The sequence below is a fragment of the Vipera berus genome (genome assembly GCF_964194415.1).
Source record: "Vipera berus genome assembly, chromosome: 2".
Lineage (NCBI taxonomy): Eukaryota > Metazoa > Chordata > Lepidosauria > Squamata > Viperidae > Vipera > Vipera berus.
In genome coordinates, this window is record NC_138203.1 from 261674532 (window position 1) to 261802897 (window position 128366).

At 43.0% G+C, this 128366-nt stretch overlaps 7 protein-coding genes across 9 annotated transcripts; all 7 read left to right on the forward strand.

Annotated features, from left to right (window-relative positions):
• Window positions 1-2008: 2008 nt before the first annotated feature.
• LOC308662933 (uncharacterized protein) lies at window positions 2009-18633 on the forward strand (the record flags this gene model as incomplete). Its single annotated transcript, XM_081319079.1, has 6 exons — window positions 2009-2076; window positions 5972-6083; window positions 6207-6274; window positions 7459-7588; window positions 7804-9298; window positions 18360-18633. Exons 1-6 carry the CDS (start codon window positions 2047-2049, stop codon window positions 18631-18633), a joined length of 2109 nt encoding a protein of 702 aa, XP_081175205.1. The 5' UTR covers window positions 2009-2046.
• On the forward strand, window positions 18232-24502 carry LOC308661138 (uncharacterized protein). The gene is made up of 5 exons (XM_081315927.1): window positions 18232-19441; window positions 19724-19835; window positions 19916-19983; window positions 21143-21272; window positions 21492-24502. The coding sequence occupies exons 1-5, from the start codon at window positions 19025-19027 to the stop codon at window positions 23000-23002; spliced, it is 2238 nt and encodes a 745-aa protein (XP_081172053.1). The 5' UTR covers window positions 18232-19024; the 3' UTR covers window positions 23003-24502.
• Window positions 24503-30384: 5882 nt separating this feature from the next.
• LOC308663548 (uncharacterized protein) lies at window positions 30385-40092 on the forward strand. The gene is made up of 6 exons (XM_081320052.1): window positions 30385-30406; window positions 31805-31918; window positions 32193-32307; window positions 32431-32498; window positions 37793-37922; window positions 38730-40092. Exons 2-6 carry the CDS (start codon window positions 31805-31807, stop codon window positions 39965-39967), a joined length of 1665 nt encoding a protein of 554 aa, XP_081176178.1. The 5' UTR covers window positions 30385-30406; the 3' UTR covers window positions 39968-40092.
• Window positions 40093-48666: 8574 nt separating this feature from the next.
• Window positions 48667-51061, forward strand: LOC308662055 (zinc finger and SCAN domain-containing protein 31-like; the record flags this gene model as incomplete). Its single annotated transcript, XM_081317472.1, has 3 exons — window positions 48667-49083; window positions 49733-49768; window positions 51027-51061. The coding sequence occupies 2 exons, from the start codon at window positions 48667-48669 to the stop codon at window positions 49748-49750; spliced, it is 435 nt and encodes a 144-aa protein (XP_081173598.1). The 3' UTR covers window positions 49751-49768; window positions 51027-51061.
• LOC308662934 (uncharacterized protein) lies at window positions 51016-58047 on the forward strand (the record flags this gene model as incomplete). Its single annotated transcript, XM_081319080.1, has 5 exons — window positions 51016-51121; window positions 51243-51310; window positions 52875-53004; window positions 55294-57367; window positions 57585-58047. The coding sequence occupies 4 exons, from the start codon at window positions 51016-51018 to the stop codon at window positions 57333-57335; spliced, it is 2346 nt and encodes a 781-aa protein (XP_081175206.1). The 3' UTR covers window positions 57336-57367; window positions 57585-58047.
• Window positions 58048-80435: 22388 nt separating this feature from the next.
• LOC308664062 (uncharacterized protein) lies at window positions 80436-89102 on the forward strand. The gene is made up of 6 exons (XM_081321021.1): window positions 80436-80595; window positions 81310-81738; window positions 82849-82963; window positions 83078-83145; window positions 84728-84857; window positions 86776-89102. The coding sequence occupies exons 2-6, from the start codon at window positions 81322-81324 to the stop codon at window positions 88482-88484; spliced, it is 2439 nt and encodes an 812-aa protein (XP_081177147.1). The 5' UTR covers window positions 80436-80595; window positions 81310-81321; the 3' UTR covers window positions 88485-89102.
• A 13295-nt stretch (window positions 89103-102397) lies between these two features.
• Window positions 102398-112483, forward strand: LOC308664063 (zinc finger protein 397-like). Of its 3 annotated transcripts, XM_081321023.1 has the most exons (7): window positions 102409-102535; window positions 105946-106374; window positions 107305-107419; window positions 107534-107601; window positions 108622-108751; window positions 110420-112071; window positions 112139-112483. In XM_081321023.1, the coding sequence occupies exons 2-6, from the start codon at window positions 105958-105960 to the stop codon at window positions 112048-112050; spliced, it is 2361 nt and encodes a 786-aa protein (XP_081177149.1). In that variant the 5' UTR covers window positions 102409-102535; window positions 105946-105957; the 3' UTR covers window positions 112051-112071; window positions 112139-112483. The 3 variants fall into 3 exon arrangements, with proteins under 3 accessions (XP_081177150.1, XP_081177149.1, XP_081177148.1); XM_081321022.1 differs by having other exon boundaries at window positions 102411-102535; window positions 110420-112483; XM_081321024.1 differs by lacking the exons at window positions 107534-107601; window positions 108622-108751; window positions 110420-112071; window positions 112139-112483 and adding an exon at window positions 106781-106823 and having other exon boundaries at window positions 102398-102535; window positions 107325-107391.
• Window positions 112484-128366: the final 15883 nt, after the last annotated feature.

Consider the following 128366-nt stretch of genomic DNA (forward strand, 5'->3'; position numbering starts at 1 on the left):
TGCTGCTGAGCACGCCAAAAGACCTGGCCGGCAAACGTTGCACCGGCAAGTTGTCTGCAGCGAAGGCGAGTTGGCAGGAACTTTGTATCCCTCCCTGCTGCCCAACTACACCATCTCAACTAGGTAAGTAAGAGAGGACAAGGAGTGGGAGGTGGATTCTGTGGAGTCCATGTGCACTCCTTCCTTGTGCTCACCCATGATAGCCAAACTGGTGGCCTACCCGGTGCTGGACCTGTGCCACCATCGCCTCGCCCTGCATGCCTAAGTGGCCGCCCTGCATTGTCTGGCCCGCACCGCCTCTGCCGCACGCCCCGTGCAGCCCCGCCATATAGAGCGGGCCCTGCTGCTCCCACAGCACCAGCCGCTCCGGCTCCGGCCCCGGGGGAAAGCCCGCCACCAACACCCCTTGCACCCATGACTGCAGCAGCGCCACCCCCCCGCCCCCCTGCCTCCTGCACCCGCCAAGATGAGAGTTCCGGCACCTTTTTTTTTTTAGAAAAAAAGCCCTGATTATACCTAGAGGGATATGACCTACTACTTGGATGGCATGCCTTTTTATGGTAGGGAAAAATAAAATTCACAGATACCTTCAACAACACTACATAAGAAATGGACTTCTGCAAGAATGGGAGATAATAAAACCGAAAATCTATATGAAAATACCTGGATGGCTTTCAATAATTGAAGCGTTTGCACACCCAAATTTAATAAACTATGACAAAATTGTGACTTATCAAGACATTTTGGATAAAGAAGGAAAATTAAAACATAGACAAGAACTAGAAGAACAGGGTATTGACTTATCATGGTGGCCATATTTGCAAATTAAAATACCTGGGTTCTATAAAGAACAGACAGAATTTGATAAGATATTACTGACATCGGAATAAAAATTGATTAAGAAACTTTATAAATATATGCTAAGCTTAAAGATGGAAGAGGAACAAGTTAAAGAAAATGATAATACGGGCAAAGAACTTTGGACATAACATAGAACAAGAAAAATGGCAAAATCTTTGGGAAAGAAATTTGAAAATAACATGCAGTATCATACAAAGGAAATAACATATAAAATGTTTTATAGATGGCATTTAACACCTGTGAGATTGTCAAAAATGTTTAAAGATGTATTGAACAATTGTTGGAAATGTAAACAAAAATCAGGTACTTATTACCACCTTTGGTGGACATGCTCTAAAGTGAAAAGATTTTGGTTAAGAATACATACATGCTTAGAGAAAATGATGAAAAAACAGAGTTTAAGTCAGAATTATTTTGTTAGGTATAATTGTAGGTGATTATGAGCACCTACATAATCAGGATTTCAGAGGCTCATGTTGGTTTGAATTTGTTTATTTAAGGTTTTGTTCATTTTTGAGGCCTCCTTGAATCTCTGGAGATCCTTCAAAGTAGCAGTTTTGAGGAAAGTGAGTTCTGATCCTCCACAGAAACATTCTTAATAATCACAAGATCAAAAATGATTCCTACACATTAGTAAGTGGAATATCTAGAAACTTCAATTGTCAGGGATGAAACCTTGGCAGCTGTGTGCCTCTGCGTTTCAACTTGCCTGTAGAAGTAAGCAGGGGAGGTCTTATTTTCATGTAGGTTAAATGGAGAAACGAAACGTCTATGATTCTGCTGAAACCTTATTTTTATTATTATTTTTATTTAGTTATAGTATAAAATACAAAGGTACAAAAGTAAATAATAGGGAACAAAAGAAGGGGAAGGGGTGTGCTGGTCCAGTATATAGCCAGCTTAGGATTTAGGAAACTGTGTGTAGAACAAGTAGCATTTTAAGGGTTAAAGTGCTGCCCCCTTAAGGGTAGCCTTCTGGGAAATGTAGTTTAGTTGTTACATGGTTATATCTGTGTTCTAATTGGCCACTGGGAGGGTCTTTGTGTCTTTTATTATGGGACATCCTGTGTACATGCCCAGTTTATTTTCTCTCTCCATGCATCCTAGACACCAGGCTGGGAACTCCATTGAATGGGAAAATGTTCTTTGTCTAAGTTCAACCAGCAGCATGTAGGTTTTCTGAAGATGGAAGAAAATTATTCTCTTTTTACCTACGTGAGTGGAAAGAATATGAATCATGTGACAGATATATCTACATAACTGTGTGTTAATGCTTAGGATTCCTGATCAACAAATATTCTGCATGTTACCATTTCGTGGAGTTATTCTATCTGGATAGTGGCTAGAGCAACCACCTACATTCCAGAATAGTAAAAAGAGAATATAATTTCTCTTCCAAGAAAAGAACCAGCATTCCTGCTTGCCAGTTTCATCTGTCTGCCTTAGTAAAAGGATATTGTGTGTTTCTTCGTTAAAGAATCAATCCTCTTCTCCCTGCCTAAAAGAAAAAGGATTGAAATATTTTCTTGCGTTTATCTATCTCTGGTCTATGCCTGCATGCCTTTCTCTGCCTGCCAGAGAGTTAGGGTTATTCTATCTGGATAGTGGCTAGAGCCGTGGTGGCAAACCTATGGCACATGTTCCACAGGTGGCATGCAGAGCCCTCTCCATGGGGACGCGCACTGTCGCCCCAGTCCTAGGCCTTCAGTTGGGTTTTATAAAATCTTTTCGCTTTAGGCCTCCGCCGCCGTGTGCAAAAAAAAAGGTTCAATTGATTAATTTCAACTTCTCGTGGGGAAAAAAAAGATCTCGCAAAATTGGAATTGATTGATTGGACTTTTTAGTCCCACCCAGTCTGCCATTACCACCGCAGCCACACCCACCCAATGGGCCACGCCCACCCGGCACCCGATGATAGATAAGTGGGTTTGGGGTTGCATTTTGGGCACTCGGTCTCTAAAAGGTTCACCATCACAGGGCTGGAGCAACTGCCTACATTCCAGAATAAGGGTAAAAGAGAAGTGTGGAAGAGAGGGGAGAAAAAAAGCATTGACTTCCGACTTCCTATGTTGCAGTAAAATGAGGCATTAGCATCGAACCTCAACTTTTTGTATTTCTATAGTAGTATGAACTGGCCATTTCTATGTCAACAAATCAATCTAATGAGTAAAACCGAAAATCATAGTACTTTTATAATTTTTTTCCACCTCAAGGACAAAGTCCAGAAGCAATTTAATAATAATAAGAAGAAGAAGTTGGAAGGGACCTTGGAGGTCATCTAGTCCAACCCCCTGCTAAGGCAGGAAACCCTATACCATTTCAGACAAATGGCTGTCCAGTCTCTTCTTAAAAACTTCCAGTGTTGGAGGCAGGTTGTTCCACTGGTTAGTTGTTCTAACTGTCAGGAAGTTTCTCCTTAGTTCTAGGTTGCTTCTCTCCTTGACTAGTTTCCATCCATTGCTTCTTGTCCTGCTTTCAGGTGCTTTGAAGAATAGCTTGGCTCCCTCTTCTTTGTGGCAGCCCCTGAGATATTGGAACACTGCTATCATGTCACCCCTCACCCTTCTCTTCATTAAACTACACATACTCAATTCCAGCAACCGTTCCCTATATGTTTTAGCCTCCAGTCCCCCAATCATCTTTGTTGCTCTTCTCTGTACCCTTTCTAGAGTCTCGACATCTTTTTTACATCGTGGTGACCAAAACTGGATGCAGTATTCCAGGTGTGGCCTTACCAAGGCATTGTAAAGTGGTATTAGTACTTCACGTGATCTTGATTTTATCCCTCTGTTAATGCAGCCTAGCACTGTGTTGGCTTTTTTGGCAGTTGCGGCACACTGCTGGCTCATATTGAAGTGATTGTCCACTAGGACTCCGAGATCTCTCTCACAGTTACTACTATCGAGCAAGGTACCACCTATACTATACCTGTGCATTTGATTTTTCCTGCCTAAATGTAGAACCTTACTTTTTTCACCATTGAATTTCATTTTGTTAGATAGTGCCCAGTGTTCGACTCTGTCCAGATCCTCCTGTATCTTAAGCCTATCTTCTGGAGTATTGGCTATTCCTGCCAGCTTGGTGTCATCTGCAAATTTGATGAGTTCCCCACCTATCCCCTCATCCAAATTGTTGATGAAGTACAAACAAAAGTTCTTATATTCTTTTCTTTTATCAAACCGGTCAGTTTAGCCATCTCTGCTAATTCCTAATAGTAGCCATTCATCCATGATGGAAATCGAAACATTCTTCAATTATTTTGTGTAGAGCAGTCTTGCTGCCATCAACACATATAAAATCAGAGTTCCAAATTTTTTCCCAAGTCTTTTTCTGTTAGACCCAGAAGGAAAGTTTCTGCTTTAATCTTTATATTCATGTTAAGAATTTTCTGCATTAAAATATGAAGACTGCTCCAATATATCTTTGCTTTATCACGTGTCCACCATAAATGATAAAAAGTCCCTTCTTTACATTTACATTTCCAACATTCATTTCAAATACCTTTATGCATTCTAGATAACTTATCTGGAGTTAAATAACAGTGATACATCATCTTATAATAGTTTTCTTTTAAGTTATAATTTAATGTGAATTTTAAGCCTTTTGTCCACATATTCTCGGATTGTTCAACCATCACATTATACCCAAAGTTCTTTGCCCACTGAATCATACAGTGTTTTACATGTTCACTTTCCAAATTCAATTTTAATAAAGTTTTGTAGACCTTGGCAACCTACAAAGACCCTTCCAACTATGTTACTCTGTGTTCTTCTTTGGAATCTCCTTCAGGAAGAAAATAGCATACCATGAAATTCATCATTTGGCCACTGGAGGGCGAATGCCAGAGGTGATTTATTATAGGAGAAGGGGAAGGAAGTGACATCACTAGAGGGGGCTTTCTCTCACTCTTTGAGCTTCGCAGGATTTTTAAATGGGTGCAGAAAAGTCTTGAAGAGATCCAGAGGTGGGCGGGGTAAGCGGCAGTTGGGGGGGGGGTACTTCGCGTGCGGGGGGGCGGAAAGAGGGTGCTCGTGCTAGAGAAGGAAGGTCCCCATGTAGGTTCAATCTTCTGAGTCCTGGGAGAGCCCTGATCCCATGGTCCCCTACCGCGCTTCTCCACGCAGGCAACAGGCAGAGGGAAACAGGGCTCAGGACCAGCCACGTTGCCCGAGGGACAAATCCCCAGAGAGGAGGAAGCGTCCTGGGGGGATCCTTCCCGCCCCGTATCCTGGAGAAAGCTCCGAAGTCGGAGATGGGGAGAGCTTGGATGGCAAATCTCATGCAGGAAATAAGCAAATAGCTGCAAGGGAGGAACTGCAGAAGGTTGTGCCTGATTCTCCTTATGTGCTGGATGACGCTAAAATGGGGCTGGATCCTCAGCAGTTCAATTGGTCTTAGGAGGTTAAGTGAACCAGCACATCACCATCCCCTGTGTTTTAGTGTGAATTCAGCCCCTGAAATTGCGTAGCCTGTTTGTGTTTGGGGTATGTTTTGGGAACCTACCTGTGTGTAATTGTGTGATTTAGCTCTTAAAAAGGAAATCCTGAAGAAAGGGAAGTAGAATATCCAAAGCAGGTCATTTTAGGCTTTTCATTTTTTTTAAAAAAAAGCCCTGAACTTTCATTGTTTGTTAACCCGTTAGAGTTTGGAAAGTTGTGTAAACCCTGCTTGTAGGTAAATGCAGACCTAGGCTTTTTCATATATATAAAGCAAGCCCTAATCTATGAGAAAAAGAAATTGAAATTGATTCCAAAATGCATTTTTTTCAGTGTTCCAAGTCCTTGCTGGAAGTCAGTCCCAAGATTTGTACAAACACATATTTCATGGTTGAAAGACTTGCCTGTCTTGTTGCTACCAGAATGGTACTATGAATAGAAAGGTGGTTGGAGATCCACAAGATTCCCTGGACCCATTAGGAATTGCAATATAGGACTGAGAAAGAATGAAAAGCCAATGAGCAAGTGAGGAAATTGGAAAAGGCCCTTCTGGTGTTCAATTTGGGAGCTGTGGAGAGATCTGGGCAAGAACTGGGAGTCATGTTCACAGAACAATCCACTTCTTGATGTGTATTGTCCATTCATTCTTCTTGTTTCCTGTCTACTTTATCAAGTCCTTCATGATGGAGATCAGAGATCCTGGGAGGAGGCATCCATCAAATTCACCTCCTGAAATGTTTTTCAGGAGGATCTCTCAGGATGATCCCAATCAAGACACGACCAGAGGTATTACAAGGCTCTGCCATTCCCCAGAGTGATCTCAACTATCTCATCTTCTGTACGTCTTCTCTTCTACAGAATACCACCTCCTACATTACTAATTATGCAGTTTAAAATTCTCCCTCACAGGAAAGAATAGAAGGAAATTGGCCCTTCCTGATGGCGGAGCTGAAACAGTGGTTGAAACTCCAGTTCAAGTAAGAAGAGGAAATTTATTTATTAAGAGTTGTATTCTCCTTTTCCTTCAGAAATTCAAGCTGGTATACAGAGTACTGCCTCCTTCCATTTTCCCCTCTTGTTTGAGTTGGCTTATTTTTGTGTTCCTAAGCAAGATGAAAAGTTCAAGTGAAATTCTTATTGGGAGAATCTTTTTTAAGACCAGTGTTTTAAATAAGTGCTAATTGTTGCCAATTATTATAATAATTTTAATTATGCCAATTACTGCCCAGTTTTCAAATAATCCTTCATGATGCCCATTCTTTTTTTAATTCTTTGAGTTGGATTTGTGCAAGGATGCTCAAAAATAACTATCCACACTGGCAAATTATCATTCTTTTAAAAGCTTTATTTACAATCAATGATAAGAAAACTAAGTGGATCAGATTAAATGATAAGTCTATTAAAATAGAATGCGAGTTAATAAAAAATTGACAAAGTAAAACTTGTTCTGAAAGAGCATATAATCAAGGCACTTTTGCCTTGCAAATTAAATTCTAATACCTTGATTTGTGCCAGAATTTGGACACCAAACAATCTAGGTTTGCAAGAGCTAAAAAAATGTCTTTCTTGGGAAATTTCCTCCTCTTATCTTCCATTCAGCTGATGTCTCAGATTACAAGCAGCTTCCTTAAAATTTGAGAAGCAGAAGCAAATTCCTGGCTGAGCATTCCCAGCACTTTCATGAAGGTGTGGAGGATAGATAGGATTGCTGCTTCTTGGTATACAATGAGCCTTTTACTAAATGCTGCAAAATAATCCACACCCACAGAGATTACCACATTTCCATCTGCGAAAATAAGAAGGATTGGGAGTCATTGATATGTGGGGTTTCTAAGCCCCATCTGCCAGTTGATTCTCCAGAAGTCTTTTAATGGTGGACAGATGAATGGTAGGTCAATCGATCCAAAGGAAATTGGGGTTATTTTCACTGAAAGGCTCTGATAGTCCTGGAGAATCAATACAATTGATAAAACCTACCCAAAACATTTCTTCAATGAAAAGCTTTTACTCTGTCCATTTTCTCACATAAATCCTGGAATACAAACAAGGATAGCCGTTTACCTTAGTGCACGGCTTTGTTTTGGGAATTTATAAATAATTGGACTGTTGGTTTTTTTAACAATTTCTCCTGGGCCTTTTGTGCACTTTTTTTCCCCGTCAGGAGGGCCTTGTCTCCTTCGAGGAGGTGGCTGTGTATTTCTCCGAGGAGGAATGGTCTCTGCTGGATCCTCACCAAAAAGTGCTGCATTGGGAAGTCATGCTGGAAAATTACAGCAATGTGGCCTCTCTTGGTAAGGGTTTCCTATTCTCCAGTCAATTCAGGAAGACATTTTGTAGTTGTGGGCTGTTCATGCATATAGAAATTGTTATTTATGCCATGCCGTTGTAAGCATGTAAAGGTTTAATATATTGGAATTTGGCAAATATCAGAAAGCAATTATGACTTCCAATTGTTTGATCTTTTTCTTTAACCTTGCTATCATATTTATTTTCTTTCCCCTTGAAGGTGATAATGGGCAGGACCATAAAGAATCTAAGGAATCATTCCAAGTGTTCAGACATGGAGATGCAATGGAGAAGCCTGCAATTCAAATGAAATTCCAAAGGCGGGAGAGAAATCAGCTGCATAATTGGAATAAGGAAAGCTCCTCTTCCATTGATGCTCACATGCAGGAGTTTCTTGACCAACGAGGAAACATACAGAAAAGATATATTGACAAAGGTATAAGACTATCCAAAGGCACACTAGATATACATGGACACTATCCAACCCAAGCCAAAGGACAAGGTTATATATGTAAAGACAATAGAAAAAATTATAATTGGAGTTCCACACTTTCTCAAGAAAATAGGTCTCTTACATCACATAAAAGTCTTCACATGGAAGAGAAGCCAAATAAATCCCTCGAGCATGGAAAGAGCTTCTGTGAAAACAAGACCCTTATTGTTCATCAAAGGAGCCACACAGAGGAAAAGCCATTTAAATGCATGGAATGTGGAAAGGGCTTCAATAAACCAAGTAGTCTTACTTCCCATAAAAGGATCCACACTGGGGAGAAGTCATTTAAATGCATGGCGTGTGGAAAGACCTTTAGACGCAGCAGTGATCTTACTTCCCATAAAAGGATCCACACAGGGGAGAAGCCATATAAATGCATGGAGTGTGGAAAGACCTTTAGATACAGCACTAATCTTACTTCCCATAAAAGGATCCATACGGGGGAAAAGCCATATAAATGCATGGAGTGTGGAAACACGTTTAGACGCAGCAGTCATCTTACTTCCCATAAAACGATCCACACTGCGGAGAAGCCATATAAATGCATAGAGTGTGGAAAGTGCTTCAGAAGACATAGTGATCTTATAAGCCATAAAAGGATCCACACAGGGGAGAAACCTTACAAATGCTTTGCATGTGGAATCTCTTTTAATTATAGCAGTCAACTTGCTTCCCATAAATGGATCCATAGAGGGGAGAAGCCATATAAATGCATGGAGTGTGGAAAGGGCTTCAGCCAACAGAGTAGTCTTATTTCCCATAAAAGGATCCACACAGCAGGGAAGCCACATGAATGCATGGAGAGTGGAAAGGGGTTCCTTATCAGTTCCTCCCTTTTGAAACATAAGAAGATTCATAAAGGGGATAAACCATATAAACGCATAGAGTGTGGAAAGGGCTTCAGTAAACACGGTAATCTTATATCCCATAAAAGGATCCACACAGGGAAGAAGCCATATAAATGCGTGGAGTGTGGAAAAGTCTTCACTGGACTCAGTGTTCTTAAATCCCATAAAAGAATCCTCACTGGAGAGAAACCATTTAAATGCATGGAGTGTGGAAAGAGCTTCAGAATACATAGTGATCTTATAAAACATAAAAGGATCCACACAGGAGAGAGGCCTTACAAATGCTTGGAATGTGGAAAGACCTTTAGTTGCAACAATACTCTTAATTCCCATAAAAGGATCCATACGGGGGAAAAGCCATATAAATGCATAGAGTGTGGGAACACATTTAGACGCAGCAGTCATCTTACTTCCCATAAAAGGATCCACACAGGGGAGAAGCCATATAAATGCATGGAGTGTGGAAAGGCCTTTAGATACAGCACTAATCTTACTTCCCATAAAAAGATCCATATGGGGGAAAAGCCATATAAATGCATGGAGTGTGGAAACACATTTAGACGCAGCAGTCATCTTACTTCCCATAAAAGGATCCACACAGGGGAGAAGCCATATAAATGCATAGAGTGTGGAAAGTGTTTCAGAAGACATAGTGATCTTATAAGCCATAAAAGGATCCACACAGGGGAGAAGCCTTACAAATGCTTGGAATGTGGAAACTCTTTTAATTATAGCAGTCAACTTGCTTCCCATAAATGGATCCATAGAGGGGAAAAGCCATATAAATGCATGGAGTGTGGAAAGGGCTTCAGCCAACACAGTAATCTTATATCCCATAAAAGGATCCACACAGGAGAGAAGCCATATAGATGCATGGAGTGTGGAAAGGGTTTCACCCAACAGAGTCATCTTACAACCCATAAAAGGATCCACACAGGGGAGAAGCCATATAAATGCATGGAGTGTGGAAAGGGCTTCAGCCAACCGAGTAGTCTTACTTCCCATAAAAGGATCCACACAGGAGGGAAGCCACATAAATGCATGGAGAGTGGAAAGGGGTTCCTTATCAGTTCCTCCCTTTTGAAACATAAGAAGATTCATACAGGGGATAAACCATATAAATGCATGGAGTGTGGAAAGGGCTTCAGTAAACACGGTAATCTTATTTCCCATAAAAGGATCCACACAGGAGGGAAGCCACATAAATGCATGGAGTGTGGAAAGGGGTTCCATATCAGTTCATCCCTTCTGAAACATAAGAAGATTCATACAGGGGATAAACCATATAAATGCATGGAGTGTGGAAAGGGCTTCAGTAAACACGGTAATCTTATATCCCATAAAAGGGTCCACACAGGGGAGAAGCCATATAAATGCGTGGAGTGTGGAAAAGTCTTCACTGGACTCAGTGTTCTTAAATCCCATAAAAGAATCCACACTGGAGAGAAACCATTTAAATGCATGGAGTGTGGAAAAAGCTTCAGAATACATAGTGATCTTATAAAACATAAAAGGATCCACACAGGGGAGAGGCCTTACAAATGCTTGGAATGTGGAAAGGCCTTTAGTTGCAACAATACTCTTAATTCCCATAAAAGGATCCATACGGGGGAAAAGCCATATAAATGCATAGAGTGTGGAAAGACCTTTAGACGCAGCAGTCATCTTACTTCCCATAAAACAATCCACACTGCGGAGAAGCCATATAAATGCATAGAGTGTGGAAAGTGCTTCAGAAGACATAGTGATCTTATAAGCCATAAAAGGATCCACACAGGGGAGAAGCCTTACAAATGCTTGGAATGTGGAAACTCTTTTAATTATAGCAGTCAACTTGCTTCCCATAAATGGATCCATAGAGGGGAAAAGGCATATAAATGCATGGAGTGTGGAAAGGGCTTCAGCCAACACAGTAATCTTATATCCCATAAAAGGATCCACACAGGAGAGAAGCCATATAGATGCATGGAGTGTGGAAAGGGTTTCACCCAACAGAGTCATCTTACAACCCATAAAAGGATCCACACAGGGGAGAAGCCATATAAATGCATGGAATGTGGAAAGGGCTTCAGCCAACAGAGTAGTCTTACTTCCCATAAAAGGATCCATACAGGAGGGAAGCCATATAAATGCATGGAGAGTGGAAAGGGGTTCTTTATCAGTTCCGCCCTTCTGAAACATAAGAAGATTCATACAGGGAATAAACCATATAAATGAATGGAGTGTGGAAAGTGCTTCAGCCAACACAGTAATCTTATATCCCATAAAAGGGTCCACACAGGGGAGAAGCCATATAAATGCATGGAGTGTGGAAAAGTCTTCAGTGGACTCAGTGTTCTTAAATCCCATAAAAGAATCCACACTGGAGAAAAACCATACAAATGCATGGAGTGTGGAAAAGGCGTTAGCCAACATAGTAATCTTACTTCCCATAAAAGAATCCACACAGGAGAGAAGCCATTTAAATGCATGGAATGTGGGAAACAGTTCAGCCAACATGGTACTCTTATTTACCATAAAAGAATCCACACATGGGAGAAGCCATTTAAATGTATGAAATGTGGAAAGGGCTTTTGTATTAATTCATCCCTTATGAGACATAAAAAGATCCACACCAGGGAGAAACCATACAAATGCATGGAGTGTGGAAAAGGCTTCAGCCAACATGGTACTCTTGCTTCCCATAAAAAAAATCCACACAGGGGAGAAGCCCTATAAATACATGGAGTGTGGAAAGGGCTTCAGCAAACTCAGTGGTCTTACTTCCCATAAAAGGATCCACACAGGAGAGAAGCCATATAAATGCACAGAGTGTGGAAAGGGCTTCAGGCAACAGAGTCATCTTACATCCCATAAAAGAATCCACACAGGGGAGAAGCCCTATAAATGCATGCAGTGTGGAAAGGGCTTCAGTCAACACAGTCATGTTACATCCCATAAAAGGATCCACACGGGAGAAGCTATATAAATACATGGAGTGTGGAGAAGGTTTCAGTGGACGTAATGTTCTTTAATCCCATAAAAGAATCCACACGAGAGAAACCATATAAATGCATGGAGTGTGGAAAAGACTTCAGCCAACATAGTAATCTTTCTTCCCATAAAAGAATCCACACATGGTAGAAGCTATTTAAATGCATGGAATGTGGAAAGGGCTTGTGTGATAATGCATCCCTTATGAGACATAAAAGTATCCACACCAGCAAGAAACCATACAAATGCATGGAGTGTGGAAAGGGCTTCCTCATAAACAGTAAACTTACTACTCAGAAAATGATCCACACAGGAGAGAAGCCACATAAATGCACAGAGTGTGGAAAGTCTTTTAGTAGGAGCCATCACCTTACTTGCCATGAAAGGATCCATGCAAGGAAGAAGCCAATATAAATGTATGGATTTTGGAGAGAGTTTTAGGAGGAGCAATGACCTAATTTCCCATACAGAGATACACTTGGGTGGGAACATAGTAAATTCTAGAAAGTTAGTTAAATTTTTGTGCTTCTACAAATATTAACACCGTCTGTTTTCTTGGCTGAAGTTCATAATATTCCAAAATTTCTAAATTCATTCTTGTTATTTTTTATTTGCCTTTTAGATAGAAATCCATTTTGATCTGTATGTATAAATTCAATCAAAAATTTCTTTAGTCTTTCTGCTATTATTGAAGCAAAACTTTTATAGTCTACGTTTAATAAAGATATTAGTCTATAATTCTTTATTGGCGTCAAGTCTGAGTCTTCTTTAGGTATTAAAGTAATATTAGCTTCTGTCTATGTATTTGGTATTTTAGCCTCAAAGTATTTCATTGCATAGTTCTTTCATTATAGGACTTAAAATATCTTGTAGAGATTTGTAAAACTGCAGTTAGTCCATCTGGGCCTGGAGTCTTATCATTTTTTTGTCTTTTGATAGCTTCTGTCAGCTCCATCATTGATATTTTTTCATTTAAAATATTTTGTATATTCTCTGAGTTTTTAGTAAATCTGCTTTTTTAATATAGTGCTTTATTTTTTCTTGTGAAGTTTCCTCTGTACTATAAAGTATCTCGTAAAAGTCTTTGATTATTTTTTAAATTGCATTGTTTTGAAACTGTAAGTCTCCTTACAGAATGACTTCCAGAGCTTGGGGCAGGAACTTAGCAGAATAGGCTTTAGGCTTACTTTTTCAGAGGTTTTACCAGTGTATAAGGAGCAAATTGGAAAAGGCCAGCGTATAGCAGAATTTAATATGTGGCTAAAGGAGTGGTGTAAAGGAGAAGGCTTTGGTTATATTAGTCACGATGTCTGTAGCTGGTCCAATGAAAAAATGTATAAAAGAGATGGTCTGCATCCATCCAAGAAAGGGACTGAGTTACTTAGCAATAAAATCACAGCTTTTTTGGAGGAACATTTAAACTAAATAATGGGGATAGTGAGTTAATTGATACAGAACATCACTGTCCCCGGCAATTTTAGAAAATAGGGGAAGCCAGGCACCACACAAGTTATGCAGCAAGTAAACACAGGGTCAGTCATAAAGGACTCAAATGTCTATACACCAGACATGTCAAACAGAAGGCCCGGGGGCCAGATCCGGCCCGCAAAGTGGTTTCATGCGGCCCGCGAAGCCATCCTGGAAACAGTGAGGGAATGGCCCCCACTGCCTTGGCCCTGGCCCAGAGACCCTCCTTCTGCCAGAGACCCTCAGATCTGTCCCACTCCTGCCCAGGCCCCCATAGGCACCCTTGATGCAACGATGCAGAGCTGGCCATGCCCACCCAGTAGGCCATTCGCACTCTAGCCACGCCCACCCAGTAGGCCACGCCCACTCTGACCATACCCACCCGGCCCCCTGAGGGCAACCGCAATGCTGATGCGGCCCTCAATGAAATTGAGTTTGACACCCCTGCAGCTCACTAAGAATCAACCAAGAAAAAGATCACTATCCATTTTAGAGAAAAGAGAACCATGTAGAATCAAAGGAAATGAATTACAAAGTAAATCAATAAAAGCAGTATCAAGAGACAGGATTTCCATTTCAAACGCAAGACCATCTAAAAGCTGCTTTAGCAGCAAAGCCCCCGGGCCACCTTCCCGGAGGCACAGGTCTCTTTAGCCAAGACGTTTGCCCTGCTGGCAGAGGGCAGATGAGAGGAGCAGGGCCGAATCTTTGGGGGCAGGGGGGTCCAAAGCAGGGGTTGCCTTCGGGCAGAGTCCGGCATGGAGATGGGGCGCAAAGCTGACAAGCAGGTCCTTCTAAGACAGTTTCCCAGACACATGGACTTAAAGTCCCAGAATTCCCAACTAGCCACATGCTGGCTGAGGAATTCCAGGAGCTGAAGTGTGCTCTTAAAGTTGCCACGGTTGGGAACTGCTGAGAGCGACCAGTTGCAGCTGTGCTGGGATCTCTTTGGCCCCACCAGGAGGGCGAGTGGCATCCAGTGGGCGGAGATGCGCTGTCACCTTCACGCATTTGACAACGTTTAGACAAGGGGTGTCAAACTCAATTTCATTGAGGGCCGCATCAGCATTGCAGTTGCCCTCAAGGGTCGGGTGGGCGTGGCCTACTGGGTGGGCGTGGCTAGAGTGTGTATGGCCTACTGGGTGGGCGTGGCCAGCTCTACATTGTTCGCATCAAGGGTGCCTATGGGGGCCTGGGCAGGAGTGGGACAGATCTGAGGGTCTCTGGCAGGAGGAGGGTCTCTGGGCCAGGGCCAAGGCAGTGGCGGCCGTTCCTTCACTGTTTCCAGGATGGCTTCGCGGGCCACATGAAACCACTTCGCGGGCCGGATCTGGCCCCGGGGCCTTGTGTTTGACATGTCTGGGATAGAGCACAGACGTTCAGCTCCCTACAGGCCACAACATAATTCTTTTGTAGAAAGGTGTGGCCAAACACTGCAAGCTATGGTTAGAGCTATGCTAGAGGATTCTGGTTTACCGAATGGTTTGTGGGAGGAAGCAGCTATTTGTGCTAATCAGGTATTAAATAATGTGGTTAGTTCAGCTACTGGTAAAATTCCTTTTACGTTGTGGCATGGTTGGAAACCTGACCTCAGTTATTTGCATACATTTGGTACTCTTGCATGGGTACATATTACTGCCTCATTAAGAAAGAAGGGAGAACATAGAGCGAGACAGTTAATCTTTGTTGGCTATGAATCAAATCATAAATCTTTCCGTTTCTGGGAGAAAGGAACCAAGAATGTATATTGTAGTTCAAGTGCTATTTTTCAAGAACAGTCAGGTTGGGATAGGTTAGAAAATGCTGTGTGCATTCCTCCACCAGATTCAACTGATTTCTTAGAAGACTCCAATAGAGAAGAGGAAAAATCTGCCGTTAATATTAAACGAGAGTCATTGTTAGAGGAGGTTGGGGAGGAGGAGAGAAAGGTGATTGTACCCACTAGCCCGGTTCTGCCCAGAAGGTCTACTAGAGAGAGACGACCACCGGAACGTTATGAGGCAGGGTTGATCTGTCAGGTAGATGTGGAGCCTTCTACTTTTGAAGAGATAGAAATGTATCCTGAGGAGGAAAGGCAGAAATGGAATGTAGCTATAGGTAAAGAGCTTAAGTCTTTACAAGATCTAGGTGTTTACCAAGAAGTAAAGATTCCTCAAAATGAAAGTCTACTAGGATGTAAATGGGTTTTAAAAATAAAGGAAAGCTCTGAGGGAGCAGCTATTTACAAAGCACGATTAGTAGCACAGGGGTTTGCACAGAGGAATTGTGACTACGATGAAGTTTTTTCACCAATGCTAAGAGCTTCTACTCTTAGAGCAGTGTTGGTGTGGGCAGCTAGTAAGGATTATACTGTAACTCATATTGATATTGAAACAGCTTATTTACATGCTGATTTAAGTCATGATATCTATGTAAGAATTCCACCTGGAGTAACTGTAAAGCAACAAGGTTATTGTTGGAAACTAAGAAAGAGTTTGTATGGGTTGAAACAGGCTGGATATGGATGGAATAAGTGTTTGGTAAAGGAATTAAATATACTGGGATTTAAAGCAAGTATTGCAGATCCTTGTTTGTTTGTTAGAAAGCAAAATAATAATTTAACATTGTTGTTACTGTTTACAGATGATATTGCTATTATTATTTTTTTATTTTAATTCCATTTATATCCCGCCCTTCTCCGAAGACTCAGGGCAGCTTACAAGCTTAGCAGTAGCCTTCATTCTATGTATATGCCTGCTTATTAGGGCTTTCGCCCCCCCCCCAAGCGGCATTATTACAAAGTCAGCTTAATTGCCCCCAACAATCTGGGTCCTCATTTTACCTACCTCGGAAGGATGGAAGGCTGAGTCAACCTTGAGCCTGGTGGGATGCGAACCTGCACTAATTGCAGGCAGCTGGTGTTACTTAAGGAGGCATTAGCCCACTGCTCCACCAAGGCTCTTTATAGCAAAAGATAACAAGGAAACTGAAAGGATTGTTTCAGATTTGGAAGGCAAATTTAGAATTAGAAACCTAGGGGCTATTAGCCATTATCTAGGACTGGATATTGCCAGGACAAATAAGGGATTTAAACTAACTCAAGCAAAGAAAATCAATCGTTTGTTGAAACGTTACAATATGGAAAATTGTAAACCTGCCAAGACTCCTATGTCTCAGGGTTTCGAGAGTTCAGCAGATAATAGCAAACTGTTTGATAAAAACATATACCAATCGTTAATTGGGAGTTTGATGTACCTATGTAACTGGTCAAGACCTGATATAGCTTTTACTGTAAATCACCTGGCAAGATATTGGGAAAATCCAACAGTAAGATGCTGGCAAGGTGCTAAAAGAGTTTTATGGTATTTAAAGCACACCATACATTATTATTTGTATTTAGAGCCAACAAGGGAAATGGAACTGAAAGCATTTGCAGATGCCAGCTTTGCATCTGATACTGTTACCAGAAAATGCACTTCAGGTCTGGTTATATTATTGGGAAACGCTTTGATAGGATGGAAATCAAACAGACAGAAACATGTTAGCTTGTCTACAACTGAATCTGAATTCTCCTGTCTATCGTTATTGTGCACTGAGCTACTGGTTTGGAAAGAGTTAATGTCTGATATGGGGTTGGAATGTAAGAAACCAATAACTGTGTTTGAAGACCATCAAGCAGCTATTAAGTTGGCAACAAGTGCCATTATCTCAATGTCAGACAATGCATTAAAGATAATTTAATAAAATTGGAATTGTAAGCCGCCCTGAGTCTTCGGAGAAGGGTGGGATATAAATGGGATTAAAATAAATACAAAAATAAAAATATTGTGCTACAGAAGATAATATTGCTGACCAGTTTACTAAGGCACAGGGTGCTGTGAAACATAAAACTGTATGTAATGAATATAATTTAAGATTGTAAAAGTGTAAAAGTGTATGTCACCCAAAAGGGGAGATTGTTAGGAATTAAAGTCCTAACCTGGTTTGGGTGAAATACATATAATATGGTTGTGTACCTTTAAGAAGAGAAATGGCCTAAGGGTGTGACTAATTCTATTCAGCATAAATGAATTTCAGATGTTAGCCTTATGGTCGCTCTCTCTAGTGTTTTTTCTCTGACTGACTTTTAACTGGTAAGGAGTTTTGACTTTGACTTTGTTTACTCCTGAACTGTTACTGACCTTGGATTGAAAACTGGACTATATGTAATTGTGTTTTGTTTTGTTTTGTTTTGTGTTATATTGTCTGAGTAAAAATATTGTTATGATACAACTCAAAGTTAGTTTGCCTTTTACTGTTTGCTTCTTAAAGGTCCCAGTACACTTTCCTTTGTGCATTGCAAGCCTTGTATAAGGCATTCTGCACATTCTAATTTTGTTTCTTATTAACATGCTCCATCAGTGCAGCTTTTCAGGAAGACATTGGACAGGCATTTGTTTGGGATAGTACAGGCTTTCCTCCTTGAGCAGGGGATTGGACGACACAACCTACAAGGACCCTTCCAACTATGTTACTCTGTGTTCTGCTTTTGAATCTCCTTGCGGAAGAAAACAGCATGCCATGAGATTCATCATTTGGCCACTGGTGGGCGAATGCCAGAGGTGATTTATCATAGGGCACGGATAGGCAACCTTGGCTCTTTTATGAATCGTGGACTGCAAATCCCAGAATTCCTGAGCCAGGCATGAGTCATAAAAGAGCCAAAGTTGCCTACTCCTGTCATAGGGGAGTGGGAAGGAAGTGACATCATTAGAGGGCTTTTCGTCTAGGACACAGCGCTCTGTCTCTCGGTCTTTGAGCTTCGCAGGATTTTTAAATGGGTGCAGAAAAGTCTTGAAGAGATCCAGAGGTGGGCGGGGTAAGCGGCAGTGTGTGTGTGTGGGGGGGGTACTTCGCGTGCGGGGGGGCGGAAAGAGGGTGCTCGTGCTAGAGAAGGAAGGTCCCCATGTAGGTTCAATCTTCTGAGTCCTGGGAGAGCCCGGATCCCATGTTCCCCTGCCGCCCTTCTCCACGCAGGCAAGAGGCAGAGGGAAACAGGGCTCAGGACCAGCCACGTTGCCCGAGGGACAAATCCCCAGAGAGGAGGAAGCGTCCTGGGGGGATCCTTCCCGCCCCGTATCCTGGAGAAAGCTCCGAAGTCGGAGATGGGGAGAGCTTGGATGGCAAATCTCAAGCAGGAAATAAGCAAATAGCTGCAAGGGAGGAATTGCAGCAGGTTGTGCCTGATTCTCCTTATGTGCTGGATGACGCTAAAACGGGGTTGGATCCTCAGCAGTTCAATTTGTCTTAGGAGGTTAACTGAACCAGCACATCACCACCCCTTGTGTTTCGTGTGAATTCAGTTGCTAGCCTGTTTGGTTTTAGGGTATGTTTTGGGAACCTACCTGTGTGTAATAGTGTGATTTAAAAAAAACCCTGAACTTTCATTGTTTGTTAACCTGTTAGAGTTTGGAAAGTTGTGTAAGCTGTAAGTTGTGTGTGTGTGTATGTATGTATGTATGTAGATATGTAGATATGTAGATATATATATGTATATATAAAGCAAAAAAAAAATGGACAAAGATGGTTGAAAGACTTGCCTGACCTGTTGCTACCAGAATGGTACTATGAATAGAAAGGTGGTTGGAGATCCACAAGATTCTCTGAACCCATTAGGAGTTAAGATACAGGACTGAGAAAGAATGAAAAGCCAATGTTTAGCAAGTGAGGAAATTGGAAAAGGCCCTTCTGGTGTTCGGTTTGGGAGCTGTGGAGAGATCTGGGCAAGAACTGGGCAGAAGATCCTGGAGGAGAAAACCATCCTTTCAGAAACTGAGCCCTCAAACTTCAGGAACTTCCAATACAAAGAGGATGAAGGTCCCCGAGGACTTTGCAGCCGACTCTATTACTTTTGTAGCCAATGGTTGAGACCAGAAAAGCACACAAAAGCGCAGATGCTGGACCTGGTTGTTCTGGAGCGGTTCCTGGCGCTTCTGCCCCTGCAGATGGAGAGCTGGGTGCGGGAGTGTGGAGCAGAGAGCAGCTCCCAGGCGGTGGCCCTGGTGGAAGGCTTCCTCCTGAGCCAGGCGGAGGAGCAGAAGGAGAGGACTGGCTGGCAGGTGAGAGATTTTCATTTGGGAACTCTGAAGTGGTTAGATCTGATCAAAAGTGTGTTTGAATTGTTAACCCTTGCCTACCAGAGTCTGTGGCATTTATTATATCTGGAGATACTCTGATAATTCTTATAGGACTTTGTTCTGTTATTTGTGATAGTTGTTCCTTTCGTGCTTTCCAACCTCAGTGATGGATTTCTGGGGCTTTAAAGTGGTGTTCACAAAAAAATCCACTTCTTGATGTGTATTGTCCATTCATTCTTCTTGTTTCCTGTCTACTTTTTCAAGTCCTTCATGATGGAGATCAGAGATCCTGGGAGGAGGCATCCATCAAATTCACCTCTAGAAATGTTTTTCAGGAGGATCTCTCAGGATGATCCCAATCAAGACACGACCAGAGGTAATACAAGGCTCTGCCATTCCCCAGAGTGATCTCAACTATCAACTATTATGCAGTTTAAAATTCTCTGTCTCACACAGGGAAGAATAGAAGGAAATTGGCCCTTCCTGATAGCGGAGCTGAAACAGTGGTTGAAACTCCAATTCAAGTAAGAAGAGGAAATTTATTTATTAAGAGTTGTATTCTCCTTTTCCTTCAGAAATTCAAGCTGGTATACATAGTACTGCCTCCTTCCATTTTCCCCTCTTGTTTGGGTTGGCTTATTTTTGTGTTCCTAAGCAAGACGAAAATTTCAAGTGAAATTTTTATTAGGAGAATCTTTTTTAAGACCAATGTTTTAAATAAGTGCTAATTGTTGCCAATTATAATAATTTTAATTATGCCAATTGCTCCGCAGTTTTCAAATAATCCTTCATGATGCCCATTCTTTTTGTAATTCTTTGAGTTGAATTTGTGCAAGGATGCTCAAAAATAACTATCCACACTGGCAAATTATCATTCTTTTAAAAGCTTTGTTTACATTCAACGATAAGAAAACTAAATGGATGAGATTAAATGTTAAGCCTATTAAAATACAATGCGAGTTGATAAAAAATTGCCAAAATAAAACTTGTTCTGAAAGAGCAAATAATCAAGGCATTTTTGGCTTGCAAATTAAATTCTAATACCTTGATTTGTGCCTGAATTTGGATGCCAAACAATCCAGGTTTGCAAGAGCTAAAAAATGTCCTTCTTGGGAAATTTCCTCCTCTTATCTTCCATTCAGCTGATGTCTCAGACTACAAGCAGCTTCCTTAAAATTTGAGAAGCAGAAGCAAATTCCTGGCTGAGCATTCCCAGCACTTTCATGAAGGTGTGGAGGATAGACAGGATTGCTGCTTCTTGGTATACAATGAGCCTTTTACTAAATGCTGCAAAATAATCCACACCCACAGAGATTCCCACATTTCCATCTGCGAAAATAAGAAGGATTGGGAGTCATTGATATGTGGGGTTTCTAAGCCCCATCTGCCAGTTGATTCTCCAGAAGTCTTTTAATGGTGGACAGATGAATGGTAGGTCAATCGATCCAAAGGAAATTGGGGTTATTTTCACTGAAAGGCTCCGATAGTCCTGGAGAATCAATAAAATTAATAAAACCTACACAAAACATTTCTTCAATGAAAAGCTTTTACTCTCTGGAATACAAACAAGGATAGCCGTTTACCTTAGTGCACAGCTTTGTTTTGGGAATTTATAAACAATAGGACTGTTGGTTTTTTTAACAATTTCTCCTGGGCCTTTTGTGCACTTTTTTCCCCCGTCAGGAGGGCCTTGTCTCCTTCGAGGAGGTGGCTGTGTATTTCTCCGAGGAGGAATGGTCTCTGCTGGATCCTCACCAAAAAGTGCTGCATTGGGAAGTCATGCTGGAAAATTACAGCAATGTGGCCTCTCTTGGTAAGGGTTTCCTATTCTCCAGTCAATTCAGGAAGACATTTTGTAGTTGTGGGCTGTTCATGCATATAGAAATTCTTATTTATGCCATGCCATTGTAAGCATGTAAAGGTTTAATATATTGGAATCTGGCAAATATCAGAAAGCAATTATTATGACTTCCAATTGTTTGATCTTTTTCTTTAACCTTGCTATCATATTTATTTTTCTTTCCCCTTGAAGGTGATAATGGGCAGGACGATAAAGAGTCTAAGGAATCATTCCAGGTGTTCAGACATGGAGATGCAATGGAGAAGCGTGCAATTCAAATGAAATTCCAAAGGCAGGAGAGAAATCAGTCACATAATTGGAATAAGGAAAGCTCCTCTTCCATTGATGCTCACATGCAGGAGTTTCATGACCAACAAGAAAAAATTCAGAAAAGATATACTGGGAAAGGTATAAGACTATGCAAAGGCACATTAGATATACACGGACACTATCCAACCCAAGCCAAAGGACAAGGTTATATATGTAAAGAAAATGAAAAAAATTCCACACTTTCTCAAGAAAATAGGTCTCTTACATCACATAAAAGTCTTCACATGGGAGAGAAGCCAAATAAATCCCTCGAGCATGGAAAGAGCTTCTGTGAAAACAAGACCCTTATTGTTCATCAAAGGAGCCACACAGAGGAAAAGCCATTTAAATGCATGGAATGTGGAAAGGGCTTCAGTAAACCAAGTAGTCTTACTTCCCATAACAGGATCCACACTGGGGAGAAGCCATTTAAATGTCCGGAGTGTGGAAAGACCTTTAGTTGCAGCAGTAATCTTACTTCCCATAAAAGGATCCACACTGGGGAGAAGCCATATAAATGCATAGAGTGTGGAAAGAGCTTCAGAGTACATAGTGATCTTACTTCCCATAAAAGGATCCACACTGGGGAGAAGCCATATAAATGCATAGTGTGTGGAAAGGGCTTCAGAGTACATAGTGATCTTACAACCCATAAAAGGATTCACACAGGCGAGAGGCCTTACAAATGCATGGAATGTGGAAAGACCTTTACGCATAACAGTCAACTTGCTTCCCATAAAGCGATCCACACAGGGGAAAGGCCTTACAAATGCATGGAATGTGGGAAGTCTTTTACTCATAGTAGTCAACTTGCTTCCCATAAATGGATACATAGAGGGGAGAAGCCATATAAATGCATGGAGTGTGGAAAGGGGTTCCATATCAATTCATCCCTTCTGAGACATAAGAGGATTCATACAGGGGATAAACCATATAAATGTGTGGAGTGTGGGAAAGGCTTCAGTGAGCTCGGTAATCTTACTTCCCATAAAAGGATCCACACAGGGGAGAGGCCATATAAATGCATGGAGTGTGGAAAGGGCTTCAGCGAACACAGTAATCTTATTTCCCATAAAAGGACTCACACAGGAGAGAAGCCATTTAAATGCATGGACTGTGGAAGGGTTTTCAGTCAACACAGTAGTCTTACTTCCCATAAAAGGATCCACACAGGGGAGAAGCCATATAAATGCATCGAATGTGGAAGGTCCTTCAGTGAACACAGTAATCTTATTTCCCATAAAAGGACACACACAGGGGAGAAGCCGTATAAATGCATGGAGTGTGGAAAGTGCTTCAGCCGACCAGGTATTCTTACTTCCCATAAGAGGGTCCATAGAAACATGGGTCCAATTTCCGAAATGGAGATAGATTTGGATGAGAATCTATGCTAATTTAGTGGGTTCAATCCATGGATTTTCCTTTTTAATCAACTGAACTCAGAAAGGCAAGGTTATTTTGAGTGACCCAACTGGCAGCCCCAGAGAGGGATGAATATATTAGTTAAAATGAAAACAATGCATGTTTTCATTTTAATTTATGAACAATGATTTTTTGAAGGTGTATGTATCTATTAAATTTTTTTTAGAAATAAACTTCTGCTCCCCATCAGCAACCACTGCGCATTTTTAGAGGTGCTCCTCCTGCTATTAATTTTTAAATTTCACATGGTTTTTTTCCCCTTTTTATTTTGCTTTTTGGTTTGGATGAATGGATTACATGTGAATTGCCTGGTTGAATGCTGTTAAGTCCAATGCACTCCCTTGATAAACTACAATTAAAGATTTTTATTGCCTTCAGGATGAGACTTCATCTGATTTATCACATGGATCAGCAGTGGCAAACTTCAGTCTTTTGTCGTCTTGTGATGTGATTTTAGCCATTTAGGGTTTTTGATTATTTATTGAAAAGGCTATATTATTGTAATTATTGCAATTATTTATTGAAAATGTTATATATATTTTAAAGAACTTTAGTATTTTATTCCCTTTTCCTTATACATACTTTTTCTTAATTCAAGAAAGGGAAAATTTCCTCTTTTTTTTCTTTCCTCATTATGGGAACAGCAATTTTGATCTAAGAAACAGTATTGTTTGGAAACACTTTTGATCTTGAACATTGCTTAAAGATTATTTATTTGGTATGCTGTATATTGGCCATGAAAGCTCACTGAAGTTTATTAAGAAACCGAGAACTCTAATTAGGTATTTTTAGAACTATATATCAAGGAATCAAGCAAAGTACTGAGATAAAGAGAGGAGAGAGAGATAAAAGAGAAAAGAGAATTTTAATGTCCAACTTTTTATGGAGAGTTTTGAGTAGAAAATGTTCTTGAATTTACAAAGTACAAAAAATGTCTGAAAAATTTGATGCAATGGATAAAAATTTGAATGGAAGGCTGGACCAAAATCCTGAAAAATTTGCAATAGGGTTAAACGAAATGAAGGAAGATATTAAAAATACTCATATCAACAAAGAAAAGTTAAATATGCAAATGGGAGCAATGGAAGCCAATTTATTACTATTGGATTTGAAGGAGTAAGAATTTTATCTGAGAAACAAGTTTGCCAAAAATGTGGAAAAAGGCACTAGCATAAAATAATTATAATATGAGCACTTGATTTCTTAAGTTTATAAAATACTACGTAGGATGAGCTTGGAAGATGAACATGTTAAGGACAGTATGGTAAAATGGGAGAAAATCCTTGGTTATAATATAATGTTAGATCAATAGGAAAATATGTGGATTAAAAAAGTTTAAAGTTTACTTTGAATTATGGTTTGAAAGAAAACTTCTGTATGATGTATTGATGGTTGTTGTTAGTTGCGAAGTCGTGTCCGACCCATTGCGACCCCATGGACCACATTCCTCCAGGCCTTCCTGTCCTCTACCATCTTCTGGAGTCCATTTAAGCTCACGCCTACTGCTTCAGTGACTCCATCCAGCCACCTCATTCTCTGTCGTCCCCTTCTTCTCTTGCCCTCAATCTTTCCCAGCATTAGGCTCTTCTCCAGTGAGTCCTTCTTTCTCATTAGGTGGCCAAAGTATTTGAGTTTCAACTTCAGGATCTGGCCTTCTAAAGAGCAGTCAGGGTTGATCTCCTCTAGGACTGACCGGTTTGATCGCCTTGCAGTCCAAGGGACTCGCAGGAGTCTTCTCCAGCACCATAGTTCAAAGGCCTCAATTCTTTGGCATTCAGCCTTTCTTATAGTCCAACTTTCACTTTTACATTGCAACTGGGAAAACCATGGCCTTGACTATACGCACTTTTGTTGGCAGGGTGATGTCTCTGCTTTTTAGTATGCTGTCTAGATTTGCCATGGCTTTCCTCCCCAGGAGCAAGCATCTTTTAATTTCTTCGCTCCAGTCCCCATCTGTGGTGATCTTGGAGCCCAGGAAAATAAAATCTATCACTACCTCCATTTCTTCCCCATCTATTTGCCAGGAGGGCCGGATACCATGATCTTGGTTTTCTTAATGTTGAGTTTCAAACCCACTTTTGTACTCCCCTTCTTCACCCGCATCAACAGACTCTTTAGTTTCTCTTCACTTTCTGCCATTAGAGTGGTATCATCTGCATATCTTAGGTTGTTGATATTTCTCCCGGCAATCTTAATTCCAACTTTTGATTCATCTAGCCCTGCCTTTCTCATCATGTGCTCTACGTATAAGTTAAATAGGCAGGGTGACAGTATAAAGCCTTGCCGGATTCCTTTCCCAATTTTGAACCAGTATTGGTGGTATTTGACTCCAGATAGATTGGCAAGAATATGTAATAGAACAAATGCTGGAAATGTAATTAAACTCCAGGTACATTTTATCTCATGAGGTGTTCTTATAAACATGCTAAATCATATTGGATAAATATAATAATGGTTATGCAGAAAATGCCTAAATCGCAAATATTAATGAAACTTGAAGCCTCGTCACCATCTCAAATGAGACCAATGACCACTGTATCATCTGCAAATTTCAGAACTTTTAAGTGAGGGTTCCCCCTGAGGTACAGTTATTGGTGCAGAAAGGGAGAACAACAATGGAGAGAGCACACAATCCTAAGGGGCGCCCGTGATAATTGCTCAGGTACTAGATGCAATTTTCCCCGAGCTACACCTGATGCTTCCTATTTATGAAAAAGCTGATTATTCACTTACAAGTATGAACAGGCACAGTGAGCTGAACCTGTGTAGAGTGAAGAATTTCGGGAGTGATGGTATTATACACTGAAAAGTCCACAAAAAGGGCCCATGCGTAGGTCCCCAGGGATTCAAGATGTTGCAGGATGTAACGCAATGTCATATTGACAGCATCATCTGCCGATCTATTTGCTCAGTAGACTAACTGCAAGGAGTCTAACGGTGGATCTGTGATGACTTTCAGGTGAGCCAGCAGAGCAACTGGCGTGTAGTCATTCAGCACCTTGAAGGATTTCTTAGGAACATGAGGTTGGTAGAGTGTTTAAAGCAAGAAGGGACATTACATCTCCAGTGATTTATTAAAAACCTGTGTGAAGACAGGGATCGCTTGTTCAACATAACCTTTCAAGCAAGAGGGAGTCACTCTGTACTTTTCCAATCTTTTGTCTATGAAATAGACCTCGCTCATCTTCTGAGATCACCAGAGGTGGAAGCCCCGAGAACGGAGATAGGTGTAGGGAAATTAGCTACTGTTGTTGTATCTGGGTTGGAGTAGGTAACGGTAGAAAACAATGACCTCTCAAAGCTACAGTAGGACACATTCAGGTTGTCTGCCAGTTGATGGTTCATTTGCGGAGAACTGTTTTTCAGCTTTTCAGAGTAGCTTCTCTTTGCTACCCTAATCTCCCTTGTGAATAGTTCCTGGCCTGATTATATGAGATCCTATCTCCTTTCCTGTACGCCTCCTCTTTGGCACGAAGCTGCTTGAGCTTTGCCAAAAACCACAGCTTATTGTTGTTATATGTGCACAAGCTCTTGGTAGGCTCACACCTGTCCTTACAAAAGCTAATACATGATGTCACAATATCTGTAAATTCATCCAAGTCTGTTGAAGCAGCTTCAGAAATGCTCCAGCCTCTGCATTCGAAGCAAGCCTGTAGCTTGCTTGTCCATCTTTTCATTATTCTTACTATAGGCTTTGCAGTTTTGAATTTCTGCCTATAGCTGCACAAGGGAGAGAGCAGTAATCACCTTTTAATGTGGAGCACCAGTGATCCAATATGTTGCTTCTAACGAAACAACTAACATGCTTTATATATCTGGACAACTCATGAATGAGGTGGCTCTGTTAAAATCTGCTAAGACAATAAATAAGGAGTTTTTATATTTCTGTTCAGTACAAAGTATCTGGTCAGCTAGAGTCTATAGTATGCTGCTTGTGCAAACCTGGATTGGTATATAAACCCCAACCAGGATAAATGAGGAAAACTGTTGCAGAGCATACAAAAATTTACAACTGATGATAAGTGTTAATAATTATTAGTAATCTGGCTAATATCAACTTAGAACAGCAGTATAAAACACAACAATTATACATATATGCACATAGATAAATACACACATGTAGAACGCATATATTTTCTAAGAAAACAAGATTATCCAAAAGGGATTTAAGAATTACTAATTTCCCTTACAGACCCATGTCAATCCCGAGGAGAGTACACTTCAATAGCTGGCATGGCATGTACATCCTAAAGCCATTGGTTAATGCTGAGCCGTAGCCATTTCTGGTTATGCATACTCAGGCAGATTCAATTGCTCTTGATTAATCTTCTTTGCCTGATTTTGCATGCTTCCACATAAAACCTGGAAATCTTGTGAGTTACTTCACAGTTGATGTCAGAAAGTAGAAACTGCTTACACTGCTCATTATTGTATCCTGTTTTGCTAGTCAGAAATGGAGTAATTAGAGCAGCGGTGTCAAACTTGCAATGTCACGTGACGTCGCGACATATTGTGACTTTTTTGCCATTGCCGGCAATGGGGTGGACATGGTTTCGCTATGATGCATCCAGCCCACGGGCCGGCAGTTTGACATCCCTGAATTAGAGCATTTCCAGGTTCTGTATCAAACTTGCAATGCAGAAGGGTATTATTGATTGCCTCTACCTCTCCTGAATCACAAGGACATACATGTAATAAGTATGGGATATTTTTGAATCTTCCAGTCAGAAGTGCTGAAGGGAAAGCATTATGTTGGACTAAGATAAAAGATAGGATAGGACAGGACAGGCTAGGGCAGGGCAGGGCAAGACAGGACAGGACAGGACAGGACATAAGATAAAAGCCCTTCTCTGATTTGGGATGTTAAGCTGTGTATAATAGGTAGCTGGTACCTGTGTATGTCCTGCTGTCTGCCATGGGAAGCTGAGTGTTATTACCCATTTGGTAGTCTATTTTAAACATACATTACTTAAGTGTAACTTTGCTTGCTCATCACCAAAAGATAAATTTGGGGAGAAAGAGTTTCTTGTAAATTGTTTTCACCCATTTTGAAATTTGTCTTCTCATGTCAGTAGAGCTATAGGAATCTATAGGAATAGTAATTGAGCCAAGAGCTTGACCTCAAACAGCTTAGTTGCTACAGGTACTGTATATAGTGACCTCCTGTGGAATAAAGAAATGTTAAGATACTTAATTTAGATGTGGGGATAAAAGGGAACTCATCAAATTTGTTCTACAACACTCTAGGGGAATGGCCAATATTTTAGAACAGAATTCCCCAAACTCTGAAATGAAATGAACCTTTATTGTCAAAGTACAACTATGTGTACATTGAGATTAGCTGAGCCTCCCTTTGTGCTCCCACCCCCAACAAAAAAAACACACACACACAAAACGGCCTGTTGGGAACCTGGCTGCACAAGCAGTGGGCGAACAATTAAAGCTTTATTTGGCATGCACGGGATCTTTCCAGTCTGTGGAAAAATTGTTTTCCACAAAACTGGTCCCTGGTTCCAGAAAGATTGGAGACTGCTGCTTTAAAAGATAGGCTCAAGAGCCAAAAGGATCTTGACAGACCTAAACACTGGGCTCTATCCAACAAATTGCAGTGTATTGCTGGCAAAAGTAAGGTTTTACATTTAGACAAGAAAAAACAAATGCACTAGTACAGAATCAGTGATATTTGGCTCAATAACAGTAACCTTGAGACAGATCTAGGAGTCCTAGTGGGCAATTACTTAACTATGAGCCAGCAGTGTTATGCAGCTGCCAAAAAAGCCAATGCAGTCATAGGATAGGATAGGATTGTCACTTTGAATATACACCAATCGGGGTACATCAAAATGAAATTTTGTTGCATACAGCTCTCAGAGGGTCACCACCTCCAATATACAGTCCTTGTTCGTGGCCAGCTCAAGTTTCAGAACGTCCATTTTAGTCTCTAGGGAGCGAACAATGACAAACAGGACAGATGGAAACGGAGCTCAGTGTGGATTAGCTTGTATTCCTGCATGACAACCCCACCTCCTTTCCTTTTTCTGATCCTGTCTCTTCCACTTTTACCTTAAAGGTGCCTTGCTCCTTTTTGCCCCTGGAGCACACTGCTGCTGCCTCCAGTTCTTCCAAAAGCCTCTCTCCCTTCTTCTGGGCCTGCCTTCGCTTCATAAGCCCTGGGACCTCTCCTCCTCTGCCTCCATCGGAAACAGCCCTGATTTTCAATAGAATCTGTTGCTGTGCCAGCAGTCAGATCATGCTGCTGGCAGAACAATTTCAAACAGCGCAAATGACTTAACGGTTTCACCAACAGTTCCGAAACAGCTAAAAACTTGCCTTACCAGCAAAGAATGTTGGTCGTATATTAGCTTAGTCCCACTACGTTGCTCAAAACATCAAAACCTTCCTAATCATGTGGCCTTCATCCCTTATATCCCTCCCAAACCTTTTCATCTTCAAGAGCCAATGCAGCCACAGCCAATCCAGGCGCCGCCATCTTAACTCATCAACTCTGCATCTAGTTTTGGTCACCATGATACAGAAACCATGTTGAAACTCCAGAAAGAGTGCAACAAAGATGATTAGTGAACAGGAGGCTAAAACATATGAAGGGTTGCAGGAACTGGGCAGGTCTAGTCTAATGAAGAGAAGGACTAGGGATGATGTAACAGGAGGCTTCCAATACAACATGAGGGGCTGTCACAGAGAAGATGAGGTCAACCTATTCTCCAAAGCAGCTATGGCAGAGTAAGCTATCAAAGAGTTATCCAGCTTAAAAAATTTCCTGACAGAACAATTAACCAGTGGGACAACTTGCTTCCTGAAGTTGTGGATGCTCCATCACTGTAGGTTTTCAAGAAGAGATTGGACAGGCATTTTGTCTGTTGTGGTATAAAGTTTCCTGCTTGAGCATCACTTGGATTGTAAGACCTCCTTGGTCCCTTCCAGGTACGTTACTCTTGGGTAAGAAGGCTGAATTATATTTCTTGTCTGTTCCTTGGTCCTCTCTATGAAGGGATGAAGCTTTCTATAGAATCGTTCTTAAAAATGGAAGGGTGCACATGGGTCAATGCTGTCAAAAGCGATTGGATGAAGAAGGATTATTGATCAGGCAGGAAACAACAGCCTCCCAGAAAGGGCACCGTTTCTCCCAGTTGCATCGGAACCTTCCGTGTGCACAGAATCCCTCCAGAGAACACACCACCATGCGCTTCGGTCACTGGAGGGCGAATGCCAGAGGTGATTTATCATAGATAGAAGGGGAAGGAAGTGACATCACTGAGTTTTGTCTCTCTAGGACGCAGCATTCTGTGTCTTTCTCACCCTTTGAGCTTCGCAGGAGGTTTAAATGATTCGAAGGGAAGAGAACCAGAGGTGGGCGGGTAAGTGGCGTTTAGGGTGGGGATGTCTTCGCGTTCAGGTGGGGGCTGGGGCAGAGGCTGCTCGCGCTAGAGAAGGAAGGTCCCCATGTAGGTTCAATTTTCTGAGTCCTGGGAGTGGGAGAGCCCGGATCCCATGTTCCCCTGCCGCCCCTTTCCATGCAGGCGATAGACAGAGGGAAACAGAACCAGCCACGTTGCGCCAGGAACAAATCCCCAGAGAGGAGGAAGCGTCCTGGGGGGGATCCTTCCCCCCCATATCCTGGAGAAAGCTCCCAGGTCGGAGATGGGGAAACCTTGGATGGCAAATCTCAAGCAGGAAATAAGAAGATAGCTGCAAGGGAGGAACTGCAGAAGGTTGTGCCTGATTCTCCTTATGTGCTGGATGACGCTAAAAGGGGGCTGGATCCTCAGCAGTTCAATTTGTCTTAGGGCGGTTAAGTGAACCAGGACATCGCCAACCCCTGTGTTTCATGGGAACTCAGCCCTTGCAGTTGCGTAGCCTGTTTGGTTTTACGGTATGTTTTGGCTGCATGTAATTGTGTGATTTGGCTCTTAAAAAAGAAACCCTGAAGAAAGGGAAATAGAACTTCCAAAAGAGGTCATTTCAGGCATTTCTTCTTTAAAAAACTGAACTTGTCATAGTTTGGTCTGTTAAGAGTTTGTAAAGTTCTGTAAAACCTGATCTAGGTTTTTATAAAGCAAGCCCTACTTTGTGAGGAAAAAATGAAATTGGAAATGATCCAAAACACATTTATTCAATGTTCCAAGTAGTTGATGGAAGTCAGTCCCAAAGTTTGTACTAAACAAACATTCATGCACAGAGACTACCTGCTCAGTGCCACTGTAATCCTGTACTAGGTCAGAAAAATACTTTATATTGGAATGGGTGTTCTCCAGCAGCTAAATCCTTTCTAATATAATCTATTATACAGAAATTGGAAGCCATATGTGCTCTCTCTCTTGGAGGCAAAAAATGGAGAAAGACGGCTGAAACTCTTGCCTGATCTGTAACTACAGGAATGGTACCAAGACTGGAAAGGTGTTTGGAAATCCATAAGGTTCCCTGGATCCATTTGAAGTTGCAGGACAGGAAGAATGAAAAGTCAGTCTTTAGCAAGTGTGGGAAGTAGAGAAGACTCTTCTGTTGTTCAGTCTGATAGCCATGGGGAGATCTGGGCAAGAACTGGACAGAAGATCCTGGAAGAGAAAACCATACTTTCAGAGGTTCAGCCCTGGAACTTCAGGAAATTCCAACACCAGGAGGATGGCAGTCCCCGTAGACTTTGCAGCCGCCTCCATTCCTTTTGTAATAGATGGTTGAGATCAGAAAAGCACACAAAAGCGCAGATGCTGGACCTGGTTGTTCTGGAGCACTTCCTGGCGCTTCTGCCCCTGCAGATGGAGAGCTGGGTGCGGGAGTGTGGAGCAGAGACCAGCTCCCAGGCGGTGGCCCTGGTGGAAGGCTTCCTACTGAGCCAGATGATGGAGCAGAAGGAGAGGACTGATTGGCAGGTGAGAGACTTTCATTTGGAAGCTCAGAATTGATTAAATCTAATAAACACAGTGCGTTTGAATTCTTAACCCTTGTTTACAAGGGTTCTGTGGCATTCATTTTATGTGGAGATACTCTGATAATTCTTGTAGGACATTGTTCTAGTTCCTTTCCTACTTTCCATCCTAACTGATGGTGTTCTGGGATTCCAAAGTGGTGTTCTTGGAAGAATCCACTTCTTGAGAAGTATTGTCCATTCATTCTTCTTTTTTTTCCCCTGCCTGCTATTTCAAGTCCTTCATGGTGAAGATCAGGGATCCTGAGAGACTGAGGGATCCATCAAGTTCATCTCCGGAAATATTTTTCAGGATGTTCTCTCAGAATGATCCAAATCAAGACACGACCAGAGGTAATACAAGGCTCTACCATTCTCCAGAGTGATCTCATCTATCTCATCTTCTGTATGTCTTCTCTTCTATAGAATATCACCCCCTACATTATTAATTATGCAGTTTAAAATTCTCCCTCACAGGGAGGAATAGAAGGAAGTTGGCCCTCCCTGATGTTGAAGCTGAAACAATGGTTGAAGCTCCAATTCAAGTAAGAAGTGGAAACTTATTTACTAGATTTATATTCTGTTTCCTTCAGAAAGTCAAGCTGGTGTACATAGTACAATCTCCTTTCACCTTTCCCTCTTGTTAAGGTTGGCTTATTTTTGTATTCCTGAGCAAAATGATGTTGTTATTAGGACATTTTATTTTAAGACCAGTATTTTAAAGCTAGTTGTTGCCAATTATTATTATAATAATTGTAACTATGTTAATTGTTGTTGTTGTTAGTTGCGAAGTCGTGTCCGACCCATCGCGACCCTATGGACAATGTTCCTCCAGGCCTTCCTGTCCTCTACCATCTTCTGGAGTCCATCTAAGCTCACGCCTACTGCTTCAGTGACTCCATCCAGCCACCTCATTCTCTGTCGTCCCCTTCTTCTATTGCCCTCAATCTTTCCCAGCATTAGGCTCTTCTCCAGTGAGTCCTTCCTTCTCATTAGATGGCCAAAGTATTTGAGTTTTAGCTTCAGGATCTGGCCTTCTAAAGAGCAGTCAGGGTTGATCTCCTCTAGGACTGACCGGTTTGATCGCCTTGCAGTCCAAGGAACTCGCAGGAGTCTTCTCCAGCACCATAGTTCAAAGGCTTCAATTCTTTGGCGCTCAGCCTTTCTTATGGTCCAGCTTTCACTGCCATACATTGCAACTGGGAAGACCATAGCCTTGACTATACACACTTTTGTTGGTAGGATGATGTCTCTGCTTTTTAGTGTGCTGTCTAGATTTGCCATGGCTTTCCTCCCGAGGAGCAAGCGTCTTTTAATTTCTTGGCTACAGTCCCCATCTGCAGTGATCTTGGAGCCCAGGAAAATAAAATCTGTCACTACCTCCATTTCTTCCCCATCTATTTGCCAGGAATTGAGAGGGCCAGATGCCATGATCTTGGTTTTCTTAATGTTTAGTTTCAACCCAAGTTTTGCACTCTCCTTCTTCACCCGCAACAAGAGGCTCTTTAGTTCTTCTTCACTTTCTGCCATTAGAGTGGTATCATCTGCATATCTTAGGTTGTTGATGTTTCTTCCGGCAATCTTAATTCCAACTTTTGATTCATCTAGCCCTGCCTTTCTCATGATGTGCTCTGCATATAAGTTAAATAGGCAAGGCGACAGTATACAGCCTTGCCGGACTCCTTTCCCAATTTTGAACCAATCAGTGGTTCCGTGTCCAGTTCTCACTGTTGCTTCTTGGCCCGCATATAGATTTCTCAAGAGACAAATAAGATGGTCTGGTATGCCCATCTCTTTAAGGACTTGCCAGAGTTTGTTATGATCCACACAATCAAAGGCTTTAGCATAGTCAATGAAGCAGAAGTAGATGTTTTTCTGGAACTCTCTAGCTTTCTCCATGATCCAGCGTATGTTGGCAATTTGATCTCTGGTTCCTCTGCCTCTTCGAAATCCTGCCTGTACTTCTGGTAGTTCTCGATCCACATACTGCTGGAGTCTAGCTTGTAGGATTTTAAGCATAACTTTACTAGCATGAGAAATGAGTGCAATGGTGCGATAGTTTGAACATTCTTTGGCACTGCCTTTCTTTGGAATTGGAATGTAAACTGATCTTTTCCAATCCTGTGGCCACTGTTGAGTTTTCCAAATTTGCTGGCAAATTGAGTGTAGCACTTCTACTGCATCTTTTAAGATTTTGAATAGCTCAGCTGGGATACTGTCACCTCCACTAGCTTTGTTGTTGCTCAGCTTTTCTAAGGCCCACTTCACTTCACATTCTAGGATGTCTGGCTCGAGGTCAGTGACCACCTCATTGTGATTATCAGGGACGTTAAGCTCATTCTTGTATAGTTCTTCTGTGTAATTTTGCCACCTCTTTTTAATCTCTTCTGCCTCTGTTAGGTCCCTGCCATTTTGGTCCTTTATCATGCCCATTTTTGCATGAAACGTTCCCTTCATCTCTCCAATTTTCTTGAAAAGATCTCTGGTCCTCCCTATTCTATTGTTTTCTTCTATTTCTTTGCATTGTTCATTTAAGAAGGCATTCTTATCTCTTCTAGCTATTCTTTGGAATTCTGCACTTAATTGGGCATATCTTTCTTTTTCTCCCTTGCCTTTCGCTTCCCTCCTTTCCTCAGCTATTTGCAAAGCTTCCTCAGACAGCCATTTTGCTTTCTTGCATTTCTTTTTCTTTGGGATGGTTTTGGTTGCTACCTGTTGTACAATGTTGCGAACCTCTGTCCATAGTTCTTCAGGCACTCTGTCTATCAGATCTAATTCCTTAAATCTATTTGTCACCTCTACTGTATATTCAACAGGGATATGATTTAATTCATACCTGACTGGCCTAGCGCTTTTCCCTACTTTCTTTAATTTAAGCCTAAATTTTGCAACAAGAAGCTCATGGTCTGAGCCACAGTCAGCTCCTGGTCTTGTTTTTACTGACTGTATAGAGCTTCTCCATCTTTGGCTGCAGAGCATATAGTCAATCTGATTTCTGTGTTGACCGTCTGGTGATGTCCATGTGTAAAGCCGTCTCTTGGGTTGTTGGAAAAGAGTGTTTGCTATGACCATCGTATTCTCTTGACAGAATTCTATCAGCCTGTGCCCTGCTTCATTTTGTACTCCAAGGCCAAACTTCCCTGTTATTCCAGTTATCTTTTGGCTTCCTACTTTAGCATTCCAATCCCCCATGATGATAAGGACATCATTTCTGGGTGTTAGTTCTATAAGGTGCTGTAGGGCTTCATAGAACCGGTCAATTTCATCCTCTTCAGCACCGGTGGCTGGGGCATAGACTTGGACTACTGTGATATTGAATGGTTTGCCTTGGATTCGAACTGAGATCATTCTGTCATTTTGAGGATTGTATCCCAGTATTGCTTTTCCTATTTTTTTATTGAGTATGAAGGCTACTCCATTTCTTCTGAGGGATTCTTGCCCGCAGTAGTATACCTGATGGTCATCTGAATTAAATTCACCCATTCCTGTCCATTTTAGTTCGCTGATACCTAAGATGTCAATGTTTAGTCTTGTCATCTCTTGTTTGACCACGTCCAGCTTTCCTTGATTCATGGATCTTACATTCCAGGTTCCTATGGAGAAAAAATCTTTACAGCATCGGACTTTCCTTTCACCACCAGACATATCCACAGCTGAGCGTCCTTTCGGCTTTGGCCCAGTCGCTTCATTCTTTCTGGCGCTACTAGTACTAGCCCTCTGCTCTTCCCCAGTAGCATATTGGACGCCTTCCGACCTGAGGGGCTCATCTTCCAGCGTCATATCGTTTTGCCTTTTGGTACTGTCCATAGGGTTTTCATGGCAAGGATACTGGAGTGGGTTGCCATTTCCTTCTCCAGTGGATCACGTTTTGTCAGAACTCTCTGCTATGACCTGTCCGTCTTGGGTGGCCCTGCACGGCATAGCTCATAGCTTCATTGAATTACGCAAGCCCCTTCGCCACGACAAGGCAGTAATCCATGAAGGGGAACTATGTTAATTACACTACCCAATTTTCAAATAATTCTTCATGATGCCTATTCTTGTTGTAATTCTTTGACTTGCAATTGTGCAAGGATGCTTAAAATAACTAAATATACACACTAGCAAATCACCTTTAAAAAAAAAAGCTTTGTTTACAATCTGCGATAAGGAAAGAAAATGGACACATTAAAAGATTAGACTATTAAACTCCAATGCAACAATAGAAAATTCTTGAAGTAAAAATCATTCTGAAAGCACACATAAGGCATATTTGGTTCGCAAAGTAAATTTAATAGCTTGATTTGTGCCTGAATTTGGAGGCCAAAGAATCCAGTTTTGCAAAAGCTAAGAAATGGAATGGGACAACTTGCCACGATCAACTCACCATGTCCAACTTGAGATAGGACATCTTGCTGCGCGTCAATTGAGCAATTCAATTTAATTATTTAAAATTATAAAAAATATATTAATTTTTGGCATTCAGATTTTATTTTTTCCCTTCCTTTGGCATCCTTTTAATGATTCTATTCCACTATTTTTTCAATATTAGTATAAATCTTGTCCTGCCACAATTTGTCCTGTGGCGAGTTGGCCATGGCAAATTGACCATAGCGAGTTGGCCATGGCACGTTGGCTGTGGTGAATTTTTATAGACCCCTAAGAAATGTTCTTCTAAGGAAATTTCTTCTGCTTTGTTATTTTCTATTCAGTCGATGTCTCAAGACAACAAGCAGCTTCCTTACAATCTGAGGACCAGAAACAAATTCCTGGCAGGATTGGTCCTTGAGATACCATGAGCCATTTCCTAAAATGCTGCAAAGAATCCCACTGTAAGGATCTGCCTTAACTAGGTCTCCCAAGAAACTAGAATTCTTGAAGCAGTCTTTGTCACAAAAGGAACTTTTATTGGGAGTTACTGATAGCAAGGAAGCAAAGCAAGGTCTGAGGAAATAGTCCATAAAAGCAGTATATCAAAAGTAGTATTCGTTACACCTCCCCCCATAGTTCCACTGTCCGTTTGAATCTTGGCCAATCCACAGGTGGTATATTTTTTGGTAACGCTGCTTTGTCACCCTTGTCAAGGTTTCTCTGTTTCATTTGCCTCCAGCTCCAAGCACAATCCACCTTCTAGATAAGGGTGTTGGCATTTGAGCGCATTCCTTCCCCTGGAGGAAGGGCAGTGTGGCACAGGCAAAGCAAAGCATATTGTATATCCTCTTATCAGAATCCCCCCTCCCAACAGAATGGCTTTTTTTATTATTGTATTAATTGTTTTAACTTGGGCAATTATTTAATCTCTTTTTAATGTTTGTACTTTGTATTTGACTTTTGCCCTGTGAACCGCCCTGAGTCCTCAGGGAGAAGGGCGGTATATAAATATTATTATTAAAATTAAAAATTAAATTAAAAAGGGTCATAAAAGCATATAACAGTAATACATTTCTTTGGGGATCTGACACCGCCTCTCCCCCCCCCCCAAATGCAGGAACTATTGGCGTCACTGATACCATAGGTGCAGTTTTGGAACCCCAGATACCAATTGATTCCAGACATCTTTGATGGTGCTGGTGGGTGGGTGGATGGATGGATGGATGGTAGTCCAATTGACTCAGAAGGAAACTGGTGTAACATTAACTGAATGACACTGAAAGTCCTGCAGAATCAATCAAATTGATAATACCTGCTCAAAGTATTGCTTCAGTCAAAAGCTTTTTGCTCTATTTTTTTTCATATAAACCCTGGAATCCTAGCAAGTAGAGCCATTTACACAGGCTTGCTTGCTTGTGGAATTTATAAACAATAGGACCATTTTTACAATTCCTGTTGGGCCTTTTGTGTACTTTTTTTCCCCTGTCAGGAGGGCCTTGTCTCCTTCGAGGAGGTGGCTGTGTATTTCTCTGAGGAGGAATGGTCTGTGCTGGATCCTCACCAAAAAGCATTGCATTGGGAAGTCATGCTGGAAAATTACAGGAACGTTACCTCTCTTGGTAAGGGTTTCCTATTCTCCAATCAGGAAGACATTTTGTAATTGGATACCATGTCATCTCTTGAGAGGAAGCAGGTAGAAATTTGAAGTTCTACTGCTCCGAGGGAGGAAATAGATCAGTGGCGTTCTGCTTAGATGCATCCTTTGCCATTTCACATCTGGTGATTTTTATATTGCATTTAAACGTGTCAGTGACAAAGTAATTCCTTGGCTTGATGTAATGCTAAACTCCATCACAAATTTCAGCTTTTTTGGCTCAAATAATTCCGTATCAGTCCTATGAAGCCTTGTCGTTCAGGAATGTGGGTTAACTACTTCTGTTTGATTTCTATCCTGAGCCTTGGAATTAGGAGTGAAATGGTACTGTTTATCCATTGCAAACATACAGCTTAAGGGTAAATGAAGAACACTAATTTCTTTTCTCTTCAACTATGTGATTTTTGACAAAAAACAAAATGCAAATGGAATATAGTTTGTGTAACAAAAAAAAGATGAGTTTCAGTTCTCACAGGTCTCTGTTGGAATTGGCACCCCTTCCAATAAATGCTAGGTTTTCTCCTAATAAGTCCCTGGATTCAGAACTGACTCTTATTGAGATTTCAATATGTATGGATAATTATGAACAAAAAGCATATTTGGCCATTTTAAATCTTTTATGCTTCCTGAATATCATTTATGCCATGCCATTGTAAGCAATGAAACAAGCTATACCTTAGAATTTGAAAAGTTTCAGAAGGCAATTATTATGACTTCCAACTGATTGATCTTTTTCTTTAACCTTGTTATCTATTTCTCTTTCCCCTTGAAGGTGATAATGTGCAGGACCATAAAGACTCAAGCAAATTACTACAAGACATTCCAAGACATGGAGACGCCATGGAGAAACCTGCAATTCAAATGGATTTCCAAAGGCAGGAGAGAAACCCATCAAATAATTGGAATAAAGAAAGCTGTTCTTGCATTGATGCTCACATGCAGGAGTTTCTTGACCAACGAGGAAAAATACAAAAAAAATATATCGCGGAAAGTGTAAAACTATCCAAAGACACATTAGACATAAATGAACACTATCCAACCAAAGCCAAACGACAAGATTATATATGCAGAGACAATGGAAAAAGTTACAATTGGACGTTCCCATTTCCTCAGGAAAATGGGTGTCTTACATCTCGTAAAAATCTTCACATCAGAGAGAATCCAGATAAATGCATGGAGCATGGAGTGAATTTCTGTGAAAAGAAGACTTTTACTGTTCAGATAAGGAACCACACAGAGGAGAAGCCGTATAAATGCATGGAGTGTGGAACGGGATTCCATAAAATTTCATCCCTTGTGAGACATAAGAGAATTCACACAGGTGATGCTCCCTATAAATGCATAGAGTGTGGAAAGAGCTTCGACAAAGAGAGTAAACTTACATCCCATAAAACAATGCACACGGGGGAGAAGCCATTTAAATGCATGGAGTGTGGAAAAGGCTTCAGAGTACTCAGTAACCTTACTTCCCATAAAAGAATCCACACAGGGGAGAAGCCATTTAAATGCATGGAATGTGGAAAGACTTTTACTTATAGGAAACAACTTAGTTCCCATCACTTTACCCACACAGGGGAGAAACCATACAAATGCATGGAGTGTGGAAAGGGCTTCAGCCAACACAGTAAACTTACTACTCATAAAAGGATACACACAGGGGAGAAACCATACAAGTGCATGGAGTGTGGAAAGAGCTTCCGCCACCATAGTGGTCTAACTTGCCATAAAAGGATCCACACAGGGGAGAAACCATTTAAATGCATGGAATGTGGAAAGGGCTTCAGTGCAAACTGCAATCTTACTTCCCATAAATGGATCCACACAGGAGAGAAGCCATTTAAATGCACAGAGTGTGGAAAGACTTTTAGTCAGAGCAGCGCCCTTACTCTCCATAAAAGGATCCACACAGGGGAGAAGCCATTTAAATGCATGGAATGTGGAAAGTCTTTTAGTCAGAGCCATCACCTTACTCGCCATAAAACGATCCACACAAGGGAAAAGCCAATATAAATGCATGGACTTTGGAGAGAGCTTTAAGAGGAGCAATGACCTCACTTCCCATACAGAGATATACTTGGGTGAGAATGTATGTTAATTCTAGAAAGTTTATTAAATTTATAAAGTTTTCTGTTGGACTGAGCTTGCAAAGGTTCTTTTTTTTTTAGTTTGACCCTCCCAATTGGCAGACTGAGGGAAATGAGTTTACTAATAAAAATGAAAACAATGGGCTGGTGCCATTATGAACTAGGATTTTTGAAGGTATCTATATTTCGGTACAATTTATTTTCTTTCAAAATTGAGATTCCTACACCACAATTGTTTTTTCTTCCTACCTAATCACATTCAAAGTGTTTAAACTTTCTTTCTGTTTCCTAATTTTACAATTCTTTCCCCTTCCTTTCTTATCCTTAATACCCACTTAGTTTATTGTTCTCTGTCCTCAGAAGTGTTGGAAATGGTTCAGCAGAGAGATATTAGGCTGTGAAAAAATTCTATAAAGAGAATTCAAGTTCCATCTAAGTTTAGAGTGAGGTGGAATGTCATATTGAAGTGTCCCATTGAGTAACTGTGATATTGCATTAAAAGTGACAAATAACGAGTTTTTCTACTTTGAATTTTTCATGCTTCCCCCTTCCTCTCTTTTGTCCCAAGTTAGGGATACTCCCTAAAATAATAGTGAAAGAGTTGAAACTTCAATGGGTTGGCGACACCACTGGCTTTCTTGCGCAGGCAATAAATTAAATTTTTTTTTGCTACGTCTGTTGGAACTTTTCAAATTATTTTATTGCATTGGTTGTGCAGCCAAAAAATCTGACATGAATAGCTGTGTTTTTCTCATGCATTGGGTGAGCCTGGAACCAAGTGGGTCATCTTGGTGATGGTTGTAACACAATGTGAGGTGAGAAGGTCAGTGATGAAGTCCATGGATATACTCCCCCAGGGTGTATATCCGGCATGAGCAACAGCTGCAACAGCTCCGGTGGTGGTCCCGACACATTCTTCATCTGGCAGCAGTCTGGGTGGGATACCACATAAGACTCCATAACACACGCCCCACCAAGTAGAGCATCTTAAACAGGCCAAAATGTCCCGCTGTTGGATTATTCTGGCCCCGACAGAGTCCAATTATGCATTCCAAACTGTGACAAAAGGATCCTTCTGCTTTGCCCGGATCTGTTCCTTTAAGTCAACGGGTACCTGGGTGGCTGCGATTGTCTCCACCGAAATCACCAACCCAAGCGGCACCTTGTTCTTGACTTGTGTGTATTTTGGCTTCTGTGACAGGGCAATAGTTCACTAGTTCCAACCCCCAGGGCTATAAGTCACCCAAAAGTCAAATTGAGGGAAAAAGAGGAAACAACACATCTGGCACTGGTTGAGCTTCCTGGCCATCTTCAAGTGGTCCAGATTCCAATAGTTCATTCATACTTCGATCTGGTGCCTCCAAACGCCACCTTGACCACCAGCAATACTTTGTCCCAGATTGGGTAGTTATGCTCAGAAGTGTTGAGCTTGCGCAAGTAGTATGTGCAAGGAAACGCTTGTTTGGAGTTCCCGGGTGCTTGCAGCAACACCAACCCTACCGCAATGTCCGTCACATTGGTCTGGACTATGAGTGGCCGAAATGGGTTAGGGTGGAGGAAAATGGAGTCTGCAGTGAAGGCCATCTTCAGGATCTCAAAGGTGCATTGCTTGATTGATCTGATATGCAGATTCTGAGGTTTTGCTGGTAAAAAATACAGGAAACCAGAAGCCTTCAAGCTTTACATTTCTATTCAGCTGAACAAAAGATGGGCTCCTCTAAATGAGAGCAGCACCGAAAGACAATCCTTGAATTTATTCTTTCTGGTTACATAAGCAAGCCATATGATAAAGATTTCACCCAGTAAGTCTGGCATACTGTAGATAAGAGAGCAGAAGTAACAAACATTCCATTTTGGGTGTTTCCCTAAAGATATCGTATGTTCTCGGGTGGGTTAGGACATTGGGTGTTTTCCTTGCTGGCCTTCCATGACCTTGCATCCAGGACTTTGCAAGAGCCCAAAGACAGTAGGGCCATCTGCACATTCACAATTGATGTTTCCTATACTGTCCCCTAATTCCAGGTCAACAGGTCCCTAACATGAATCTCACCCATTTCCACAGCAAGTGGGTGAAGGAGGCAGTGATCATAGCAAATTGAGGGATGCAAGTCCAGTTAATAATTGCCAAACCCAGGAGCCACTGGACATCCTTCACTCAGTGTGAGCATTGCCAAAACTATAAGGCCTCATTTTTTTCTGGGTCCATGTTGATGCTGTCAGCCGAAATCCAATGTCCCAAAAAGTCAGCTGGTCTGTGTGAACTGGCACTTTTGCACTTCACAAAAAATGATTCCCTCGCAAGCACTGTAGTACTACTTGTATGTGAGTCCAATGGTCCTTGAGCAACAATGAATATACCAAGATGTCGTCCAATGTATATCATCATGAAGCTGTCCAAGAGTTCCCGGAATATGTCATGCATAAGACGCATGAACACCGTGGGTCCTTGGGTAACTCCAAATGATATTACTATATATACAAAATGTCCATACCGAATAAGGAAGCTATTTTCCATTCATCCCCTTTGCAGATTCTCATGAGATTATATGCCCCCCACAAGTCCAGCTTCATATTCACCTTAACCGCTCCATGAGTTCTGGAATGAGTAGGAGCGGGTACTGATTCTTGATGGTGATGACATTTAATTTGCAGTAGTCAGAGCAGCACCTCAACTCCCATGACTTCTTCATGAAGGGAACAGGTGCCGCCAAAGGGGACAACAAAAGATGGATTAAGCCCTTCCACAAGTTTTCATCAATTAAGTCCTTGAGGGTCTTAAACTTGGGCTTGAACAGTGAATAAATCTTCCTCTTGGTAACTTGTAATTCAGGATCGAATCTATAGGGCAATTGTATAAAAGGTGAGGAGGAATTAGCTCTGCTTCCCTCTCACTGAACACATCGGCGTAAACCTCTGGTGGTAGATCCAGGGATGGGGTGGGAGGCCTCTCAGCGGTGCAGCCCTGCAGCCTTGGGGAGTGTCACTTTGGGCTGTGGACAAGGATCATCCCCCCCAATCATATGATCCTCGGGTCATGTGCCTGGAACCATTCCAGCGCTAGCACGACAGGAAAATGAGGAGCAGCCTCCAAGTAGAACTCCAGTTGCTCCACATGATTGTCCATGTGCATCTGGAGTGGAATGGTGACTGTCGTCACGGGTCCTGATCAGAGAGGTCAGCCACCTATAGTCTCCACCAAAATGGCAGGGGCAACCTCATGCTGTGGGATCGTCCATTTCCGAAAAACGCTAGATACCTAAAGTTGGCCCCTGAATCCATCATAGCTTGTGTTTGCACCTTTGCCCTATCAGGTCATGTCAAAATCACTGCTACAGCCATATGCTGCTTTGGTGTGACTCATGGTTGCTGTGTTGGGCCCATAAACATGCTCATCCAACCTCACAAGCCTGCTAAGTCGGGTCCCTAGAGTTTCCTGCCAGCACCTGACTTTTCTTAGCCGGGCACATAGGGGCCAGATGCCCAGCCCACCAACCCCACAGTAGAGGCATAGTTCCTCCCCATGCAGGTGGTCCCTCTCAGCGACAGTGAACCATGGTTGGGGACCCATTTGCATAGATTCCTTGAGGAAATGGTTCCTCAGGGGGCTTCACTGGTGGGTGTGTTTCTGCCTTCTGTCTCCGTATTCTCCGTTGCCGAAGCCATCTGTCTATACAGTATATGCACACAGAAGTGCATGAGGGCCTCTAACCTGCTGGAACAGTCCGTCCGGGTCAGCTCATTCAGAAGCTTCAATGACTGACCCTTCTAGAACTGATTGATGAGGGGCTCTTCTTTCCATCTCAGGTCCTGGCTTATCAGTCAGAAGTCACTGAGATACCCTGTGACCGACCATCACCCTTGCTTCAGCTCAGCAAGCACTTGTTTGCCATCTGAGCCTTCACAGGGTCCTCAAACATAGCCTTCAATTGGGTACAGAACCACTCATGGTTATCCAAAAGCAGGCTGGATGCCATCTGGTCTCAAGCTCATAAAGAGCTGACATTGCCCCAAAATGCAGGGAACTGCTCCAAAGTCCCATCAAATTTGACACGGACACTGGGCATTTCCTATGGGGATGTGCCTGGGCCGCCACTTGCATCTGGGCCAGCGGCAAGGAAAGCAAGGCTACTTACTGGGCTTGTCTGCAAGCAACTGCTCCATCCTTTTGAAGAGTAGGTTTGCTGGGAAGGGTGACTGTGTGGCTGGGTACAAAGTTTCCTATCCTGCTCATTCATGCACACATGTAACAGTAGTTTAGTGGGTTTATTAATATTCCCCAGCAATTGACTTCACTAGAAACCCAGAACTCTCCCAATTATGTCCAGCCAAAACCAGACAAGATGCTAGTCCTTAGAGCAATGGCCAATGGGTCCACAAGGTACTTGAAAGTTTTCCAATTAAGATAAACCCAGTCAAATCCCACTCAGACAGCTGCTTGGAGCCAACGATGAACTCTCCTCCAGACATGCCCAGAAGTAGTTCATCCTTCTTCGAGCTGACATCTGGACAGCTATCTGGGGAAGCGTCCAGGACAGTCATCACATAATGTACATCTATATGTACATTACATCTTTGATGTAGATGTACATTACAGTTACATCTATATGGAGGGAAGCAAGCAGTGGGGTACCCAAAGGTTCTGCCTTAGACATAGTACTCTTCAACATCTTCATTAACAATTTAGATGAGGGGTTAGAAGGGAACTCTTCAAATTTCTGGACAATACCAAGCTAGAGGGAATAGCCAACGGCTTATAAATCAAAGATCCAGAAAGATCTTGACAGATTTGAACACAGGAACTTATCCAAAATGCATTTTATTGGTGAGAAAAGTAAGGTTTTACACTTAGGCAAGAAAAAAATGCACTAGTATGTTAGAGATGGTATCTAGCTCAACAGCAGTACAGAGAAGAACAAGAAAAATGATTAGGAGACAGGAAACTAAAACAAATAGAACAGTTGCAGGAACTGAGTAGGTCTAATTCAACGAAGAGATGATGTAAAAGGAGACTTCCAATACCTGAGGGCTGTCACAGATAAGATGAGGTCAACCTATTCTCCAAAGAACCAACGGCAGCATAAGAAGTAATGGAACAAAACTTCTTAAAGAGAGATCCAATCTAGAACTAAGGAGAAATTTCCTGACAGAACAATTAACTAGTGGAACAACTTGTCTCCAGAGGTTTTGGCTGCTCTATCAGTGCATGTTTGCAAGAAGACATTGGGCAGGACTTTGTCAGTCATGGTACAGGGTTTCTGCTTGAGCAGGGGAGTGGACTACAAAACCTGCAAGTTCCCTTCCAACTATGTTACTCTCTAATCTGTATTTTGAATCTCTTGAGTAAAAAGAAGGCTGAATTGTATATCTTCTCTGTCCTTTCGCTCCGTATATAAAAGGCTATAGCTTCTTACAGAACCTTTCTGTCAGGACCCACCCCAATCCACATCTTAGGAAAATAAAGAACTCTTGGAGCCAGGTCTTGTCCAAAAGGAGGTTTTACTAGGACATGATCGGTTGTGGAAATACAAGACAGGATCTGGCATTGTATTACACTTTGATACTTTATAAAGAGTTTCCCGGTTCAACCCCCTCCCCTCAAACCCATTTGGTCAGACCCACATCAATTAAACTTAGGTGTCAAACCCTTTCGTGGGAAAGAGGAATCTACCTGTGCCTTTATGACTATTGCCTCCTTCCTTTTCAGATTCAAATGGAGATACAAACCAGATCTCCTTCCCTCTTCTCTCCCTTTGTTGTCCTCAGTTCAAAAGGTTTTCCCTGGTCTTTGAAGACAGCCTACAGGCAGGCTAAATAACCATCTTCTCTTCTCCCCTCGGGAAAATGGCAGAATCCAGAGAGGGGTATAATATTTTAGACATACATTTATGAATGGGATATAAATGGATTCTGACACTTTCTTAAAAGTGACACGGTACACATGGATGTAACACTGCCAAAAGCAATTGGACTAAGAAGGGTTACTGATCACAGGAAAAACAAAAGTCTCTTTCTTCCTGGGCCCTGATGGGAAAATGCACCGTTTTTACCATTTGCCTAAGTATTTTCCTTGCTCCTTGACTTCTTCAGAAAAGAGAACAGGACACCATGAGCTTCACCATTCGGCCACCAGAGGTCAAACACCAGAGGTGATTTATCATTACAGACTGTGTATTGCTACATTTTTTAAAACTTTGTTGCTGCTGTTTCCCCCACACCTTCTTCAGACCATGGGTCCAATAATTAAAGGAACAAAAGGAAGTTTTGTTTATAACAAGACTACATATTCCACCTGTAAAGTGGGGCATAGGGTCACCTGTTATGGTCCTGTCAATACAGTAAAGCCCTATCAACAACTTCAAATCTGGACATATGGAGGGACGCGCAGACATTACCTCTTGGAAAGAATAACACGAAACTTATAGATAGTGCCAGAGTCTTCTTGGATGCATGTAAAGCTATTGACTATAATCCAGCTAAATAGACTAAGCGGGGAAACAGGCCTACTTATTTCACACAAAACACGTTTATACATCCTACCCAACCTGGCACAATCGAAGGAAATTCAATGTGATTAAAGGAGTCAGCACTTCCCAGTGCAATGCTGATTCTTGCAACCCAATGTGCTTCGAGATAAACAGATCAGCAGATTTCTCAGCATCATTTGGACTATCGATGGAACCGAACACAAATATGGCTTCAACTTGATCCTATTATACCACCATCCCAGAAACATTTTTGAGTTTTTCATTCTTTTTACGATGAACTGGAAGTCACAGTTGACATTCCCTCAGTACTAAAGAAACTTTTTATTGATCTGGCCAAAAGAATTGTTTCATCTCTAAGTGTGACTAATTGTTACATGCGTGGGAATACTAACATCGGTGAACAATAATCTTGGAAAGCACATGAAATAAATATTACTGCCCTGACTAGTCAAAATCTCACTTGAAAAGCCACCAATAGACCCAATGTGTGGACTCTGACCACTTCCATAGCTGGAAACCTCTGTTTTAAAAACAGAAAGTTTTGGTAAAGACCTTGGGGAGATTTAGGTGTGAACATCTCTTGTAAGTGAGCACCTCAGCATCCTTTTGGTGAATTACCACCAACTCAGCCCAACCCCCAAATCCCCTGGCAAACATTCCCCAACTGTTTACCTTATGGACCAATTTAACAGATGCCACTCTCACTCTCTACGGAAGCCTAACATTGCCTAAAGCACGTTGAGAAGGCTTCCTGATCAAGGGAAACGTGAGCGCCCCCTCCTGCCCCCGCATGGGAAATGCTCCGTCTCTCCTTGTTCCACGAGCGCTTTCCATTCACAGAAAATCCACCAGAGGGCGGCCTCTGCAAAGAGAAAGGGACTCCACGCACTTCAGCGTTGGGCCGCTGTGGCCGGTTGGGAAGGAAGTGACGTAAGTAAGCCTTGCCTTTCTAGGATGCTGGACTCTCCCTCTTTAACCCTTTGAACTTCGCAGGCGGTTAAAAAGGCTGCAAGAAAGTCTTGAAGGAAAGAGGCACAGGTGACAAAGGGGGTTGTCTGTCTGTCTCTCTGTGTGTGGCGGGGGTGGGTGGGGAAGGGGGTTTCTTCCCATACAAGCGGAGGCAGAGAGTTCTTGCACTAGAGAAGGAAGTGGCATATGCCAAGTCCTCAACCAGGTTCAATCTTAGGAGTGGGAGACCCCCAGATCCCAGATTTTCCTGCTGCCCTTTCCCATGATTTTAACAGGCAGGGAACAAAGCAGAGCAAGTCTAGACCACGCATGTTGCCCTCAGGAAGAAATCCAGATAGTGGGAGAGCTTGCATGGCAAATCTCAAGGAGGAAATAAGAAAAGGTTTGAAAATGCAAAAGATTATGCCTACGTTCTGACTCTGTGCTGGATGACAGTAAACTAGGTTCGACTCCTCTGCAGCTCAATTTGTTTTAGGAGGGTAAACAGATGATTATGTTAAGCTTTGTGCAGTTAAGCCTTTGTGTTTCATGGGAACTGAGCCCCTGGATCTGATTGACCTTTTTGTGCTTAGGACACATTGTGTGAACCTGCTTTACTGTGTGAAGGAAGAGAAATGAAGCATCCTAAGCCAGGGTCAATTGAATGGCATTACATTTTTTGTGAACTGAATTTTCATGCTGTGTTAACCAGTTCTGAGTTTTTGTATGCTGTGTGAACCCTGCTTATAGGTAAATGTAGATCTATATATTTAAAAAGCAAGTCTTGTGAGTAAAAACAATATAGAAATGATCCAAAATGCCAAATATACTGAATCTTCTTGACTGATGTCATCAGTTTTCCAGGCCAGAAAAATACTTCCTGAGTCCTTCGAGAGAAGGGCGGTATAGAAATATTAATAAATTAAATTAAATTAAATTAAACTTCCTTCTATGGGGAGGAGTATAGATGAACAATCCAATCCACTACTTTCTAGTTGTTGGAATTTATTTTCTATCAGAGAGCTGCAAAAGGAGGTCATTTCTTCATCTTCTTTAGAGACAAAGTTATCTCTTTGGCAAAGAGGGTTAATGGCTTGTTCTGATTCCCGTGGCTAGATGAACATTGCTATGAATGAAAAAGAATTTGGTTTCCTTGAACTCATTTGGATTTGTGTTACAGGATGGAGAAAGAATGGCAAGCCTTCCTTTAGCAAGTGGGGGAACTGGAAAAGGCCCTTCCAGTGTTCAGTCTGGAATCGGTGAGGAGATCTGGGCAAGAACTGGCCAGAAGATCCTGGACGATGGAACCATCCTTTCCCCACTTCAGTCCTGGAATTTTAGGAGCATCCGGTATCAGGAGGATGAGGGTCCCCGAGGACTTTGCAGCCGACTGTACTACTTTTGTAGCCAATGGTTGAGACCAGAAAAGCACACAAAAGCGCAGATGCTGGACCTGTTTGTTCTGGAGCGGTTCCTGGCGCTTCTGCCCCTACAGATGGAGAGCTGGGTGCGGGAGTGTGGAGCAGAGAGCAGCTCCCAGGCGGTGGCCCTGGTGGAAGGCTTCCTCCTGAGCCAGGCGGAGGAGAAGAAGGAGCAGGCTGAGTTGCAGGTGAGAGGACTTCCTCTTGGGAGCCCAGAAGGACTTGAATATAATAAGTTCAAATTTTTGTTTCCTTTTAAAAATATTATTAAGCTTAAGGTAAAGGTAAAGGTTCCCCCGCACATGTGTGCTAGTCGTTTCCAACTCTAGGGGCCAGTGCTCATCTCCGTTTCAAAGCCGAAGAGCCAGCACTTGTCCGAGGATGTCTCCGTGGTCATGTGGTTGGTATGACTGGACGCCAAAGGCGCACGGAATGCTGTTACCTTCCCACCGTAGTGGTCCCTATTTTTCTACTTGCATTTTTACGTGCTTTCGAACTGCTAGGTTGGCAGCTTATCAAGATATAAAACACAAAAAAATGAAAATAGTAGGAACTGGTGGGAATTGAAGAGAAAGAGGTATAGGGGAAAGGGGAAAAAAAGGAAAATGATTGACTTCTGACTCTTTAGTGCAGTTGAATAAAATGGTAACATTACAGCCTCGGCCTTCTACTTTTACACCCTTTATATGTACTAGAACTAGCCATTTTGTAATAAGAAACTCTAAATTTCATTTTTTTTATCCCAAGAAAAATATCCAGAAGTGATTTCCAAGTAGAAACAAGGTTGGATGTGTTCTTTTCTTTAACTAAATCAATTAATGTTGCCGTCTCTGCTAGGTCCGTCAGTTTTTCTAGCAAATTCTCCATTATGTAGTATCCTTTCGTTTTTGTGCAAAAATGTGAACGAACCTTTATTATCCAAGTACAACATGTATACAATGAGATTAGCTGAGCCTCCCTTCATGCCCCCCCTGCAACTCACAGTGACAACCCATCATCTTGTTATACCATGTGACCTAATTGCGCAACGCGCCGGCCTCGCAAGTCTATCCAGCATAAGGTTACTTCCCATTCAGGAGCCTGACAGCCCATGGATAAAAGCTGTTCTTCAGCCTGTTGGTACGGCTGTCTATACTCCTATATCTCCTACCCAATCGTAGGAGAGTAAAGAGATACCGACCAGGGTGTGAATCGTCCCTGAGAATTTTCCTCACTCTTCCAAGGCAAGGAGCCCTGGCGATGTCATCCAGTGGTGTCAGGGCACAGCCCATGATATTTTGTGCTGTGCTCATCACCCTCTGTAATATTTTCCTATCTGCGGCTGTCAAGCCAGCATATGAAACCACAATACAGTGCTAGAGGACGCTTTCTACGGTAGACTGGTAAAAGAGGGTCATTAGTCGTTGTTCTACCCTGTTCATCTGCAAGACCCTGAGGAGGTGGGATCTCTGTTGGGCCTTTCTGGCCATCTGGGTTGTATTGATTTTCCAGCATTCTTAATGCTCTCAACATGTATAACAGCAAACACTGAGATTGTTTCTCAATCTCTTTGTCTATTAAAGTCCCTTGTTTTGTGTTTATACCCACTTTGAGAATCTTCTGCAGTAAAATATAAATCTTACACCAGTATTTCTTTGCTTTGTCACAAGTCTAGCAAATATGGTAAAAAGATTCTTGTTTACATTTACATTTTGAACATGTATTTGAATTTCCTTTATACATCTTTGGCCGGTTATCACGCATTAAATAGAATAATACATCATTTTATAACAAATTTCTTTTAAATTATAATTTAATATAAATTTTAAAAATTCCATTCAAATATCTTCCTGTTGTTCAGGCACTATATTATAATCAAAATTCTTTGCCATTGGATCAACATATTCAAATTCTTAATACCTCCTTACCAGAGTTCCCTGGCAATCATACTATGTGGAGATGCTTTACTAATCTTTCTATAGTTGCTTATCCTTTCTAGAAGAAAGATTTTTGCAGAGCCATTTATTTCTTGGTTCCCAGCCTAATTGATTGATACTGAGTGCTTTGCAGTAAAAAACCACTTCATGATGTTTGATGACCATTAATGCTTTTCTCCTTCATACTATGTTAAGTCCTTTACAATGGACATCAGAGATCCTGAAAGAATGAGGCATCCTTCAAATCTCCCTCAAGAACTGTTTTTCAGGAGGATCTCTCAGGAAGATCCAAATCAGGACACCTCAAGAGGTAATAATAAGGTCCTTCCACTCCTCTGATAAACCCTAAATTTCTTATCTTCTGTGTTTTCTATAGCATACCTCCTCCCATTTCATTAATTATGCTTTTTGAAATTCTGCCTTCCTCACAGGGAAGAATAGAAGGAAGTTGACTCTTTGTTTTGGAGGAGCGGAAACCGTGACTGAACCTCCAGGTCAGGTAACAGAAGAATATTAATTTACTAGATTTGTGTTTTCCCTTTCCTTCAGGAAATCAGCAGCTGTACATAGTATAGGTAATTCTTGACTTATGACCACAGCTGAGCCCTAAATTTTTGTTGCTAAACGACATATTTATTAAGTGAACTTTGCACCATTTTACAACTTTTTTTGCCACAGGTATAAAGTCAATGACTGCAGTTGTTAAGTTAGTAACATGGTGCTTAAGTGAATCTGGCTTCCTTAATGACTTTAATTGTCAGAGGTTCACAAGTAAAGCCAGGACCTTGGAACCATCATAAATACGAGTCAGTTGCCAAGCATCCGAATTTTGATCATGTGGGCATGGGAATGCTGCAACATTTGTAGGTGTGAAAACTGGGCATAAGCTGTTTTTTGGTGCTGCTGTAACTTTGAACAGTCATTAAAAACTGTTGTAAGTTGAGGACTATTTCTACTGACTTTTTCCATTGTCCCTCTGATTTTGGTTGGGGATTTTTTAAGGATTTTTTTAAAGACTGGTACCTTAAAAACAAAAATCTTTTTGCTAACTTTTCTCCCAACTTTTCAATGAAGAATGTTTTACAGATATTTTCACAGCCTCCATTCTTTCTGAAATTCTTTGAGTTGCATTTGTGCAAAGATCCTCAAAAATATTCAAATATTTTTGGGAAATTACATTTTTAAAAGATTCATTTACAATCATTGATAAGAAAATAAGTAAGAAGAAAGATTTTTAAAATCCCAGGACAATGGCCATATAGAAATGCCTCCAAATAAAAATTGTTCTGAAAGAGCATATAATCAAGGCCCTATTGGCTTGCAAAATACCTTTTAATCCCCTGAGTCCTGCCTGGATTTGGAGGCCAAACAATCCATCTTTGCAAAGGCTAAGAAATGCCTTCCTCAAAAAATGTTCTCCATTTTCTTATTTGCTGTCGAGTCAATGGCTCAGACTACTAGCAGTTTCCTTGCAATCTGAGGAGGGGCAGAGTCTCTGGATATTGATGGCACACAACACAGTTCCACGGTTGATCTCTCCCAGCTCTTTCATGAAGGTGTTGAGGATTAATAGGATGGCTCCTTCTTAGCCGCTTCATAAAATTCTACAAAGAATCCCTTCCTCTACAGAGACATTTATGCCTTTAAACCCAGGACAGGTTGGTGTCACTGATTGGTGGGTTTTCCAAGGGCCACCTGCTAATTGATTCTCTCCTGACACTGAGTGCCTTTTGATTGAGGATGGATGAATTGATCCTGGCTGGCCGGCTGGATACTGTATTTGGTAAATCCAGAAGGATCCTGAGGTTGATCCAGAAGGAAATTGGGGTTACTTAACTGAATGGCACTGAAAGTCCTACAAAATCATTCAAGTTGATGAAACCTGTCTAAAACATTTCTTCAATCAAAAGTTTTTTCTTCAGTCCACTTTCTCACCTAAACTATGGAATCCTACTAAGCATAGCCATTTACCTTAGTTCATAGCTTTGCTTTGGGAATTTCTAAACAATAGGATAGATCCTATAGTCCCTCCTCAATCTGTTCTGTACTTTTTTTCCTTTCAGGAGGGTCTTCTGCCCTTTGAGGAGGTGGCTGTGTATTTCTCAGAGGAGGAGTGGTCTCTGCTGGATCCTCACCAAAAAACACTGCATTGGGAAGTCATGCTGGACAATTATAAGAACGTGGCCTCTCTTGGTAAGGGTTTCCTATTCTGCAGTCAGAGAGTTCAGGAAGACACTTTGTACTCAGATGCCATGGATTACTTCTTATGAAATCATCTCCAAATAGATGATTAGATATATTCTATCCCATTTGTTTTTCTATTTCTATTTAAACATATTAGTGACAAAGTAATTCCTTGGTTTGCAGTAATACTAAACTTCATCAAACAGTTTTCAACTATTTTGGCCCAGATGCTTCCGTATCAGTCCTATCAAGAATTGCCACTCAGGTTTTTTTGACTTAATGCCTTTATTCTGGAACCGTGAACCGAGATGCATTATAGTTCTGATCCAGACAGCATAAACTCCATGAAAATGGTTTTAAACAAATATTTATTGTCCAGGAATTCTAAGCAGCGACTTACTTTGCAGTAGATACATCCAGTCATAGTCATATCTGTCCATTCTCGTAGGTAAAAAGGAATAATTCTCCATCCCAGCTAGGCATGGTTGCAGATGCCAATCAATGCTTGCATGATGCTTGATTAGACAAGGGCTTTAACCACCCTGGCACGTAGCCAGTACATTCTGTAATAAACTTTGAAGCTCCTCCCACTGACTAGATAAGATATAGGACTGACTAACAAGTAAACTACATTTTCCAGAGGCCATCTCTTAAGGAGGCAGTGTTTAACCCTTTAAATCAGGGGTGTCAAACTCAATTTCATTGAGGGCCGCATCAGCATTGTGGTTGCCCTCAAGGGGCCAGGCGGGTGTGGCCTGGGTGGGCGTGGCCTACTGGGTGGGCATGGCTAGAGTGCGTATGGCCTACTGGGTGGGCGTGGCCAGCTCTACATTGTTCGCATCAAGGGTGCCTATGGGGGCCTGGGCAGGAGTGGGACAGATCTGAGGGTCTCTGGCAGAAGGAGGGTCTCTGGGCCAGGGCCAAGGCAGTGGGGGCCGTTCCCTCACTGTTTCCAGGATGGCTTCGCGGGCCACATGAAACCACTTCACGGGCCAGATCCGGCCCCCGGGCCTTGTGTTTGACATGTCTGCTTTAAATGCTAAATGCTCTAACACAGTTCTTAATTCCTAAGCTAGCTATATAATAGACCAGAATTACATACTGGTCCAGCACTGCCTTTTCCAAGTTTTTATGCCTCATGAATAGTGACATTATCATTTCTATACCAAACCGTTATACAAATATACAATATACAATATATTGGAATCTGGCAAAATACCTGAAGGCAATTACAGGTAGTCCTCGTGTTACGAATATAATGGACACTGCCCATTCGTAACTCAAAAATTCATGGGAATAAATCTTGCACCTTGAAGATCACCCCCTGCTTTCACCCACATATTTGCTAATTGAATGCATGGGCAGATAGGCGGTTCATTATTTGCACATGAGGTATCTCGGTGGGGAAGGCCATGGAGGGCCTAGTGATGGAACAGGCCTCTAAAGCCTCCATGATTTACAAAGATACCTCATGCTTCCCCCTTCATTTCTGCCGTGCCAGATTGACTTACCTTGAAAAGATCCATCACCCCTCTGCCTGGTTCCTGCTTTTTAGGTATAGGAGAGTCAATGGAAGCTCCTGTGTGCTGTAATATCGTGCGAGTTCAGGCACCCATCCTCTTCTGCAGAGAATGGGTGCCTGAATTCTCACGATGCTTGTGGTGCCTATCTCCTGCTCCCCCCACCCTAACTCTGGAGCCAAACAGCTGCTGCCCTTAGCTTCTGTTCTGCCGGCGGACGCCTGTAGATCAGGCTTGTCAAGGCCCACAGAAGCATCCTTTCTGGGCAGCAGTGGCATGGTAAAGGCCTCCGATGCCTGATTTGGGCCTCCAGAGGCAATCAGAAGCCTCCCCCAGGTTCTGTTCCATTCTCTGTTGCAGAGAAAGAGGCCTAAACTACCATGAGATCACTCAAAATCAATATTGTGAGATCTCGCATCACTGATCTCACGTGATCTTGCATTACTTTAGGCTTCTCTGCGAATGCACTGAAGGCCTAGAACAGCCAAGAAAGCAAAGGATCTCTTGATTTTCACAAAGTGAGTACCCACAGGCCTAGTGTCTAGGGAGACTGGGGTGTGGGGGAGGGAGGAAAAAGCTAGGGTGAATGTTGCAGTGCTACTGTCATTTGTAAGGGTGAAGGACTTTTTCATAAACACTACTGGGTTATTATCGCGTAACTTCGAATGTTTGCTAAGGGAAGGTATGTAACTTGGGCAATATCTGTAATATGACTTCCGACAGGGTGATCCTTTTCCCCTAACCTTTCTGTCACTTTCATTTCTCTTTTCCTTTGAAGGTGATAATGAGAATGACAATACGGTTGATAAAGAATTAATGAAAGTGTTCAAACAAAGAGACATAATGGAGAAGCCTGTAATTCGAACGGGATTCCAAAGGCAGGAAAGAAACCCTTCAGATAATTGGAATAAAGAAAGCTCATCTTCCATTGATGCACAGATGCAGGACTTTATTGATCAACAAGGAAAAATAAAGAAAAAATACATTGGGAAAAGTGTAAGACTATTCAAAGACACCATAGATGTAAATGAGCACTATCAATCCCATGTCAAAGGACAAGATTATACATCCAAAGAAAAAGGAAAAAATTACAATTGGACTTTCACACTTTCTCAAGAAAATGGAACTGTTATGTCACAGAAAAGTTTTCACATGGGGGAGAAGCCAAATAAATGCACTGAGGATGGAAATAAGACTGTTTATAAAAGGATAAACACAAGGGAGAAACTATATAAATGCGGGGAGTGTGGAAAGGGCTTTAGCAAACCAAGTCATCTTACATCCCATCAAAGGATCCACACAGGAGAGAAGCCATATGAATGCATGGAGTGTGGAAAGGGCTTCAGCAAACATAGTCATCTTACATCTCATCAAAGGATCCACACAGGGGAGAAGCCCTATAAATGCATGGAGTGTGGAAAGGGCTTTACCCAACATGGTCATCTTGTTTCCCATAAAAGAATCCACACAGGAGAGAAGCCATATAAATGCATGGAATGTGGAAAGGGCTTCAGCAAACACAGTCATCTTATATCCCATCAATGGATCCACACAGGAGAGAAGCCCTATAAATGTATAGAGTGTGGAAAGGGTTTCACCCAACATTGTCATCTTATTTCCCATAAAAGAATCCACACAGGAGAGAAGCCATATAAATGCATGGAGTGTGGAAAGGGTTTTAGAGCACATGGAGATCTTACATCACATAAAAGGATCCACACAGGGGAAAAGCCATATAAATGCATGGAGTGTGAAAAGGGCTTCACAACACGCAGAGATCTTACATCCCATAAAAGGATCCACACAGGGGAGAAGCCATATAAATGCATGGATTGTGGAAAGGGCTTCAACAACCATAGTAATCTTACATGCCATCGAAGGATCCACACAGGGGAGAAGCCGTATAAATGCATGGAGTGTGGAAAGGGCTTCAGAACAAGCAGTGATGTTACATCCCATCAAAGGATACATACAGAGGAGAAGCCATATAAATGCATTGAGTGTGGAAAGGGCTTCAGTAAACACAGTAATCTTACATCCCATCAAAGGATCCACACAGGGGAGAAGCCATATAAATGCATGGAGTGTGGAAAGGGCTTCAGCCAACATAGTAAACTTACATCTCATCAAAGGATCCATACAGGAGAGAAGCCATATAAATGCATGGAGTGTGGAAAGGACTTCACCCAACTTAGTCACCTTACTTCCCATAAAAGGATCCACACTGGAGAGAAGCCATATAAATGCATAGAGTGTGGAAAGGGCTTCACCCAACATTATCATCTTATTTCCCACAAAAGAATCCATACAGGAGAGAAGCCATATAAATGCATGGAGTGTGGAAAGGGCTTCAGAGCACAACGAGATCTTACATCCCATAAAAGTATCCACACAGGGGAGAAACCATATAAATGCATGGAGTGTGGAAAGGGCTTCAGCCAACACAGTAAACTTACATCCCATCAATGGATCCACACAGGGGAGAAGCCATATAAATGCATGGCATGTGGAAAGGGCTTCAGATCACGCACTGATCTTACATCTCATCAAAGAATGCACACAGGGGAAAAGCCATATAAATGCATGGAGTGTGGAAAGGATTTTAGCAAACACAGTCATCTTACATCCCATCAAAGGATCCACACAGGAGAGAAGCCATATAAATGCATGGAGTGTGGAAAGGGCTTCACCCAACATGGTCATCTTGTTTCCCATAAAAGAATCCACACAGGAGAGAGGCCATATAAATGCATGAAGTGTGGAAAGTGCTTCAGCCGACACCATACTCTTACTTCCCATAATATGATTCATAATATGTGAGAAGTCAATTCCCAAAGCAAAGACAAGTTTGGGTGAGAATGAATGCTAATTATTGATTTGGTGGTTCTTAGTCTATGGATTTCGAATTTACAGAGACAGAACACTGAAAAGAAGGGTTTTTTATGTTTCGCATTCCTATGAGCCCTAGAGAGATGAAATTGGTAATAAAACAATGTGCATGTGCCATTATAATTATGATCTGTATGTTTGAATGTATCTGTTTATGGTTTCATTTTTTTTATTATTTAGAAATGAGCTTCCTGCTGCCCAACTGTCATCATTCTCCCACTTCGTCATAGTTCTCCCACATAAAGGGATGTGAAGACATTTAACAGGTGCTGCTTTCCCAAGCACAAAGGGGGAAAAATCAAATGTTCATCCTTAGTGTAGAATTGGGACACCCCAAAAGTAATCAAATGTGCATCTTCCGTGTACAACTGAAACCTGAGTCAACTGTTATCTATACAGAAACAGAACGTTATTCAGTCAAAGGCTTCATGATATGAGGGAATTGTCACATGCACATCAATATATAGCGTCTGTGAAGAGCTGAAAGGATGCAGAATTCTTGTGTCACAAAAGGAACCAGAATGACTAGAAGCTCCCCAAGTGCTTGTGCAATTTTTTTTCCAAGTATATTATGACCATGTTTTGCTCTTTGTGATGAGGGCTAAGAAGTCTAAGTTTGATTTAAATAAAATGAAATATTGGTGTGGTTATGTTCTTGTCATATATTATACCCATATAATATAGTTGATTTAAAAATACATTAACACACGAAAATTTTGGAATGATTTGGAGGGGGCATATATCAGGGTTTCAGAAACTCATGTTGGTTTATTTGACTTACTCAATTACAGTAATTGTCAGTAATAGTTCATTGAGCTATAGGACTGGGCAGGTTTCAAATCAGCTGATTCCCCCCCCCCTCCCAGCTCAGTCCTTTTGCTATTCCACAATCAACATTCATAAAGAGATTTTAAAAACCTTATTTTTCAGTGCAGCTTCACAAAAGAAACTTAATGAGTTATTCTGAATTAATGTACTGAAAATATGTGTGTGTGTTTGTGTATGCAAAGACTGAAATTAGAGCGTCAGACGTTTTGAAAACATTTACAAATCTAAGCAAAACAATTCAGAATTATTTTCCTAAGGTTCTTCCTTTTATAATACATTTAGCTTTAACAGAAGGGAGAGCTCAGTTGTCATTGGTTACGTTATCAGGTTAGGTCAGTTACACTGCTTTTGTTTTGCACACACACAATCGTTGGCAACAAGCCTCAAAACGTTGAACAGAACTAAAGCCTCAACAGAGAAAGGGGAGGTGAGGAAAGGGATGTTACAGATTCTGCATTTCTAAGCTCGGAACACAAACTGCAGCAGGGAAACAAAATGATAAATTTGCGACAAGGAGAAGCCATGCTAAACAAGTTATATTTGTTCTTTGTCCCTGAGCAAAGTTAGAAGAGAAGCCAAACAAACCCACAAACAAACAAAACTACAATCTCAGACTTCAACCCCCCCTTCCTCCTTTCCCTCCGCCTTCCAGGTCAGAGTTAAACAGAGAGAAAAAAAAGTTTTAAAATTATCAAAGCAAACCTCTCTCTTCAGATTCTCATCCGACAGATGTTGACCAAACTCCTCAGCACGGCCCTACAAGGGTTCCTCCCTCGCCTCCTGATTAAGGAGGGAGCGGGTCACCCTAAACAGGGCGGCCGGGCGATTATCTGCGGACGCGATGAGGGCAGAGAAGTAATTACACCTCGCTGCCCTCATCGCTGCGAGATAAGACCTAATAAAGGTTCTTAGTCGCAACCGGTTGGATTCGGATCGGCTGGACCTCCAACAGCTCTCTAGGCCCCGTTTCCGACGCTTCATCTCCCGGAGCTCCGTAGAGAACCATGGAGCTCGTTGGGATCTGCACCGGGTCAGGGGCCGCAAGGGTACAACTCGGTCAAGTGCCTCAGTGGCCGCCCTTTCCCAGGTTTCCACTAGGGCATCCGCCGAGTTGTGAGCAACGGAGGCAGGTGGGGACCCCAGCGCTGCCTGGAACCTGTCAGGATCCATTAAGCGCCTGGGGCGGTACCATCTGGTTGGCTCCGTACCCCCACGGCGGCCACAGGAGGTAATGATCGGTCCATGACAGGGGCATAATAAATGGAGAGCCCCCACCAAGATCATCAAACCACCGTCCAGATAAGAAAACCAGGTCAAGGGTGTGGCCTCCCTCATGAGTTGGTTCAGAAATTACTTGCGTCAGGTCCATGGCCGTCATGGAAGCCATGAACTCCCAAGGTAACTCAGATGAACCTCCTAGGGATGGTAGATTGAAGTCACCCAAAACTATGAGTTTGGGGAACTCAATCACCAACCCAGAGAGGACATCGAGTAGCTCAGGCAGGGCTGCCGCTGCGCGACTAGGCAAAAAGTACACCAGCAGCAAGCCCAACTGCGCCCTCGGACCAAATCTCAAAAAGAGAGACTCACACCCGACTATCTGAGAAACGGTGGTCTCCCGCGGACATAAGGTCTCCCTGATAGCTACCACCACTCCCCCGCCCCTACCTTGAGCCCGGGGCTGGTGTAGCACCCGGAAACCTGGTGGGCAGAGATCGACCAAAGGGACCCCACCCTCTGGACCCAACCAAGTCTCCGTGATGCAAGCCAGGTCCGCATGCTCACCCTCAACTAAATCCCGAACAAGGGGAGCTTTATTAACCACGGATCTGGCATTCAGGTACACCAGCCGGAGCTCAGGAGGCTGCGCATCCTCGCTCCCGGGACCTCGGGGAAGAAACAGAGGGTCGGAGCGCCTCACCGCTTGTAAGTAGCGGAGACGACCCCCCCCGGTAACGATACGGCCCTCTGTTCATGCACTGCTGCCATTCCCCAACGTCGTGGGAATCGGTAGTCCCACGACCCGCTCCTGAGCCCCGGAGGCAACCACACCCCGCTCTCCCCCCGTGCGATCAGATCCAGGCCTGGCCTGAGCCACGGTTGATTGACCACCCCCCATAGCCAAACAACCACCACCCACTCCCACCCCTCTCCCTAACCCCATAAAAATTTTTACTAAAAAGTTAACCAGGGGCCTCCTATTAAATTTATATTGAAGGCCCCTGCCTCTGCCCGGCCATCTCTCAGGGTCCCAGTAATCGGGCCCTTCATCGAGATTGGAGGTGTTAAAAAAGGCGGGTCGCAACCAGGAGAGGGGGGCACCCCTGAGGGCGAACAAGTCCGTGCTAGTATATCGATACATATAAGTCCAGGAGAGTCCAGGAAAGGCGGTCCCATAATTGATAAGTTCAATAGGAGGATCGAGACATAGGAAGTGAGTATCTGGACCCTCACCCAACTTCACTGCCACTCAGTTGGGTACCCCCAGAAACAGGCCACCCCCCGTCCTCTCACGACGGGTTGCAACTCTATTCCCGGGGGTGGTCCAGGATATGCACCCTGGGTAGGGCATACCCCGTAGAGCTCCCACCTCTATGGGGCTGCAGATGTAAACCCAAGCCACTCTCCTTCCGTGGCTTGTACCCAGGTCCGTCCAAGTCCAAAGGGGAAAGGGAGGCAGGCAGAAAGTTGGTAAGTGGGTAGATATATAACCAGGGCAGAGGGGCTACCCAGGCCAAGGTGGTGAAAACGGCCCGAAGATGCCGTTGCCGCTGCCAAAAGCGGCCCGAAAACGGTACAGGAGACACATGCCGCCGTCGCCGCCACCGAGATGACCTGCGGTCGTCCTCTCCGACGCTAAAACGGCTCGAAGACGCCATTGCCGCCGAAAGCGGCCCGAAAACGGCACAGGAAACATCGCCGCCGCCGAGATGACCTGCGGTCGTCCTCTCGCCGCAGAAACGGCCCGAAGACGCCGGCGCCGCCGAGAGCGGCCCGAGGCGGCCCGAAGCAACATGAAAACGCTGCCACCGGCGAAACGGGCCAAAAGGCTGGGAAAACGCCACCGCCGACCGCCGACCACCGAAAATGGCCCGAGCAAGGCCCAAGGACGACGCCACCGAAATCGGCCCAAAAACGGGTTAGATGGCACCGCCGGCGAAACGGGCCAAAAGGCCCAGAGAACACCACCGCCAACCGCCGACTGCTGGAAACGGCCCGAACACGGCCTGAGGACGCCGCCGCTGACGCCGCCGAATGCGGCCCAAAAACACCGCTGTCACCGATGCCGAAGCCAATGCCGACGCTGCCAACGCCGCCACCAAGATAAACTCACGGGCGTCCCCTCCGCCGACCGAAAACGGCTTGAGGACGACGATGCCGAAAGCGGCCCGAAACGGCCCAGCACAGCAAAAAAACGCCGGCGCCGGCTGCAAACGGCCCGGGAAAGGCAAAATGCGAGCGGACAGAAGACAGCAGAGCCAGCAGACGGGTAGACCAGCAGGTAAGAACCTTACTGCTTACCTCGTCGCCTGCCTCGTTGCCTCGCTGCCTGTCAACACTAATCCCCAACACGGAGGGCCCGAAGGCCCCCTGAGGGGCTCCTAAGGGACGCCTAACAGCTGGAGCTCGCGGAACACAGCTGAGCACGTCCGCCATCTTGGGCATGCATGAGGTTGAGCTGATCCCTCACTGCCGATTGAGCTCCGGACGGCACCGGACCTTCGCTCCTTCCGGCGCAGTCTGAAGACCCATTTATTTGAACAAGCTGGCCTGGCCTAATGGGGGACATTAGGGTTTTTAATGGGTTTTTATACTGCTACTGTTTTTATCAGAAGGTCGGCAGGTTGGCGGGTCAAATCCCGAGTGCCACGTAACAGAGTGAGCGCCTGTTACTCGTCCCAGCTTCTGCCAACCTAGCAGGTCGAAAGCACGTAAAAATGCAAGTAGAAAAATAGGAACCACTATGGTGGGAAGGTAACAGCGTTCCGTGCGCCTTTGGCGTCTAGTTATGCCGGCCACATGACCACGGAGACGTCCTCGGACAAGCGCTGGCTCTTTGGCTTTGAAACGGAGATGAGCACCGGCCCCTAGAGTCGGAAATGACTAGCACGCATGTGCGGGGGAACCTTTACCTTTACCTTTACTGTTTTTATTTGGGCAATTGTTTAATTCTCTTTTCATTTTTGTATTTTCTATTTATTTATGCCCTGTTCACCGCTCTGAGTCCTTCGGGAGAAGGGCGGTATACAAATTTAATAAAATAAATAAATAAATAAATAAATAAATAAATAAATAAATAAATAAATAAATAGTGACTGTTCTGGAAACCTCTTCCTAAGTTGGTCGATGTGTCTTCTGACCAGTCACCCTTCCTCCAACCCCACTTCGTAAGATAGGGGTCTGGATGCTTTGGTCACCTGACCAGGAACCCACAATTTTCCAGGCCCATAGTTTCTGGCCCAAACCCAATCACCCATTTGCAGCCCCCTTGGGGGCTTTGGTCTAGAGGCTTCGGATGCCACTCTGTCTGGATGCAACCTGTCCAGTTTAGTAATTAAACGCTTCTCCAATGAAGCTCAGCAGGACTTTTACCTGTAGCCGTGCAGGGTGTAGAATGCTGACAGAGCAAAAAATCTGCCAGTCTATGATGCCAGTCACCTGTGATAATGTGCTTGAGTGCCTCCTTTGTTGTCCTCACCATGTGTTCGGCTTGTCCATTCGAAGAAGGATGAAATGGTGCAGACGTAGCATGTCTGATGAGGTTAGCTCTAAGAAAAGCCTGAAACTCAGCAGCAGTGAATTGAGCCCCATTATCAGAAACCAAAACATCAGGCAACCCATGTGTTGCAAAGAGTTTTCTCAGGACCTGGATGGTCCTAGCAGTAGTCACATTAGGGACTGGAACTTCTTCCATCCATTTTGAGTGGCTATCCACTACTACCATGAAAAGCTGTCCTTGAAAAGGCCCAGCATAGTCTATGTGAACCCTGGACCAGGGAGTATGTGTTTCTTCCCACCTGTGAACTGGGGCCTGAGGCATTTCAGGCCTAGATTGCTGGCAAGTATAGCAACCATGAACTTAATCCTCCACAGCCTTATCCAGGCCAGGCCACCAAAGGTAGCTTTTAGCTAAGGCTTTCATCCATACAATGCCTGGATGGCCTTCATGTAAGGATTGTAAGACTCTGTCCTTCAATGATGTGGGGATAATGACTCTGTTGCCCCATAATATGCAGCCCTTATGTGCGGACGATTCATGTCTCCTGACAAAATAACTTTGGAAATCAGGGCCTGGACTTTTTTCCAACCAACCCGTGTACACCCATGACAGTACTCTGCTCAGAATTTTATCTGTGGCAGTTTCAGCAGCAATATCCCCTGCGTGGAGGGGAAACTCAGGTAAGTCCTGAATGGACAATATTTTAGCAGCAGGAGCTGGTTCAGGATCCATTAGTGGCAATGGTAGTCTGCTGAGGCCATCTGCATGGCCCATTTCCTTCCCAGGTTTGTGAATTAACTTAAAATTGTAAGCAGACAAAAATATAGACCATCTCAGCATTCTTGGAGATAGTATGTGGGGAGTTTGCTTATCTGTTGTGAATAACCCCAAAAGGGGTTTGTGGTTAGTGTAGACCAGGGGTCAGCAACCTGAAACAGTGAAAGAGCCACTCGGAACCGGTTCCCTCACAAAAGGAAAAACTGGGAGCCGCAAAAAATGTGTGCATATGCGCGTACATGCGTGCATGCGCAGAACAGGGTTTGACTGAAGAGTGGAGCCAAGGCGAGATATGCACCTACCCTGCATATTTGAATTGATTGGTTGAACTTTTTTAGTCCCACTTTTTTTTTTTTGGACTGCACATGGCAGAGGACTGGGAGCTGCAGGAGACGGCTGAAAGAGCCGCATGCGGCTCCGGAGCCGCGGGTTGCAGACCTGTGGTGTAGACAGTGAAATCCCTGCCATATAAATAATTATGAAATTTCTTAACTCCAGCCACTATGGCCAAGGTTTCTTTATCAATTTGCGCATAATTACGCTCAGCAGAAGATAAAGTCCTAGAATAAAACGCAATAGGAACCTGTTTCCCATTCTTCTCTATGTGGCTTAAGACTGCCCCCACCCCATAGGGAGATGCATCACATGCAAGACATACAGTACAGGTTTAGACTCAATGTAATGAGTTACAGTGGACTTTTCTGAAAGAAGGGCTTTGAGATCCTGGAAACTTTTTAAATGTTAGTCCATTTTCAAGGGGCTTTTTTATCAAGTAGCCTGTGGAGGGGCTCTACAATTGCAGCCTTATGAGGTAGAAATGTGTGATAAAAATTCAGGAGGCCCAAAAATGCTTGCAGCTCTGCTTTTGATTTTGGCCTAGGAGCCATTTTGATGGCCTTTACTTTTGAATCAGCAGGGTGAATCCCACTAGTATCGATACGGAACCCCAAGAATTCCATTGATGAGATGCCAATACTACATTAGTTTTTCTTTAACTTGAGGCCCACATCGTGGAGTCTTTGCAAAACAGCCTTGAGCCTATTGGCCAATACTTCTGGGGATTCCCTGGCAATGAGAACATCATCAAAATAGGGGCAAACACCCTGAATACCCTTAAGTGTGCGTTCCATAATCCCTTGGAAAATACCCGGTGCAACACTGACTTCAAACTGCAAGCGTTTGACTTTGAATGTCCCTCTGTGAGTTACTATTGTTTGAGCCGCGGCTGTGGCCTCGTCAACTGGAAATTGCTGATACGCCTGCACTAAATCAAGTTTAGCAAAAATGGTTCCCCCTTGCAAGGAGGCTAGAATATGGTTGACTACAGGGACCAGGTATGCATGTTGATTGAGGGCCTTATTTAATGTGCATTTATAGTTCGCACAAATGCGAACTTCCCCATTGGACTTTAGTGGGGTGACAATAGGAGTTTACTACTTCCCCCCATCAACAGGCTGTAATACGCCCTGTTCTACCAACTTATCGATTTCGGAATCAATTTTGTGTTTTAGGGCAAAGGGGGACCCTGCAAGGCTTAATCCTAATCGGTACAACGTTAGGATCTAATTTAAAAGAGATTGGCGAGCCAGTATAAGTTCCCAGTTTTGACTCAAAAACATCCGCGTATTCCTCACAAACAGTCATGAGGTCTGATGTCTGTGTCCGGTTAATGCCTGTAATTTGAATGCCCAAGGCCTCAAACCAATCAAGTCCAATAAGACTTGTTCTTTGGCCCTCTACTACTATGACATCCAGGTGCCCCCAAAACCCTTTAAATTTTACCAATAAGTTGGCTTCACCCTTAACTTTAATGTGAGGCTTCTGAAAATCTGTTAAAATAATATCTGAGGGCCTTAGTTTTCCCCAATGGTTACTGCGTCTGCACACGAAGTTGAATGTGTCATGCGAGATGATCAATATCGCTGAACCAGAGTCCAACTCCATCTTATATGGAATTCCTTGTAGCTCTACTGAGAGCTTGAGTTTAGGCTTAAGGGGGCGATGAGCCCCAGTGCAGCAAATGCTTCTCTGGCTTCTGAAGAACCCCACACTAACTGGACCCTGGGCCCCAGTACCTCTCCTAGTCGGTTCCTCCGACTGGTGTTTGGGTGGCCTGTCTCTCTGGCAGGCGCTGCACACGACTGTGATGTGGCCAGTCCTTCCACAAGCTCTACACATGGCTTAACAAAATCTGCAGTTGGCGCAGAAATGGTTGCCTCCGCACCCCTTACATCTAGATAAGAGAACTGCCTTGTAATTGTTCTCTCTTTGGTGGTTGCCGTGGTTTTGCGCATTTGGCTTCCTTTGGAGCTTGTTTATTTCCAGTTCATCTTCTGACGATTCTCCAATGAATTTGGTGACCTCAAGATGGGCAGAATCTTCTATTTTTGAAGATTTGGTGGGCTGCACTGTTTGCACTGCACCTCCGGCTGGTTCGTCAGCCATGACCTCGTCCTGTGCCTCGGCAAATTTGAGATTCGGTCTGGCAAACAGTCTCTGCTGGAGGGTTCTGTCTTGAAGGCCACAGATGAGTCAGTGTCTCAGTCATTCCTCTAAATTCGAGAACTTACAAAAGCATGCGGCCTGCCTTAGGCCCACTATAAACTCTGAAGCTGTGTCTCCGGCAAGCTGCACTCTTTGGTCAAATTTAAAACGCCACGCCATCTCCAACATAAATGTAACTAAATAAATCTTGGGCTGAAAATGCCCGGTCAGCTTCTTCTTAAGGTCTGCAAACAATACTGCTTCAATGGGTGTTGGCGCGAAAAGATTTTACGCTAGATCAAAAGTTGCTGGCCCACACACGCACAGCAACATGGCAACTTTTAGGCCTTCCTCTACAATCTGGTTTGCTCGTAGATAGTTCTCCACTTACGAGAGGTAAGACGGCCATTCTTTCCTCAATTCCTGCATTCTTGGATCCTGCTTCTTGGGCTCAGGGAATGCGTCCACTGAGCACATGGCCACTAGTGTAGCTTTACTAGCCGGCCTAGAGAGAGAGGGGGGGAAGATGCCTCTTCCTTCCAGTGTGTAGTGCCGACACCTCGTGAACCTCAGCCCTTTAGGCGGTGAAGCAGGATACCACCTTCGTCGCCACTGTTAAGTTGTGGGCTCTGGTGAGCAGGAATGAAGACACACAGCTGAGTACAGAGAAACTCATTCTTTTTATTTAACTGGAACTGTACTAGGACTTGGGGCACTCCTCACCACAATATATAGCCAAACCCTATGGTAGCAACCAATCAGATTAAACCCATGCTTGCAGTCCAAGGTTGACCAATTGCAGGACCTGAGATGTCCTGTCTGGGTTGCTGGAGAGCTGTTAGCTCTCCAGCAACGCACGTGGTGTGGTACCAAAAGCCCAATACATAACACATGTGATTTTAGTTTTTTGGGGCACTGGTACAATGATTGCAGTCTTAAAATATGATGGAACCACAGCCTGATGCAACAAGAGATTGAAGATGTCTGACAGCCTCCTTCCTCCTGGCCTCTCATGGAAAACGCATCCTTTCTCCCGTCTTGCCTGAGCACCTGCCCTACACACAGAATCCACCAGGGGCTCCTCTACACAGAGAAGGCAACACTACGAACGTCAGCATTGAGCCACTGGAGGGCAAAACGCCACACATTGCTTTCTAGAGGATGGATTGGAAACTTATTGACATCACTGGCTCTTGAGTTTGTAGGATGCTGTATTCATTCTCTTTAACTATTTGAGCTGTGCTTGAAAGGAAGAGATCCAGAAATGGCCAGGAGAAGTCAGACGGTCCTTCCAGTGCAAAGGAGGTTTGTTGCACTGGAGAAAGAAGAGACCCATTCCAAGTCTACCTAGTCCTTGAAACATGGCAGCTGTCGGCTTCTGTCTCTCTAGCTGATCCCAGCTAGCATTAGTTGAGAAGGACTTAGGTAAGCGTGGATGAGTGTGTACATGTGTGCACACGTGAGAAAGAACAAATATATATGTTATAACCAGTAAATATCTGTTATTTTAAATCCCTATATTCTAAAGAACCATTTCTGCCTGACTGATTGAAAGTGATTTGAGTGGGCTCTTTTCCAGGGCTGTGAGTGCACGAGTGAGTGACCATAAGCTGAACTTGGGAGCATATCTAAGCGATATTTCATTGTTCTGTTATTTGTGAGAGTTGCTTCTTTCTTATTTTGCAGCCACACTGATGGACATTGGGTGATTTCAAGTAGTGTTCACAGAACAAGAATACACTAATTGATATATGATGTTCATTAACTTTTCTTCTTCTTTTGTCTACCTGTGAGCTCCTTCACTGTGGAGACCAGTAGTATTCAAATTCTTAATACATCCTTACCAGAGTTTCCTGGAATTCCTACTGTCTGGAGATGATTCACTAATCTTTGTATAATTCCCTGATCGATTGCACAGCCATTTCTTTCTTACTTCCCAGCCTAATTGATCAACACTGAGTGCTTTGAAGTGGGGTTAACAGGAAAATAAACCACTTCATGATATGTGAAGTCCATTAATTCTTTTCTCCTGCATATTATTTCAAGGCTTTTGCAGTGGAGTTCAGAGATTCTGAGAGAAAAAGTCATCCATCATTTTTTTTCTCAAGATCTTTTTTTCAGGAGGATCTCTCAGGAAGATCCAGATCCTGACATCTCAAGTTTTCTTGACAGAGAAGAGTACAAAGAAGTTGACTCTTCCTTATGGTGGAGCTGAAATAGGAGTTAAAATTCTAAATGACCTAAGAGGAAGACATTTATTAGATTTATATTCTTCCTTTCCTTCAGAAAGTCAAGCTGGTGCACATAGTATGGTCACCTTTACTTTTTTCTTCTTCTTTGGGTTGATTTATTGTTTTGCTCCTAACCAACAAATTTGAATGGGATTCTTCTTAGGAAATGTTTTTTATATATACCAGTACTTTAAAAACAATGCTCTTTAGTAAAATATAACATTGCCAAAAGCAGTTGGATTGAGAAGGCTTCCTGATCAAGGAGCCCCCTCTTGGACCCCATGGGAAATGCACCATTTCTCCGCTCTGCACGAGCACCTTCCTGTCACAGAAAATCCACCAGGGGCTGCACTTCAGCTTCGGGCCCCTATTACAAGTTGGGAAGGAAGTGATGTTAGATACTGGGTTCGTTGCTTCAATGACGAGAGGAGTGAGTTCAGCAAAGATCATTGTTTATTGCTTGCAGGAAGTGACCTGAGAACAAGGCTGTGAATGCAGCAATTTATACCCTGGCCTCTAGGCAGCAGCTAATAGGTATAAAGCAACCTATTGCCGCCCTAGAGGCAACCAATGGCAGCGCTGGAGACAGGTTGTCTGAGGAGCTGGGAGCCATTAGCCAGCTTCCCTGCTTAAGCAACTTACTAGCAATTTACCCACCTGATGTTCCCTTAACAAGACAAAGCCCAATATATTACACTCCTCCCCCCTAGAATGTACAAACATTATAAAAACAAAAGGAGAATAATTACAGCAATACAAGTTTACAGAGGTACAACAGTAATGTGCAATATACACGTTTTTCCATACTGGCTAATACAGAGGGTCTCTTAGCTAGCAGCACAATAATGATACAGACAACATCATAGCTCAGTTATTTCAGAAAAAAATCTTGTAAATATGCAGGAGGCTTGCGAACCCTCGTGGAATGCCTGGGAGACTCAGGCACTTCCTGGCCTATCAGCTTGCCCGCCAGGCTGGGTAGACCAGTGTCCATAAGTTCAAGTGAGTCGAGTTGACTCAGAATTCTCTGGCTAGCCCTTCCAGGTTGGCCCACCCCAGAGTCCAATCGCTCCGCAGTTAGCACAGTGGCTGTAGTGTTGCATGTTGCACTCCTGAGCTTTCTTCCCCTACTGCCATCTCCCTGTTGCTCTGACTGCTTGGAACCTCAGAGCCTATGGATTGATCAGCCTGACTGCCGGTTTGCAGTTCGTGGATGGGACCTGGGATGAAGTCCTCGCTTTGTGTCCATTCTGGAAAATGCTTTCTAAGCTGATCGATATGGCGATGGACGACTCGCCCACCCTCTAGGCCCACTTAGTATGAGGGAGGGCCCAACATTTTGGTGATCTTCCCTAGCATCCACAAGTTCCCATGCCCATAGTTCCTGGCCCACACCCCGTCCCCACTTGCAGCCCCCTCGGGGGTTTTGGGCGAGAGGCCTCAGCTGCCACCCGGTGTGGGTGCAACCTGTCCAGTTTCATGATTAAGCGCCTCCCCCAGCGCAGCTCTGCTGGGCTTTTACTCATTGCCTTGCATGGCGTGGGATGTTGGAAGAGCAAAAAGTCGGCCAGTATGTGGCGCCAGTCCCCAGTCACTATATGCCTCAATGACTCTTTCATGGTGTGTACCATACATTCAGCTTGACCATTACCAGATGGGTGAAATGGAGCCGATGTCGCATGCCTAATGAGGTTTGCCCTCAGGAACGCCTGAAATTCTGCTGCAGTTAATTGGGCCCCGTTATTGGACACTACAATGTCTGGCAACCTGTGCATTGCAAAGAGTTTCCTAAGCACCTGGACGGTCCTAGCAGTAGTCATGTTTGTGATTGGTATGACATCTAGCCATTTAGAGTGGCTGTCGACCACTATAAGGAAGAGCTGTCCCTGAAAGGGCCTAGCAAAGTCTATATGAATCCTCGACCAGGGTGTGTGTTTCTCTTTCTACCTGTGAATGGGAGTGTGTGGCATTTCAGGCCTTGATTGTTAGCAAGTATAACACTCATGCACTTGAGCCTCAATGGCTTTATCTAATCCTGGCCACCATAAATAGCTTCTTGCTAAAGCTTTCATGCGAACAATAACCCGATGACCTTCATGAAGTGATTGCAATACCCTGTCCCTTAAAGATGTAGGAATTATGACCATGTTACCCGAAAGAATACAACCCTTATGAGCTGACAGCTCATGTCTCCTTGTGAAATAGCTCTGAAACTCAGGACCTGAGCTTTTATCAAGCCATCCCATGTTTACCCAAGATAGCAGTCTGCTTAGAGTCTTGTCTGCTGCCGTTTCTGCAGCTATGTCCCCTGTGTGGAGGGGAAACTCTGGCAAGTCGTGAATGAACAAAACGCAGGCTGCTAAGGGTGGATCTGGTTCAATTTGAGGCAATGGAAGCCTGCTCAGGCCATCTGCATGGCCTATATCAGAGGTCTTCAAACTCGGCCCTTTTATGACTCATGGACTTCAACTCCCAGAATTTCTCAGCCAGGCATGCTGGCTGAGGAATTCTGGGAGTTGAAGTCCATGAGTCATAAAAGGGCCGAGTTTGAAGACCCCTGGCCTATATCCTTGCCAGGTTTGTGAATTAGCTTAAAACTGTAAGCCGATAAAAAATGGACCATCTTAGCATCCTAGGGGATAAGATGTGGGGTGCTTGTCTGACTGTAGTGAATAACCCCAATAGTGGTTTACAGTCTGTAAAGACCGTGAAGTCCCTGCCATATAAATAGTTGTGGAATTTTTTTACTCCAGCTACTATGGCCAGTGCCTCTTTGTCAATTTGAGTGTAATTACGCTCAGCGGAGGACAGTGTCCTCGAATAAAAAGCAATTGGAACTTGTTCCATCACTAAGTGACTCAGGACAGCCCGCACCCTGTATGGGGACACGTCACAGTTATGCATATCAGCATCGATTCCTTAAAGTGCGTGATCATGGAACTGACTGACAGAAGTGCCTTCCATTCTTGAAAGCTTCTTTCGTGAACACTAGTCCACTTCCATGCAGCATTTTTGTCCAAGAGCCAGTGTAACAGCTCTGCCACTGTGGCCTTGTTAGGAAGGAACGTGTGGTAAAAATTTAGGAGGCCTAGGAATGCCTGCAGCTCTCCCTTCATTTTGGGGCTGGGTGCCATCTGAATAGCCTTTACTTTAGACTCAGCAGGGTAGATGCCGTCAGCATCTATACGGAAATCCAAGAACTCAGTTGAAGGGACTTCAATACTGCACTTATTCTTTTTAAGCTTCAGGCCTGCTTTGCGCAGCATTTGAAGGACGGCTCTGAGCCTCCTTGCTAGCACCTCAGTGGATTCACTGGCAATTAGCACATCATCAAAATAAGTGCAAACTCCTGGAATGCCCTTGAGCATCCATTCCACAATGCCCTGAACAATGCAACACTGACTCCAAATTGCAGGCGCTTTACTTTAAATGCCCCCCTGTGCATTACAATTGTCTATGCTGTGGCTGTGGCCTCATCAATAGAGAGCTGTTGGTAGGCCTGAGCCAAATCTAATTTTGCAAAAATGGTGCCACCTTGTAAGGATGCCAGAATGTGGCTTACTACTGGGACTGAGTATGCATGCTGTTTGAGTGCACAGTTAATTGTGCATTTATAATCGGCACATATTCTGACCTTCCCGTTGGCTTTTAGTGGCGTTACGATTGGGGTCTCCCATTCACCCCCATCTACTGGCTGCAGAACGCCCTGTTCAACAAGTTTATCTAACGTAGCATCTGTCTTGTGTTTAAGAGCAAATGGCACCCTACAAGGTTTACTCCTAACTGGCACTACAGTAGGAACTAGTTTAAATGTTATTGGCGGGCCTGTGTATGTCCCCAGAGCTGAATTAAACACATCTGCAAATTCCTCGCATACTGTCGCTAGACTCGCGACTTGCATCCTGTCGATTCCGGTTACTTGGATGCCTAGTGTATCAAACCAATAGAGCCCGATCAGGCTCGTTCACTGACCCCCTACTACGACAACGTCCAGGTGCCCAGAAAACCCCTTAAATTTAACGGCTAGTATGGCCTCACCCTTTACTGTGACTCTGGCTTTCTGGAAATCAGTTAGTATAATGTCGGAAGGCCTCATCTTGGCCCATCTCTTTCTGTGATTACAGACAAAATTAAATGTCTCAAGTGAAATAATAGAAACGGTAGAGCCCGTGTACAGTTCCATCTTGCAAGGGACCCCTTGCAGCTCCACCTGAAGTCTACATTTTGGCTTAATCAGGTGGCAAGCTCCTGTGCGGCAAATGCTTCTGTGGCTGGAGCAAAATCCCATGCTATACTGACCCAGGACCCCATACCTCTCCAGGTCGGAATGTCCGACTGGTGATTCAATGGCTGGTCCCTCTGGCGATCTCTGCAGATGGACACAATGTGGCCAGTCTTTCCATAGGCCTGGCACGTGGCTGTCCGGAACCTACAGTCTAAGCGTTGGTGGCGGCCGCCACACCCTGGGCACTTAAAGAAGGGATCTGCCTTGTAAATCTTCCATTGTTGCTTGTCGCTGTAACGCTGTTGGTTGTTGTGTCTTTGTAGCTTGTCGACTTCTGTGTCATCTTCAGGGTCTTCTGTCTGTTCGGCATCTTCATGGTGGACGGCTTCCTTGTGTTGTGCAGTTTTGGCAGGCCACATGGCTCATACAGCCCCACCGGCGGCTTCGTCCACTGTGATTTCCTTCAGCGAGTCTGGGAACAACAGAGTCTCTTTGGCGAAGAGTTTTTGCTGTAGCTCCCAATTCCGGAGACTGCAGACAAGCCAGTCTTGTCTCTTTGATGTTGGAGAACTGGCACAGGCATGCAGCCTGCCTCAAGCCCATGATGAATTCACACGCAGTTTTACCTGGTTGCTGAATGCATGGTGCCAAGCAATTACCAACAGCTTGGGTTGAAAGTGGTCTCCGAGCTTCTTCAAGTCCGTGAATGTTACGGACTGCAATGGTGTTGGCGTGAACAGGTTCTCTGCAATGTCGAACGTGGCTGGGCCGCACAGACACAGGAATGTGGTGGCCTTCAGGCTGTCCTCGGCAACTTGATTCATGCAAACATAGTTCTCAACCCTGGATAGGTATGAGGACCATCTTTCTGGGTGAGTTATGTCGAATTTTTCTAGCTTTCTGACCTTGGCCATTTCTGCTGGTTTTCACGGCTGGGGCTCATTGTCTTTGCATCCTGCTCATCTGTTGCCCAGGGACCGTTCCTCTGGGCATGTGGTCATTAGCGTGGCTATGCTAGGCCGACTGTAGGGTGGGGGAAATTGCTTTTTCCCGCCAGGCATGCTCGGCCTCTCCCCTAGTGACTCTTCAGCTCAGTTGGAGGAGCAGGATCCCACCTTCGTCGCCAGTGTTAGATACTGGGTTCATTGCTTCAATGACGAGATGAGGATAGTGAGTTCAGCAAAGATCATTGTTTATTGTTTGCAGGAACTGAACTGAGAACAGGGCTGCGAATGCAGCAATTTATACTCTGCCCTCTAGGCGGTGGCCAATAGGTTTAAAGCAACCTATTGCCACCGTAGAGGAAGCCAATGGCGGCGCTGGAGATGGGTTGTCTGAGGAGCTGGCAGCCGTTAGCTACAACAACAACAACATCAACAACAAGTTGGAAGGGACCTTGGAAGTCATCTAGTCCAACACCCTGCTCAGGCAGGAAACCCTATACCATTTCAATTCCTTGAAGGATCTCTGCAATTGGAGGATACCAGCCCCTTCAGGCAAGCAAGGCCAAGAATTGGGCACCACAAAGCCTATTGGGGCTCTATGATATTGTTGTAAGATATAATAACAGAATGTTGAAAGCCTGTCAAGAGTTTGCCACTGATCTCTTTTATGGGATGCAGAACCAAGAGAGCATTATTGTGACCCTCTTGAGTACAAGGAACACTATATTCCATTTTGTGTCTGTTCCTTTGATCCCCATTACCTTTATACAGGGGTGTGGTTTCTACAGAATCGTGCTTAAATATAGACGTTTGGGTCTTGCCTCTTTAGCATGCTGTATTCACTCTCTTAAGCATTTGAGCTGCGCAGAACTCTTGAAGGAAAGAGATCCAGAAAGGGCCAGGATAAGTGTCCAGATTCTTCCAGTGCAAAGGGAGGGCTCTTGAACTGAAGAAGGAAGAGATGCATTCTAAGTTCTCATCTTAGCAATAGGTAAGAAGGAACTAAGTCACTACCCCTTCATGACTTACTGCCTTGTGGCGAAGGGGCTTGTGTAATTCAATGAAGCTATGAGCTATGCCATGCAGGGCCACCCAAGACGGACAGGTCATAGCAGAGAGTTCTGACAAAACGTGATCCACTGGAGAAGGAAATGGCAACCCACTCCAGTGTCTTTGCCATGAAAACCCTATGGACAATACCAAAGGGCAAAATGCTATGATGCTGGAAGATGAGCCCCCTCAGGTCGGAAGGCGTCCAATATGCTACTGGGGAAGAGCAGAGGGCTAGTACTAGTAGCGCCAGAAAGAATGAAGCAACTGGGCCAAAGCTGAAAGGATGTTCAGCTGTGGATGTATCTGGTGTGAAAGGAAAGTCCGATGCTGTAAAGATTTTTTCTCCATAGAAACCTGGAATGTAAGATCCATGAATCAAGGGAAGCTGGACATGGTCAAATAAAAGATGACAAGACTGAACATCAACATCTTAGGTATCAGCGAACTAAAATGGACAGGAATGGGTGAATTTAATTCAGATGACCATCAGGTATACTACTGTGGGCAAGAATCCCTCAGAAGAAATGGAGTAGCCTTCATAGTCAATAAAAGAGTACGAAAAGCAATACTGGGATAGAATACTCAAAATGATAGAATGATCTCAGTTCAAATCCAAGGCAAACCATTCAATATCACAGTAGTCCAAGTCTATGCCCCAACCACCAGTGCTGAAGAGGATGAAATTGACCGGTTCTATGAAGCCCTACAGCACCTTCATTTCATTTCATTTATTAAATTTGTATACCGCCCTTCTCCCGAAGGACTCAGGGCGGTGAACAGGGCATATATAAATAGAAACTACAAAAATTAAAAGAGAATTAAATAATTGCCCAGATAAAACAGTAACAATATAAAAGCCCATTAAAAACCCTAACATCCCCCATCAGGCCAGGCCAGCTTGTTCAAATAAATGGGTCTTCAGACCGTGTCGGAAGGAGTGAAGGTCCGGTGCCTTATAGAACTAACACCAAAAAATGATGCTTTTATCATCATGGGGAATTGGAATGCTAAAGTAGGAAGCCAAAAGATAACTGGAATAACAGGCAAGTTTGGTGTTGGAGTACAAAATGAAGCAGGGCACAGGCTGATAGAATTTTGTCAAGAGAATACGATGGTCATAGCAAACACTCTTTTCCAACAACCCAAGAGACGGCTCTACACATGGACATCACCAGACAGTCAACACAAAAATCAGATTGACTATGTGCTCTGCAGCCAAAGATGGAGAAGCTCTATACAGTCAGTAAAAACAAGACCAGGAGCTGACTGTGGCTCAGACCATGAGTTTCTCGTTGCAAACTTTAGACTTAAACTGAAGAAAGTAGGGAAAAGCACTAGGCCACTCAGCTATGAATTAAATCATATCCCTGTTGAATATACAGTAGAGGTGACAAATAGATTTAAGGAATTAGATCTGATAGACAGAGTGCCTAAAGAACTATGGACAGAGGTTCGCAACATTGTACAAGAGGTAGCAACCAAAACCATCCCAAAGAAAAAGAAATGTAAAAAAGCAAAATGGCTATCTGAGGAAGCTTTGCAAATAGCTGAAGAAAGGAGGGAAGCGAAAGACAAGGGAGAAAAAGAAAGATACGCCCAAATGAATGCAGAATTCCAGAGAATAGCTAGAAGAGATAAGAATGCCTTCTTAAATGAACAGTGCAAAGAAATAGAAGAAAACAATAGAATAAGGAGGACTAGAGATCTCTTCAAGAAAATTGGAGAGATGAAGGGAACATTTCATGCAAAAATGGGCATGATAAAGGACCAAAATGGCATGGACCTAACAGAGGCAGAAGAAATTAAGAAGAGGTGGCAAAACTACACAGAGGAACTATACAAGAATGAGCTTAACCTGCCTGATAACCATGAGGTGGTCACTGACCTCGAGCCAGACATCCTAGAATGTGAAGTGAAGTGGGCCTTAGAAAAGCTGAGCAACAACAAAGCTAGTGGAGGTGACAGTATTCCAGCTGAGCTATTCAAAATCTTCAAAGACGATGCAGTAAAAGTGCTACACTCAATTTCCCAGCAAATTTGGAAAACTCAACAGTGGCCACAGGATTGGAAAAGATCAGTTTACATTCCAATTCCAAAGAAAGACAGTGCCAAAGAATGTTCAAACTATCGCACCATTGCACTCATTTTTCATGCTAGTAAAGTTATGCTTAAAATCCCACAAGCTAGACTCCAGAAGTATGTGGATCAAGAACTACCAGAAGTACAGGCAGGATTTCAAATAGGTAGAGGAACTAGTGTTGTGGCCCCGACCCCCGAGCCTGTCCTACCTGAGGAAGAGGACTCTGAGGATGATTGGGAGGAACTGGCAAGGCCTCGCTCTCCGGGACCCTCCCCTCTGGCAAGGCCTCCATCTACATCTGAAGGCCAACAGGAGCAGCCTGTGAATAGCCAGGCTGGGAGTGAGCCCGAGCAGCTGCAGCAAATGGGGAGTGGTGAAGATGAATCATGGCTGGATCCCTGAGAAAGATGCAGAGCCAAGTGTTTACAGCAGTGTAAGAAGAGTAGGAGGGCCACACCCCACAAGGTACAAAAGGGGGTGTGGCTGCTCTCAGGACTTTGTGAATAACAATCATTCAAACAACTTCTGGTCACGTCTTCGGAACTCTGTCGGATTTTCTACTTGTGTGAAACCCTGGTCTGGATTCTTGACAACATTTCTGTATTTCTGTTTTTTGGACTGTTTGTTTGGACGTTATCTCATTTCAGCGGACACTTGAGGTAACAAGATTATTTTGGCAGACTGCTTGTATTTTGCTGCCAAGGCTTTATCGGATGGCAATTACTACAGCCAAAGACATTAACCCTTGCTAGTCATGCCTGCTTGTCTGTCTGTTTGTATCTCGGCGGGGGGGGGGAAACAGAACAACTAGAGATCAAATTGCCAACATACGCTGCATGATGGAGAAAGCTAGAGAGTTCCAGAAAAAACATCTACATCTGCTTCATTGACTATGCTAAAGCCTTTGATTGTGTGGATCATAACAAACTGTGGCAAGCTCTTAAAGAGATGGGCGTACCAGACCATCTTATTTGTCTCTTGAGAAACCTATATGTGGGCCAAGAAGCAACAGTGAGAACTGGACACGGAACCACTGATTGGTTAAAAATTGGGAAAGGAGTCCAGCAAGGCTGTATACTGCCACCCTGCCTATTTAACTTATATGCAGAGCACATCATGAAAAAGGCAGGGCTAGATGAATGAAAAGTTGGAATTAAGATTGCCGGTAGAAATATCAACAACCTAAGATATGCAGATGATACCACTCTAATGGCAGAAAGTGAAGAACTAAAGAGCCTCTTGTTGTGGGTGAAGAAGGAGAGTGCAAAAGTTGGATTGAAACTTAACGTTAAGAAAACCAAGATCATGGCATCCGGCCCTCTCAATTCCTGGCAAATAAATGGGGAAGAAATGGAGGTAGTGACAGATTTTATTTTCCTGGGCTCCAAAATCACTACAGATGGGGACTGTAGCCAAGAAATTAAAATATGCTTTCTAAAGAGCAGTCAGGGATGATCTCTTGATGTTCAGTCTTGCCATCTCTTGTTTGACCACGTCCAGCTTTCCTTGATTCATGGATCTTACATTCCAGGTTCCTATGGAGAAAAAATCTTTACAGCATCGGACTTTCCTTTCACCACCAGACATATCCACAGCTGAACATCCTTTCAGCTTTGGCCCAGTTGCTTCATTCTTTCTGGCGCTACTAGTACTAGCCCTCTGCTCTTCCCCAGTAGCATATTGGATGCCTTCCGACCTGAGGGGGCTCATCTTCCAGCGTCATATCGTTTTGCCTTTTGGTACTGTCCATAGGGTTTTCATGGCAAAGATACTGGAGTGGGTTGCCATTTCCTTCTCCAGTGGATCACGTTTTGTCAGAACTCTCGGCTATGACCTGTCCGTCTTGGGTGGCCCTGCACGGCATAGCTCATAGCTTCATTGAATTACGCAAGCCCCTTCGCCACGACAAGGCAGTAATCCATGAAGGGGGGGGGTGTTATGTATGGGGTTTAATAACATAACAAGCAATGGCTCTACCAATACCACCAGGTGGCGCTGGGCCGAAACTGCTGCGGCTGGGAGTAGCATTTTGGTGGGAAAGCCAGGTTTAAATCTATTGGCTGGAAGTGTACCTGGACTCTCGGTGGGAAAGCCAGGTTTAAATATATTGGCTGGAAGTGTACCTGGTCTCTCAGTGGGAAAGCCAGGTGTTAGGAAATAAAGTCCTAACCTGGTTTGGGTGAAATACATAATATGGTTGTGTACCTTTAAGAAATGAAATGGCCTAAGGATGTGACTAATTCTATTCAGCATAAATGAATTTCAGATGTTAGACTTACTCTCTCTCTAGTGTTTTTTCTCTGACTGACTTGTTACTGTGTGTATTGATATTTGAGTTTTAACTGGTGAGGATTTTTTGACTTTGATTTTGTTTACTTCTGAACTGTTATTCAACGGTGATTCTTCGTTACTGACCTTGGATTGAAAACTGGACTATATTTAATTGTGTTTTTGTTTTGTGTTATATTGTCTGAGTAAAAATATAGTTATGATACAACTCAAGTTAGTTTGCCTTTTACTGTTTGCTTCTTAAAGGTCCCAGTACACTTTCCTTTGTGCATTGCCACCTTTGTATAAGGCATTCTGCACATTCTAATTTTTGTTTCGATTTAACACCAGGTTTAAATCTATTGGCTGGAAGTGTACCTGGACAGGTACAAATAGTGCACAGGTAACCCCTATCCTTCAGTACAGTTTCTGCCACCAATAAAGAGCTGCTATGCTGTACTCCTCTGCCTGGCATCTTTCCTGCGTTCCAGAACCCACTACACAATAGTAGAGGACAGGAAGGCCTGGAGGAATGTTGTCCATAGGGTCGTGATGGGTCGGACACGACTTCGCAGCTAACAACAACAACATAGTCACTAAGGAAAAAAGTAAAATGTCACTCAATCCAGACAAAAGAAATTGGACAAGAGCTGATATGAAAGCTTTCTCCAAATCCCATCAACAGCTACCAGGCTTGAAAATCAACAAGAATAACTGTCATCTGATGAATCAGCAAAAAGCAAGGATTTTTTTGGAGGGAAAGGATCCTGAAGTACACAAAATTTTTGAATTCCTCTTCATCTAGAGTTGGCAGCTGGCAGCTTCTGTCCTTCTGGCTAGTGCCAGCCAGCCTAGTCGAGGGCTTAGGTCAGTATGGATGAGCATGTACATGTGAAGGAGAACAAATATATATGTTGTACCAGTAAACGTCTGTTATTTTAAATTCACTGAGTCTCCCTGTATTTTAAAGAACCATTTGTGCCTCAGAGTGTGGGTGAAAGTGTGGCTATTTCTCAGGGCTGTGAGAGTGTGAGTGACCATAAACATTAAATACAACACTCTTCGGAAGTGTAACATTGCCTATAGCACGTTGAGGCGGCTTCCTGATCAAGGGAAACGTGAGCGCCCCCTCCTGCCCCCGCATGGGAAATGCTCCGTCTCTCCTTGTTCCAGGAGCGCTTTCCATTCACAGAAAGTCCACCAGAGGGCGGCCTCTGCAAAGAGAAAGGGACTCCACGCACTTCAGCGTTGGGCCGCTGTGGCCGGTTGGGAAGGAAGTGACGTAAGTAAGCCTTGCCTTTCTAGGATGCTGGACTCGCAGTTTGAACTTCGCAGGCGGTTAAAAAGGCTGCAAGAAAGTTGAAGGAAAGAGGCACAGGTGACAAAGGGGGTTGTTTGTCTCTGTTTGTGTGTATGTTTCTCTCTGTGTGTGCTAGTCTAGACCACGTACGTTGCCCTCAGGAAGAAATCCAGATGCCAGAAAGGAAAGGAGGGGACCTAGATCGTCCTTCAGCCCCATTTCTTGGGAAAGCTCCTGGGTAGAGGGAGAGCTTGCATGGCAAACCTCAAGGAGGAAATAAGGTTTGAAAATGCAAAAGATTATGCCTACGTTCTCACTCTGTGCTGGATGACAGTAAACTAGGTTTCACTCCTCTGCAGCTCAGTTTGTCTTAGGAGGGTAAACAGATCATTATGTTAAGCTTTGTGCATTTAAGCCTTTGTGTTTCATGTGAATTGAGCCCTGGATCTGATTGACCTTTTTGTGCTTAGGACATATTGTGTGAACCTGCCTTCCTGTGTGAAGGAAGAGAAATGGAGCATCCTATGCCAGGGTCAATTGAATGGCATTACATTTTTTGTGAATTGAATGTTCATGCTTTGTTAACCTGTTCTGAGTTTTTGTATGCTGCCTGAACCCTGCTTATAGGTAAATGTAGATCTATATTTTTAAAAAGCAAGTCTTTCCTTGTGAGTAAAAAAAATAGAAATGATCCAAAATGCCAAATATACTGAATGTTCTTATTGAAGTTATCAGTTTACCAGGTCAGAAAAATACTTCCTTCTGTATGGGGTTGAGTATCGATGAACGATCCAATCCACTACTTTCTAGTTGTTGGAATTTATTTTCTATCAGAGAGATGCAAAAGGAGGTCATTCCTTCATCTTCTTTAGAGACAAAGTTATCTCTTTGGCAAAGAGGGTTAATGGCTTGTTCTGATTCCCATGGCTAGATGAACATTGCTATGAATGAAAAAGAATTTGGATTCCTTGAACTCATTTGGATTTGTGTTACAGGACGGAGAAAGAATGGCGAGCCTTCCTTTAGCAAGTGGGGGAACTGGAAAAGGCCCTTCCAGTGTTCAGTCTGGAATCGGTGAGGAGATCTGGGCAAGAACTGGCCAGAAGATCCTGGACGATGGAACCATCCTTTCCCCACTTCAGTCCTGGAATTTTAGGAGCATCCGGTATCAGGAGGATGAGGGTCCCCGAGGACTTTGCAGCCGACTGCACTACTTTTGCAGCCAATGGTTGAGACCAGAAAAGCACACAAAAGCGCAGATGCTGGACCTGGTTGTTCTGGAGCAGTTCCTGGCCATTCTGCCCCTGCAGATGGAGAGCTGGGTGCGGGAGTGTGGAGCAGAGAGCAGCTCCCAGGCGGTGGCCCTGGTGGAAGGCTTCCTCCTGAGCCAGGCGGAGGAGAAGAAGGAGCAGGCTGAGTTGCAGGTAAGAGGACTTCCTCTTGGGATCCCAGAAGGACTTGGATATAATCATATGTTCAAATTTTTGTTTCCTTTTAAAAATATCATTAAGCTTATCAAGATATAAAACACAAAAAACTGAAAATAGTAGGAACTGGGGGGAATTGAAGAGAAAGACGTATAGGGTAAAGGGGAAAAGGAAAATAATTGACTTTGACTCTTTAAGGTAAAGGTAAAGGTTCCCCCGCAGTCAAATAAAATGGTAACATTACAGCCTCCGACTTCTACTTTTACATCCTTAATATGTACTAGAACTAGCCATTCTATAACAAGAAACTCTAAATTTCATTTTTTTTAATCCCAAGAAAAAGATCCAGAAGTGATTTCCAAGTAGAAACAAGGTTGGATGTGTTCTTTTCTTTAACTAAAGCAGTTAATTTTGCCGTCTCTGCTAGGTCTGTCAGTTTTTCCAGCAACTTCTCCATTATGGCAATTAATGTATCCTTCCGTTTTTGTGCAAAAAGCATTCTTAATGCTCTCAACATATATAACAGCAAAGTTTGAGATTATGTTTCAATCTCTGTCTATTAAAGTCCCTGGTTTTGTTTTTATACCCACTTTGAGAATCTTCTGCAGTAAAATATAAATCTTACACCAGTATTTCTTTGGTTTGTCCACCAAAATGGAATAAGGTTTCTTGTTTACATTTATATTTTGATCATGTATTTGAATTTCCTTTATACATCTTTGGCCGGTTATCACGCATTAAATAGAATTGATACATCATTTTATAAAAAAATTGTTCCAAATTATAATTTAATAGAAATTTTAAAGTTTTCACCCAAATATCTTCCTGTTGTTCAGGCATTATATTATACACAAAATTCTTTGCCATTGGATCAATGTATTCAAATTCTTAATACCTCCTTACCAGAGTTCTCTGGCATTTATACTATGTGGAGATGCTTCACTAATCTTTCTATAGTTGCTTATCCTTTCTAGAAGAAAAGATTTTGCAGAGCTATTTATTTCTTACTTCTCAGCCTAATTGATCGATACTGAGTGCTTTGCAGTAAAAAACCACTTCATGATGTTTGATGACCATTAATGCTTTTCTCCTTCATACTATGTCAAGTCCTTTACAATGGACATCAGAGATCCTGAAAGAATGAGGCATCCTTCAAATCTCCCTCAAGAACTGTTTTTCAGGAGGATCTCTCAGGAAGATCCAAATCAGGACACCTCAAGAGGTAATAATAAGGTCCTTCCACTCCTCTGATAAATCCTAACTTTCTTACCTTCTGTGTTTTCCCTTCTATAGCATTTCATTAATTATGCTTCTTGAAATTCTATCTCCCTCACAGGGAAGAATAGAAGGAAGTTGACGTTTTGTTTTGGGGGAACGGAAACCATGATTGAACCTCCAGCTCAGGTAAGAGAAGAACATTCATTTACTAGATTTGTATTTTCCTTTTCCCTCACGAAATCAGCTGATGTACATAGTACAGGTAGTCCTTGATTTATGACCACAATTGAAACCCAAATTTTTGTTGCTAAACAACACGTTTGTTAAGTGACCTTTGCTCCATTTTACGACCTTTCTTGCCACATGTGTTAAGTCAATGACTGCAGTTAAGTTTGTAATATGGTTGTTAAGTGAATCTGGCTTCCCTATTGACTTTGCTCTGAGAACTTCACAAAAGGTGATCACATGACCCAAGGACCCTGGAACCGTCATAAATATGAGTCAGTTGTCAAGCACCCGAATTTTGGTCATGTGGCCACGGGGATGCTGTAGCAGTCGTGGGTGTGAAAACTGGGCATAAGCCATTTTTCCCGGTGCCGTTGTAACTTTGAACAATCACTAAAAACTGTTGTAAGTTGAAGACTATCTCTACTGTCTTCTTCCATTGTCCCCTCAGCTTTTGATTGGGGATTTTTTTAGGATTTTTTTTTAAGACTACTACTTTAAAAACAAAACTCTTTCCCCTAATTATTCTCCCAACTTTTCAGTAAATAATGTTTTACAGATATTTTCATGGCACCCATTATTTGTGTAATTCTTTGAGTTGCATTTGTGCAAGGATCCTCAAAAGTATTTAAATATTCACACCAGGATATTAACATTTTTAAAAGCTTTATTTACAATCATTGATAAGAAAATACGTGATTAAGAAGAAAGATTTTTAAAATCCCAGGACAGTGGCCATATAAAAATGCCTCCAAATAAAAATTGTTCTGAAAGAGCATATAATCAAGGCCCTATTGGCTTGCAAAATACCTTTTAATCCCCTGATTTGTGCCTGGATTTGGAGGCCAAACTATCCAGCTTTGCAAAGGCTAAGAAATGCCTTCCTCAAAAAATGTTCTCCATTTTCTTATTTACTGTCGAGTCAATGGCTCAGACTACTAGCAGTTTCCTTGCAATCGGAGGAGGGGCAGAGTCTCTGGATATTGATGGCACACAACACAGATCCATGGCTGATCTCTCCCAGCTCTTTCATGAAGGCGTTGAGGATGAATAGGATGGCTCCTTCTTAGCCACTTCATAAAATTCTACAAAGAATCCCTTCCTCTACAGAGACATTTATGCCTTTAAACCCAGGTTAAACAAGTTAATGTCACTGATTGGTGGGTTTTCCAAGGGCCACCTGCTAATTGATTGTCTCCTGACACTGAGTGCCTTTTGATTGAGGATGGATGAATTGACCCTGGCTGGCTGGCTGGTTATTTGGTAAATCCAGAAGGATCCTGAGGTTGATCCAGAAGGAAATTGGGGTTACTTAACTGAATTGCACTGAAAATCCTACAAAATCATTCAAGTTGATGAAACCTGTCTAAAACATATCTTCAATCAAAAGTTTTTTCTTCTGTCCACTTTCTCACCTAAACTATGGAATCCTACTAAGCATAGCCATTTACCTTAGTTCATAGCTTTGCTTTGGGAATTTCTAAACAATAGGATAGATCCTATAGTCCCTCCTCAATCTGTTCTGTACTTTTTTTCCTTTCAGGAGGGTCTTCTGCCCTTTGAGGAGGTGGCTTTGTATTTCTCAGAGGAGGAGTGGTCTCTGCTGGATCCTCACCAAAAAACGCTGCATTGGGAAGTCATGCTGGATAATTATAAGAACGTGGCCTCTCTTGGTAAGGGTTTCCTATTCTGCAGTCAGGCAGTTCAGGAAGACACTTTGTAGTCAGATGCCACGGATTACTTCTTATGAAATCATCTCCAAATAGATATCCTCTCCTCAGAGGGAGAAGGAAAAGTCATGCTGTTTGACTGCTCCTATTAAGGAAATAGGTCAATGGCAATCTTTATTTGTTTTTCTATTTCTATTTAAACATATTAGTAACAAAGTAATTCCTTGGTTTGCAGTAATACTAAACTTTACCAAACAGTTTTCAAATATTTTGGCCCAGATGCATCTGTATCAGTCCTATCAAGAATTGCCATTCACGTTTTTGACTTAATGGCTTTATTCTGGAACCGTGAACCGAGATGCATTATAGTTCTGATCCAGACAGCATAAACTCCACGAAAATGGTTTTAAACAAATATTTATTGTCCAGGAATTCTAAGCAGGGACTTACTTTGCAGTAGATACATCCGGTCATAGTCATATCTGTCCATAATTCTCCATCTCAGCTAGGCATGGTTACGGATGCCAATTGATGCTTGCATGATGCTTGATTAGACACCGTGGCACATATGCAGGACAGCCTGTAATAAACTTTGAAGCTCCTCCCACTGACTAGATATAGGACTAACAACTAGACTACATTTCCCAGAGGCCATCTCTTAAGGAGACAGCGTTTAACTTTTTAAATGCTAAATGCTCTAACACAGTTCTTAATTCCTAATCTAGCTACATAATGTACCAGAGTTACATACTGGTCCAGCACAGCCTTTTACAAGTTTTATGCCTCACGAATAGTGATATTATCATTTCTATACCAAACCATTATACAAATATACAATATATTGGAATCTGGCAAAATACCTGAAGGCAATTACAGGTAATCCTCGTGTTACGAATATAATGGAGACTGCCCATTCGTAACTCAAAAATTCATGGGAATAAATCTTGTACCTCGAAGAATATCACCTTTCACCCACATATTTGCTAATTGAATGCATGGGCAAATAGGCGGTTCATTATTTGCACATGAAGTATCTCAGGGAGGGGAAGGCCATGGGGGGCCTAGTGATGGAACAGGCCCCCAAGGCCTCCACGATTCACAAAGATATCTCATGCTTCCACTTCCATTTCTGCCGTGGCAGGTTGACTTACGTTGAAAGATCCATCTCCTCTCTGCCGGGTTCCTGCTTTACAAGGATAGGAGAGTCAATGGAAGCTCCTGTGTGCTGTAATATCTTGCGAGTTCAGGCACCCATCCTCTTTTCCAGAGAATGGGTGCCCGACTTCTCACAATGCTTGTGGTGCCTATCTCCTGCTCTCCCCCACCCTGAACTCGAGCCACATGGCCACTGCCCCTGGCTTCTGTTCTGCCGGTGGACTCCTGTAGATCCCCTGGCCTCCTTTTTGGGCAGCAGCCTGGAAAAGGCCTCTGATGCCAAGATTGGGCCTCCAGAGGCAATCAGAACCTTCCATTCTCTGTTGAAGAGAAAGAGGCCTAAACTACTGTGAGATCATTCAAAATCAGTAGTGTGAGATCTCACATTACTGATCGCACGTGATCTTGCGTTACTTTAGGCTTCCATTTTCTATGAAAGCACCAAAGGCCTAGATCAGCCAAGAAAGCAAAGGTGCATATCCAAAGGCCTAGTGTCTAGGGAGACTGGGGTGGGTGGGTGGAGGAAATAGCTATGGTGAATTGTGCAGTGCTACTGCGGTCATTCGTAAGGGTGAATACTGCCGTAGTGTGGAAACATTTGTAATTTCAGGAGTTTTTCGTAAACACTACTGGGTGATTATTGCATAAATTCGAACGTTTGCTAACGGAAGGTTTGTAACTCAGGGATTATCTGTAATATGATTTCTGACAGGGTGATCTTTTTCCCTAACATTTCTATCACTTTCATTTCTCTTTTCCTTTGAAGGTGATAATGAGAATGACAATAAAGTCGCTGGAGAATTAATGAAAGTGTTCAAACAAAGAGACGTAATGGAGAAGCCTGCAATTCAGACGGGATTCCAAAGGCAGGAAGGAAACACTTCAGATAAATGGAATAAGGATAGCTCATCTTCCATTGATGCTATCCTTGATCAACGAGGAAAAATAAAGAAAAAATACATTGGGAAAGGTTTAAGACAATTCAAATACATAACAGATATAAATGAGCACTATCTATCCCAAGGCAAAGGACAAGATTATATATCCAAAGACAATGGAAAAAATTACAATTGGACTTTCACACTTTCTCAAGAAAAGTGTTCAGTTATGTCACAGAAAAGATTTCACATGGGAGAGAAGCCAAATAAATGCACTGAGGATGGAAATAAGTCTGTTTATAAAAGGATAAGCACAAGGGAAAAGCTATATAAATGCAGGAAGTGTGGAAAGGACTTCAGGAAACCAGGTCATCTTACATCCCATGAAAGGATCCACCTAGGAGAGAAGCCATATAAATGCATGGAGTGTGGAAAGGATTTCAGAACAAGCTGGGAAGTTACATCCCATCAAAGGATCCACACAGGGGAGAAGCCGTACAAATGCATGGAGTGTGGAAAGGGCTTTAGAACAAGCAGTTATCTTATATCCCATCGAAGTGTCCACACAGGGGAGAAGCCCTATAAATGCATGGAGTGTGGAAAGGGGTTCAGAAAAAGCTGTAATCTTATATCTCATCGAAGTGTCCACACAGGGGAGAAGCCCTATAAATGCATGGAGTGTGGAAAGGGCTTCACCCAACATGGTAATCTAGTATCCCATGAGAGAATCCACACAGGAGAGAAGCCATTTAAGTGCATAGAATGTGGAAAAGGCTTCAGGAAACACTGTCATCTTACATCCCATCAATTGACTCATAAAGCAGAGAAGCCATATAAATGCATGGAGTGTGGAAAGGGCTATACCCAACATGGTAATCTAGTATCCCATGAGAGAATCCACACAGGAGAGAAGCCATTTAAGTGCATAGAATGTGGAAAAGGCTTCAGGAAACACTGTCATCTTACATCCCATCAATTGACTCATAAAGCAGAGAAGGCATATAAATCCATAGAGTGTGGAAAGGGCTTCACCCAAAATAATGTTCTTATTTCCCATAAAAGACTCCAAACAGGGGAAAAGCCATATAAGTGCATGGAGTGTGGAAAGGGCTTCAGAACAAACAGTCATCTTACAGTCCATCAAAGGATCCACACAGGAGAGAAGCCCTATAAATGCATGGAGTGTGGAAAGGGCTTCACCCGACATAATGTTCTTATTTCCCACAAAGGAATCCACACAGGAGAGAAGCCCTATAAATGCATGGAATGTGGAAAGGGCTTCAGTCAACACAATAAACTTACATCCCATCAAATGATACACACAGGGGAGAAGCCCTATAAATGCATGGAGTGTGGAAAGGGCTTCAGGACAAACGGTGAACTTACATGCCATCAAAGGATTCACACAGGGGAGAAGCCCTATAAATGCATGGAGTGTGGAAAAGGCTTCAGGACAAGCGGTGACCGTACATGCCATCAAAGGATTCACACAGGGGAGAAGCCCTATAAATGCATGGAGTGTGGGAAGGGCTTCACCCGACAGCGTCATCTTATTTCCCATAAAAGAATCCACACGGGAGAGAGGCCATATAAATGAATGAAGTGTGGAAAGGGCTTCGGCCGACACCATACTCTTACTTGTGAGAAGTCAATTCCCAAAACAAACATACATTTGGGTGAGAATGTATGCTAATTATAGAGCTCAGTCTACGGATTTCCAATTTACACAGACTGAATTCTGAAAAGAGGGTTGGGGTTTTTTGTCTGTTTCATCCTTCTAACTTAGAAGCCTAGAGAGATGAATTTAGTAACGAAAATAAAAACAATGGGCATGTGCCATTATAATTATTATCTATAAGTTTTTGAATTTATGTGTGTATAGGTTCATTTTATTTTATTTTTTAGATATGCGCTTCCTGCTCCCCAATTGTCATGTTTTGTTGACCTGAGTCAACCAGTATCTATGGAGAAAGAGGGAACATTATTCATTCCAAGGCCTGAAGATGTATGAGGGAATTGTTACATGCCCATCAATGTTTAGCGTCTGGGAAGAGCTGAAACGATGAAGAATTCCTCTCTCAAAAACGAAGCCAGAATGACCAGAAGCCCCACAAGTGATTGTGCAATCTTTTTTCAAGCATTTTGCTATTCTATAGTGTGATGAGGGCTGAGAAGAAGTCTAAATTTGATTTAAATAAAATTAAATATCAATGCTGTGGTTATGTTCGAGTCATGTATTATACTCATGAATTAAACTCTTTAGTTGCTTTAAAAATGTATTAACACGTGAAAGTTTTTGGAAGGATTTGAGAAGCTCATGTTTGAAGCTTTTTATTTAATTGTCAGTTCTGTGTAAGTCAGTAAGACTGAAAAGAGCAGAGAGGTAAACTGAATTCTTTTTAAACCCTTTTTTCTCTCCATCTACATTCTTTCTTTCACTAATTATAGCTAAATCTCTCTTTTTCCCCCTCTTGCATTGTCACCTACAAATCCAGAAGAATCTTATTTTTTTTATTGAAAAGTTTTAAAATACAATTTTCCTTTAAAAAACCCACCTTCCCCCTCCCTACTCCCCCCCCTACCTCCCCCCAACCTCCCTCCCTCCTCCCCTCCCTCCATCCCCCCCTCCCTCCCCCCGACTTCCCAGAGCTAAATACAAGGTATATATCTATAAAAAGGCAATCATAAGCAACCATATACTACCCACTATAAAATCTAAAATCCATTACTCTCTAGCTTATATAGGATAAGACACACCTTAACAATATTAACTATATATAAAAAAACTAAAATAAAGAAGAAAAAAAAACGAAAGAAGACTTATTCGAATGCTACATAAAACTTCTTAACCCTATACTTGTTCTGGATAAACTCAATCCATTTTCTCCATTCCATAATATAGCGTTCTTGCGAATGATCTTTCAAATAGGCCGAAATCTTCGCCATCTCTGCCAGGTCGGAAACCTTTAAAGTCCACTCTTCTATGGTCGGCAATTCCTCTTTCTTCCAATATTGGCCTATCAAAAGTCTTGCTGCCGTAATTAGGTTCAACATCAGCTTAGTGTCCACAACTGTAGCGTCTGCAATTATTCCCAACAAAAAAAGTTGCGGACAAAACTTTATCCTCTGTTTAAAAATCTTCTGCATATTCCACCAGACTTTTATCCAAAAAGCCTTAACCTTCTTACATGTCCACCATATGTGAAAATATGTTGCATCTTCATCACCACACCTCCAACATTTAGGCTGGTAATTCGGATACATACTTGCAAGCTTTTTAGGATCTAAATGCCATCTATAAAACATTTTATAAAAGTTCTCTCTTAGATTTTGAGCTTGAGTAAATTTTACGTTCCTCACCCAAATCTTTTCCCACATGTCCATTGTGATAACTTCTTGGATGTTTTGGGCCCATTTTATCATACAATCCTTAACAAGCTCTGTCTCTGAATCAATCTCTATCAATGCAAGATATATCCGTTTGATATGTGCTGATCCCTGATTTCTAACTTGCTTTATCAAATTTTCATCAGTCATTGTAAAACCATTTTTCTGGTCTTCTTTCCACCTGGCCCGTAGCTGAATATATTGAAACCAGTTTTGAACAACCTTCTCTTCTCGCAAGAGGCTATATGATTTCAAACACCAAACATTTCTTTCCAAAGTTAAAATCTCCTTGTACGTAGTCACATCATGTTTGAAGCCAGCATGAATATTTTCTATTGCGTGTTTTGGAATTGCCAACAATGGTATCTTGCAACTCAACTTATGTCTATACTTCTTCCAAACTCTCAGCAATGCCTGTCTTAAAATATGCACCCTAAACACATTGTCTACCTTCTTATCATACAACAAATATGCATGCCAGCCAAACCACAAATCATGGCCCTCAAGATTTAATAACCTCCCTTGCGTCAAATTAATCCAATCACTTATTCCTACTAATGCAGCAGCTTCATAGTACAATTTAAAATTAGGCAGTTTAAGACCACCTCTCTCACGAGTATCCTGCATAATCTTAAGTTTAACTCGTGGTTTTTTCCCTGCCCACACAAATTTATTGATACCACGCTGCCATTCCTCCAAATTAGAATCTTTCTTAAGGATCGGTATCATTTGAAACAAAAATAAAAATTTGGGCAGGACATTCATTTTCACTGCTGCAATCCGTCCCAACAAAGACAATTGCAATTTTTGCCAACTCTCCAATTCTTTTTGAATTTTCCCCCATAGTTTTTCATAATTATTTTTATATAGCTTTGTATTAGAGGGCGACAAAATCACCCCCAAATATTTAACCCTCTTAACAATCTCAAATCCAGTTAATCCTTCTAAGAGAGCCTTCTGTGAAACTGTCATATTTTTAGCCAAAATTTTAGTTTTCTGTGTATTTACCTTAAATCCAGAAACCTTCCCATATTGTGTTATTATCTCCATCAGGTCCACAACAGAGTGCTCTGGCTGGGTCACTGTAACAACCAGATCATCTGCAAATGCTCTCAATCTATAGTCCTGATCCCCAACTTGTATCCCCTTAATTTTTCCCGAACTCTGAATCTTAACCAATAATATCTCTAATGTTAACACAAATAACAAGGGCGATAACGGACACCCCTGTCTTGTGCCCTTCTCAATGTTACATGCTGCTGTCAGGCTATTGTTAACTATGATTCGGGCAGTTTGTTTTTGATATAATGCCCTAATCGGCTGTAAGAAATTTTCCCCAAAATCCATTTTATCTAAAACTTTCAACAAAAATTGCCAATTCAATTGATCAAAGGCCTTTTCAGCATCTAAAAAAATTAGCGCTGCAGAGATCTGGTTGTGCCTTTCCAAAAACTCTAAAACATCAACTATATGTGTCACATTATTTTTCATTTGCCTACCACTAATAAACCCCGTTTGATCCCCATGAATCACCTGTTGCAGAACCCTCATCAGTCTATTAGCCAAAACCTTAGCAAATATCTTATAATCTGTGTTCAAAAGCGATATCGGTCTGTAATTTTTAACTTGAGTAGCATCCTGGTCTTCCTTCGGAATCAAAGAGATAAAAGCTGTTCTCCAAGACGGTGGCACCTTTCCCTCCCTCTGAATTGTCTGAAACAGTTCCTTTAACGGCTTTATCATCTCAAATTGTAAATTTTTATAATAGGCTGCAGTCAAGCCATCCGTACCTGGCGCTTTATCCAACTTCAATTCCTTAATTGCTGTAAGAATTTCTTCTTCTGTAATCAGTTGATTAATCCCCTCTTTTTGTACTTGCGTAAGAACTGGGATGCTAGCATTCTCCAAATATATATCAATATCTTTTACATTAATTTCCTCTTTAGTATATAATTTCGAATAAAAATCCACAAAAGCATCCTTAATAAGATTCTGTTGAAACACAACCCTTCCTTTATACTCAATCTTATCTATATTAGAGGCCCTTTGTTTTTTCCTCAGTCTATAAGCTAACCATCTGCCTGGCTTATTAGCGTTGCAAAAAGTATTATGCTTAGCAAACCGCAGATTGGTTGCCACTTGATCTGCCATTAATTTATCAAATTGTCCTCTTAGCAGTCTAATAGCCTCCTTAACCTTCACATCCTCTGGATTCAGAATCAAAGCCTTTTCTTTTTCCTTTATTTCATTCTCCAGTTCTTTCCTTCTAGTTTCCACTGCACGTCTATGTCTATTATTCATATATATCAACACCCCTCTCATATATGCCTTGCTAGCATCCCAAACCATATCCATAGAGGTACCCTTATTCATATTAATCTCAAAAAAATCCTTCATCCGCTGTTTGCATTCTTCCACATTTCTCTGATTTCTAAACAAATTCTCATTTACACGCCATGAGCGCCTGTCTCTTTTCTCCTTATCAATCTCCAACCAAACTGGACTGTGGTCAGAAATAGTTCTTGCACAAATCTTCACCTTTTTAGTTCTCAAAAAAAAAATCATTAGTCAACAAAATAAAATCAATCCTCGAAAAAGATTGGTGTCTATCAGAATAAAAAGTATAATCCTTCTCCTGCAAATGCCTCTCACGCCAAATATCTCTCAATTCCAGGTCGTCCTTCATTTCAAAAAAAGATTTAGGCAATCTAGCATGACTTGGAATGCGCTTAAAAGCTCCAGCCTTGTCCAACTGTGCATCCAAGACACCATTCCAGTCTCCCATAAGAATAAAAGATTTATAATCCAACTGGGTAAGCTTTGTGTGGAGTAAGCTAAAAAAATCCGCTTGTTGTTGATTAGGTGCATATAATCCAACTAGAAGCGTCTTTTTGCCTTCTAACAACAGCTCAATCATAACATATCTTCCATGCTTATCTACTTCAATTAAGTCTGCTGTTAAGGCACTTTTAACATAAACAACCACTCCATTTTTCTTATTCTCTGCAGAGGCAACAAATTGCGTACCCAGTCTCGAGTTCAGTAAATACTTTTGATCCAAAACTCTAATATGCGTTTCTTGCAAACATATAACATCTATCTTAAATTGTTTTAAATATTGAAAAACTTTCTTCCTCTTCTGCGGTGAATTTAGTCCATTAACATTCCAGGTTAGAAATTTAGTTGCCATGCATATCCTCCCAAAGCTCTTGGAGCACAGCTTTGATAGGGCTAATTTCTTTAGGCCGTGCTCCTCCCACAGCTTGCGTACGTTGTGAAGAATCTGAAGACTTTTGCTGATCTTGTTCTTTTATTTTCTTTGCTCGTTTTAAAGCAGCACGCGTTACTCTTTGCTCTCTAGGATCATCCAAAGAAGTTGTATCTTGATCTACTCCAGGGCCACTTTCCTCTGTTTCATCCTCTTGATGTTCTCCTTCTCCCGATCCCTTTCCAGCTTCCAGAAGTGTTGATGGGGTTGCTTTTAAGACATTATTGTAGAAATCACGTGCTTGCTTCACAGTAATCAGCCGATACCTTTTACCTTCATGCATCACCATCAGCCCATCTGGAATCTCCCATCTGAACCTTATATCTCTTTGCTTAAGCTCATGCACGAGAAATGTATAGTCCTTCCTTCCCCTTAAAATCCTTGGAGGAATTTCTTTTAAAACCAAGACTTCTTGTTCAGCAATCACCACTTTAGCATCATAGGCAGCTTGTATAACTTGATCTCTAATCTCTCTTTTCGCAAAGTAAACCACCACATCTCTAGGCAATTTTCTCTGTCTGGCAATCCATGAATTCACCCGAAACACTTTATCCATAACTGCTCTTATTTCAGATGCTGGCTGGTTTAATACCACTTCAAGAGCCTCAGAAATCAGCTGCTTTAAATCTTCTTTAATGTTCTCTTTTAACCCTCTGATTCTAACAGCAAACTGCATCTGGTAATATTGGGCTAGGCTTAACTCCCTTTCCATTTTGTCTCTTGCATTTTCATTCTCCCGTGCTTTTACTTCTAATATAGCGTTCCTTTGAGCCAGATCATCCATTTTTTCATCTAATTCTTCCACACATCCCGCCACTTTATGCACTGAAGACAAAATGTCTACCTTCATCACGCTGTACTTCTGTTCCATCCTCTCTTCCATTCTCTCCTCCAATTTCTCCAATTTCTCCTCCATCTGTGCAAATTTATCACCGATTGATTGATTGATTGATTCCAAAAGTTTATCCAGAGCATCTCGTAAATCCTTCGGTGTCAGCACTTCAGAAGGGTGCAACGCCTGTAGTGATGATTGTTGCACCGGCGAGGATCCACCGCTCCGAAGAGTTTTAGGGGGAGGTTTCGCCGCCATCTTTTAGTCCTCAATTATGACGCACTTTCACTTAAAGTTTAAAAAGTCCAAAAAGCTAGAAAGTATAGTAAAATAATCCTCTTCACCTTTCCCTCTTGCACCGCTCTGCCTGCTCCTTTAAATCATAGTTCTTTCCTCAGGCAGGGATGGTTCGCAGACGCCTGGCTCTGCTCCAAGAAGTTCGGAGCAGAGACGCCGGCCAGCTGGGAGCAACCCAGGCTTCGGGGGAGTTCAATCCTTCAGCCGCCCAAGCTCCAAGCTCAGGCGGCCCCGGAGAACTCTACCCCTACCTGAGACCTCACCCCCTCCTCTTCTCCCGAGGAGGGGGCTTCAATTTCGCCCGAACAGCTGATCAGCGCTGTTTCGGGCGAAAAAACAAACAGCTGAGCCGCGGGCAGCCCGGGAAGGCTGTCTTCGGCGCCGCGCCGCCACCGGAAGCCCAGAAGAATCTCTTCAAACCATTGGAATCTTCAGGTCTTGCGGTTAAAGGAGAATTAGTACTTTAGTTTTTCTCTGTTCATTCCTATGGATTGATGGGTCCCAGTATCATTGCTGTGGCTAGTCCAGATTCTTGCCTCTGAATGACAATTTTTGGGTCATAGAGGTAAGCCAGAAGAGATAAGTCCTGTCACAAGCCAGAACTTTTATTACAGGAGCTGCTAATGGGTCGCCATCTTGTCTCCTCCCTGCAAGCACATCTTCCTGAGGTGTATTCCCTATGTAATAAACAATAAACTAGAAAAAGGATTAAGAGGGATGAATGAAACAAGGATGAATGAAGAAAGAAATGAAATGCAAGGCAAGGGAAAAAGTGGATAAGAAAAATGAGATAACATGATAGTCAATCGAAGGACTAATTTAATTAAACAATAAAAGAAATTGAATATTTGGCAACTAAATGATCTCCCTTATTTCAAATAATATGTATAATAATAGAGGGAGATCTATTTGATTATCTAAAAGCATTGACATGGGAGGCTAGTTGGCAAACAAAGAAAGTCAGAACGAGGCTGAAGAAAATTGGGGTTTTGATTTATTAGAGGGGATTTCATATTATCAATTAGAGGGTTAAAGTGAGAAGTTGAGATAAGGGGAATTTGGGTCATTAAATTTAAAATTGGAAATTAGTTGAAAGTAAGGATTTGTTTACTATTAAAAAATTAGACCCAAAAGAAAAAAATATGAATATGTTTGCTTTATTGATTAACCCAGACAATATATATAATGGTATTGATGGTACTGGGGATACTGTATTATTAATGGTACTGGGGATACTGTATTATTAATGGTACTGGGGATACTGTATTATTAATGAGATGATTTAATGTGGGAAATAGATAGAAGGCATCCTGGAGCAGTACCTGCGCTGTTTCATGAACCAGCAGCAGGACAACTGGGCCGATTACCTCTCCCTAGCGGAGTTTGCCTTTAACAACTCCCAACACACCTCCACCCAGACCACCCCGTTTCATGCCAACGTGGGGTACCATCCTCGGCTCTTCCCTCTGGCTCCCTCAGATTCCTTGGTTCCTGAGACCCAGGACTTCCTGTCTGAGTTGCATGCAGCCCAACAATTGGTACGGCGCCAATTGATCCAGGCCAAGGAGGACTATAAATGGTTCTCCGACCGCTCCCGACGGGCAACCCCACCACTGGCAGTCGAAGATAGAGTGTGGTTGTCCACGAGGCATCTCCCAACCGACTGACCGGTAAAGAAACTGGACCATCGATACATCGGCCCGTTCCCGATCGAAGCGGTCATCAACCCTGTGGCCTACTGGTTGACCCTCCCGCGCTCCATGCGGATCCACCCAGTCTTCCACCAATCCCTGTTGGTCCCCGAAGCCACTCGTGTTCCCTCCGACGCCTGATGGTTCCTGCTCCACCGCCTACACCCGGCCAGGATGGCTCAGCAGAGTATGAGGTGGCCAGTATTCGGGACTCCCGGTGGCTTAAGGGGCATTTCCAATATTTTGTCGAGTGGAAGGGGTACGGGCCTGAAGACTTCTCCTGGGTCGACGCTTCCGCAGTTTGCGCCCCTGACCTCGTGCGGGTGTTCCATGAACAATTCCCATCTCGACCGCATCCCGACCATCAGACCCTGCGGTGGGGGATAGCTTTGTGGCCCCGATCCCCGCGCCTGTCCTAACCGAGGACGAGGACTCTGAGGATGATGGGGAGGAACTGGCAAGGCCTCCCTCTCAGGGGCCCTCCTCACTGGCAAGGCCTCCATCTCCATCGGGAGCCCGAGAAGAGCAGCCAGTGCTCAAACAGCTGCAGAAGTCTAGCGAAGATGAGTCATGGCTAGACCCTCGAGAAAGACGCAGGGCCAAGCGTCTGCAGCAACGTAGGTTGGGTAGGAGGGCCAGGGAGTAGCTGAGTCATTGAGCCACACCCCATAAGGTATAAAGGGGGTGTGGCTGCTCTCAGAACTTTGTGACGAACAATAGTTTAAACAGCTTCTGGTCACGTCTTTGGAACTCTGCTTCTTGTTTGAAACTTTGGTCTGAATTCTTGGGAACGGTTCTGTACATCTGCTGATTGGACTGTTTGCTTGGACGTTATCTCATTCCAGCTGAAGTTTGAGGTAACGAGCCTATTTTCTGCCAAGGCCTTATCAGTAGGCAATTAATTAAAGTCTGTAGCATTAACTCTTGCGAGTCGTGCCTGCTTGTCTGTCTGTGCTCCGGGAGGGGGGAACAGAACAAGGGGTTTCTGGCTTTCCTTTTACACACTGCTGCCTGCATGCTGAGGAAATACACCCAGCTTCTTCAGAAACCTGGACAGATGCCCTGGACGCAAGCTGGCTTGGAGAGATCTTTGGTGATTGGCAAAGTTCTGGTTGTGTTAGCTTTTTGAGGTCTTCTGGTTTTGCCATGTTTGATTCCTGTTATCCAAAGAACAGTTGCTTCTACCATCTCAGGGATGATGGTCATAGCATCCTCTGTAAGTAGTGATAAACCCCATAAGCCAGCCAATGTTCTGACTATAACAAAGGAATATATGTCATTGGTCACCAAGTAACAGAACACATTCTTTTACAAAATTAAAAAGGGAGGAATGAAGGGTCCTGTAACTGGAACAAAAAGAAATTGTTTAGCCTAATTACTTCTATCTCGCTTCTATAATCAGCATTTGTGTCAGGGACAAATTTCACACATGTGTGGGAAACATGTACATGGATGGGATGTACTGAGGGAAGGAATAAGGGAGTATACACGAATGATTGATATCTTCTTTATGAAAGGAATAGATTATTATTCAGAAATTTCTAATGAGTCTAAAGATCGATAGAAGAAGCCACCTGAAAGTCATAAATTCTGACAAGTAGTTGTAGCTAACCTAAACCACAAGCAGAGGAAATACAGAAATAACTATAGGAGCCGAGCTTGGTTAATAGAAAATTAGATGGTGATAGATATGTGTACAAAGGCGCTTCCTGGAACATGAGAGGGACAGTGGTTTTAGGCGGTTTGGATAATTTATTGGATGATTAGGGAAGGGGCGTTGAGTGTGATAGGGGAGGGGGGAATCTGCATCGGGAGCAGGATATAAAACTGTATCAAACAGCTGTTTAAGGTGTGACTGAACTCCTGTGTGTGTGTTTCAGTTCACCAAGCCTTTGCAAATGCTTCTTTTTAAATAAAACTTTGTTGCTGGAATTCCAAGTGACTTTGTTTGTTTTGGGATCTTGAGCCACATTCTAAACACTTAGCATGTAATGGCTCTGTTGTCTGATTTTCATTGGCTAACAAAGTTTATAAAGCAATGCTACTAACTTTCTAAGGTGTGGCACTTCTGGATGTAAGTCTGACAGGGTTCCAAATTGTTTGCAACTCAGCTGTTTGCTTTGATCAATTAAAGCACTGTTTCCTCAAGAAGCCTCAGTTTGAGTTGCCTGAATAAACTTTGAATGGTATCTCAAATTTAAGTAAGGGCCAGTGAACTTACAATAGTTAAAGATGCAGAGGTTAAATATTAACAATCAACCAATAATAATTATATATAATCCGAAGGGCCAAGAGGCAGCCAGAACAGAAAAGAAAAGTAGTTTGTGCTGGGACTGAGAAAGTAATATAGGGGCCCTCCTCTTGAAACTTGGAGTACATCAACCTATGCAACTGTTGCTGATATGCAGTCTGAGGTTGCCTCCTGGGATGGTTGTGCCCACTAGAGACAAAGGTCCTTTGTTGTTGTTAGCTGCGAAGTTGTGTCCGACCCATCACAACCCTATGGACAACGTTCCTCCAGGCCTTCCTGTCCTCTACCATCTTCTGGAGTCCATTTAAACTCACACCTACTGCTTCAGTGACTCCATCTAGCCACCTCATTCTCTGTCGTCCTAGCATGCTTAAATCTAGAAAATCCAAGAAGGGTCTCGAATTCTGAAGCAATGGTCAGTCTGCAGAAAGTGAAGGGAATAAGCGATCAAATGGAAAAAAAGAATTATGTCTAGTATGGATGAATGAAGGAGGTGAAAGAGAATGCAAGAGAGAAAGTGAATAAGAGAAACGACTCTGACGGTTGTTTAACGATGAGACCTTGCTGAGACCCCTGTGCCTGGCCTGTATAAGTGGATACTATCACTGCTAATAGCCTTTGCCAGATAGCAGAACTCATGAAATTACCTTTTTATCATCCACAAGGACCTTTATTTGTATGCAGAGAAGATTACAGCAGACAAGATGTAGTAGATGATGAAATGGACGGTATTTCAAGGTCAAAGACAGTAATGGTCCTACCATGAGAGGAGACCACATGTGAATGGTGCCCCAGAAGTGATAGAACATTCAGGGTTAAGAAGAAACAGGAAGTACGTCACAAATGGGAGGAGTTGGCTGAACAAATTAACATAAATGTTGTAGTTCCCAAACAACCACATGGTGGCAGCACAATATGCACTGCATAATACTTTATGGCTGATGTAACAGCACAAAACGAGATTACAACATATCCATGGGAGGACTGTTATTTAATTAAACAAGAACCAAAGAATTTTAATAGTTGAAGGTTGCAATTATACTGAGACAGTTACTCGGATTCCAACTAATTTTAAACCCTGTTCTGCAGATTGTTCTTCTTGCCTAATTTTTTTTTGTCCTGCTGTGTAGTTTATGTCTCATCCAGGTTCCTTTGCCTACATCTCCGAGGGCCGTCACTTCTGATGGATTTTCTCATTTTTGTGCAACCTAACTTCTATTAAAAACCATATTGCAATTAGCTAAAAATTGATGAACAGGACCACCCAGTGAGTCTAGGAGGTAGAACTCTAAATTCTGAATCATGCATTGATACATCAAACCCAAAGATGAAATTTCCCTGGAATCATGAGCCCTATAAACTCAAAACTACTCCATCTTACAGAGATCACCCTTCTGTTGCTTCCCACCTAATTGTCAGCAATTCCACCACATCACCAGTTTTCCCTAGAGACGTGTTTATTAACTGGGTACAGGAGGCCCTGTGGATTTCACTCTGGTAGGTGGGCGGTGCTCATCAGCGTTTCAAGCCCATCGAGCCACTACTGTCCAAAGACATTTCTGCGGTCAAGTGGCCAGCATGGTGTCACAGAGCACCATTATGCTCTCACCTGACAAGCCTAATGTCTAAACCACTGAGCCACCATCCTGCTCTACAACTAGGTATGATAATATGTAAGTCAGAGCTGAAGAAGCTTCTTGGAAGAGAAGCAAAATGTCTCCAAAGAAAAACAAAAAAGTCCAGCTGCCTCTTGAAAAAGCACCTTTGTGACATCCACGGAGCACACACAGAATAGATATCTCTCTCGACAGATATTTCCATAATGATCCATAAGTGCAACTACTGCAATGTCTACGTTGCAACCTGGGCAGAAAGTGATTGCCAAGGAGCTCAACAGTTTGCTTCCTTGAAGGATCTCTCCAATGGGAAGGTACCAGCCCTTTCAGGCAAGCAAGGCCAAGAATTGAGCACCACAAAGCCTATTGGGGCTCTATGCTATTGTTGTGAGATATAATAACAGAATGTTGAAAGCCTGTCAAGTTTCCCACTGATCTCTTTTATGGGATGCAGAAGGAAGAGAGCATTATTGTGACCCTCTTGAGTACAAGGAACACTATATTCCATTTTGTGTCTGTTCCTTTGAGTCCCCCGTTACCTTTATTCAGGGGTGTGGTTTCTACAGAATCGTTCTTAAAAATAGATATTTGGAGAGGAGTCTTATATTGTCAAAAGCACATGGATTCACAAGGCTTCTTGCTCAGGGCGGACATCAGCCTCCTTCCTCCTCGCTTCTCATGGGAAATGTACCTTTTCTTGGCGCTTTACATGAGCACCTGCCTTGCACGGAGAATCCACCAGGGGCTCCTCTGCAAAGAGAAGGCAACACAATGGCCTTCCATCATTGAGCCACTGGAGGGCGAACGCCACACGGTGCTTTCCAGAGGGGAGATTGAAAGGCATTGACATCAACGGGTCTTGCGTCTTTAGGATGCTGTATTCACTCTCTTGAGCATTTGAGCTGCGCAGAACTCTTGAAGGAGAGAGATCCAGAAAGGGCCAGGATAAGTGGCCAGATTCTTCCAGTGTGAAGGGAGGGCTCTTGAACTTAAGAAGGAAGAGATGCATCCCAAGTTCTCATCTTAGCAACAGATAAGAAGGAACTAAGTCACTAAGGAAAGAAAGTAAAAATATCACTCAATCCAGACAAAAGAAATTGGACAAGAGCTGAGATGAAAGCTCTCTCCAAATCCCACCAATAGCTACCAGGCTTGAAAATCAACAAGAATAACTGTCATCTGATGAATCAGGAAAAAGCAAGGAATTTTTTGGAGGGAAAAGATCCTGAAGTACAAACACTTTTTGAATTCCTCTTCATCTAGAGTTGGCAGCTGGCAGCTTCTGTTCCTATGGATAGTGACAGCCAGCCTACTCGAGGACTTAGGTCAGTATGGATGAGCATGGATGTGTGTGTGTACTTGTGAAAAAGAACAAATATATATGTTGTACCAGTAAACGTCTGTTATTTTAAATTCACTGTGTCTCCCTGTATTTTAAAGAACCATTTGTGCCTCAGAGTGTGGGTGAAAGTGTGGCTATTTCCCAGGGCTGTGAGAGTGTGAGTGACCATAAACTTTAAAAGCAACACTCTTCGGAAGTGTAACATTGCCTAAAGCACGTTGAGAAGGCTTCCTGATCAAGGGAAACGTGAGCGCCCCCTCCTGCCCCCGCATGGGAAATGCTCCGTCTCTCCTTGTTCCAGGAGCGCTTTCCATTCACAGAAAATCCACCAGAGGGCGGCCTCTGCAAAGAGAAAGGGACTCCACGCACTTCAGCGTTGGGCCGCTGTGGCCGGTTGGGAAGGAAGTGACGTCAGTAAGCCTTGCCTTTCTAGGATGCTGGACTCGCCCGCTTTAACCCTTTGAACTTCGCAGGCGGTTAAAAAGGCTGCAAGAAAGTCTTGAAGGAAAGAGGCACAGGTGACAAAGGGGGTTGTTTGTCTGTGTTTGTGTGTATGTTTCTCTCTGTGTGTGCTAGTCTAGACCACGTACGTTGCCCTCAGGAAGAAATCCAGATGCCAGAAAGGAAAGGGGGGGCTGAATAGTCCTACACGCCCTATTTCCTGGGTAGTGGGAGAGCTTGCATGGCAAATCTCAAGGAGGAAATAAGAAAAGGTTTGAAAATGCAAAAGATTATGCCTACGTTCTCACTCTGTGCTGGATGACAGTAAACTAGGTTCGACTCCTCTGCAGCTCAATTTGTTTTAGGACGGTAAACAGATGATTATGTTAAGCTTTGTGCATTTAAGCCTTTGTGTTTCATGTGAACTGAGCCCCTGGATCTGATTGACCTTTTTGTGCTTAGGACACATTGTGTGAACCTGCCTTCCTGTGTGAAGGAAGAGAAATGGAACATCCTAATCCAGGTGCAATTGAATGGCATTACATTTTTTGTGAACTGAATGTTCATGCTTTGTTAACCTGTTCTGAGTTTTTGTATGCTGCCTGAACCCTGCTTATAGGTAAATGTAGATCTATATTTTTAAAAAGCAAGTCTTTCCTTGTGAGTAAAAGCAATATAGAAATGATCCAAAATGCCAAATATACTGAATCTTCTTGATTGATGTCATCAGTTTACCAGGCCAGAAAAATACTTCCTTCTATGGGGAGGAGTATCGATGAACGATCCAATCCACTACTTTCTAGTTGTTGGAATTTATTTTCTATCAGAGAGATGCAAAAGGAGGTCATTTGTTCATCTTCTTTAGAGAGAAATTTATGTAGGAAGAAAAGTCTATCATGGTTCCTCCAAGCGGGGAATAAACATGGCAACTGCTTTGGGAAGAAGGTTGTAGTTTATTGTAGAGGAAAGGCAGACAGAAAGATGGATCCAACAGGAAAAGAAGGGGTGAGCACATGTGGGTAGTGGGTTTTTACACCCCCTGGACTCTATTGTCTGGAGTTATTTCCTGTCTCAAGCTTTGTGTTTCCTTTGTCACGTATTCTGTCCTGAGCCTAGGTGTGCCACTCTAGGATTCTTGCTGGTTGTCTGTCCCAGCCCACCTCCCTGGGGCAGGGGTATGTAGATTTTAGAAGTCTTAGTTTCAACCTCTCTGAATGGTTTATATCTGCATTTCTATAGAGTTGGTTTCTGCTTGGGGGAGGGAGACTTGGGGCTATTAAAAAAAACTGGGCATGCTTTTCTGCCTTTTTAAGATCCTTTTAGGAAATATATTTTCCTGCCCTTTTAATATTTCCTTCTCTGGGGAGCTGACTTCCCACAATCCCCCCCCCTTTGTGCCCTAAGTGTGTGAATGACACACTTACTGGCACAAGATTAAAATTGGTCTGATCAGGGATACTTGGTAAGCAAAGTTTAAATTGTTAATGCAAAAAGAAAAACACTAATGGAGGCAGCAGAAAAAAGATTCCTGCCCATAAAGTTCTAAAAAGTCAGGGCAAAAATTAGGTGGAAAAGAAATTTATAGTTACCAATATTCTGTGCCAATTATTTTCAAATGTTGGATGTCACCTTTAGCTTCCAGTCAGATTTGCACATTGCTCCCAAAAATCTTCACAGCCATGGTTTGCCTCTGTACCTAACCACTGGCTGCCCATTTTCAAGAGTTGTTTCCTGCCTTAGCTCTTAATTCAGTGCATCCAGGTTTGTAATTTGTAACGTCCAATTAATGTTAGCCAGTATCCAAGTAAGGCTGTTCCATCCTGGAGCACTAGGGAACTACCAGAGGACTGGAAAAGAGCTGATGTAGTTCCCTTTTTTTTCCTCTTAAAAAGAAGAAACGAAAGAAAAAATAGATCCAGGAAACTACAGACCTATCAGCCTGACCTCACCTGGGCAGATTCTGGAAAAGACAATCAGACAACAAATCAATGAATACCTAGAGGCAAACAAAGTCATTACTTAAAGCCAACATGGGTTTGTCAAAAACAGATCATGCTAAACACATCTTATCATCGCATTCTTTGACCAAGTGACAAAATTAGTGGACCAGAGGAATGCTGTTGATACAGTTTACTTGGGCTTCAGTAAGGTATTTGATAAAGTTGGCATAGGGTTTCCTGCCCGAGCAGAGGGTTGGACTACATGACCTCCAAGGTCCCTTCCAACTTTATCATTCTTATTAAATGCAAGAGTGAAACTTTTCCAGCAGATGAACTTAAAAACATTCCCTCCTGCTAACTTTGGGCTGTTCTTAAGAGTACATAGAGAGAAAGAGAAGAAAAACAAACAAACAAACACATTTTTCTTCACTCTGTCTGTTGGCCAGACAGACAAAGTGAGGGTATTTTCATTTTGGTAGCTTATTTTAAGAAGAATTTCTAGCAGAAGTTTAACATTCTTTTCTCTTTGGATTAGAGACAGTTAACAGTCAGTCACATTTACCTCACACACAAAGACTTTGACACACATATACACACAAAGACAAGAGAACAGAAAACGAAACAGAAGTCTTAATTTTACACATCCTAGTCATTCCCACCATAAATCTCAGTTAAATTAGGGAAGGCACATATTTTAAACATACCACGTGGTTGCATAGAGAGAGAGAGAGGCACTATTTCTTATTTTCCCTTTGAGTACCTTTATTTAGCCAATTGGTTTCCCAGCAAAGCCCTAGCAAAGTCCATTTTCTTTATATATATAATTTCTCTACCTACCTCTTTTTCATACCTGCCTAAACGGGTAGCTGATTCCCGTCCCAGGCCTCAAGCAAGCTTTACCGGGAAGCCTATCTCGACCCTTTAACTAGAATCCCCCCTTGGTTCTATCGGGTTTGGCGCACTGAAGCCTCCTTGTGAGACTTCCGCCTACCTCCACAGTTTTTGGGTCAAAAAGGGACCCAAAGAGCACTCTGGATCCCTCACAGAGTACTGGGACTCTCCTTTAGGCATCTACCACCATGGTTTCAGACCAAAAAGGGGTCTGTCGAGGACCTTCTGCTCCCCTGCAGAAGGTACGGCACATTCTTACCGGCTTTACCTTCACTTTTCACCACCACTGTTTGCAGACTTCAAATGTCTGGGAGGACCTCTGCTTGCTTTCCAGAGGTAAGGGACGCTCCTTGCCCGGGGCTTAATTTCCTAACTTTGCTTTGCTTTGCTTACAGGGCTTAACCAGCTAGTTGCCCAAATCCAATTCTCTCATTCCATTCCATTTTCCACACAGTCTCTCCCTTTTCCTTAACAAAAGGTCCTACGCTCTGGCCAAGCCCCCATACTTTCCAGGGTCTGCAACTCGAACAGATCCTTTCTGCGGCTAGGAAAGGCCAGAGGGAGCAAAATCCAACTGTGATTGGAAAAAGGGTCTTCTCACTCACACACACAGAAACATACACACATTTCTTTTACCCCCCTGGGCTTTAAAGTTAAAATTTAGAGGTACTGACCTTCACCTTCTTTCCAAAGCAGCCCTTGAGCTCAAACCCAAAACTCCATTTACTACCCTGACTCCACATGGGCAGGGCCTGGAAAATCCATCCACAGACACAAAGGGGTCTGCTGCCGGCAGGATGGGCTTACCAGTCTCAGTCCATTGGAGAGGTTAGCTTGGAGTCCCATCTTGGGGTGCCAAATTGTAGGAAGAAAAGTCTCTATCATGGTTCCTCCAAGCGGGGAATAAACTAGAACCTTCTTCCCAAAGCAGTTGCCATGTTTATTCCCCGCTTGGAGGAACCACGATAGAGACTTTTCTTCCTACAGTTATCTCTTTGGCAAAGAGGGTTAATGGCATGTTCTGATTCCCATGGCTAAATGAACATTACTATGAATGAAAAAGAATTTGGATTCCTTGAACTCATTTGGATTTGTGTTACAGGACGGAGAAAGAATGGCAAGCCTTCCTTTAGCAAGTGGGGGAACTGGAAAAGGCCCTTCCAGTGTTCAGTCTGGAATCGGTGAGGAGATCTGGGCAAGAACTGGCCAGAAGATCCTGGATGATGGAACCATCCTTTCACCACTTCAGTCCTGGAATTTTAGGAGCATCTGGTATCAGGAGGATGAGGGTCCCCGAGGACTTTGCAGCCGACTGCACTACTTTTGTAGCCAATGGCTGAGACCAGAAAAGCACACAAAAGCGCAGATGCTGGACCTGGTTGTTCTGGAACGGTTCCTGGCGCTTCTGCCCCTGCAGATGGAGAGCTGGGTGCGGGAGTGTGGAGCAGAGAGCAGCTCCCAGGCGGTGGCCCTGGTGGAAGGCTTCCTCCTGAGCCAGGCGGAGGAGAAGAAGGAGCTGGCTGAGTTGCAGGTGAGAGGACTTTCTCTTGGGAACCCAGAAGGACTTGGATATAATATGTTCAAATTTCTGTTTCCTTTTAAAAATATTATTAAGCTTATCAAAATATAAAACAAAAAAATGAAAATAGCAGGAACTGGTGGGAATTGAAGAGAAAGACGTATAGGGTAAAGGGGAAAAGGAAAATGATTGACTTCTGACTCTTTACTGCAGTCAAATAAAATGGTAACATTACAGCCTCCGACTTCTACTTTTACATCCTTAATATGTACTAGAACTAGCCATTCTATAACAAGAAGCTCTAAATTTCATTTTTTTTTATCCCAAGAAAAAGATCCAGAAGTGATTTCCAAATAGAAACAAGGTTGGATGTGTTCTTTTCTTTAACTAAAGCAGTTAATTTTGCCATCTCTGCTAGGTCCGTCAGTTTTTCCAGCAATTTCTCCATTATGGCAATTAACGTATCCTTCCGTTTTTACACCAGTATTTATTTGGTTTGTCCACCAAAATGGAAAAAGGTTTCTTGTTTACATTAATATTTTGAACATGTATTTGAATTTCCTTTATACATCTTTGGCCGGTTATCACGCATTAAATAGAATTGATACATCATTTTATAAAAAATTTGTTCCAAATTAAAAGTTTTCACCCAAATATCTTCCTGTTGTTCAGGCATTATATTATACACAAAATTCTTTGCCATTGGATCAATGTATGCAAATCCTTAATACCTCATTACCAGAGTTCTCTGGCATTCATACTATGTGGAGATGCTTCACTAATCTTTCTATAGTTGCTTATCCTTTCTAGAAGAAAGATTTTGCAGAGCCATTTATTTCTTACTTCTCAGCCTAATTGATCGATACTGAGTGCTTTGCAGTAAAAAACCACTTCATGATGTTTGATGACCATTAATGCTTTTCTCCTTCATACTATGTTAAGTCCTTTACAATGGACATCAGAGATCCTGAAAGAATAAGGCATCCTTCAAATCTCCCTCAAGAACTGTTTTTCAGGAGGATCTCTCAGGAAGATCCAAATCAGGACACCTCAAGAGGTAATAATAATATCCTTCCACTCCTCTGATAAATCCTAACTTTCTTATCTTCTGTGTTTTCCCTTCTATAGCATTTCATTAATTATGCTTCTTGAAATTCTATCTCCCTCACAGGGAAGAATAGAAGGAAGTTGATGTTTTGTTTTGGGGGAACGGAAACCGTGATTGAACCTCCAGCTGAGGTAAGAACATTCATTTACTAGATTTACTAGAAGAACATTCATTGAGTCAATGGCTCAGACTACTACCAGTTTCCTTGGAAACTGAGGAGGGGCAGAGTCTCTGGATATTGATGGCACACAACATAGATCCATGGCTGATCTCTCCCAGCTCTTTCATGAAGGCGTTGAGGATGAATAGGATGGCTCCTTCTTAGCCATTTCATAAAATTCTACAAAGAATCCCTTCCTCTACAGCAGGGGTGTCAAACTCAATTTCATTGAGGGCCGCATCAGCATTGCGGTTGCCCTCAGGGGGCCGGGTGGGTATGGCCAGGGTGGGCGTGGCCTACTGGGTGGGCGTGGCTAGAGTGCGTATGGCCTACTGGGTGGGCGTGGCCAGCTCTACATCGTTCGCATCAAGGGTGCCTTTGGGGGCCTGGGCAGGAGTGGGACAGGTCTGAGGGTCTCTGGCAGAAGGAGGGTCTCTGGGCCAGGGCCATGGCAGTGGGGGCCATTCCCTCACTGTTTCCAGGATGGCTTCGCAGGCCACATGAAACCACTTCGCAGGGCGGATCTGGCCCCCGGGCCTTGTGTTTGACATGTCTGCTCTACAGAGACATTTATGCCTTTAAACCCAGGACAGGTTGGTGTCACTGATTGGTGGGTTTTCCAAGGGTCACCTGCTAATTGATTCTCTCCTGACACAGTGCTTTTTGATTGAGGATGGATGAATTGATCCTGGCTGGCCGGCTGGATATTTAGTAGATCCAGAAGGATCCTGAGGTTGATCCAGAAAGAAATTGGGGTTACTTAACTGAATGGCACTGAAAGTCCTACAAAATCATTCAAGTTGATGAAACCTGTCTAAAACATTTCTTCAATCAAAAGCTTTTTCTTCTGTCCACTTTCTCACCTAAACTATGGAATCCTACTAAACATAGCCATTTACCTTAGTTCATAGCTTTGCTTTGGGAATTTCTAAACAATAGGATAGATCCTATAGTCCCTCCTCAATCTGTTCTGTACTTTTTTGCCTTTCAGGAGGGTCTTCTGCCTTTTGAGGAGGTGGCTGTGTATTTCTCAGAGGAGGAGTGGTCTATGCTGGATCCTCACCAAAAAACTCTGCATTGGGAAGTCATGCTGGACAATTATAAGAACGTGGCCTCTCTTGGTAAGGGTTTCCTATTCTGCAGTCAGGCAGTTCAGGAAGACACTTTGTAGTCAGATGCCATGGATTACTTCTTATGAAATCATCTCCTATTTCCTTCATAGGAGCAGTGGAACAGCATGACTTTTCCTTCTACCTCTGAAGAGAGGATATCTATCTCCAAATAGATATCCTCTCTTCAGAGGTAGAATGAAAAGTCATGCTGTTCCACTGCTCCTATGAAGGAAATAGGTCAATGGCATTCTGCTTAAATACGTTCTATCCCATTTGTTTTTCTATTTCTATTTAAACATATTAGTGACAATTCCTTAGTTTGTGTTAATGCCAAACTCCATCAAACAGTTTTCAACTATTTTTGGCCCAGATACTTCCGTATCGGTCCTATCAAGAATTGCCACTCAGGTTTTTTGAGTTAATGCCTTTTACAAGTTTTTATGCCTCATGAATAGATATTATCGTTTCTATACCAAGTCATTATAATTATACAAATATTCAATATATTGGAATTTGGCAAAATACCTGGAGGCAATTACAGGTAGTCCTTGAGTTATGAATATAATGGAGCCTGCCCATTCCATTCGTAACTCAAAAATTCGTAGGAGTGAATCTCGTACCTCGAGGAAGATGACTCCCTGCTTTCACCCACGTATTTGCTCATTGAATGCATGGGCCAATACGCGGTTCATTAATTGCACATGAGGTATCTCAGGTTGGGGAAGCCATTGAGGGCTTAGTGATGGAACAGGCCTCCAAGGCTTCCACAGTTCACAAAGATACCTCATGCTTCCCCCTCCATTTCTGCCATGCTGGACTGTCTTACCTTGAAAAGATCCATCTCCTCTCTGCCGGGTTCCTGCTTTTCAGGGAGGGGAGACTCAATGGAAGCTCCTGTGTGCTATAATATCATGCGAGCTCAGGCACCCATCCTCTTTTGCAGAGAATGGGTGCCTGAACTCCTGCGGTGCTTGTGGTGCATATCTCCTGCTCCCCACAACTCTGAAGCCACATGGCCACTGTCCCGGCTTCTGTTCTAGTGGCAGAGGCCTGTAAAATGTCACCAACTCCCAGATTGGGCTTCTGAAGGCCCACGGAAGCATCCCCAAGCCTCTGTTCCAGACAGCAGAGCCTGGAAAAGGGCTACAATCTCCAGATCGGGCCCCCAGAGGCATGTGGAAAGCTCCCTCAGCTTCCGTTCCACTCTTTGTTGCAGAGAACAGAGGCCTAAAGTTCTGTGACATCGCTCAAGATCAGTAGCGTGAAATCTCGTATCACTGATCCCACGTGATCTTGCATTACTTTAGACTTCTATTCTCTGCGAATACACCGAAAGCCGGGAACAGCCAAGGAAGTAAAGGATGTCTTGATTTTCGCAAGGTGAGCACCCACAGGTCTAGTGCCTAAGGAGACTGGGGGCGGGGGGAGGGAGGGAATAGCTAGGGTGAATGTTGCAGTGCTACTGTGGTCGTTTGTAAGGGTGAACGACTGCCATAGGGTGGCAACATTTGCAATTTCAGGACTTTTTCATAAGTACTACTGGGAGATTATCACATAACGTCAAACATTTGCTAAGGAAAAGTTTGTAACTCGGAGATTATCTGTAATATGACTTCTGACAGGGTGATTTTTTTCCTCTAACTTTTCTATCACTTTCATTTCTTTTTCCCTTTGAAGGTGATAATGAGAATGACAATAAGGTTGCTAGAGAATTAATGAAAGTGTTCAAACAAAGAGACGTAATGGAGAAGCCTGTAATTCAAACGGGATTCCAAAGGCAGGAAAGAAACCCTTCAAATAATTGGAATAACGAAAGCTCATCTTCCATTGATGCACAGATGCAGGACTTTATTGATCAACACGGAAAAATAAAAAAAAGATATATTGGGAAGGGTTTAAGACTATTCAAAGAAATATTGGATGTAAATGGGCAATATCTATCCAAAGCCAAAGAACAAGATTATATATCCAAAAACAAAGGTAAAAATTACAATTGGACTTTAACACTTTCTCAAGAAAATGGGTCTCTTACATCACAGAAAAGTGTTCACATGGGAGAGAAGCCAAATAAATGCACTGAGAATGGAAATAAAACTGTTTATAAAAGGATAAGCACAAGGGAGAAGCTATATAAATGCAGGGAGTGTGGAAAGGACTTCAGTAAACCAAGTCATCTTACATCCCATCAAATGATACACACAGGGGAGAAGCCCTATAAATGCACGGAGTGTGGAAAGGGCTTCAGAACAAACAGTCAACTTACAATCCATCAAAGGTTCCACACAGGAGAGAAGCCCTATAAATGCACGGAGTGTGGAAAGGTCTTCAGCAAACAAAGTAATCTTACATCTCATCAAAGGATCCACACAGGGGAGAAGCCCTATAAATGCATGGAGTGTGGAAAGGGCTTTACCCAACAATGTCATCTTAATTCCCATAAAAGAATCCACACAGTAGAAAGGCCATATAAATGCATAGAATGTGGAAAGAGCTTCACAGCACGCAGAGATCTTACATCCCATAGAAGGATCCACACAGGGGAGAAGCCATATAAATGCATGGAGTGTGGAAAAGGCTTCAACAACCAGAGTAATTTAACATGCCATCAAAGGATCCACACAGGGGAGAAGCCATATAGATGCACGGAGTGTGGAAAGGCCTTCAGAACAAACGGTCAGATTACATCCCATCAAAGGATCCACATAGGAGAGAAGCCCTATAAATGCATGGAGTGTGGAAAGGACTTCAGGACAAGCAGTGAACTTACATCCCATCAAAGGATACACACAGGGGAGAGGCCATATAAATGCATGGAGTGTGGGAAGGATTTCAGAACAAGCTGTGAACGTACATCCCATCAAAGGATCCACACAGGGGAAAAGCCATATAAATGCACGGAGTGTGGAAAGGGCTTCAGAACAAACACTCATCTTACACTCCATCAAAGGATCCACACAGGAGAGAAGCCCTATAAATGCATGGGGTGTGGAAAGGACTTCAGGACAAGCAGTGAACTTACATCCCATCAAAGGATACACACAGGGGAGATGCCATATAAATGCATGGAGTGTGGAAAGGGCTTCAGAACAAGCAGTGAACTTACATCCCATCAAAGGAACCACACAGGAGGGAAGCCCTATAAATTGATGGAGTGTGGAAAGGGCTTCAGAAGAAGCGGTGACCGTACTTGCCATCAAAAGATACACACAGGGGAGAAGCCCTATAAATGCATGGAGTGTGGAAAGGGCTTCATCAGCCATTATCATCTTACAACCCATCAAAGGATACACACAGGGGAGAGCCCATAGAAATGCATGGAGTGTAGAAAGGTCTTCAGGAGAAGCAGTGACCATACACACAGGGGAGGAGCCCTATAAATGCATGGAGTGTGGGAAGGGCTTCACCCGAAATACTCATCTTATTTCCCATAAAAGAATCCACACGGGAGAGAGGCCATATAAATGCATGGAGCGTGGAAAGGGCTTCGCCGAACATAGGTGAAGGTGTCCACACAAGAGAAAAGCCATATAAATGCATGGAATGTGGAAAGGCCTTCAGTCAACGCAATAAACTTACATCCCATCAAACGATACACACGGGAAAAGCCCTATAAAGTGTGGAAAGGGCTTCGGCCGACACCATACTGTTACTTCCCGTAACATGATGTGTTGACGTGAGAAGTCAATCCCCAAAACAAAGATACATTTGGGTGAGAATGTATGCTAATTATAGACTTAGTGAGCTTAGTCTGTGGATTTCCAATGTACACAGACTGAATTCTGAAAAGAGGGTTGGGTTTTTTTGTCTGTTTCATCCTTCTAACTTAGAGGCCTAGAGAGATGAATTTAGTAACGAAAATAAAAACAATGGGCATGTGCCATTATAATTATTATCTATAGGTTTTTGAATTTGTCTGTATAGGTTCATTTTATTTTATTTTTTTAGTAATGCGCTTCCTGCTCCCCAACTGTCATGTTTCTCCCACTTGGTCATAGCTCTCAAAAGAATGTGAAGACATTGAAAAGGTGCTGCTTTCCCAAGCACAAATGAAAAAATAAAAGAAAAATCACATGTATACCCTTGGTGTAGAACTGGGGCATCCCAAATCTAATCAAATTTGCATTCTCAGTGTACAACTGAGACATGAGTCAACCAGTATCTATGGAGAAAGAGGGAACATTATTCATTCCAAGGCCTGAAGATTTATGAGGGAATTGTCACATGCCCATCAATGTTTAGCGTCTGGGAAGAGCTGAAACAATGAAGAAGGCAAGGGAAAAAGTGGATAAGAAAAACAAGATAACATGATAGTCAATGGAAGGACTAATTTAATTAAACAACAAAAGAAATTGAATAGTTGGCAACTAAATGATCTCCCTTATTTCAAATAATATGATTTATTAAAGGGGATACTGTATTGTTATAGATCAGACATGTCAAACACAAGGCCCGGGGGCCAGATCTGGCCCGCGAAGTGGTTTCATGTGGCCCGCGAAGCCATCCTGGAAACAGTGAGGGAATGGCCCCCGCTGCCTTGGCTCCGGCCCAGGCCAGCCAGGAGCCAATGTACAATTTTGTGGTGGCCATCTATGCTGAAATACATTCAGTCTTAGCTCCACAAGGCCATCTGGAAACAGTGAGGGACCGTCCCCTGCCGCATCGGCCCCGCCCCCTGGGTGCATGCTAGGGAGATATCACCCTTTGTGAGGAATGAAGAAATGAACCATCGCCTGGAAGTGGCCAGCACATGGCCCTGGCTACTTCAGGCAGGCTAGGGGCTGGGCAGTGTTGTGCTTCTCTTCAGATTTGTGCCACCCGGCTCAGCCTCTTAGCGCTGTGAGGAGAGGGCCATGTGCTGGCCACTTCCAGATGATGGTGCATTGCTTCATTCCTCATGAAGGATGACACTTTCCCAGCTGCATTTCTTGCCTGTTTTTCTCCCTCCCTCATCTCAAATATTTTCCCATCACTCTGTTCTTAGGAAGGAAGGAAAGAAGGAAGGAAGGAAGGAAGTAGAGAAGGAGGGTCTGAGGGAAGTCCTGCCTTAGTCTTTCCCTGCTGCCATTTCACCATCCCCTTGCCACTGCCTCCTGGCCTAACCTGGGGGGTCTCCCATCCTATTGCTAAGGAGGTTTTAGATACAAAGCCAGGTCTCCTCACATGGAGAGGAAGTGGGCCTCCCTCTTGACGTTGTCCTCATACCCATCATGAGCAACCTGGCTAAGGAGAGCAAGCACAGCAGCAGGGCGCCCCCTTGGGGAAGTGGGGCTGGGCTTAGTGCTGCGGGTACTTGAGGGCTGGGCTGGTCATTTGACCTCCGCACCACCATCCAGCCTTCCCCCCCCCCGCATGGCCTGAGAGGAACAGTGAAGCTCTTCCAGTGGACCATGCCTTGGCACTTGCCCCAGTCCCATCTCCTGCCAGAGACCCTCAGATTTGTCCCACTCCTGCCCAGGCTCCCGTAGGCACCATTGACGCAAACAATGTAGAGCTGGCCATGCCCACCCAGTAGGTCACACACACTCCAGCCACGCCCACCCAGTAGGCCACGCCCACCCTGGCCACACCCACCCGGCCCCTCAAGGGTAACTGCAATGCTGATGCGGCCCTCAATGTAATTGAGTTTGACACCCCTGTTATAGATGATTTAATGTGGGAAATAGATAGCTTTTAGGAAATTGAACAAGACTATATTCAAATAGATAAGATGTGATTCTGTTATGAATTGAGATGAGGGAAACTATTACCTAAAGCCTGGGAATTACAAATACTTCCTTCTATGGGGAGGAGTATCGATGAACGATCCAATCCACTACTTTCTAGTTGTTGGAATTCATTTTCTATCAGAGAGATGCAAAAGGAGGTCATTTGTTCATCTTCTTTAGAGAGAAATTTATGTAGGAAGAAAAGTCTCTATCATGGTTCCTCCAAGCGGGGAATAAACATGGCAACTGCTTTGGGAAGAAGGTTGTAGTTTATTGCAGAGGAAAGGCAGACAGAAAGATGGATCCAACAGGAAAAGAAGGGGTGAGCACATGTGGGTAGTGGGTTTTTACACCCCCTGGACTCTATTGTCTGGAGTTACCGTATTTATCGGCGTATAACACGCACTTTTTCTTCCTGAAAATAGGGGGCTAATGATGTGTGCGTGTTATACGCCGATATAATGTTAATGACCCATAGTAAATACCGCACAGCAGCGCGAATGGATGTGATCGGCGCGCATTGCAGTCCCCGGCAGCCTTCCTCTGTTACACTGGAATGTGTCATTAATATAAGCAAGTGGAATTCTTGAATGGTGCAAAGCTGCCGAAAGCGGCAGCTTCGGAGACGGGTCGCTACAGCTTCCTCAAAGAGCGGCACCTCTGCCCGTTCGCGCGGAGGTACGCACGCACCTCTCCAAAGGTTTGGGGAGGTGCGCGCGCACTTCCGGTCGTTCGGAGAGGTGCGCGCGCACCTCTCAGAATAGGCAGGGGCGCTGCTCCTTGAGGAAGCTGCCGCGGCCCGTCTGCAAAGCTGCCGAAAGCGGCAGCTTCGGAGACAGGCCGCTACAGCTTCCTCAAAGAGCGGCACCTCTGCCCGTTCGCGCGGAGGTACGTGCGCACCTCTCCAAAGGTTTGGGGAGGTGCGCGCGCACTTCCAGTCGTTCGGAGAGGTGCGCGCGCACCTCTCAGAATGGGCAGGGGCGCTGCTCTTTGAAGAAGCTGCCGCGGCCCGTCTGCAAAGCTGCCGAAAGCGGCAGCTTCGGAGACGGGCCGCTACAGCTTCCTCAAAAAGCGGCACCTCTACCCGTTCGCGCGGAGGTTTTTTTCCTGAAATTTCCTTTTTAAAATGAGGTGCGTGTTATACGCCGGTGCGTGTTATACGCCGATAAATACGGTATTTCCTGTCTCAAGCTTTGTGTTTCCTTTGTCACGTATTCTGTCCTGAGCCTAGGTGTGCCACTCTAGGATTCTTGCTGGTTGTCTGTCCCAGCCCACCTCCCTGGGGCAGGGGTATGTAGATTTTAGAAGTTGTCTTAGTTTCAACCTCCCTGAATGGTTTATATCTGCATTTCTATAGAGTTGGTTTCTGCTTGGGGGAGGGAGACTTGGGGTTATTAAGAAAAACTGGGCATGCTTTTCTGCCTTTTTAAGATCCTTTTAGGAAATATATTTTCCTGCCCTTTTAATATTTCCTTCTCTGGGGAGCTGACTTCCCACAATCCCCCCCCCCCTTTGTGCCCTAAGTGTGTGAATGACACACTTACTGGCACAAGATTAAAATTGGTCTGATCAGGGATACTCGGTAAGCAAAGTTTAAATTGTTAATGCAAAAAGAAAAACACCAATGGAGGCAGCAGAAAAAAGATTCCTGCCCATAAAGTTCTAAAAAGTCAGGGCAAAAATTAGGTGGAAAAGAAATTTATAGTTACCAATATTCTGTGCCAATTATTTTCAAATGTTGGATGTCACCTTTAGCTTCCAGTCAGATTTGCACATTGCTCCCAAAAATCTTCACAGCCATGGTTTGCCTCTGTACCTAACCACTGGCTGCCCATTTTCAAGAGTTGTTTCCTGCCTTAGCTCTTAATTCAGTGCATCCAGGTTTGTAATTTGTAACGTCCAATTAATGTTAGCCAGTATCCAAGTAAGGCTGTTCCATCCTGGAGCACTAGGGAACTACCAGAGGACTGGAAAAGAGCTGATGTAGTTCCTTTTTTTTCCTCTTAAAAAGAAGAAACGAAAGAAAAAATAGATCCAGGAAACTACAGACCTATCAGCCTGACCTCACCTGGGCAGATTCTGGAAAAGACAATCAGACAACAAATCAATGAATACCTAGAGGCAAACAAAGTCATTACTTAAAGCCAACATGGGTTTGTCAAAAACAGATCATGCTAAACACATCTTATCGCATTCTTTGACCAAGTGACAAAATTAGTGGACCAGAGGAATGCTGTTGATACAGTTTACTTGGGCTTCAGTAAGGCATTTGATAAAGTTGGCATAGGGTTTCCTGCCCGAGCAGAGGGTTGGACTACATGACCTCCAAGGTCCCTTCCAACTTTATCATTCTTATTAAATGCAAGAGTGAAACTTTTCCAGCAGATGAACTTAAAAACATTCCCTCCTGCTAACTTTGGGCTGTTCTTAAGAGTACATAGAGAGAAAGAGAAGAAAAACAAAGAAACACATTTTTCTTCACTCTGTCTGTTGGCCAGACAGACAGATTGAGGGTATTTTCATTTTGGTAGCTTATTTTAAGAAGAATTTCTAGCAGAAGTTTAACATTCTTTTCTCTTTGGATTAGAGACAGTTAACAGTCAGTCACATTTACCTCACACACAAAGACTTTGGCACACATATACACACAAAGACAAGAGAACAGAAAACGAAACAGAAGTCTTAATTTTACACATCCTAGTCATTCCCACCATAAATCTCAGTTAAATTAGGGAAGGCACATATTTTAAACATACCACGTGGTTGCATAGAGAGAGAGAGAGGCACTATTTCTTATTTTCCCTTTGAGTACCTTTATTTAGCCAATTGGTTTCCCAGCAAAGCCCTAGCAAAGTCCATTTTCTTTATATATATAATTTCTCTACCTACCTCTTTTTCATACCTGCCTAAACGGGTAGCTGATTCCCGTCCCAGGCCTCAAGCAAGCTTTACCGGGAAGCCTATCTCGACCCTTTAACTAGAATCCCCCCTTGGTTCTATCTGGTTTGGCGCACTGAAGCCTCCTTGTGAGACTTCCGCCTACCTCCACAGTTTTTGGGTCAAAAAGGGACCCAAAGAGCACTCTGGATCCCTCACAGAGTACTGGGACGCTCCTTTAGGCATCTACCACCATGGTTTCAGACCAAAAAGGGGTCTGTCGAGGACCTTCTGCTCCCCTGCAGAAGGTACGGGACATTCTTACCGGCTTTACCTTCACTTTTCACCACCACTGTTTGCAGACTTCAAATGTCTGGGAGGACCTCTGCTTGCTTTCCAGAGGTAAGGGACGCTCCTTGCCCGGGGCTTAATTTCCTAACTTTGCTTTGCTTTGCTTACAGGGCTTAACCAGCTAGTTGCCCAAATCCAATTCTCTCATTCCATTCCATTTTCCACACAGTCTCTCCCTTTTCCTTAACAAAAGGTCCTGCGCTCTGGCCAAGCCCCCATACTTTCCAGGGTTTGCAACTCGAACAGATCCTTTCTGCGGCTAGGAAAGGCCAAAGGGAGCAAAATCCAACTGTGATTGGAAAAAGGGTCTTCTCACTCACACACACAGAAACATACACACATTTCTTTTACCCCCCTGGGCTTTAAAGTTAAAATTTAGAGGTACTCACCTTCACCTTCTTTCCAAAGCAGCCCTTGAGCTCAAACCCAAAACTCCATTTACTACCCTGACTCCACATGGGTAGGGCCTGGAAAATCCATCCACAGACACAAAGGGGTCTGCTGCCGGCAGGATGGGCTTACCAGTCTCAGTCCATTGGAGAGGTTAGCTTGGAGTCCCATCTTGGGGTGCCAAATTGTAGGAAGAAAAGTCTCTATCATGGTTCCTCCAAGCGGGGAATAAACTAGAACCTTCTTCCCAAAGCAGTTGCCATGTTTATTCCCCGCTTGGAGGAACCATGATAGAGACTTTTCTTCCTACAGTTATCTCTTTGGCAAAGAGGGTTAATGGCATGTCCTGATTCCCATGGCTAGATGAACATTGCTATGAATGAAAAAGAATGTGGTTTCCTTGAACTCATTTGGATTTGTGTTACAGGACGGAGAAAGAATGGCAAGCCTTCCTTTAGCAAGTGGGGGAACTGGAAAAGGCCCTTCCAGTGTTCAGTCTGGAATCGGTGAGGAGATCTGGGCAAGAACTGGCCAGAAGATCCTGGATGATGGAACCATCCTTTCACCACTTCAGTCCTGGAATTTTACGAGCATCCGGTATCAGGAGGATGAGGGTCCCCGAGGACTTTGCAGCCGACTGCACTACTTTTGTAGCCAGTGGTTGAGACCAGAAAAGCACACAAAAGCGCAGATGCTGGACCTGGTTGTTCTGGAGCGGTTACTGGCCATTCTGCCCCTGCAGATGGAGAGCTGGGTGCGGGAGTGTGGAGCAGAGAGCAGCTCCCAGGCGGTGGCCCTGGTGGAAGGCTTCCTCCTGAGCCAGGCGGAGGAGAAGAAGGAGCAGGCTGAGTTGCAGGTGAGAGCCCAGAAGGACTTGAATATAATAATAAGTTCAAATTTTTGTTTCCTTTTAAAAATATCATTAAGCTTATCAAGATATAAAACCAAAAAAAGAAAATAGTAGGAACTGGGGGGAATTGAAGAGAAAGACGTATAGGGGAAAGGGGAAAAGGAAAATAATTGACTTTGACTCTTTAGTGCAGTCAAATAAAATGGTAACATTACAGCCTCCGACGTCTACTTTTCCATCCTTAATATGTACTGGAACTAGTCATTCTATAACAAGAAACACTAAATTTCATTTTTTTTATTCCAAGAAAAAAAATCCAGAAGTGATTTCCAAGTAGAAACAAGGTTGGATCCGTTTTTGTGCAAAACGCATTCTTAATGCTCTCAACATACTGTATAAAACAGCAAAGTTTGAGATTATGTTTCAATCTCTGTCTATTAAAGTCCCTGGTTTTGTTTTTATACCCAGTTTGAGAATCTTCTGCAGTAAAATATAAATCTTACACCAGTATTTCTTTGGTTTGTCCACCAAAATGGAAAAAGGTTTCTTGTTTACATTTATATTTTGATCATGTATTTGAATTTCCTTTATACATCTTTCGCCAGTTATCACGCATTAAATAGAATTGATACATCATTTTATAAAAAATGTGTTCCAAATTATAATTTAATAGAAATTTTAAATTTTAAAGTTTTCACCCAAATATCTTCCTGTTGTTCAGGCATTATATTATACACAAAATTCTTTGCCATTGGATCAATATATTCAAATTCTTAATACCTCCTTACCAGAGTTCCCTGGCATTCATACTATGTGGAGATGCTTTACTAATCTTTCTATAGTTGCTTATCCTTTCTAGAAGAAAGATTTTTGCAGAGCCATTTATTTCTTACTTCCCAGCCTAATTAAATGATACTGAGTGCTTTGCAGTAAAAAACCACTTCATGATGTTTGATGACCATTAATGCTTTTCTCCTTCATACTATGTCAAGTCCTTTACAATGGACATCAGAGATCCTGAAAGAATGAGGCATCCTTCAAATGTCCCTCAAGAACTGTTTTTCAGGAGGATCTCTCAGGAAGATCCAAATCAGGACACCTCAAGAGGTAATAATAAGGTCCTTCCATTCCTCTGATAAATCCTAACTTTCTTATCTTCTGTGTTTTCCCTTCTATAGCATTTCATTAATTATGCTTCTTGAAATTCTATCTCCCTCACAGGGAAGAATAGAAGGAAGTTGACTCTTTGTTTTGGGGGAACGGAAACCGTGATTGAACCTCCAGGTCAGGTAACAGAAGAATATTAATTTACTAGATTTGTATTTTCCTTTTCCCTCGGGAAATCAGCTGATGTACATAGTACAGGTAGTCCTTGATTTATGACCACAATTGAAACCCAAATTTTTGTTGCTAAACAACACGACCTTTCTTGCCACATGTGTTAAGTCAATGACTGCAGTTATGTTTGTAATATGGTTGTTAAGTGAATCTGGCTTCCCTATTGACTTTGCTCTGAGAACTTCACAAAAGGTGATCACATGACCCAAGGACCCTGGAACCGTCATAAATATGAGTCAGTTGTCAAGCACCCGAATTTTGGTCATGTGGCCACGGGGATGCTGCAGCAGTCATGGGTGTGAAAACTGGGCATAAGCCATTTTTCCCGGTGCTGTTGTAACTTTGAACAATCACTAAAAACTGTTGTAAGTTGAGGACTATCTCTACTGTCTTCTTCCATTGTCCCCTCAGCTTTTGATTGGGGATTTTTTTAGGATTTTTTTTTACTACTTTAAAAACAAAACTCTTTCCCCTAATTATTCTCCCAACTTTTCAGTAAATAATGTTTTACAGATATTTTCATGGCACCCATTATTTGTGTAATTCTTTGAGTTGCATTTGAGCAAGGATCCTCAAAAGTATTTAAATATTCACACCAGGATATTAACATTTTTAAAAGCTTTATTTACAATCATTGATAAGAAAATACGTGATTAAGAAGAAAGATTTTTAAAATCCCAGGACAGTGGCCATATAGAAATTCCTCCAAATAAAAATTGTTCTGAAAGAGCATATAATCAAGGCCCTATTGGCTTGCAAAATACCTTTTAATCCCCTGATTTGTGCCTGGATTTGGAGGCCAAACTATCCAGCTTTGCAAAGGCTAAGAAATGCCTTCCTCAAAAAATGTTCTCCATTTTCTTATTTACTGTCGAGTCAATGGCTCAGACTACTAGCAGTTTCCTTGCAATCGGAGGACGGGCAGAGTCTCTGGATATTGATGGCACACAACACAGATCCATGGCTGATCTCTCCCAGCTCTTTCATGAAGGCGTTGAGGATGAATAGGATGGCTCCTTCTTAGCCACTTCATAAAATTCTACAAAGAATCCCTTCCTCTACATTTATGCCTTTAAACCCAGGTTAAACAAGTTAGTGTCACTGATTGGTGGGTTTTCCAAGGGCCACCTGCTAATTGATTGTCTCCTGACACTGAGTGCTTTTTGATTGAGGATGGATGAATTGATCCTGGCTGGCTGGCTGGATATTTGGTAAATCCAGAAGGATCCTGAAGTTGATCCAGAAGGAAATTGGGGTTACTTAACTGAATTGCACTGAAAATCCTACAAAATCATTCAAGTTGATGAAACCTGTCTAAAACATTTCTTCAATCAAATGTTTTTTCTTCTGTCCACTTTCTCACCTAAACTATGGAATCCTACTAAGCATAGCAGGGTTGTCAAACTCAATTTCACTGAGGGCTGCATTAGCATTGCGGTTGCCCTCAGGGGGCCGGGTGGGTATGGCCTGGGTGGGCGTGGCCTACTGGGTGGGCGTGGCTAGAGTGCGTATGGCCTACTGGGTGGGCATGGCCAACTCTACATCGTTCGCATCAAGGGTGCCTATCGGGGCCTGGGCAGGAGTGGGACAGATCTGAGGGTCTCTGGCAGAAGGCGGGTCTCTGGGCCAGGGCCAAGGCAGTGGGGGCCGTTCCCTCACTGTTTCCAGGATGGCTTTGCGGGCCACATGAAACCACTTCGCGGGCCGGATGTGGCCCCCGGGCCTTGTGTTTGACATGTCTGTTCTAAACAATAGGATAGATCCTATAGTCCCTCCTCAATCTGTTCTGTACTTTTTTTCCTTTCAGGAGGGTCTTCTGCCCTTTGAGGAGGTGGCTTTGTATTTCTCAGAGGAGGAGTGGTCTCTGCTGGATCCTCACCAAAAATCGCTGCATTGGGAAGTCATGCTGGATAATTATAAGAACGTGGCCTCTCTTGGTAAGGGTTTCCTATTCTGCAGTCAGGCAGTTCAGGAAGACACTTTGTAGTCAGATGCCACGGATTACTTCTTATGAAATCATCTCCAAATAGATATCCTCTCTTCAGAGGGAGAAGGAAGAGTCATGCTGTTCCACTGCTCCTGCGAAGGAAATAGGTCAATGGCAATCTTTATTTGTTTTTCTATTTCTATTTAAACATATTAGTAACAAAGTACCGTATATACTTGAGTATAAGCCGAATTTTTCAGCCCACTTTTTGGGCTGAAAAATCCACTTCGGCTTATACTCCAGTGAACAAAAAAAAGAACTTCCACCCCCCAGTTTGGAGAGCTGCTGCTTTCATCAAACATGGACGAAGGCAGCAGCTCTCCAAACGGGCTGCGGCGGTTTGGAGAGCTGCGCGCGCAGCTCCGCCGCCACCTCTGCAAGCCTCCGCTGAGAGAATGGGGCGGTGGAAGCTTGCCACCCATTTTCTCGGCGAAGACTTCTTTCGGGGGATGCAGCTTCTGCCGCCCCTTTCTCTCAGCTGCCCAGCTGAGAGAAGGGGGTGACAGAGGCTGGATCCCCCGAAACAAGTCTCCGCTGAGACGAGAGAACGAGGCGTTGGAGCACTCCGCGAAGTATGGGGCGGGGAAGCTTGCCGCCCATTCTCTCAGCGGCGAAGACTTCTTTCAGGGGATCCAGCCTCTGCCGCCCCCTTCTCTCAGCTGCCCAGCTGAGAGAAGGGGGTGACAGAGGCTGGATCCCCCGAAAGAATTCTCCACCGAGATGAGAGAACAGGGTGGCAAGCCGCCGAGAGAATGGGGCAGTGGAGCGCTCCGCCGAGAGAATGGGGCGGCTTGCTTTTTTCTCGGTGCAGCACGGCAGAGGCTGGATCTCCCGAAAGACGTCTCTGCTGAGATGAGAGAACGGGGTGGCAAGCTGCCGAGAGAATGGGGCGGCTTGCTGTTTTCTCGGTGCAGCACAGCAGAGGCTGGATCTCCCGAAAGACGTCTCTGCTGAGATGAGAGAACGGGGTGGCAAGCTGCCGAGAGAATGGGGCGGCTTGCTGTTTTCTCGGTGCAGCACGGCAGAGGCTGGATCTCCCGAAAGACGTCTCTGCTGAGATGAGAGAACGGGGTGGCAAGCTGCCGAGAGAATGGGGCAGTGGAGCGCTCCGCTGAGAGAATGGGGTGGTGGAGGCTTGCCGCCCATTCTCTCGGCAGAGACTTCTTTCGCGAGATCCAGCCTCTGCCGTGCTGCACCGAGAGAACAGCAGGCCGCCCCATTCTCTCGGCGGCTTGCCACCCCGTTCTCTCATCTCAGCAGAGACGTCTTTCGGGGGATCCAGCCTCCAGCTGCTGCATTTCCCAGCCTCGGCTTATACTCGAGTCAATAACTTTTTCCAGTTTTTTGGGGTAAAATTAGGGGTCTCGGCTTATACTCGAGTCGGCTTATACTCAAGTATATACGGTAATTCCTTGGTTTGCAGTAATACTAAACTTTACCAAACAGTTTTCAAATATTTTGGCCCAGATGCATCTGTATCAGTCCTATCAAGAATTGCCATTCACGTTTTTGACTTAATGGCTTTATTCTGGAACCGTGAACCGAGATGCATTATAGTTCTGATCCAGACAGCATAAACTCCACGAAAATGGTTTTAAACAAATATTTATTGTCCAGGAATTCTAAGCAGGGACTTACTTTGCAGTAGATACATCCGGTCATAGTCATATCTGTCCATTCTCGTAGGTAAAAAAGTAATAATTCTCTATCTCAGCTAGGCATGGTTACGGATGCCAATAGATGCTTGCATGATGCTTGATTAGACACCTCTGATGCCAAGATTGGGCCTCCAGAGGCAATCAGAACCTTCCATTCTCTGTTGAAGAGAAAGAGGCCTAAACTACTGTGAGATCATTCAAAATCAGTAGTGTGAGATCTCACATTACTGATCGCACGTGATCTTGCATTACTTTAGGCTTCCATTTTCTATGAAAGCACCAAAGGCCTAGATCAGCCAAGAAAGCAAAGGTGCATATCCAAAGGCCTAGTGTCTAGGGAGACTGGGGTGTGTGGGGGGGAGGAAATAGCTAGGGTGAATGTTGCAGTGCTACTGCGGTCATTCGTAAGGGTGAATGACTGCCGTAGTGTGGAAACATTCGTAATTTCAGGAGTTTTTCGTAAACACTACTGGGTGATTATTGCATAAATTCGAACGTTTGCTAACGGAAGGTTTGTAACTCAGGGATTATCTGTAATATGATTTCTGACAGGGTGATCTTTTTCCCTAACATTTCTATCACTTTCATTTCTCTTTTCCTTTGAAGGTGATAATGAGAATGACAATAAAGTCGCTGGAGAATTAATGAAAGTGTTCAAACAAAGAGACGTAATGGAGAAGCCTGCAATTCAGACGGGATTCCAAAGGCAGGAAAGAAACACTTCAAATAATTGGAATAAAGAAAGCTCATCTTCCATTGATGCACAGATGCAGGACTTTATTGATCAACGAGGAAAAATAAAGAAAAAATACATTGGGAAAAGTTTAAGACTATTCAAATACATAACAGATATAAATGAGCACTATCTATCCCAAGGCAAAGGACAAGATTATATATCCAAAGACAATGAAAAAATTACAATTGGACTTTCACACTTTCTCAAGAAAATTGTTCAGTTATGTCACAGAAAAGATTTCACATGGGAGAGAAGCCAAATAAATGCACTGAGGATGGAAATAAGACTGTTTATAAAAGGATAAGCACAAGGGAAAAGCTATATAAATGCAGGAAGTGTGGAAAGGACTTCAGGAAACCAGGTCATCTTACATCCCATGAAAGGATCCACGTAGGAGAGAAGCCATATAAATGCATGGAGTGTGGAAAGGATTTCAGAACAAGCTGGGAAGTTACATCCCATCAAAGGATCCACACAGGGGAGAAGCCGTACAAATGCATGGAGTGTGGAAAGGGATTTAGAACAAGCAGTTATCTTATATCCCATCGAAGTGTCCACACAGGGGAGAAGCCCTATAAATGCATGGAGTGTGGAAAGGGCTTTACCCAACAAGGTAATCTAGTATCCCATGAGAGAATCCACACAGGAGAGAAGCCATTTAAGTGCATAGAATGTGGAAAAGGCTTCAGGAAACACTGTCATCTTACATCCCATCAATTGACTCATAAAGCAGAGAAGCCATATAAATGCATGGAGTATGGAAAGGGCTATACCCAACACTGTCATCTTATTTCCCATAAAAAAATTCACACGGGGGGAAAGCCCTATAAATGCATGGAGTGTGGAAAGGGCTTCAAGAGAAACAGTGAACTTACATGCCATCAAAGGATTCACACAGGGGAGAAGCCCTATAAATGCATGGAGTGTGGAAAGGGCTTCAGGACAAGCGGTGGCCGTACATGCCATCAAAGGATTCACACAGGGGAGAAGCCCTATAAATGCATGGAGTGTGGAAAGGGCTTCACCCGACATAATGTTCTTATTTCCCACAAAGGAATCCACACAGGAGAGAAGCCCTATAAATGCATGGAATGTGGAAAGGGCTTCAGTCAACACAATAAACTTACATCCCATCAAATGATACACACAGGAGAGAAGCCCTATAAATGCATGGAATGTGGAAAGGGCTTCAGTCAACACAATAAACTTACATCCCATCAAATGATACACACAGGGGAGAAGCCCTATAAATGCATGGAGTGTGGAAAGGGCTTCAGGACAAACAGTGAACTTACATGCCATCAAAGGATTCACACAGGGGAGAAGCCCTATAAATGCATGGAGTGTGGAAAGGGCTTCAGGACAAGCGGTGACCGTATATGCCATCAAAGGATTCACACAGGGGAGAAGCCCTATAAATGCATGGAGTGTGGGAAGGGCTTCACCCAACAGGGTCATCTTATTTCCCATAAAGGAATCCACACGGGAGAGAGGCCATATAAATGAATGAAGTGTGGAAAGGGCTTCGGCCGACACCATACTCTTACTTCCCATAACATGATGCGTAGATGTGAGAAGTCAATTCCCAAAACAAACATACATTTGGGTGAGAATGTATGCTAATTATAGAGTTCAGTCTACGGATTTCCAATTTACACGGACTGAATTCTGAAAAGATGGTTGGGTTTTTTTTTCTGTTTCATCCTTCTAACTTAGAAGCCTAGAGAGATGAATTTAGTAACGAAAATAAAAACAATGGGCATGTGCCATTATAATTATTATCTATAAGTTTTTGAATTTATGTGTGTATAGGTTCATTTTATTTTATTTTTTAGATATGCACTTCCTGCTCCCCAATTGTCATGTTTTGTTGTGATTCAGGGTCAGCCTGTGGGTTCGGCAGTTGGGTTGGACGATTCAGAGGAGGAGGAGGGGGGTGTTGGAGAGCCTGCAGAGGATAGCCCTGATGCTTCGCAGAGCCCTCAGCCAGGCCCCTCCCATCTGGTCACGACGCAGACCCAGCTGTGTGAGCCTGACAGCGTGGATGAAGATGACCCACAGCTGGCCCTGTTCAAGGACGCCCGACGCAGGAGGCAGTCAATCAGGAGTAAACAGAGGAAGGCAATGGGGCACCTCAGAAGGAGGCAGAGAGAAGCCACACCTTGAACTGTTTAAAAGGGGAATGTGTGGGAGGGCTAGTTGGCTGCAGGCAACCGTTTGAATAGCTCCTGTTTCATGGTTCGTGTTTGGTTTTGCTCTGTTTTATGTCAATAAATTTGGCAGGCTTAGTTCCAGCCTCTTGCCGTTTTGTAAAGGGGTTGGCCCTGCCTTTTCTGCAGGGCCGGTAGTAGGCTGGTACAGAACATGTTTCTCCCACTTGGTCATAGCTCTCAAAAGGATGTGAAGACATTCAAAAGGTGCTGCTTCCCCAAGCAGAAATGAAAAAATAAAAGAAAAATCAAATGTATTCCCTTGGTGTGGAACTGGGGGATCCCAAATGTAATCAAATTTGCATTCTCAGTGTACAACTGAGACCTGAGTCAACCAGTATCTATGGAGAAAGAGGGAACATTATTCATTCCAAGGCCTGAAGATGTATGAGGGAATTGTTACATGCCCATCAATGTTTAGCGTCTGGGAAGAGCTGAAACGATGAAGAATTCCTCTCTCAAAAACGAAGCCAGAATGACCAGAAGCCCCACAAGTGATTGTGCAATCTTTTTTCAAGCATTTTGCTATTTTATAGTGTGATGAGGGCTGAGAAGAAGTCTAAATTTGATTTAAATAAAATTAAATATCAATGCTGTGGTTATGTTCGAGTCATGTATTATACTCATGTATTAAACTCTTTAGTTGCTTTAAAAATGTATTAACACATGAAAGTTTTTGGAAGGATTTGAGAAGCTCATGTTTGAAGCTTTTTATTTAATTGTCAGTTCTGTGTCAAACTGGACAGTAAGACTGAAAAGAGCAGAGAGGTTAACTGAATTCTTTTTAAACCCTTTTTTCTCTCCATCTACATTCTTTCACTAATTGTAGCTAAATCTCTCTTTTTCCCCCTCTTGCATTGTCACCTACAAATCCAGAAGAATCTCTTCAAACCATTGGAATCTTCAGGTCTTGCAGTTAAAGGAGAATTAGTACTTTAGTTTTTCTCTGTTCATTCCTGATCTATGGATTGATGGGTCCCAGTATCATTGCTGTGGCTAGTCCAGATTCTTGCCTCTGAATGACAATTTTTGGGGTCATAGAGGTAAGCCAGAAGAGATAAGGCCTGTCACAAGCCAGAACCTTTATTACAGGAGCTGCTAATGTGTCGCCATCTTGTCTCCTCCCTGCAAGCACATCTTCCTGAGGTGTATTCCCTATGTAATAAACAATAAACTAGAAAAAGAAGGATTAAGAGGGATGAATGAAACAAGGATGAATGAAGAAAGAAATGAAACGCAAGGCAAGGGAAAAAGTGGATAAGAAAAATGAGATAACATGATAGTCAATCGAAGGACTAATTTAATTAAACAATAAAAGAAATTGAATATTTGGCAACTAAATGATCTCCCTTATTTCAAATAATATGTATAATAATAGAGGGAGAACTATTTGATTATCTAAAAGCATTGACATGGGAGGCTAGTTGGCAAAGAAAGAAAGAACGAGGCTGAAGAAAATTGGGGTTTTGATTTATTAGAGGGGATTTCATATTACCAATTAGAGGGTTAAAGTGAGAAGTTG

Excerpts from the sequence above, each read along its gene's own strand:
- LOC308661138 (XM_081315927.1), top strand. The coding sequence starts at position 19,025 with ATGAAAAGCCAATGTTTAGCAAGTGAGGAAATTGGAAAAGGCCCTTCT. Across the intron at positions 19,442-19,723 it reads AGGAGAGGACTGGCTGGCAG|TCCTTCATGATGGAGATCAG; the intron begins GTGAGAGATTTT and ends TACTTTTTCAAG. Across the intron at positions 19,836-19,915 it reads CAATCAAGACACGACCAGAG|GGAAGAATAGAAGGAAATTG; the intron begins GTAATACAAGGC and ends TGTCTCACACAG.
- LOC308664062 (XM_081321021.1), top strand. The coding sequence starts at position 81,322 with ATGGCGAGCCTTCCTTTAGCAAGTGGGGGAACTGGAAAAGGCCCTTCC. Across the intron at positions 82,964-83,077 it reads AAATCAGGACACCTCAAGAG|GGAAGAATAGAAGGAAGTTG; the intron begins GTAATAATAAGG and ends TCTCCCTCACAG. Across the intron at positions 83,146-84,727 it reads TGATTGAACCTCCAGCTCAG|GAGGGTCTTCTGCCCTTTGA; the intron begins GTAAGAGAAGAA and ends TTTTCCTTTCAG.
- LOC308664063 (XM_081321023.1), top strand. The coding sequence starts at position 105,958 with ATGGCAAGCCTTCCTTTAGCAAGTGGGGGAACTGGAAAAGGCCCTTCC. Across the intron at positions 107,420-107,533 it reads AAATCAGGACACCTCAAGAG|GGAAGAATAGAAGGAAGTTG; the intron begins GTAATAATAATA and ends TCTCCCTCACAG. Across the intron at positions 107,602-108,621 it reads TGATTGAACCTCCAGCTGAG|GAGGGTCTTCTGCCTTTTGA; the intron begins GTAAGAACATTC and ends TTTGCCTTTCAG.
- LOC308663548 (XM_081320052.1), top strand. The coding sequence starts at position 31,805 with ATGGAGAGCTGGGTGCGGGAGTGTGGAGCAGAGACCAGCTCCCAGGCG. Across the intron at positions 32,499-37,792 it reads TGGTTGAAGCTCCAATTCAA|GAGGGCCTTGTCTCCTTCGA; the intron begins GTAAGAAGTGGA and ends TTCCCCTGTCAG. Across the intron at positions 37,923-38,729 it reads CAGGAACGTTACCTCTCTTG|GTGATAATGTGCAGGACCAT; the intron begins GTAAGGGTTTCC and ends TTCCCCTTGAAG.